Genomic DNA, 121896 nt, shown 5'->3' with positions numbered 1-121896 from the left:
CTTTTATACCCTTCACCAAATTATACTTCAAAATACAAATTTTAAATAGTTTTAGGTTAACAAAAAAATTGTTTTTCCCCAATTTTTTTTTCTCGATTTTTACCCATTGTAGGTCCAATTTACTCTGGTCTTATATACATGGTTGCAAAGGTCTTTAACATATCTATCATTAGATATCCATATTGTCTATATTAATGACTTAGTAATTCAGATATAGGTAAAAAGTCGAGGTTGTCCTGGTTTTGTTCCTCATATCTCATCCATTTGTGGACCGATTATGCTGATTTTAAATAGGAAACTTTTCGAAAGCATGTCTGACAGAATTATTGAAGATTTGGATCCCGAAGATATCTGGGGTCTTCGGAAAATTGATTTCAACAGACAGACGGATAGACAGACAGACGGACATGGCTTAATCGACTCCGATATCTATAAGGATCCAGAATATATGTATATACTTTATAGGGTCGGAGATGAAAAATGTAGAAATTACAAACGGAATGACAAACTTATATATACCCTTCTCACGAAGGTGAAGGGTATAATAATGAATGAATTTCTTTTAAATAAAAATTTCAATTATTTTTAATTTTGCTAAACTATTTATGTATATAATTTTTTATTAATCTAAAAATAAGTATAACTACAATTAAATATTTATTTCTTCCTCATTGGCTGCACTACATCTAAAACTTTGCCTCTTTGTACTTTGCCCGAACCAGTTTTTGGTATGGCATCCACAAAATAAACTCCGCCCGATAAATGATACATACTGGCCATTTTGGACTGAACATGTGAAATAATTTGATCCTCTGTTAATTTGTTTCCAATGTCGTCCTGTTTTCTCACCACCGCACAGGTAATTAAATGTGTATTCAATAAATCGGGTATACCAAAGACACAAGCCTCAAATACACCGGCTACTTGTATAACAACATCTTCAATAAGCTGTGGATAGATTTGGAAATTTCTCGCTTTGAAAACATCATTGTCACGAGCACAAACATGCAAGAAACCCTCATCGTCGAAGAATCCTATATCGCCCGTATGCAGCCAATTGTCAATGTAAGCCTTCTTGTAGGCCTCGACATTGCGATAATAACCAAACCAGGTATAGGGCGTTGAGATAATTATTTCACCATGTTCATTGGGACCCAAAAATTTACCTTTCTTACTGATGATGCGTACTTTCTTGTTGGCAGTCAATTTTCCCTCTGAACCCACCTTACGCTCACAAACATAACCACCATTAAATGACAGCATGCCCGAAAGTTCAGACATGCCATAGGCCACACCAAATCCCGGACGTTTATCATTTATTTGCAAAGCACTAATCATTTGTTCTTGAACAATTAGCGGTACCTTGGCGCCACCCACTACAAGTGCATCAATACTGGCCAGGCCCTTTTGCATTTTCGCCACATCCTCAGTCATTATTAATTCGGCCATATGACCCCCATTTGTTATCATGTGAGTGATCTTATGACGTTCAACCAGCTGCAAAATGTAATCGGGTGTAAACGGTTTGCTGGTAACAATGCGCAAGCAGCAGTTTTTCAATGCGTCATTCAAATTCCAAAGTCCAGATGCCCAATACATGGTACTAAAAGTGCACACCACTGAATCGGATTTCAAATTAAGACTGGATTGTAAGGAATCAAATTAATTAATGATGATTATTTTATAACAAATGTTGTACTTACTAAATTTGTTGATTAAGCAGTGCTCGATGAGAACAGAGTACACCTTTGGGGGTACCGGTGGTACCAGATGAGCACAATATGATGGCCGTATCATCGCCTTTTAAGTTGAGGCAAGGAAATCTGTTCAATGCGAAAATATTAAGTTAGTAATTTAATTTTATATTTTAAAATATCTTATTGGGAGAGTAAATATCTATTGTTACACTAATCCTCTAACCGTTTAAATGTCAAATATCTATTTTTACTCTATATTGTTCCTTAACTATTATTTGGTCGACATTTTTCGTTTCGTCCCTATTATAAAATTATTGGAATAATAGTTCTGTGGTCATAAGCAATAACCACCTAAGTCGACGAAGAAAGATTTGAGTTATATATGCTACATTATTCTGTTCATAGAACTGTATGTATACGTGAAATCCCTACCTTTCTTATTTAAAAAGTTATTAATTAGAAACATATTGGCTGAAGTCCTAAGGAAGACTATTGCATTTACAATAAGCGCCAAAATATACTTAAGAAAACATTCAATTATATTTTATTTTATTTAAATAGCTTATAATGACTTTAGTTGTTATTGTATATTTTTCACGAAATAAATTTTCATAAATAAGAGTGCTGTTATAAGAGCCAAACTAAAGATAAGCGATTATTGCAAATTGGCTTAATTTCAAATATGCAATTTTTAAATATGTAATAACAACTTAACTCAACATATGCCATGCAACAATCAAAACACTTATTTTCAACAAACGCCTAATCAGACATTAGCACTTTCAATTTAATATTTCTGAGTTGCATTAAGCGATGATATTTGGTTTTATTAAATATTTCTCTAATAAATAAAGCTTTTGTTATAATTTTTCATTTTAGCATTGTGGGGGTAAGAATCTTTGATTCTGCATTCTACTTTTTCTAATGCACACTTTTATTTTTTTCACAAACGCTTTTATAATTATAAATTAATTTTTCTCAAAAACATGTTTTTTTAATTAGGCGGTTATTGCTTGTTACCACAGAGTTATTATTATTAATAATGCATATTATGAACTTGCCCAAACGAGGTGGGCTAATGAATCCACCTGTGCTATTAAAAGGATGATATGGCCTGCGTTGGACTGTAAACACACGTCGCGACGCGTCGTATCTACGTGGTTTACAACGAATACGACTCAGCAATATGGTGGCGATGATCACCGGGCATTGCATTTTCGATACCCATACTGCACAGAATCAAAATTTAGTTTGGAAATAAATCTGTCATTTCTAAACCGCTGGTCCGATCGGTATAAAATTTAACGTGGGCGTAGCCAAGTTTATGATATTAAACTGATCCAGTGCAATATGAAAAAGTGCAATATTTTTGAATGGAGGAGTTTTAAAGTGACATATTTTTCAATCTAATTGAGATATTGACTTGATTTTTTTTTTTTTGTAAGACCAATAATTAATTTGTCGAAACAAAAACAAATTTTAGTTTTAGAAACTCATAAAATCTTTATTATACTCTTCAACTTCGTGAGAAGGGTATATATAAGTTTGTCATTCCGTTTGTAATTTCTACATTTTTCATTTACGACCCTATAAAGTATATATATTCTGGATCCTTATAGATAGCGCTTAATCGATCCCATTAAGCCATGTCCGTCTGCCTGTCTGTCGTCTGTTTGTTGAAATCAACTTTCCGATGCCCCCAAATAACTTATATACACGATTCATACATCAATATCCGAGATATAAGGAAAAAACCAGGACAACCTCGATTTTTGACCTACTTTTTGACCTATATCTGGATTACTAAGTCATTAATATAGACAATATGGATATCTAATGATAGATATTTCAAAGAACTTTGCAATGACGTATAAGACCATCGTAAGTTGGACATACAATGGGTCAAAATCGGAAAAAATATTTTTTAAACCGAATTTTTTTTTTACCCAAAAGGTTTTTTTTCGCTGAATAATAAAAAATATTGAAAAAATAAAAAAAAATTTAGTTTAAAAAAAAAATTTAAAAATTTAAAAAAAAAAATAAAAAAAACTAATTGGAAAAAATTTTTTTTCAAAAAAATCAAGGTTCTAATTTTTTAAAACGAAACGACAAACGTTATAATAAAATTCTATGGAAAATATTGAAGTTTTAAACCCTTTTCACAGTATTCTCCATACAAATTGCTTACGCTTCCAAACGTTTCATTTTATAAAATGAGAAAACAAGTTTGGAAAAAGAAGAAAAATTTGTTTACCTTAAAACATTTAAAATTTGTATTTTGAAGTATAATTTGGTGAAGGGTTAATTTTGGTTTTAAAAACTCAATAAAATCTTTATTTATTAACAAAATTCAATGAATTTTTCAAGGTTTTTTTTTAAATATGTCATTCTAAATAACAAAGTGTAAAAAACTAGTCAAAAGGTTAAAAGGGAATCTCGCAAATCCTAAAAATTAGAGCGAAAATCCCAAAAATTATATTTTTTACAATTTTTCCCATAGGGTCCACATTTTCCTCAGGGCTGGGAAAATACTTTGGGGATAAATAGGAAATACATCTAGATTTTCAAAGCTGCTTTCCCAGATTTGGAATTTTTATAAAAAATAGGTCAAATTCCGAAAAGCGTAGGGCCGACATATTCGAAAAAATATGATTTTTATACCAAAAAATTCTACGTAAAAATAACTTGCAAAAAAATAAATAAATTGTTATATGTTCAAGAAAGTTTTTTCTATAATAAACCATTTCACCCAAAAGACAGCAAAAAATCTTCCATTTTTTGAATTTTTAAATTGAAAATCGTTTATTTTTGGATCAATCTTTTGTATGTTATTTGTAATTTAGTTGCCTAACTAATCGGTCCAAAAGTACGCCCTATAGTTTTAAAAAAGCGGTCTAAGCTATGGCAAAATTTTTTAATTTCAATTTTCAAATGCCTATTACTCGGAAATTATAAGAGCTAGCGCTTTCCAAAAATGTAAATGTCTTTGAAATCAGATAGGAAACAAAAAAATGCACATGTTTAAAAATGTTACCTGTCGAAGGTACCCTATTTGAGCCCCAGGAGCATTTGTAGGACCCATTTTAATAACTAAACTCATATGCTTTTTGGACGAGCAGAAATGCCAGATTTATTTCCAACAAATTTTAATTCTGCCCCACTGTGTGTCCAGTAGGACTATAACCAAATTTTGGCCCTAGCACCACGCGATGGCAAATGTTGTGTTATTTACTATAACATTTTTTTGTGGATCATTTTGGAATAAAAACCTCAACCACAAAATCGAATTTTTAAAGTCATAATTTTCTCAAATTTGTATTACTTTTTTAATTTTTTTTATAGTAAACAAGTAAGAGAGTTATATTCGGCTGTGCCGAATCTTATATACCCTTCACCAAATTATACTTCGAAATACAAATTTTAAATATTTTTAGGTAAACAAAATTTATTTTTTTTACAAAGTTGTTTTTTTCAATTTTGAAATTTTTTCTTTAAATTTTGAAATTTTTTCTTTAAATTTTAAAAACATTTTTTGTTTTTTTTTAAATTTTTTTCCATATTGTCTATATTAATGACTAGTAATCCAGAGATATCAAAAATAGGTCAAAAATCGAGGTTGTCCTGATTTTTTCCTCATATCTCAGTCATTTGTGGACAGATTTTGCTGATTTTAAATAGGAAAATTCTCGAAAGCATGTCTGACAGAATTATTGAAGATTTGGATCCCGAAGATATCTGGGGGTCTTCAGAAAATTGATTTCAAAAGACAGACAGACAGACGGACATGGCTTAATCGACTCTGCTATCTATAAGAATATATATACTTTATAGGGTCGGAAAATTATATTGTGGAAATTACAAACGGAATGATAATCTTATATATACCCTTCTTACGAAGGTGAAGGGTATAAAAAGCGGATATTTTCCCGATACTTATTTATAAAAAAAAAACTATTTTCGTTTTTTAGATAAAAAAAAAATAGACAACTTTTTTAAATAACTTTCAATGGTCTATTCGACTATGCTAGGGCCATTTTGATATTTTCAAAAAATGTAAAAAAGTTATAGCCCTAGTGTTGAGTAGTAGTCGGAGGATGAATTGTTTACAATAAACCGGTTATTGGACTGCCTCTTTGTAACTTATAAGTGAATTCCCTGATACTGAATCAACTACGAGCAACAGACTATTAGAATGTCTCTTTGTAGATGGTATCTGGTTGGCTTGAGTTCTAGGAGATGTCTTTTAGGCTGACTATTGGGGTTAAATTAGCTTCTACCTAGGCACACACATATTAAACTATCTAGTTATGTAGAAAATCAAGTAACCAGTTGATATCAAGTAAGGTAACTGACTCTAGATATCCAGTATGAGTTATCAGTTATCAGACAGTCTATTTGTAACCTATGAAGAGTCAGGACAAACACATGTTAAGACAACTTGTCACGTAGCTAAATTATGTAATCAGTAGTACAATACATTTTTTGTAATCACCCAGAATTGCTGGGTAAACTTTAAATTAAACAACTAAGAGAGTTATATTCGTCTGTGCCGAATCTTATATACCCTTCACCAAATTATACTTCAAAATAAAATTTTTTTAATATTTAAACAAAAAATTTTTTTTTTCTAATGTAGTTTTTTTTCATTTTTTGGAATTTTTATACCCTTCACCATGATAAAAATATAGAAGGTAGTTTCAATCAAATTTTGTTTTTTAAAATAAGGTTTTTTGAAGTTTCCTTATTTTGTGAGAATTGTAAAAAGCGTTGCCACATTCCTAAAAATGATTCTGATTATCGAGACATTTATTACAGAAAATGTGTAATTTATAATTTAGTATTTAAATAAAAATGTATTATGTTGTGTTGGAAGTTATTGATTCAATTTCTAACGTGCGCTTACTTATATTGGAACACGTTGACTATTTTTATAGGTCTTCTTCGTATGCATTTTTCCATTTATATTATTACTATGCAAATATTTTATATTTTAATTATAAGAGACAGCACACGCATGAATGTATTTTCATGATCTAGCCGAGCATTTGCAGAAAATATAAAAAGTCTTTGAAATCTGATGGAAAACAAAAAATGGCAAGCGTTTAAAAAATTTGCATGTCGAAGGTGCCCTACTTTGAGTTTTAGATATAGCCAGCCGCTGTTGTCGTATGTTGGGTAATGTAGAGACTTTAAAAAAAATCATGTTTGAATGTTTGCAAAAATATTTGGTTTTTTGCAGTTGGGGAAAATAAACTCATTTTTATGTGTTTTAATATTTTTCAAATTAATGTAATTTAAATATTCCCAAAGAATTAAAGGGAAAATTTAAAATTAATATGGCATTACTATTTTTATGAAAACGTCACAATCCTTAAGCATGTCAGACGTAGAATTTGAAAAAATAAAGAGAGAATGAAACTACCTTCTATTTTTCTACTATGCCCTTCACCTTCGTGAGAAGGGTATATATAAGTTTGTCATTCCGTTTGTAATTTCTACATTTTTCATTTCCGACCCTATAAAGTATATATATTCTGGATCCTTATAGATAGCGGAGTCGATTAAGCCATGTCCGTCTGTCTGTCTGTCTGTCTGTCTGTCTGTCCGTCTGTCTGTCTGTCTGTCTGTTGAAATCAATTTTCTGAAGGCCCCAGATATCTCCGGGATCCAAATCTTCAACAATTCTGTCAGACATACTTTCGAGAATTTTGCTATTTAAAATCAGCAAAATCCGTCCATAAATAACGGAGATATGAGCAAAAATCCGAGACAACCTCTGAAAATTTCATCAAAAAACACAATGTATTGCATGCTTTGACAAAAAAACAACAAAACGTATGGTTAGATGTGCAAGCTTTACGTATTTTGTTTTTTTTTGTGTGTTGTTTCTTTTGGCGTTGTTGTTGTTTTTTATAGAACTAACCGTTTGTTTGGTTGTGTGTTGGTTTTTTTGACAAAAAAACAACAAAACGTATGTTTGGATGTGCAAGTTTTGCGTATTTTGTTTTTTTTTTTGTGTTTTGTTTCTTTTGGCGTTGTTGTTGTTTTTTATACAACTAAACTTTTGTTTGGTTGTGTGTTGGTTTTTTTGACAAAAAAACAACAAAACGTATGTTTGGATGTGCAAGTTTTGCGTATTTTGTTTTTTCTTTTGGTGTTTTGTTTCGTTTGGCGTTGTTGTTGTTTTTATACCCTTCAGCTTCGTGAGAAGGGTATAGGGTAAACGCTCCTATAGTCGGCATGACCCAGTAGTCGGCATTTTTGACTTAAAAGCTTAATAAATAAGAATAACGATAATTTTATACAAAAGTAAGATTTAACTTTAATTAAACATACACTCATTTATCTTTATGTAATGTTTAAATTTGGGTGAGTTAAGTATTTTCATCTATTTTTGTCCTCATTAAGTGACCATCTTTCAACTGGTGCGGAAGTGCCTGTTTTTTAAGAAATTTTTTAGTGGCAAGGCCAACTAAAACAAGTTAGTAACCATATCAATTTAAGTAATATTTTTACCAGAGTGGTGTTAACAGATAAAACTTTGTTTAAATATTACCTACAATGTGAAATTTTTCACAAAAAATATATTTTTTGGTTATTTTAATTGATGCCGTCATTAGGAACAAAAATTTCTATGATTTTCAATAGTCGGCATAGTGATGCCGACTTCAGGAAAATTGCTAATTTTTTGTATTAAGCTCAAATTCTACAAATTTGTTTATTACTCATCTCTCTTGACAATAGATTTGAAGAAAATGAGTTTGAAATGAGTTTACCCAATAGTCGGCACAGTTTTAATTGTGCATTTTAAGAACTGCCGAGTATAGGAGACCATGCATCCTGAACTCGGCAGCAGCTTTTTATTTGACTGGATATCGTAAAACAGAGTAATATTTAGAGATTCAGTAGGTATTATTAATTCTAACATCTTAGAATTCCAAATATGGACACTCCAGAAAAAAAAATCCATGCACCAATATCCTGAAAAAGCCTTAAAATATTTTCTATGCGAGAGAAGGCCCGATTTCTGTATTAGGTGCCAGTGAACAATATGGAGTTCCGCGTTCAAAAATATAGGACAAATTATACGGTTCCGAAGGTCCTATGAGAATGGGGCCGCAAACAGTGTTATCTAATTCCAAAGAAAATGAGGATTAACTTAACACGGTTCAATCAATCGTGAAGGAAGAGCAGCAAACCACACCATTTGTATATGATCTACCCGGAAAGAAATGGTATAAAGGGGTTTTTAAACTGTTCTCTCTAAAATAATCATGTAAGGTACCTTAATAAACAGGCTCTTTACTAAATCAGTTGGAGTTATTAGTAGGTGATCGGCCTGAAAATGAGAAAAGAAACGGATTTGGATCTAGCTTTTGAAATAGTCAACCGACTAGCTCCTAATATGAGCGTAGAATTGATTCCGATGACATTATCGAAGAGAACAATAACTTAAAAATAAATTATCAAACTATTGAAATTGTGAGTAATCTTACCATAGAGGCAGGCACGTTCATAATTAACAAGGAAAAATTGAAAATAAGGTAGTATCGCCAACTTTAGCTACAGAAAATAACAATGAAACCTGTTCACTACTCTTCTCCAACTTTATCAAATAATTATTCAAATACTTGGTTTCAGCCTTTTAACTGTTCAAGTCCAATCCCAACAAGTTGTAGTTGTACATTTAAAATTTTTTCAAAGTTTTTTAATAATATTATGGTCACTGGGATATTGTATATAATTGCGGTAACCATAATATGTTTACGTTACCATTAACATGATTGTAAATAAATATATATTTATGGCAATCATTTTCATGATAATGATTTATCATAATATATTGCTCTCAGAATATGATAACCATAATCCTAGAACAACACAATATGTTGAAGTATTACATCATAAACATGGTTGCCACAAACACATAAATATTTACTACAATCATATGTATATATGATTGCTACAATGATGTGAATGGTAACTTAAACATAAAATAAACATAAATGGTTACCGCAAACATATACATAATTATAGTGACCATAATAGAAAAATAAAATAAACCAAAACAAATTAAATAAGGAAGATAAAACGAGTTAGGGCCACATGTGAAGAGGATTTGGACACAGATCCTGAGGATGATGGTCTAAAAACATAGGATATGATATTTGCCCACAGTGGTTTCACCTCAAATGCACTAATTTATGTTTTTTATTAGTATTTATTTAAATGGCTGATATTTTAAATAAAAAATAACTTGAATTCTTTTAAGATTTTATTCTTTTCTTAATAAAAAATGCTATGCCGACAATTGGGTCACAAATTGCCGACATTAGGATCAAGGGTGCCGACTTCGGGCACAAATCGTGTTTTTTCAAAAAAACGTAAATTGCTCAAATTTAATAAAAACTGCTTGAAAAGAATTAATTGAGTCTAAAACTATACAAATTACTAAACAACAATAACCCATTTACATCCCAATACCATGTTCGCACTCATAATGGTATCACTTTAAAAACTGAAAAAAAGTTAAACTGCCGACTACTGGTGCATTCACCCTATATAAGTTTGTCATTCCGTTTGTAATTTCTACATTTTTCATTTCCGACCCTATAAAGTATATATATTCTGGATCCTTATAGATAGCGGAGTCGATTAAGCCATGTCTGTCTGTCTGTCTGTCTGTCTGTCTGTCTGTCTGTCTGTCTGTCTGTCTGTCTGTCTGTCTGTCTGTCTGTCTGTCTGTCTGTCTGTCTGTCTGTCTGTCTGTCTGTCTGTCTGTCTGTCTGTCTGTCTGTCTGTCTGTCTGTCTGTCTGTCTGTCTGTCTGTCTGTCTGTCTGTCTGTCCGTCTGTCTGTCTGTCTGTCTGTTGAAATCAATTTTCTGAAGGCCCCAGATATCTCCGGGATCCAAATCTTCAACAATTCTGTCAGACATACTTTCGAGAATTTTGCTATTTAAAATCAGCAAAATCCGTCCATAAATAACGGAGATATGAGCAAAAATCCGAGACAACCTCTGAAAATTTCATCAAAAAACACAATGTATTGCATGCTTTGACAAAAAAACAACAAAACGTATGCTTGGGTGTGCAAGCTTTGTGTATTTGGTTTTTTTTTTGTTTTTTGTTTCTTTTGGCGTTGTTGTTGTTTTTTATACAACTAAACGTTTGTTTGGTTGTGTGTTGGTTTTTTTGACAAAAAAGCAACAAAACGTATGTTTTTGGATGTGCATTCTTTGCGTATTTTGTTTTTTTTGTGTTTTGTTTCTTTTGGCGTTGTTGTTGTTTTTTATACAACTAAACGTTTGTTTGGTTGTGTGTTGGTTTTTTTGACAAAAAATCAACAAATCGTATGTTTTAATGTGCATGCTTTGCGTATTTTGTTTCTTTTGGCGTTGTTGTTGTTTTTTTATACAATTAAACGTATGTTTGGATGTGTGTTGGTTTCATTGCCTTGCGTATTTTGTTTTTTCTTTTGGTGTTTTGTTTCGTTTGGCGTTGTTGTTGTTTTTTGTGTTCTTGATAAATTTAGGATGCTGTACGCTGAAAGTAGGCAATGTACATACATACATATATACTAATTATAAAAAATAATAATGCATCCACAACAAAGGTGAAGGGTATATAAGATTCGGCATAGCCGAATATAGCACTCTTACTTGTTTTTTTTTTTTGGTTTTTTCAATTTTTTTTAATATTCGGCGTAAAAAAACTTTTGGTGAAAAAAAATTCGGGGTAAAAAATATTCAGCCCAATTATGAATAAAAATTCCGCGGGAGTTTTTTCTCTTTTCTCTTTTCTCATTTTTCCTATTCAAATTCAATGGGAAAAAACTCCCGGGGAACAAACTCCTGCGGAATTTTTTATTCATAATTGGGCTGATTTTTTTCCGATTTGACCCATTGTAGGTACGACTTACTTATGGTCTTATATACGTCATTGCAAAGGTCTTTGAAATATCTATCATTAGATATCCATATTGTCTATATTAATGACTTATTAATCCAGATATAGGTAAGAAATAGGTAAAAAATCGAGGTTGTCCTGGTTTTTTCCTTATATCTCAGCCATTTGTGGACCGATTTTCTCGATTTTAAATAGCAAACGAGCCGGAAGAATTCCGGAGATATTGATGTATGAATCGTGTATGTAAGTTATTTTGGGGCTTCTGAAAGTTGATTTCACAGACAGACAGACATGGCTAAATCGACTCTGATATCTATAAGGATCCATATACTTTATAGGGTCGGAAAATTATATTGTGGAAATTACAAACGGAATGCCAATCTTATATACTCTCACGAAGGTAAAGGGTATAAAAAGTACTTCACATTCTTGTCAAGAGTTAAACGGCTAGTAAAGTTAAAGTGAATGTAGTTTAACAATGCACTTCAATTTAAAAGAAAATAATACCATAGAAACTTAATGAAATCATTTAGATAAAAGTTATATAAGATAAAATAACTTAGCAACGAAATAGTTGGTATCTTTATTTATACATAAGAGTAGCATTAAATACTTGAGATTTAAATTGAACGACGAAAGTTTTAAGTATTTTCAAAACATTCTAGAGAATACCAAAAAAATAAATAATACTTACTCAAACGGTTCATTTAAAAGACTGTCCTCCAATTTCACCAAACTCAATATGCTGGGCACACCCATAATTTCACCATTCATTAGAAATTTGGGAGCAGACAAATTTAAATCCTGGCAAACTTTAACAGTAATTTCATAATTTTCTACATCACAGAAGATAATCTTGGGCTTAGTAACATCGTAAATCAATTGCACATTATCTGAGTTTTTAAAGAAAATAACAAAAAATAAAACATTTAATTAATTAAAATTCTTTAAAAAAATACAAAAAAAATTAGTTTACCTTTATCGAAACCAGGATACAGAGCATTTACCGGGGCACCACACAAATAAGCGGCCACCATTACCGTGGCCGTGTGTGTAGCATTGTTAGCATACATGCCCACAACATCGCCTGTCCTAATCCCCATTTTCAATAAATTTTTACTCAAACACGTTACATGATCTAGAAATTCTTGAGCCGTCATTTGTTCATTCGTTGCATCATTGATTTGTATGATCTTTTGAGGATTCTTGGAGAATTCCCGAAATGTCGCTTCACCCAGTGTCATGTTTTCATTATACAAATCCTTTTTCTCTGGTCCGGACCAGAGTTTTTGCCTCGCATCGTAATAGGTGGCCGTTAAGGGAAACATGACTGTCTCGTTTCAAATATAGATCTGGACTGCTGCAATCTGTTTGAAAAAAATAAAAAGAATAACTGAACATATTTTCAGTTATCTGCTGGTAAGAATGTGTATGTACGTTTTTTGTTATTTGCTATTCATTGTATTGAGTTTGAAATGAGATAAATATTGTGCCTGATGAATACAAAATGAAACTTAAACAGATTTAGATTCAGTAGCGTAGATCAGTTGATAATTTTATTATTTAATCTGCATGTTATTTATTTGAAACTATTTTTATATATTTGTTTATATGTATTTAAAGAAAATCTAATTAATACACTTGGAGAAATTTATGACTTTTTTATTGGATGACTAAGCAAAAAATTACAATGACAAAATGAATGATAAGTTAGGCTTTATGTCTAGATACAGAGGTGGCCATATAAATAAAACATTCATAGTGTCAATAAATAATTCATTCATTCTATTTTCCAATTTGAATAAGGAAAGAAAATTATTTCAATGTTCTGTTAATCTAAAAAGCTTTGACAATAACACTGTCCAACAGCATTTTTGGAACAGACTAGCGACCCTATAATTCTGAAAGGGCATGTTGAGTAGATTTGAACCACTTATTGTTAGTTCATTAAATAATGAAGATACAATAAATAAATGATGATAAAAAAAAATGTTGAGTAGATCATTTTTGTAGAATAAACTTATAATCCAGCTGGTTTGAGTTTTAATTTATTGATCAAAGGCAGCGTTATAGTAAATGAAAAAAATGTTGTAAGTTAATGTCTGAGAGAATACTTATTGTCAGAGTTATATTGTGGAATTTTATGGGGATAATTTTTGTGGAAGATCTTAACCCTCTATCTCCTCTGTTTAGGGGTCAATTTAACCCATTTCTTTCAAAAAGGACATTTAAGGATTAAAATATTCTACGAAAAATTTTAGTGGGGATCACCAAAGATACAAAAGTTGTAAATATATCTCTTTAAGCTTACTTAGCAAAATTACACGCCACATCGGGTCTCACATTTTTTAAAAACATCACTTTGGATGCGTGTAACTTTTTATAGGGACAAGATAACTGTTAGCAAGTTGTTTTTATAGTATTCGAAATTTTATCACAAATATAGATGTTATTTAAAAAATGTCGAACCTCCGTAGGCCCGACATATATAAAACCCAAAAAAGATCGAGCAAAACTAAAGACAAGTAAGAGAGCTATATTCGGCTGTGCCGAATCTTATATACCCCTCACCAAATTATACTTCAAAATAAAAATTTTAAATATTTTTAGGTAAACAAAATTAATTTTTTTTCTTCCAAAGATGTATTTTAATTTTTTGAAAAAAAAATTTTTCAAATTGTTTTTTAAATTTTAAAATTTTTGTTTGTTTTTAAATTCCGGAAGAATTTCGTAGATATTGATGTATGAATCGTGTATGTAAATTATTTGGGGTCTTCGGAATGTTGATTTCAACAGACAGATATACAGACTGGCTTAATCGACTCCACTATCTAGGGTCGGAAATGAAAAATGTAGAAATTACAAACGGAATGACAAACTTATATATATAAATAAACATAAATATATCTTGAACTAAAGGAGATAACTTACATATGTATGCATGTTGTAGATCTCTTAAAAAACTATGTATTTATATTTTACATTTTTGGAAAGCCAAATACTGTTCTTGACGTCCAACTTTGAGCCACTTTTTCGAGCATTTCTGTCAGTATGTCACGAATAATGTTGACAAAGGTGTCAATTGTTGCTGGTTCATCAGCATAAACCAGTAACTTCACTTGGCACCACATGAAGTAATCAAGAGGTATCAAATTTAACGACCTTGGAGACCAATGCAAACCACATCTCACCAGGATCAATGCCATTCATATTTTCAAACAAAAAATCGTTGATCAGGTGCGTTAACGATCTCCACTGACCGTAACGCGATCTTCTGCTCCACTTTTAAATAAATAAGGTCCGATGATGCCATCAACGCACACAGGGGCCAAACATACTAATTTTACGGATTAATTGAAAAAACAAATTTCAAGAATCGTGAAAACTGAAAGTGCCAGCTTAAAGAGCACAAAATTCTACATCAGCAGGCAAAAAATTAATGTGAAATATTAAAAGGTATTTTTATAGTCACGTGTTGAAATTACATATTGTGAGAAAAAAACCTAAAAAATTGATAAAAAAAAAATTGCGCAAATAAATACTATTTGTGAAGGTAATTTAAAAAAATTAGCAAATCTAATTATGCAACCATCAAATTCAGATATTTATTGATATGTTTTGGTTAAATTTAAATTTGAATTATTTGTGGAAATGGCTTTGATATTAGTTTTTATATTGGAAGTGCAAAAAAAAAATGGATTTTGTCAGTTCAAATGGACATAAAGTTATTAGCTGGGCTCAGCTGGGCAGAGAATTTAATATAATTTAAAAGCCTGGACAGTTAGGCGTTCTTTCAGAAAAAATTAGGTTGCGCATCGGTGCGCCTCATAAGTTATATGTAAATTAGTAAAAGCTTCACCCTTTAAATCTACCATCAAAAAGCACTTTGCGATTCTGATAAACGTTTTATTGCTGTCGTTGTTGTTGTTGTTATTGTCATTGTTTTTTTTTTGCAAGTGTTTTGATTAATAATACGAGAGTCACGTGTGAGTCAGGCCTGGATGTGGCTATATTCTTGTATTATAATGAGATAAACAATAATAAACTTTTACCAATTACTTTTCTTTATTTCAGTTTAGTTTTCGATCCGTTGATTTTTTTAATCCTGAATGAATAGCACGCGGAATTTTAACAATTTAACTCTCATGCACTCACGCTTGTTTGTATATGCTTGTTTAAAAGTTTTTTTTTTTGTGATTAATTCGAAGTTTTTTCTTGTGGTTAATACGAAGTCATCCGATAGCAGGCAATTTAGCTTAATAATAAAATCATGTTAGTGAGCGCGATCGCGAGAATTTTAAAGTTTTATATCGGGAGCCAGTTATCACTCACGTTCAGATCTGTAGTTTTTAGTCTTTTAGTGGCAGGAGTTGGGAAAGATCTCTATTATTCAACATACCATTACTAGTTAATATAATGATATCATCTTAAAACAATATGGTAGTTTTTTTATCAATAACATGCATAAATTTAGTGTGTCTCACTGATGTAGTTCTATAGATATAGGAGAATTAATAATTCATTTGTATGGGGGGAACCCAATACCACCCTCGTATACCCTTCAGATTTTGGCGGAACGTGTAGTTTGTTTTTAGAGTTACCCGCAGCAAATTTAGTGTGCATAACTATTGTAGTTCTATAGATATAGCACAGTTAATAATTATTTTATATGGTGGGTAATTGACTTCCCCCTCCTATATCCCTAAAATTTTGTAAAAATATGCGGATTGGTCTAAAGGCTACCCACGTAAAATTTTGCGAGCGTCGCTATTATTGTTGTTGAGATATTTATAAATCCGTAAAAAAGGGGCAACGTCTCGACAGCTTCAAACGGTACATTTTTCTCGTTGTAATTGAGTCTGTAGGGTCTAAAGTGTATTCACTTCATATGCGCAAATTTTGTTTATTAACAAAGTCAAAAATGAGCGTCATCTCTGAACACAATTCTTCGATAAAACAGTCGCCTAAAAGTTGCGCGAATCGTTGACTGATTTTTAAAGTAAATTTGGATAATTTGGTGGCGTTGTTAAAGTGTCAATCTATCCATAATGATATTCCAGAGAATATTGATTATAAATATAAAAAAATGAGTGCAATCGCTTGACTGTTAACCCTTTCGTTAGTTCTATCGGGCTTAGAAAACATAATTTATATAAAAATTAATGTTATTTGTGTTTGTTTGTACTTTATAAGAGCCTAAAGCTACTTTTTGTTTTGATATTTCAAAATTTTAAAAATCAAATAGGATAGCAGTTAGAGTACTAAATATAATTAGAGAAAAAATTTTGGAAGGAGTGGAAATAGTAGCAAACAGAGTCCTTAATTTTAGCCCGAACAACTTCGTCGCCCATATAAATATTAACAAGCGAAATGGGCGGATTATCAACAAAAGGGCGTTATGCTAAAAAAATGGCATTATAAAATTAGTGGGCGTGGCACCTTCCATACAAAATAAATGCCGATTTTATTGAAATTTTCATAGTTTCTTTCCGTGTACCTGAAATTCTAAGTGGACTTAGAACCACACTTACAAAATTAATAGTTATTAGCTAATATCTTGCGAACTGTAATAGTGAAAATTTTAAAATTGTTTAAATTTTTAATGGGTATGAGAAAGGTTTTCGCAATATGGATGCCGTTTGACAAGAAAGAGGGTGCATACATTCAAATTCATGAATTAGACTATGAAAATGTTCGTGATTTTTTAGATGAAACACATGTTTTTGAATAAAAAATCATTTTATTTTTCATCATTTGTGCTCTATGTACTTTGTCCAAAAGGGATAAAGATTTGTCGAGGTCATAAAAATAGGTATTTGTTTGTCAGATGATATCACCGTTGGAGTCAAATCTCTTTCTGCCGAGCCATTTCTTGAGGTTTGGAGATAGTCATTTGGGGCTGAATACGGCGAATAGACGGATTCAGCCAATTTATCGAAGTTGCAATCTTTCAAATGATGGACCATATATGTAAATTCTCCCATAAACTTATGATCTCCAATGATACTGTAGGTGAATAAAAATACTTTGTGTTTTTATATATCAAAAAATATTAAGTTTTCATTTTCTTAATTAATTTTATTAATCATATTAGTTTTCAATAATTTTCATTATAATTTTCAATATTCTACAACAAACAATAAAATTTTGTAATTTTGAAATAAAACCAGAATATTGTATTTTATTTTAAAATAATATAAATATAATCTCTACAAATTTTGGCGATCCTGCATTTTACACGTGAAGAAATAAAACGAATAATATTCCGTGTAATTAAGAAAATATTAATTTTTCGAAACAATTACCTGCAATTTGAAATTAATGCAAAAATAAATACCATCTAATCTCAACAAATAAATATCATCTAATCTCTACAACGCCTGTCTTTATCATCTATAAATTTCAAAGACGACAAATCCAATTTGTATTATCAACTATAAAGTAATTCATCTGAAGATTCACATCAGTTTCAGTTCAAGTCACAGCAAGTCACTATTATTATAATCAAGATAAAACTTGTTCAAGATAAGTTGACCATCAGTTTTAAATTTCCGAGAAAAGAAGTCAGTATAAGTGTTTATTTCTTGTTCCATATTCAAATATTTCTTAATATTGTTTGCCTATTATTGTTTACTTTTAAAAATACTAAATATCTACATACATATCTAATCACGATTATTATCATAACTAAATTTACGAATAATTAATTTAATTTAAACTTTAATTTCGATTTTATTTGTAAACTTTCCCTCTTAAAATGACCACTCGCTCTCCAACACGTACTAATACACATACACAAAATTCAACACATTCACAATCTAATTCAATAACTACAAATAACAATTTAAACTCAAATTTGACTAGTAATCATCCGATCGATAGAATACCCCAAATTGATTTAGACGTATGTGCTTCCTCTGTTAAACTCCCTCAATTCTGGACCAATTGTCCAGATGCATGGTTTGTTCACGCCGAAATGCAATTTGCAACCAAAGGCATTACTACAGACCAAACCAAATATGAATATATTATAACTGCTTTACCACAAGAAGTTATAATAAAAGTGTTAGACATAATTCAAAATCCAACTACAAATGATCGGTATCTTAATCTTAAAAAGGTGTTAATTGAACGTCACTCCCTAAGTGAAACTTCTAAATTAGACAAAATACTCTCTGATAGTGATATGGGAGATAGAAAACCATCGGAATATTATAGATCGTTAGCCCTTCTTGCTGGTTCTAATTTTAGCCCAGATGTTTTAACAAAACTTTGGCTACGTAAACTTCCAAAGTCTCTAAATGTTGCTTTAACTGGATCTAATATCATCATAACGAATTAATTCAATTAGCTGATAGATTGTGGGAAGTTATTTACAACGGAGAAATATGTAGTGTTAGACAATCTTCTAGATCTTCCAATATTGAACAAATCGTACAAAATTTAACTGCTTCTTTATGTGAAAATATAAGTAAATTGACACTAGAAGTTAGTTCTCTTAAAAGAGAAATAGGAACCCGGGCTTCACGTCCTTTTTATAGAAGATATAGCAGAAGTTCTTCACGCTCTCGTGGTCGTTCACCAAATAGGAACTGGTTATGTCGTTTTCACTACAAGTTTGGTAATCAAGCTAGAAAGTGCGAACAACCATGTTCATTTTCTAATGAAAGTTCAACAAACTAAAATCATCCACTGTTGCAGCGACGAACAGTGGAAATGTTGATTATTCTTCCAGTCGCCTTTTTATTTTTGATAAAAATAATAACTTAAAATTTTTGATTGATAGTGGGGCAGAAATTTCTGTTTTGCCATCTTCAAAATTCAGAAATAATAATAAGAGATCTGATATAATTTTAAGCGCAGCCAATGGCTCAAATATTGCAACATTTGGAAAGAAATTACTTAATGTAGATTTAGGTCTTCGCCGCGAATTTCCTTTTATTTTTCTGATTGCAGATATTTCTAAACCTATTATTGGTGCTGATTTTCTTTGTAAATATGGTCTTTTGATAGACATTAAACATAAACGTCTAATAGATCCACTTACTAATTTATCAGTTAGTACATTTTCATGTTGCTGCAATGTGACTCTTCCAAAGTTATTTTCTGTAGATAATCAATACACACAACTTCTTAAGAAATATCCTTCACTAATAGCAGAACCTGATTATACGAAACCAATCAAACATTCTACCGTTCATAGATTAGTAACAAACGGTCCTTTACCTTTTACCAAACCCAGGCGTTTGGATCCCGTTAAATACAAGGCAGCAAAAACAGAATTCGAGTATCTTGTAAAAGCAGGTATATGTAGACCATCGAACTCAAGTGTAGCATCAGCTTTACATTTAGTCCCAAAAAAAGATCCAAACGACTGGCGTCCATGCGGTGATTTTAGACGTTTGAACATTGTGACTGTTCCTGATAGATATCCCTTACCTCACATTCACGATTTAAATATGAATATAAGAAATAAGAAAATATTTTCTAAGATCGATTTAGTACGTGCTTATCATCAAATTCCAATGGCAGAAGAGGATATATTCAAAACAGCTATAACAACACCATTCGGTATGTTTGAGTTTCAACGAATGCCATTTGGCCTACGAAATTCTGCGCAAACGTTTCAAAGATTTATCAACGAAGTATTTACTGGTTTCGATTTCGTATTTGTGTATATCGATGATATACTTATATATAGCGAAAATGATGAGGAACATTTATATCACTTAGAGAAAGTTTTTGAACGATTAGATGAATATGGGTTAAATATTAAACCAGGCAAATGTACATTTGGTGTTTCAAATATAGACTTCCTAGGTCATAATATATCGAATATTGGCATTAAACCTTCTGAAGAAAAAATATTAGCAATTCGAAACTTTGAACACCCGAAAACTGTAGGAATGGTAAATTATTACCACAAGTATATTCCTAAGTTAGCCGAATTTACTAACCCCATTCATGCTATAATTACCAATGCATTAAAAAAGAAATGTAAGATTTTAGAATGGACTAAGGAAGCCCTCAATTCATTTGACCGTATCAAGGAATCATTTGCATCACGTGTTTTATTGAATCATTTCAATAATGAAGCAAAATTGACCTTAACGGTAGATGCTTCAAATGTGGCCATTGGGGGCGTTTTACAACAATGTTATAATGGTATTTCGGAACCATTAGCATTTTTCTCTAAAAAATTAACCTCTTCCGAATCTAAATATAGTACATTTGATCGCGAATTGTTAGCAATATATTTAAATATTAAACATTTTAGGTATTTGTTAGAAGGCAGATCATTTGTTGTGTATACAGATCATAAACCTTTGGTTTTTGCTTTGGAATCAAAAACCGAAAGAAGTCCAAGACAGACTAGGCACTTAGAATATATTTCCCAATTTACAAGTGATATTCGACATATAAGCGGTGAAGCTAATGTTGTAGCTGATACCTTATCTAGAACATTTGAAATCGAAGCATACAAATATTCCGATATTAATCTTAAAAATTTATTTGATGAACAACAGAAAGATAAAGATCTTTTAGAACTTCTTGCTGATAAAAACAAACATCTTAATCTAAAATTCTTAAAAATTCCAGTCCTAAACTTAGATATTTGGTTTGAATGTACATTAAGTACACCTAGACCTTACGTTCCATTTAATTTGCGAAAAATTGTATTTGAAAAATTACATAATATTTCACATCCAGGTATCAGAGCTACACGCAAATTAATAACAGAACGCTATTTTTGGCCAAATATGAAAAAGGAACTTAACGTCTGGTCAAAAGAATGTCTTAACTGTCAAAAATCAAAAATAATTAGACACACTAAATCACCAGTGGTCAAAATTGAGATACCTAAAGGAAGATTCGAACATATACATTTAGATATTGTTGGACCTTTACCTATATCCCGGGAACATCGTTACATATTAACAATAATTGACCGACATTCTCGTTGGCCAGAAGCATACCCACTAAAAGACATCACAACATCTAATATAATTGATACAATAATAAGAAATTATATTTCTCGGTTCGGTGTTCCTTTGAAAATAACAACCGACCAAGGTGGACAATTTACCTCTAAAATGTTTTCAGAACTAACACAAATGTTAGGATGTTTTAAAATAACAACTTCTCCATATCACCCTCAATCTAATGGCATGGTTGAACGATTTCATAGACAGCTTAAAGCAACATTAATGGCTAAAGGTAAATCAGCAACTTGGTATGACGAGCTTCCGATTGCTTTACTAGGTATTCGTTCAGTATTTAAAGAAGATCTACAAGCTACTCCTGCAGAAATGGTTTATGGTCAAAGTTTACGTTTACCTGGAGAAATATTAACACCTACAGGAGATTTTGATGCATCTGACATTTTATATAAATTAAAAACCCATTTCAAAAACGTAAGATCTAATTTAAATCATCACAACAATTCAAATACAGGTATTCATGTACCAAAAGACCTAAAAGACTGCAAATATGTATTTGTGCGTGTAATTCATAAGAGATCTTTGCAACAACCATATGAGGGTCCTTATAGAGTAATTGAAAAGAACAAGAAATATTTCAAAATTGATATAAATAACAAGTCAGTAGTTATACCTATCGATCGATTGAAACCAGCATTAACTGAAAACACTTACATTAATTCAAACATACATTCCAGTAATACTAAATCAACAACAAAGAGAGTTTCTTTTAATTTATTGGGAATAAATTTTTTGGAGGGGGAGTAGTTGTAGGTGAATAAAAATACTTTGTGTTTTTATATATCAAAAAATATTAAGTTTTCATTTTCTTAATTAATTTTATTAATCATATTAGTTTTCAATAATTTTCATTATAATTTTCAATATTCTACAACAAACAATAAAATTTTGTAATTTTGAAATAAAACCAGAATATTGTATTTTATTTTAAAATAATATAAATATAATCTCTACAGATACGATAATGCAAAAATCATGCATATTTCTTTTAAGTCGAACCAATAATAAGGGGCTCGTAACTACGTAGTATTTTCAGGTGTTAAAAGCTTTAAATATTTTAAGTTTTTTATATGTTTTGCATATTTTAGAAAATGTTCTTGCAATCAGTCATTCCATTGTTAATTCAGTAAATGTCGTGACTTGAATTGAGAACTCTGATCAAATTCACTATATTTACTTAATTTACATCACGCATGTCTATTAAACAAATGTATATTAAATTTCATATCCAATTTCCATTCATGAACATGCACATTTAAATATGTTTTAAAAATATATGTCAGTTTAAATTTTAAATTAATAATAAATACATTTTTTAATATTTATACAAACGTATAACAATTCTCTAAGTGTAAGTTTAAAGTTCATAAATTTGTTTTCATCTCAAAAACTACTAGAACACCCTCCCGAAATAAAGCCCTGCGATGAGATAACGCTGGCAATAAATAAGCTTGTGAGATAACAAAAAATTAATAAAAAAATAAATGATTATTCGCCTATTATATTCTAATTTGAGATGATGTATGTTAATTAATTAAGGCATGTGTGCAGTCCGGTCTATACCATAAATCTACACCTACAAATTAATAATGATGAAATATTTGAATTAATTTTAAGTCCCGAAATTAAATGATAATTTTTACTCTTCACCATTGGGTATATACAAGATTTTTATTAACTGCTTGACTCGGAAGGTCGATAAAGCAGACCATCGTAATACAGCTCAATAATTTAGAGATGTTGTTCCAAAGTTGGTCAACTTTTTAATACAGTGAGGCCTCGATTATCCGTGATTCGATTATCCGGCAACATCAATTATCCGTGAAAGAAAAAGAAACCAATTTTGGATCGATTTCAACTTTTTTGCATCGATTAACCGTAATTACCTCAATTATCCGGGATTATAAGCAAAATTTTTTTCGATTATTTTTGAACAACAAACAAAATGTGAATAAAACGAAAAAGAGGAATTCGAAACTGAAAATATTTAAAGACTGCTGAAGAACCAAAAGTTATGGATTAATAGTGAATGAAAAGGCTAAAATATTCCACTCAAAATTAAACAAAAAAGCGACATGGAATTCACAAACTTACGACAAAAATCTTCAGCTGATATATAGCTGCCACAATTCATATAAATAGAATAGAAAAACTCAGCAATGAACGATTTATACAATTTTCCAAACCAAATGTGACGTCTTTGATCCAACCGATGGATCAGGGTGCAATATGGAGCTTTAAATGTCATTATCGAAAAACTATAGTGCAAAAACTATTCACGTCAATCAATAGATAAGAATTTAAGAAAGCGTTTAACATCAATAAAGCACTGTTGTCAATTAATAATACTTGGAACGCTGTTACTTCTGCAGTTTTGAAAAATGCGTAGAATAACTTACTATGCCCAGGAAATGAAATGCTGTGGGCATTTGTCCGGAATTTAATAAAATCCTTATATTATTTAAACATGTACATAAAATCCTTTAAAAACTACTCAAAATTGGTACTCAATTAACCGGGAAAATTGATTATCCAGAATGCGTCCGGTCCCGACCAATGCGGATAATCGAGGTCCCACTGTATAAAAAAATATTTTCGTCCTTGTAACTTTCGCCAACATAAACCCAATTAGAATTTTCCATATTTAAAACTGCTTTTAGAGACAATATTCTAAATGATCAACTATCTATTGACATTATAAGTTTCCAGTTTCAGAGAAATCTGACCCGTAATTTAGAAGATACATAATCAATACCATTTATTGGGAAATTTTTCATGCAGTACTTTTATACTTTTGCACAAAATTAATTTTTAAACATTTCAATTTCAATAAATGAAAATGTTCACGATTAACTAAAATCTTTAATTGCAATTTAACTTTTTTTAACCAAAGCAAATTAAGCATTTTTATTTAATAATTCATTATTATTATTTATTTCCATTGAATATTATTCCTGCATTCTGCAATTCATTGAGAGATCATAGTTCTCCTTTCATTTATAATTTTTTTTTTACAGTCAAAATGAAAAATATATAATTTAATATTTTATTATCTATCGAATTATCACCCATACTTCTGTCTTACAAATAATTATACAATCTATAAGATACAATATGATACGATACGATGCGATATGAACAACAACAATCTTTCTTCGTACTTAACTTTTCACATACATTTTCATTACGTAGACTATTAATAATTTCTTACCACTATTATTTATTAATCTACATTCAAATCTGTGAAAATTTTGTACGTAAATTTTATTAATTGTTTTACATTAAATTTTACTCAACGTACTCGTAGTACATGTCTGTCTGTCTGTCTGTACGTGCATAATTAATTTATGTGCAAGTTCGATGCAGTTACGCGAGCATTACGTACTTTGTATGGCGGGAATTACTTACATTTATTTGTACAATTAAAATTTATTAAATAAAATATTTATACATCTGAATGCTTTTATGCGGCTGCGAATGTACATACATATTTATAATGTTGGAATATATGAAGAATGAATTTTAAAATAAATGTTTACGAGAACGGGGTGGTACAAAAACGGGTATTTTTTAAGGCCACATGATTCTAAAAATATACTTATTTCACACAGACAGCTTTTTACCGAACATCACAATGTGGGCAGAATCAACATAGTTGGGGAAAAAATCTGTCATTTCTAACTGGCTGATCCGATTAGAATGAAATTTCACACAGGTGTATCAGAAGAATATTTTAGCTTAATATTTGAAATAAGGCGCTGTGGTATCTCAAACTAGGGCACCTCAGATATGGACAAAATTTAAACGCTTGCGAATTATTTAGTTTGTCTAAAATCAAGGATTTCAATATACTCATAAAGCCCTTGATTATAAAGAACATAGTGGCGTGTGCTATTTATATTTCATAGTTATGAGTATGACACGCATTTGTAAATTCAAATATAAAATTTTCACCATACATTGGCCCTGTTTTTCATAATATCGTGCACAATCTATGGCCGATTTCATTAACATTACTGCTGTTAGTTAGCGTTAAATCAATATCTTTTACGAATGAGTCCAAAGCTAATCAATTTTGAATTTAGAAATTCAGAAAATGTTGAATTTTTGTTTTTTTTATATTATTTCTGCTATTACTCTTTGCTTCCTAGAAAAAAAGTTTCTAAGGGAACATAAAAAGCAACAAGTACATATAACTTTAAAATAGAAAACGCCTACAATATCCTAATAGGTGTTTCCATAGGCCCATCCGAATTTAACCTATTTTTTAATTTTGTGCCAACAAAGCGTCATATGCGGGAAGTTTTGCTGTACTTCTTTAATTTGAAACAAGTAAGAGAGCTATATTCCCTTCACCAAATTATACTTCAAAATAAAAATTTTAAATATTTTTAGGTAAACAAATTTTTTTTTTTCCAAAGTTGTTTTTTAATTTTTTGTAAAAAAAAAATTCGAACGAAAAAAACTTTTGTTGAAAATAAAAAATTCGGGTTAAGAAATATTTTTCCGATTTTGACCCATTGTAGGTCCAACTTACTATGGTCTTATGTAAGTCATTGCAAATGTCTTTGAAATATCTATCATTAGATATCCATATTGTCTATATTAAGGGCTTATTAATCCAGATATAGGTAAAAAAAATAGGTCAAAAATCGAGGTTGTCCTGAGCAACCGAGCCGAAAGAATTCCGGAGATATTGATGTATGAATCGCATATGTAAGTTATTTGGGGGCTTCGGAAAGTTAATTTCAACAGACAGACAGACGAACATGGCTTAATCGACTCCGCTATCTATAAGGATCCAGAATATATATACTTTATAGGGTCGGAAACGAAAAATGTAGAAATTACGGAATGACAAACTTAAATATACCCCTCTCACGAAGGTGAAGGGTATAAAAAGTGACGGTAAAGCACACCGAGCTTATGGTCAATGTGTTCCATCGGTTTCAACTTGCGAGAGATGGTTCAGAAGTTTGGAGACCAAGAATTGGAGGGATTACTCCATGAAGATTGTTGTAAAACTCAACAAGAGCTTGCAAAATCATTGGGAGCTACTCAAGCAGCAATTTCAAAGCGTTTGCGAGCAGTAGGATTCATCCAAAAAATTGGTTATCATACGAATTAAAGCCGCGAGTCCTTGAAAACCAAAAATGCTCTCTCTGGGATACGCTTCACTTTAGAGTCCTAAAAAAATGGATCAAAAGAATCAATCGATCAGAAAGTTATTAAAAATGTATGGTTGTCCAGGACAACCTATTGGAAATTTTGTAAATGCATAATTTAATATTATTTGGAACAAGGACCAGGAAATCAATGGTTATGATTTCATCTACCCCTATACAAATATTCCCTCGAAATGGCACTTTAATGATTTTAAATTTCATTAGCACAATTACACACCGCATTCGAAAATCGTAACTATAACTGATGTATGATCTGATTTGGATTTACAAAAATTGTTTTAATATTTGAAAACAAGCAAGAAATTTCTTTAATTTAGCTGATATAGTCTTATTCATTTTATTTATATAATTTTCAAAAAGGCACTTCCATTTGTACCACCCTATGTATGTAACAGTACATATTTGGTGTGTTTAGATGGTAAGTTGAAGGAAAATTAATTTATTTAAAATTTCATATACTACAATAATCGTAAAGTAAAATAAACAATCAAGCTTATAGTTTTGAACCAACTACAAATGAATGTGTCTGTCTGATTGTGGAGGCAAACCAAACAAAAATACACGCCACCACAAACAATTTTACTGGGAAAAAAAATGTGGAGGAAAATATATGTGACAACCTATTAATGGTTGCAAGTATGCCGTTAAATGCAATTTCGATTTACTTAAATGTTTTTATACCCTGCACCACCATAGTAGGGAGGGTATTATGCGTTTGTGCAGATGTTTGTAACGCCCAAAAATATTAGTCTAACACTCACCTTAAAGTATACCGATCGACTTAGAATCACTTTCTGAGTCGATTAAACGATGTCCGTCCGTCCGTCTGGTCGGCTGGCTGTCCATGTAAACCTTGTGCGCAATTTTGAAGATATTTCGATCAAATTTGGTACATATTATTTTTTTGGCCCAAGGACCAAGCCTATTTAAACTGGCTGAAATCGGTCCATTATTTCACCTAGCCCCCATACAAATGTCCTTCCGAAATTGGACTTTATCGGTCATAAATGTTTAATTTATAAATGTATCTCCACAAATTGCGCTCCAAATAAGTTTTATATATACAAAATTCATGTCACCAAATTTTGTTACGATCGGTCCATAATTAGTCATAGCTCCCATATAGACCCGCTTCCGAAAATCACTTTAACGTGCATAAATCGCTTAAAAATGTTGGTATACACACAAAATTCAACATAGTTAACATTAATATAGACATAAATCACACTACCTAATTTCATGGTGATCGGTCCATAATTGGTCATAGCCCCCATATAAGGCCCACTTCCGAAAATCACTCAAAAATATAAATTATTGAAATTTTAAAAGTAAAATGTTTTTGCTCTTTTACTTAGTGTAGGGTATTATATAGTCGGGCTTGACCGACCATACTTTCTTACTTGTTTGTTATTATTCCTATTTCGCCTCAGATATTGCACTGTGGTTTCAAAGTTGGTTTTCTTCAAGGCGAATTTATATATTTGCTTGAAACACTTGTTATTTGAGTTCGCGATTTGATAAAAGTCATGGATCGCGCTTACAAATGTACGAGTACTTAGTAAGTATTACTTACCTTTGGCTATAAAATATGTTGTTAAAAAACAAGTTCGAGTATATTTGCTGATCATTTAAGTGAAGTATTTCAATCTATTTTCCCGGCAAATGAGTTCGAGTTGAAAGAATTAACTGTTTCTACCGATAATCGAAAAATCTACATATTTGTGTAACCCTATATATTTCTTAAATACAACTATAAATAATTTCACAGTAGACACTTTTCTAAAACAAAATCTGTTTATGGAACACATTTTCCCCGGCTTAGGAATTTCGGTATTTGGAAATACAAAATGTTAGAAATTATAATGAAGTTGACTTAAGCACATCTGAGTCTACATTGGATCCAAATTGTGTTATGATATCTTTAACCGTTAACATTTTGAATTAATTCAATTCAATAGAAAAAAAACATATTATAATTTTTTAGTTTTTAAGGTAAATGACGTAATTTTACTAAAATATCAATCTCCAGTTCTAAGGTTTTCACCAATACCAACTACTTATACAAAAGGCATATATTTATTCATCAGGAGCTACACAAACCTTACTCCCTATTGAAAAATGTTTACTTATTTTTATTTGTTCCATGGAAAAAATCTTTGGAAAAACCCTTACTGAAATGTTTCGGTAAACATTTTCGTAGAATATTTTAATCCTTAAATGTCCTTTTTGAAAGTACTTTAACTCTAACAATAAGAATTCTCTCAGACATTAACTTACATTTTTTTCAGTTAGTAGGTCAAAGGAAAGCTTTGACCCACTGAAAGAAAATCCAGACCAATTTTCTTTAATAAATTCTAACTTTGAACCACAGTACTACTTATATGTACAAAGAATCCAGTTTTTTTTTGCAGGCAACTTAAAGAATAACGACATTACAGGCGTAAAACTACTCATTACATGAAAATGTATGTATTATGGTCCTTGATCGTTATAACTATGACCGACTGTATGTTTGTAGGTATTAAAAATAACCAATGTAATTAAAAATAATAAAATATTGTTGCATGTAGAAATCGTATAGAAAAAGGCTGGAAAAAAATACTTTGTCCAAATCAAAACATTGGCATTTATGGTGGAATAAAATAAAAATTCATGTTTCTCTGAATTTCAAATTTCCAAAAAGATAAACAAAATATTTTTATTGCAGGCAAATGAATGAAAGCGAAAAAAAGCAGTAAATGCACACAAATTGTATTTAGCATTTTTTTGTGTGTAACTTTATGGGCGCAAAAAAGATAAATTTAAATATAAATTTTCAAAACTTACCTTGGATTTATCTCTGTTTGTAAACACAACGGTAAACCAAACATTTGTAAAAAAATACAAAACAAATTATTATTTTTATTTTTTCTGCTTAAAATTTATATACGAGTTTTTTGTTTTGTTGTTTGTTGGTGTGGTGTAAAAATAATACATTTTAAATTACAATAAATACTTTTAAAAATTTGTAAAATTAAACTTAAAACTAAAGATGAACAAACTTAATGAGATTACAAATGCACAAATACAGAGTAAAATGTATAGAAAATACAAATTAATTAAACTTAATACAGAGTTTAAAATATATTGTAAATAGTATTATATTTTGTTTAAATAGTAATGTAGCAATATTTTAAACTTTTTCAAAAAGAATTTTAAATAAATGTTTCATAAAAATAAAAATTAAAGCAATTTAAACCAAAGGAAAAAATGTGTAAATATTTATATTAAATAGTAATGAAATTTAAAAGGGATTTAATCCCAACTTATAAACACATTTACACTTGCCTAATTAAAGCATGTTGAAGTGGCCATTTGTGTTAATTTTAAAGATTTCATATTTTATTGCAAGTGTAAACGCCGACTTAAAAAATAATAATCTCCCATGAGGAAAGTAAACCAAGCCAATGTTGTATTAATACATTCTTCTAACACCAGATATTCTCATTCTACCACATCGAACATGTCTAGGAAATTAATGAGAAATAAAAAATAAAATATTAGTTTAGGAAATATTTCAATATGTTTTTAATTAATTTACACCAGAGAACTAAGAAAAAAAACAAAAAAACCAACATGTTTGAACAGAAAACTAGGAATTTTTATCATTTGTAGAGATCAGAGAGTTGTCCCAAAGGATATTCGCCAAACATTTTGAGAATATGAATGATGATTTTATCCTGAAATCCACAGAATCTTCATAGTTTAAAAACTTTTGTTCATTCATCGCTGAGAATGCGAAGAAACCACATGTGACGGACTATCGCAATTTTTTTCAGGAATTTATTAAGCATTGTTGTTGGTTGTTTTTGTTTGAAGCATAGCAAACACACGCGTTTCAATTACAATTGAACACAATAAAACAAAGTCAAAAATAAATAAAAAATTTAAGAGAATTTCGGACTTACAATGTATATTTTTTCATTTCCTTAAAATTTAAATTACATTCATTTAATAAATTGGTTTTATTTGACAAAAATTCTAAATCTAAACTTTCTTCATTTTGTTATTATTTTAAGTGTTTGACATTATGTTTGCTGGGTAGCTCTCTCACCAATACATCTTCATTTTTATTTTTGAACATCACTGCAGTATAGCCCAGAATGTAGTGGTAGTATCTAAGACATTGATGCTCATTTCATAGCACAATTGTGCAAGTTAACCAAACACATATTCTTATTCTCTTTTGTTTAGTCGTCACTGAGACAGCGATGAATGCGCATGCTAAGTGGGTGTTTTGTTATGGTTTCATGACCACTTAAAGAAATATTTGAATTGTTTAATATATTTCCAACTTTAAAAAATCATTGAAATGAAACGAAACATTTTTACCTCAATTTACGTCTGTGAACAATTTTTTTCAGATTTGATATTAATTTAATCAAAACTACGTAATAAAATAAGCAAACAAAATATTTTATTAATACAAATTTGCCGAAAATTATTAATATCGAACTCTCAATTAATGAGCTATGAAAATATGTTGCAGACAATTTGATTAAAATTTAATTTAATTAAAATTGTTGACTTCATTATTGTTATCAAATAAAGCCTGATAAATACTGACATCTTTTTTTAGTTCTCTTTCTCTCACCAACACAAATACAGTTTTAACTTTGGGCATCCCTGATCTAAGGCCACAATGTCCAGTAAACAATTCATTAGTACCCTAAGCTCGATACATTTGTTGAGCGAAAGTAGTTTCAGGGATTTATTCCTGTATGGTAAGATAAATCTCCATAGAGAAATGCGACTCTAACCGGTAATTTCTCTGGCATATCCATTCGGTCAAAAAAAAGAACGCCAAACAATGTGTCCGGTAATTTGTGGAAATGTATCCATCATTAGCCTATGTACCTTCTGAGTCCATTCAGAGATATAATACAGACCATGACAGGTCTTATCTCCTACAACGTTAACAACATGAGTTAAGCCCGGCAATACCATACAACAAGAACAATTGTACCTTGACTCTTCTCTTAAGTCAGGCGCGGATCTAGATCAACCATTTGGGGGGGATTTGTTGATTAATAAATTAAAACTTATTTTATATTTTTCTTTTTTCTCTTTTTATATTAAAACTTTTTGATTTTTTCACACCACTGGATCCGCGCCTGTCCTATCTAACGCAAATAAATTTGGCGTAAATTTCCGTCTGAAAGTTTGTAGGATATTATCCCATGGGATTGGACTTTTGGAAACGTGATCTAAAGATAGCCACTCCGAAATCACAATTTCACTGGATTTGATCCGTTTGTGAACCAGTATCGGCTAACATTTCCTTTTTGGAATTTGGAACGATAGTCTGCCGTCAGGTATCTTGATATTACAACTCAATAGTGAAGCCCTTCTAAGACTTCATAAATCACAGGGTTCAGTGGGTTGTAAATAACACAAGGATAGTTCTCCTGGTCAGCCCCCTCTTCACGCACCATTTGAAGGTTATGTTTAGAGCCTGCTGCGGCCTTTCCGACATCGTTACGTCGGTATCCCCTAGTCGCCCTTATGGTTTCCGCTATTGTACATGGGTCAAACTAAAAGATCTTGAATGTCAGCGTCTTCAGCGCCAGTTCATAAAAACATATAGAACATATTTCATTCATATCGCTTGGTCAATTGAGCCTCATTACCAGGGCAAGTTTAAATATGCACAAAAAATATATTTTTTTTAAAAAAAAAAAACAAACACAATCTGCGAAATGTCCGCAGATACACCTGGCGGGAATCGAACCCGCAAACCCTCAGATTAATAGTTCAGCATAAAATGCTCTATTGGATAAAAAATTATTTAATTTTTCAACATAGTCTCCTATGCATTTTTTCCATGGAAACTGCACATGTGTGTACGCTTTTGGGCACCCGATTGTGAGCAAAGCTTTCTCATGTCCAAGTGATCATTCAAAATTTAAACTACTGAACCATGGCTTCCACAATTTCTCGCACTTTTAATTCCCGATCGGCCAACACCATATCGTGGTTTTGTTCAATTGTAAGGGGGTCACAAAGAAATTCAGTAAATCACTTTTTTACCATTGAAATTGGTGCAGAGTTCCCATAGTATTTATCAAGCTTAGACTTTATTTGAGTGATTAGTAGACGAAATTCATTTTTCCCAATTTCTCCTGAAGTCTCGAGGTAGACTGCTAATAATGGCTGTCATACAGGAACAAAATGATGCAGCTTGTTGAAATTCTGACAGGAGTCAACTGACAGATGCCTGTTAACAGGAGCAGTGTTGCACTTTCAGTTAAGAGCAGGGAAATTAAAAAAGCCGCTGACTTTTTATTCAGTGTTTGATTGTGGGTAAAAAACGCAAAAGCTTGCGACATATACACAGCAAAAAAATATATTTTTTTTCTATAAACTTGTCAAATATGCAAAAGTTTTGCTTGAAAAGCTTGCCCTGCTCATTACGTATTATGGAAGGCTACTATATTATGAAAAGCTTCCTGACACATTAGTGAACTATTTGAGTTCAAAACGAGTTGGCGTGTTTTGAATATAAGGTCTCAATACTTTTCTATCTATTTTTTAGCACAGTGCTTCCCATTCAAACACAATGTACTCCAGTGTAAACACTTTTCATTATACCCGTTCTACTTACCACTATTATGGCATACAGTGTACCAATGAGCGAACCAGCCAAAACATCGGTCCAATGATGTTTATAATCGGAAACACGTGTCAACGATGTGTACCAGGCGAACATGAGAAACATAAATTGTAACAAGTGCTTAAACATTTTACTGCGCGAACAGGTCATGCGTTTATGTAGATAAATCTATAAAAATAATAAAATAAAAAAAAATGTGTAAAATGCAACATGTTGTAAATATGTATGATAATGTACTAAATGTTGTACTAGATGCCACACAAAGAAAGACATTTATCTATTTTTCATTTTTGTGTAAAGCTGTCTTTTTAACTTACCGCTATATAGATCATGGTAAAAGATGTAAAACTAGCATGACCACTGGGAAATGATAGATGGGCTTCTTTAAGTATTTTCATTGAGTAACCCAAGCCGCGACATGTAAAATCTTCAATGTAGCGACCTTCATTGGCGGGATTATCGCAATTTGTGCCATCGGGTAATATTGGCTGGCAGACCTTAAATTGGGAAAGAATTGCTAATTAGTTTTATATTTAATACAAATGTATATCAATAGGGCTTTTCGCTAATTAATATTAATTATGATATAAAAATTACTATTACTTGAGTAAATATTCTATTAATTATGAATGAAATCAGCTATCATTTACTTAAATCGATTTTAAAATTTCTAAATTGGGGTACTTTCTCTGAGTAGTGAAACTAAAATTTTTGTGATACATATTTACCCCCATATGCATAAACAGTTTATAAATTTATCAGAGGTTTATAAAACAAAATTTCCATACAAAATCTGATAAATTTATAAACTGTTTATGCATATGGGGGTTAGTTTTTAGTTTTGTTTTTGGTATTTTTATCCTAAAACATGGATACCTTCCATTGATATTGTCATTTAGTTTGAACACAAGGAAATATTGGTCGTAGACCATCAAAAGTATATATATTCTGGGTGCTTATAAAATTCTAAGCCGATCTAGGTATGTCAGTCCTGTCTGTTGAACGCATGTTTTTGTTACAATAACAAAATACATGTAAAATTTCCACTCAAAGTACACGCTTGTAAGCACATACAATTTTGTTAAAGTGAGCGAATTCACTTAATTGTGAATAAATTCGAAAAGAATCCATCATTTTGTTCCTATTATATGTGGCTTTGCGATAAAGCAATAAATCTAAACAATTTCTGCCGTTTTCGATTTTTCATGATTTTTTTTAAACAAAAAAATTTCAATTTTTACATAAAAAATATATTTTTTGCTTCAATTTGTTATTATAATTCCGACTACTAAGCCGATTGAAACGCAATATATGGGTGAACATTTGTACATAGCATGGGGAAAATGTTTTAAAAATTCAATCAAAAGAAGAACATTAACTACTCAATTTTATGTATTTCAAACAAAAAAGAAAAATTTTTTAAAAATGTGCGAATTCACTTAATTGTGAATAAATTCGAAAAGAATCCATCAATGTATATGATCAATATCTCATTTTGTTCCTATTACATGTGGCCTTGCGATAAAGTAGTAATTTTTTCATGATTTTTTTTAAAACACAAACATTTGCTATCTTCACGTAAAAAATTTATTTTTTTGCTTCAATTTATTATAACTCCGAAAATACTGAGCCGATTAAAACGCAATATATGAACTGATTAAAGGCTATGTAAATTCCAATATATTTAAGATTACCTTAATAATATTCGACTAACCGTTTTTGAGTAATCGTTAATTATTTTACTTCAAAATTTAAAAAAAAAAAAACAAGTAAGAGAGGTATATTCGGCTGTGCCGAATCTTATATACTATTCACAAATTATACTTTAAAATAATTTTTTTAGGTAAAAAAAATAAATTTTGTTTCCAAATGTTTTTTTTAATTTTTAAAAAAAAATTTTTTGGAAAATGAATTTAAGTCAAAAACTATTTTTTTTGATGAAAAAAAATTCGGGTTAAAAAATAATTTTCCCTATTTTGACCCATTGTAGGTCCAACTTACTATAGCCTTATATACATCGTTGCAATGGACTTTGAAATATCTATCAATAGATAACCATATTGTCTATTAATTACATAGTAATCCAGATATAGATCAATAATAGGCCAGAAATCGAGGTTGTTCCTCTTTTTCTTTATATTTCAGCCATTTATGGGCCGATTTTGTCGATTTTAAATACCAACCGAGCTGGAAGAATTCCCTATATATTGATGTATGAATCATATATGTAAGTTATTTGGGGGATACGAAAAGTTGATTTCAACATACAGACGGACATGGCTATCTATAATCCAGAATATATATACTTTGTGGGGTCTCAAATGAAAAATGTAGAAATTACAAACGGAATGACAAACTTATGAAGGTTATAAAAACCATAAATTGTTCCTTTAAACACTTAAGTAAATTTTGCTTTCCTTTGCAATAATTAAAAAAATTAAAAAATAAAAGTAATAAAATAAACAGATAATATTGTTTAACATCTTTTGAATTTTTATTTAATACGATGAAATAAGTACATATAAAAAATATTTAGATGCTCATTAGAGTGACAGCCGATTTTTGTTTTTATACCCTTCACCTTCGTGAGAAGGGTATATATAAGTTTGTCATTCCGTTTGTAATTTCTACATTTTTCATTTCCGACCCTATAAAGTATATATATTCTGGATCCTTATAGATAGCGGAGTCGATTAAGCCATGTCCGTCTGTCTGTCTGTCTGTCTGTCTGTCTGTCTGTCTGTCTGTCTGTCTGTCTGTCTGTCTGTCTGTCTGTCTGTCTGTCTGTCTGTCTGTCTGTCTGTCTGTCTGTCTGTCTGTCTGTCTGTCTGTCTGTCTGTCTGTCTGTCTGTCTGTCTGTCTGTCTGTCTGTCTGTCTGTCTGTCTGTCTGTCTGTCTGTCTGTCTGTCTGTCTGTCTGTCTGTCTGTCTGTCTGTCTGTCTGTCTGTCTGTCTGTCTGTCTGTCTGTCTGTCTGTCTGTCTGTCTGTCTGTCTGTCTGTCTGTCTGTCTGTCTGTCTGTCTGTCTGTCTGTCTGTCTGTCTGTCTGTCTGTCTGTCTGTCTGTCTGTCTGTCTGTCTGTCTGTCTGTCTGTCTGTCTGTCTGTCTGTCTGTCTGTCTGTCTGTCTGTCTGTCTGTCTGTCTGTCTGTCTGTCTGTCTGTCTGTCTGTCTGTCTGTCTGTCTGTCTGTCTGTCTGTCTGTCTGTCTGTCTGTCTGTCTGTCTGTCTGTCTGTCTGTCTGTCTGTCTGTCTGTCTGTCTGTCTGTCTGTCTGTCTGTCTGTCTGTCTGTCTGTCTGTCTGTCTGTCTGTCTGTCTGTCTGTCTGTCTGTCTGTCTGTCTGTCTGTCTGTCTGTCTGTCTGTCTGTCTGTCTGTCTGTCTGTCTGTCTGTCTGTCTGTCTGTCTGTCTGTCTGTCTGTCTGTCTGTCTGTCTGTCTGTCTGTCTGTCTGTCTGTCTGTCTGTCTGTCTGTCTGTCTGTCTGTCTGTCTGTCTGTCCGTCTGTCTGTCTGTCTGTCTGTCTGCTTTCGAGAATTTTGCTATTTAAAATCAGCAAAATCGGTCCACAAATGGCTGAGATATGAGGAAAAAACCAAGACAACCTCGATTTTTGACCTATTTTTTTACCTATATCTGGATTACTAAGACATTAATATAGACAATATGGATATCTAATGATAGATATTTCAAAGACATTTGCAACGACGTATATAAGACCATAGAAAGTTGGACCTACAATGGGTCAAAATCGGGAAAAAATTTTGAACCAGATTTTTTTTTTTTAAAAAAAAAATTAAAAAATAAAAAAAAAAATTTTTAAAAATTTAAAAAAAAAAATTTTTAAATTTAAAAAAAAAAAATTTTTTAAATTTAAAAAAAAAAAATTTAAATTTAAAAAAAAAAATTTTAAATTTAAAAAAAAAAAATTAAATAACAAACAAAAAAAAATTTTTTTTTCCAAAAAATTCAAAAAACAACTTTAAAAAAAATTAAATTTTGTTTACCTAAAAATATTTAAAATTTTGAAGTATAATTTGGTGAAGGGTATTTAAGATTCGGCACAGCCGAATATAGCACTATTACTTGTTTAGATTTCAAAGAGTGCCGGGTGGAATATTGTGACACTAGGCCTAAAAGTTAAGTGCTGAAAATTTGGGCCAAATCGGACAACGATTTCTGGACGCGCATCGAGGTCAAAGTTCAGATATATGCTAAATTTTACTATTTATATGGAATAAATAGGTAAATCTCGTTAACTTTCTGCACTGTTTTCTAGAAATATGTAGATTTATTTATATGAATGAATATTACATTAAAATTTTTTTTTTTTTGGAAATTTACCCTGTATCTCCTTTGGGTCTAAATGACCCAAAAACTATATTATCGCCAAAATTCGGGAAAAATGCAAATTTTTCAGTTTTTTTTAAAATTTTGCTACTAAAAAAATATTTTTGCAATTGAATGCAAAAGAATCGAAATGTGTTCGTAATTATCGTTGTAATGAGATACAAATGACAAAATTTGGTTAAAAAATGGTAAAGTTATTACAAATTCGCCAGACCATTAACGTGTCTTAGGCCACTTGAACAAGAAATTTAGGAAAAAAAGTAACATATTTCAAGAAAAATTAAAATAAAAGCTAATTTTTATTTAAAATATATCCGTATTTACTTGTGTATGAGTTTTTGTCTTCGTAGGATACCGTTAACCTATTCGCAGGTATAACCAAAAAAAATATTCTTTTTAACGGCTGTTTCGAATCTCCATTTTCAAATTTTTAAAAATTTTGTTAAACAAATTCAGAATTTTTCGATCATCACATTGGGATTTATTGAGATCATAATAGGAAATAAAAATATGGAAAAATTATGTCAATACCTGTTACAGTTTTTCGTACCTGCGATTTAAATTTTGCGAATTTTAAGAAAAACTAATTTTTTGTCCATATTTTGGCGAATGAGCCCAATTTCCTTACTGTTACAAATTTTAAGTAAAACCTATTCATAATATTATAGTCCTGGTAATTTTAAATACGGTCTGAAAGTTTTACGTTAACCTTTAAATCGTGAAGGTCAAAAATCTAATTTTTCAATATTTGGAATTTCTATTGAAAAGATAGCGAAATGTTATATATTTTGGGCCGATTTTAATGAAACTTGAGGACACTATACATTGGGGTCTAGCATTTACAACAACAGTGCAAAAATGGATTTTAACCTTTAAGAGCACTTGGGGTCAAAATGGCTGTGTTTTTCGAGATTTTAAAAGTTGAGGGTAATTTGGACCCCAAGTGCGGCTAAGGGTTAATTTCCATTTTTGTGCTGTTATTTTAAATTCTGGACTTTATGTTATATTTTCCTCAAGTTTCATTAAAATCGGCCTAAAATATATAACATTTTGCTATATTTTCATTAGAATTTCCAAATATTGAAAAATTTGACTTTTGACCTTCACGCTTTAAAGGTTAACGTTATCCGTTCCAATAAAATAAGACCATGAATTTTTTAATGAAACACACAGGTTTTGGGATAAAAAATCATTTTATTTTTCAATATAGTCTCCATTGAACTCTATACACTTTGCGAAACATTTTTCCAATTATTTCATCCCTTTCAAAAAATAAGATTTGACGAGGTCATCAAAATAGGTATTTGTTGTGAGATGATATCATCGTTGGAGTCAAATTTCGTTCTTCAGGTTTGGAAACAAGAAATAGTCACTTGGGGCTAAATCCGGAGAATAGGGTGAATGAAGGAGTAATTCATGGATTTTTGCCATGGAAACTGCACATGTGCGTACCCTTTTGCGAGCAAACGTGGCAGCCATTTTGCGTAAAGCTTTCACATACCCATGTGATACTTTAAAACAGTGATGTTCACGCCATACAACAATTGTTTGAAAAATTTACACACATTTGTTATGCTCTTTTAACGACTTTTGTTCATTCATCGCTGAGCATGCGAAGAAAACACATATGGCGGACTATCGTCTTTTTTTTTCAGAAATTTATTAAGGATTGTTGTTGGTTGTTCTTGTTCGAAGCATAGCAAACACACGCGTTTCAATTACAATTGAACAAAGTCAAAAATAAATACAAAATTTAAGAGAATTTCGGACTTACAATTCCTTAAAATTTAAATTACATTCATTTAATAAATTGGTTTTATTTGACAAAAATCCTAAATCTAAACTTTCTTCATTTTGTTATTATTTTAAGTGTTTGACATTATGTTTGCTGGGTAGCTCTCTCACCAATACATCTTCATTTTTATTTTTGAACATCACTGATTTAAAATTTAAACCACTGAGTCATGTGAGAAGCCTATGGCTTCCACAAACTCTCTTATTATCATCGTGAATATGTTCGGGTAAAGAAACCTCAGAACGGTCGGCATCTTCCGTTCTTTTCTCCTCAAATCAAGCGGTAGTCAGCTGTCAATGGCTGTCAAATACAAACTAAATGATGTAGCTTTTTTAATGATAATATCATTGGGATTATTGGGATATGATCTTTGTAGATTTTTTTTTTTAAATACTACTGAAATTTATAATGAGATTCTACAGTATAATATTTGTCACAAATATAACAAATTTTACTTATACTTATACACTTCTCAACAAAATACTATGCCCGTATTATAAACATTCCCTCTCAAAAGCTATTTATTTTTATTTGAATTTTAGTCTAATGCCCAACTACTAATGGTATTTGTATTTATTTATTCTTGCACTTACCGCAAAAAAGTGTGGCCTCAATCGTCCAATGGAATATTTGGCAATATCAGTGGTCAATTCACAAACACCTGAACCAAATATTAACAAACCAATACGTTTATAACACTCCACCATCCAGTCGGGTATTTCCATATGCAAAAAGTAGTAATTACTGCTTGATAAATTGCCAAAAGTATGCATTTTATGTGAATTCGATTTGAAAAACTCAACGATTGTTATCTGTAAATAGGAACAAAAAAAACAAAATTAATTTTCATTAATACTGTCTTACAAAGTTAAAATATAAACTAATTAATACTACGAGTCAATTAAAGGCTTACAAAAAAATTGCTACGAAATTGTAATTTTAAAATTACACCTAGAACTCTTACACAGGGCAACAAAATCGGAAAAAATTTGGAGGCTTTTTAAACTACTATACAATTTTGTTGTATTGTGGTTCCAGTAGTACAAAAATGGTAACATCTTTAAATTCTATGGATAGATTTTTTTTCTAAAATTGGGAATTTTTTTAAATGTTTCTATTACATATGGCTTTGCGATAAAGCAATAAATCTAAACAATTTCTGCCGTTTTCGACTTTTAATGATTTTTTTAAAACAAAAAATTGGATATTTTTACATAAAAAAAATATTTTTTGCTTCAATTTGTTATTATAACTCCGAAACTACTGAGCCGATTAAAACGCAATATTTTTCCCGATTTTGGCCCATTTTAGGTCCAACTTACTATAGCCTTATCTACATCGTTGCAATGGACTTTGAAATATCTATCATTAGATATCCATATTTTCTATATTAATGACTAGTAATCCCGATATATATCAAAAATAGGTAAAAAATCGAGGTTGTCCCGGTTTTTTGCTCATATCTCCGTTAATTATGGACCGATTTTGCTGATTTTAAATAGCAAACTTCTCGAAAGCATGTCTGACAGAATTATTGAAGATTTGGATCCCGAAGATATCTGGGGTCTTCAGAAAATTGATTTCAACAGACAGACAGACGGACATGGCTTAATCGACTCCGCTATCTATAAGGATCCAGGATATATATACTTTATAGGGTCGGAAATGAAAAATGTAGAAATTACAAACGGAATGACAAACATATATATACCCTTCTCACGAAGGTGAATGGTATAAAAAGAAAAAAAATAAATCTATCCATAGAATTTAAAAATTTTTACCATTTTTGTACTTAGGTAACCATGATGCATCAAATCGATATTGTGGTTAGTCAAGCCTTTTTTTGCTGTTGACCTGTGTTATGACAGCTTAAGATGTGATGTCTGTTTTCGTGGGTTTTTCCTAAGCGAAATTTCCTTAATTAAGCATAATGTTTGGGAATTACTCAATTATGAGTCTCTCAATTCTTATCGCAGCAATTTAAAAATGTAATTCAACTAAACTGATAATTCAAAATTAAACAATAATGATAATAAATAATTAAATTCATTTTGTTTTCAAGTCTTGTGAGAGCAAGATTAAATAAATATTAAGTTGCCTTAAATATACAAAATATTTATTAATTTTTAAATTAAAACATGTTCTCATATTTGTGGCTGCTGGTACTCAATATTTTATTTGTCCAAGGCAATGAAGATGTAAGCAATTGTTATTTTTACTAAAAATTTGGAATTTTGAACAAATTTCTTTCAGTGTTTTGAGGATTCATGCGACTACAGTGAATTGCTAACGCAATTTATGCAATACATTAATAGAAATCAAAATCTTACCTTACACGCCTTGAATATGAGTGAACGTTTAAATAAATTAGAATCGCAAATCATAAAATCTGATAACAAAATTCATCAACTTGAACAAACTTATTGTCAGGATAATCTAAATGTTAAGCAGAGTTGTGTAAATGAAAAAGATAATAGCTGGATTGTGATACAAAGACGTCAGGATGGAAGTGTTGATTTCTATCGCAATTGGAATGACTACAAAGTTGGTTTCGGAAATAAAGATGGGGAATTTTTTATAGGTCTTGAAACGTTGCACAGGCTTACGGATAGTGGCGTAACTTATGAACTATTGATTGAAATGAAAACATTTAGTGGCAGTAAATATAATGCTAATTATAGTCACTTTGTTGTGGGCAGTGAATCGGAGAATTATAAGCTTAAAAATTTAGGCAGATACCATGGTAATGCCGGAGACAGTCTAAATTATCACTTGCATCAGTGGTTCTCCACGAAAGATCGTAGAAATGATCAGAATCCTAATGAAGACTGTGCAAAGTCATATGAAGGTGGCTGGTGGTATAATGAATGTCATCTCAGGTATGTAGATAGATTAGCTTATGTTATTTGTATTTAAAGATTATGGTTATTTTTGTATTATTATTTATTTTAGTAATCTTAATGGAAGGTATCACAAAGATGAGAATACCCAAAGAGCGAATGGAATTCACTGGTATAAAGTCACCGATTATAATAAGTCATTGAAATTTGTAGAAATGAAAATTCGAGCTAAAACTTGTCAGAAGAAATAAAACAATTTAGTTTAAGAATTGTATTTATCTCTTTTATTGGGTATATGACTTAAAAATGGGGAATATAAAATAGATATATGGGGGATTTCATGTCAAGTGAACCAATTTTTAAAATCGGTGTCTTCCGATCGGGATGAAATTTGCACCAAGGTTTGTCCTATTGGATAGTAATTCAGACACAACTTTTCAATGTGTCCCAAATAGTTTGGATAGCTATTTCTTCCATCTTTCGAAAAAAAAAATAAAAAAATGTTTGAATTTTTTTTTCCGAAATCAAAAACTTTATTGACTTTTTTCCGAAATTTAGATATTTTCCTTGAAGACCTGTTTGGTCGCTTAGTGGGATGCGAGTTCGATATCTATCAAAATAAATGTTTTGTAACTCAAAACAAGCTATTTTTGACTTTGAAAATGGACCCCTCTTTTAATTTTTTGCTCAAAAGAAAGCTTAGGGTTTTTCCTTGAAGACCTTTTTGGTCGCTTAGTGGAATGCGAGTGGGATATCTATCAAAATAAATGTTTTGTAACTCAAGATATACAATTTTTAATTTTTTTTTTGGAAAACTCAGAGAGTTCTTGACCGATCTTGTTGAAAAATTGTGTCTGAATTACTATCCAATAGGTCTAACCTTAGTGCAAATTTCATCCCGATCGAAAGACATCGATTTTAAAAGTTGGTTCACTTGAATTGAAATTCCCCATATATATACTCTGTCATTTTGAAGAGTACATATCTGTCATTTATTCTCATCACTAGTTATTGCTCATTATAGTGTAAACACTAGGGTATTCAATTAATCGGGTTTTTGGTTTAATCGGTTAATCGAGCAAATAATTAATCGGGGTTAAGATTTAATCGGTTAATAATCGGTTAATTTTAAATTAATCGATTAACCGAATAATTTCTATTTAAATTTTAAACTGAAAATATATCCACGAATTTTCTGTACTTAAATACAAAATAGACAAAACAGCAATTCAACCAAAAAGTAATTAATTTTCTTTATCTATATGGGGCATTTCATGTCAAGTGAACCAACTTTTGAAATCGATGTCTTCCGATCGGGATGAAATTTGCACCAAGGTTAGCTCTATTGGATAGTAACTCAGACACAATTTTTCAACAACATCGGTCGAGAACTCTCTGAGTTATAGGGGGTAAAATTTTGACAATTTGGTCAAACAGGGGTTTTTTCTTATCCATGTAACTTATTACCTATTGTTCTTAGCAAAATGTGTCCCAAATAGTATAGATAGCTATTTCTTCGATCTGTCGAAAAAAAATATTTAAAAAAAAAAATAAAAAAATTTTAATATTTTTTTTCCGAAATCAAAAACTTTTTTGACTTTTTTTTAAATTTTTTCTCTTTTTTTTTTTTTTTTTTTTTTTTCTTAAAATAAAGTTTAGATATTTTCCTTGAACACCTACTTGGTCGCTTAGTGGGATGCGAGTGGGATATCTATCAAAATAAATATTTTGTAACTCAAAACATTAAATTTTTGACTTTTTTTGCAAAATCAAAAACTTTGTTGACTTTTTTTTTCAAAATGCACCCTTTTTTAATCTTTTTTTTTAGGTCAAACAAAAGCTTAGATATTATCCTTGAAGACCCTTTTGGTCGCTTAGTGGGATGCGAGTGGGATATCTATCAAAATAAATATTTTTTAACTCAAGACTTACAATTTTTGACTTTTTTTTTTGCAAATACGATTTTTTTTCCAAATGGGCCCTTTTTTTAAAATTTTTTTTGTAGTCAAAAGAAAGCTTAGGTCCATTCCTTTAAGATATTTTTAGTCCCTTAGTGGGATGCGAGTGGGATATCTATCAAAATAAATATTTTGTAACGCAAGACATACAATTTTTTAATTTTTTTTTGCAAAATCAAAATTTTTTTCCAATATGGGCCCTTTTTTTATTTTTTTTTTTTTGCTCAAAAGAAAGCCTAGGTCCATTCCTTTAAGATATTTTTAGTCCCTTAGTGGGATGCGAGTGGGATATCTATCAAAATAAATGTTTTAACACAAAAATTGTATGTCTTGAGTTACAAAACATTTATTTTGATATATATCCCACTCGCATCCCACTAAGCGATCAAAACCATCTTAAAGGAATAGGCCTAAGCTTTCTTTATAGCAAAAAAAAAAAATTACAAAAAGGGCCCATTTTAAAAAAAAGTCAAAAAAGTTTTTGATTTTGCCAAAAAATCAAAAATTGTATATCTTGAGTTACAAAATATTTATTTTGATAGATATCCCACTCGTATCCCACTAAGGGACCTAAAATATCTTAAAGGAATGGACCTAAGCTTTCTTTTGACTAAAAAAAAATTTTTAAAAAAGGGCCCATTTTGAAAAAAAATTCGAATTTGCAAAAAAAAAGTCAATAATTGAATGTCTTGAGTTACAACATTTTTATTTTAATAGATATCCTACTCACATCTTCCTAAGTGACAAAATAGGTCTTAAAGGAAAAGACCTAAGAAAAAATTTAAAAAAAAAGTCAAAAAGTTTTTGATTTCGGAAAAAAAATATTAAAAATTTTTTATTTTTTTTTTTAAATATTTTTTTTCGAAAGATCGAAGAAATAGCTATCTATTCTATTTGGGACACATTTTGCTAAGAACAATAGGTAATAAGTTACATGGATAAGAAAAAACCCCTGTTTGACCAAATTGTCAAAATTTTACCCCCTATAACTCAGAGAGTTCTCGACCGATGTTGTTGAAAAATTGTGTCTGAGTTACTATCCAATAGAGCTAACCTTGGTGCAAATTTCATCCCGATCGGAAGACATCGATTTCAAAAGTTGGTTCACTTGACATGAAATTCCCCATATATATAAAAGAGTAACGTTACTGACTGACTGACTGACTGATTCATCATCGCACAGCCCAAACGGCTGAAGCTAGAATCACGAAATTTTAACTGTGGGTTCCTCCCTCCCCAAAACGATCCGATAAGAAGGGATTTTTGGAAATTCGAACGTTTAGGGGGTAAAAAAGGGTAAAAACGGGTAAATTCGGTAACCTTATATCTTCAAAACTAATAAAGATACAAAAAAAATTAAAATAACATGTTACTCCATTTCAAAAATAAGCTGACAGGTGTTTCGTACTTTTTGGAAATTCGAAACTTTTAGGGGAGAAAACGGGTAAAAACTGTATTTTGGTACTTTTTTTGCACCCTATGTATCTTTTAAACTAATAAACATAGAAACAAATTTTAAATCGTATTCTTTAATTAACAAAAAATAAAAAATATAAGTTTGGTACTTTTTGGAAATTCAAACCTTTAAGGGATAAAAATTGTGTTAATTTTTAGTACTTTTTCATAAAATATGTTTTTCTATAATTTGACATAGACATACGAATATTTTATTATGAAATTTATTTTATTACATAAATTTATTTGAATGAAATTGTACCACCTCAATGGGGATAAAAAAGGTACCAAAAAGGGGATAAAATCGGGAAAATACATTATATTTGAAATTAAGCCAATTTTGATAATTTTTTTAACGTTGGTTCCTGGATTCATACAAAAATTAACTAACAGAGTGTTATTTGGAACTCGAGTACCAAGGTGTATATTGGGCCAAATCCGGGTAAACAGTTTGGTACTTTTTTTAAAACATATTTATTCTTGGGCACATTAACACAGATTTTAATATTTTGATACATGCCTATAGCATAAACAATTTTGGCAAAATGGAATATTTTTAAATTTCAAACTTGAGGGGTGTTCAAGTAAGAAAAGGGAAATTGGTAATTTTCTCCTAATGGTACTTTTTTAACATTTTAAATAATTTCAGTTATCGAGATTAAAGTTAGCTGATATGTATTTGAGTGAAGTTAGTGTTAGGAATAGGGGATAATATTTAGGTACCAAAATGTGTGAACTGTACTATAGGTACTTTTTTGTTCTTCTAATGGTACTTTTTTGAAATTTCTATAATAATGGACTTAGAAACATGAAATTAAACATATATGGTCCTAAGTGAGTGAGAATTCTAGGGGGAGACTTTTTGGTACTTTTTCTTTATTGGAATGGTACTTTTTGTAATTTCTTCACCAATGAACCTAGAAACATGAAATAAAGCTTATATATAAACCGAGTGAGTGGGAAACCAAAAGAGTGGGTTTTTTGGTACTTTTTCTATATTCTAATGGTACTTTTTTGAATTTTCTATAACTATGGACTTAGAAACATGAAATTAAGCATATATAGTCATAAGTGAGTGAGAATTCTAGGGGGAGACTTTTTGGTACTTTTTCTTTATTCTAATGGTACTTTTTAAATTTTCTATAACTATGGACTTAGAAACATGAAATTAAGCATATATGGTCCTAAGTAAGTGATAATTCTAGGGGGAGACTTTTTGGTACTTTTTCTTTATTCGATTGGTACTTTTTGTAATTTCTTCACCAATGAACCTAGAAACATGAAATAAAGCTTATATGGAACCGAGTGAGTGGGAAACCACAAGTGTGGGTTTTTTGGTACTTTTTCTATATTCTAATGGTACTTTTTTGAATTTTCTTTAACAATGGAGTTAGAGACATGAAATTAAGCATATATGGTCCTAAGTGAGTGAGAATTCTAGGGGGAGACTTTTTGGTACTTTTTCTTTATTCGAATGGTACTTTTTGTAATTTCTTCACCAATGAACCTAAAAACATGAAATTAAGACCGGAGTGAGTGGGAATCTACAAGTGACTGCTTTTTGGTACTTTTTCTATATTCTAATGGTACTTTTTGAATTTTCTGTAATAATGGACATAGAAATATGAAGTTAAGCTTATATGGTCCTAAGTGATTGAAAATTCAAGCGGATACTTCATGGTACTTTTTGTTTATTCTGATGATACTTTTTTTAATTTTCTATAGCAATGGACTTAAAAACATTAAATTAAGCATATATGGTCCTAAGTGAGTGAGAATTCTAAGGGGTGACTTTTTGGTACTTTTTCTTTATTCGAATGGTACTTTTTTTAATTTCTTCAACAATGAACGTAGAATCATGAAATAAAGCTTATATGAACCCGAGTGACTGGAAAACCACAAGTGTATACTTTTTAGTACTTTTTCTATATTATAATGGTACTTTTTTGAATTTTCTATAACAATGGACTTAGAAACACGATATTAAACATATATGGTCCTAAGTGAGTGATAATTCTAGGGGGAGACTTTTTGGTACTTATTCTTTATTCAAATGGTACTTTTTGTAATTTCTTCACCAATGAACCTATAAACATTAAATAAAGGTTATACGGACCCGAGTGGGTGGTCAACTACAAGTGGGTGCTTTTTGGTACTTCTTCTATATTCTAATGGTACTTTTTGAATTTTCTGTAACATAATGGACCTAGAAATATGAAATTAAGCGTATATGGTCCTAAGTGATTGAAAATTCAAGCGGATATCTCATGGTACCTTTTGTTTATTCTAATGGTACTTTTTTTTAATTTTCTATAGCAATGGACTTAAAAACATGAAATTAAGCATACATGGTCCTAAGTGAGTTAGAATTCTAGGTGAGACTTTTTGGTACTTTTTCTTTATTCGAATGGTACTTTTTGTAATTTCTTCACCAATGAACCTAAAGCCATACAATTAAGCTTATATGGACCCGAGTGAGTAGGAAACCACAAGTGGGGGATTTTTAGTACTTTTTATATATTCTAATGGTACTTTTTTGAATTTCCTATAATAATGGACCTAGAGTTTCCAAAAAATCGAAGAATTTCAAAACCGCGGTTTCGGTTTTAAAAAATTAAAAACCGATCGGTTTCGGTTTTGTGATAATTTATTAATTCTTAAGTATTATAGAAACAAAATTAGTTGATAATATATGAAATGATATACAAATCTAAATTTCAAACTTGACGGGTTATGGTTTAGTGAATGCGAATTTAAAAGTGATGATCAATGGCACTATTTTCTTATTGCAATGGTACTTTTTGAATATTTTATAATAATAAACCTAAAAATTTAAAACTAGGAACACATTTTGCATTTTCTATAATAATGGACCCAGAAATATGAAATTAGACATTTACAATTAGATTCACAAAGTGGGACTTGATAGTACTATTTCTTTCTTCTAATTGGGGTGGCGAAGCGCACCGGGTCAGCTAGTTTTTAATAAAACTCGACTTGGAAAACACTCTATCGCTGTTTGTAGATGTTAGTGAAATCGAAAGTAAGACATGGTAAAGAATATCCAATATCTCAGTTATTTTTCTAAGCATATAAAATCTCCATTATACCATTGAAGTCCTTTTTGGATTTTTTAGAAATACTTTTACTAATTTCGATAATTTCTGATAAAAACTTATTTCCGTAGTGTCTCCAGTTTCGTCTATTAGCATGTTCTCAACCGACAAATACATGTAAATTAAATATGTCAGGTTTTATACTCATTAAGGTATTAATAGACGGCAATACTGAGTACTAACACTTTTCCAATTGAAAATGAAAAAAATGTGAAATTTTAAATAGTTAATACCCTCTTGTTGATCAAGTGCGATATCCGATACATATGAAAATAAAAACTTTTTTAAACAAATTTCGAATACCGATCAAATTTTGTTTTGAGATGAAATTGTAGTATGATACTTGAGTTTTTGACAAATATTAATACGCAGTGTTGCCGTCTATAAATACCTTAAACATGATTCTTGGATGTTCGAACAAATATGTAATTTTACTTTGACATTTGAATTAAAATTGAAAAATAAATACAAAAAAGTGCAAAAATAATAAATTTCGGTTAATCGGTTAATCGACACAAATTAATCGGTTTATTTGTTATTTGAAAATCGCCAATTTTGAATTATTCGAACAGTTAACCGACAAAAATTAATCGGTTAACCGATTAACGGTTAACCGATTGAATACCCTAGTAAACACCAAAGTTTTTTTATGCTTCGAAAATGTCCAATTTTGCTTTGCATCTTTAATTTGAAAAAAAGTGCCACCGAAGCCCGCCGATAGCTCATCAGAGCTTATGGTGAATGTGTTCCATGAGTTTCAACGTACGAGAGATGGATTGTGCGGTTCAGAAGTGATGATTTTGACGCGGAAAACAAGAGCTTGCAAAATCATTTATTCAGTGTGAGTATAATCATCTAAAAGTAATGAAATACCATATGAAATGAAGGCGAGAGACCTTAAATGACGACTTTGCATGACCGAAATGCTATAAAAGAAAATCATTTTTGCACCGAATCGATGAAAAATTAATCCATTACGATAACCCGAAGCATAAGAGATGGTATGTGAAGCCCGGTCAACCAGCCGAATCGATACCAAAGCTAAATATCCCTTACGCTAATGTCCTACCTATTATGAGCTACTGAAATATGGTCAGACCAGATCACAGGGAACCTGTACCGAATGCCAGACATGAAACCGTAATATTCCATCATGACTAGGGTTTTTATCACGGTAATTCTCGGTACAAATTTCTCGGGAATTTTGCCAATTATTCAGTACCGGATTCTCGGGATTTTTAGTCGGGAATCCCGAGTATTAAAAACTATTTGGGGTTTTTCGTATGAAAATTTAAAAAAAGAATTCATTATTTATAGAATTTATTTATCTTCTTCAAATCCTTTAAAAAAAGCATCAAAAATTTATTAAATGATTAAATTTTTCTTCAATTAAAATCTAGTACAAAAAGATTTAAGACAATTTTTTTCAATTTATTTTGTAAATGATTTGATTTAACAAAAATTTAATCATTAAAAGTTTGAATAAATTCTGTTATTAATTGACTTTAAAATTAATTCAGTTTAAACAAAGGCTTTGGAATGAATCTAAAAAATTAAATATTAGGAATGGATTTATGGACGAAAGGCCGAAATTTTTTAATTACGGATTAAGATTTTAGTGAATTAAGCTCAAATTTTATTAATTAATTCGAAGCTCTGATATTTAATAATTATAACACTAAGTTTTTATATGAAATTTGGCTATAATATTCCTAATTTACAGTATCATTATATATTTCGGGAATAGCCGGGTACCCGGGAATGTAGAAAAAAATTTCCCGATTCCCGGAAATCAAAAAAGGTCGGGAAATTAAAAACCCTAATCATGACAACTCTCGACAACATGTTGCAATACCTGTAAAAAGTATTCACAATGAAGTGGTTGAGAAGTTTTGTAAAGCGGGTTATAGTTCAGATCGTGTCCCGTCCGACTACAATTTATTTCGATCGATGCAGAATGCTATCTCTGGGATACGCTTCACTTTGCAACAGAGTCTCAAAATATGTGCTGTTTTTTTGGCTCGGAATCCATGTTGCCAGAAAGATGGGGAAAGGCCATAATTAACTTTGAATAAAGCTAAAAATTATGAAAAATCCTGCCTATCTAAGTTATGCACCCAATAGAAAATTGAGTTACACGCATTTGAAACATAAAATTTGAAAATTTCACCATACCATGTTTCGGACAACGACCCATTACATATAATATCTGATTGACTAAAATATTTCTCTAAAAAAGAAAACATTAAGGATTTGAAGGAAATCGGCAAAAATTATGCCTTACCTTTATTCAGTGGGGGTAGAATCAAAATACTTTGGAAATAAATCTACCATTTCTAACTGGCTAATCCGATTGACAAGAAATTTCACACAGCTATAGCAGAGGCGTTTTCAATTTCAAGTTTTTACTACTGATTCCACAAACGTTTTAGGAGCGTTATTGTGTGGCCTCAAATTAAGGCACCTAAAATATGCAAAATCTATAAACGCTTCACAGTGGTATAAGAAAAAAAATAGAGGGAAATTAATCTGTTTAGTCCGATTTCAATGAAATTTGATGTGCGCAGAGAGGTAGTGTTGTCGAGGTTAAGTTTTGAGCTTGGACCTCATGGACGCACCAGATTAGCGGCCAGGGGTCCACAAATTATGACACCTCGAGTATGTTACATTTTTAATTTCCTATTTCTAAAAAATTACACATAAAGAATCTACTCGTCGTAGCTATCAATTATCTCTTATACCTTAGGAGATATTCTCATTTTAATATTAAATTTTCAACATTTTTACCCATCCTTCTCCAGTTTTTTGATATTAGCGGGTCCAAATATTTCCCGATTTTTTCCGTTTTTATTTTATTGGATTGACAACAATTGTATATCTTAAACAGAAAAAGAATTGTTTATAAATCATGACCGACTTCAAAGTTATATGCATTTAAAAAGGAGATATGATGAAAAAACCAGGACAACCTCTATTTATGGCCTATTTTTGATCTATATCTGGATCAGTCCAGATAGTTACCTAATGATAGATATTTCAAAGTCCTTTGCAACGACGTATATTTAAGCCAAAGTTGCAATGGGTCAAAATAGAGAAAAATATTTTTTAACTCGAATTTTTTTCACCAAAAAATGTTGTTATATCCTACACCATGAGTGGCAAAGTATACGACTATATCCCTTGTCACTCATGTTTGTCATTCCGTTTGTAATTTCTACATTTTTCATTTGTGACCCCACAAAGTATATATGTATGTACATATATTCTGGATCGTTATAGATAGCGGAGTCGATATAGCCATGTCAGTCTATCCGTCTGTATGTTGAAATCAACTTTCCGTAGCCCCCAAATAGCTTGCATACATGATACGGTTGCTATTTAAAATCGACAAAATCGGCCCACAAATGGCTGAGATATTAGGAAAAAAACCGGGCCAACCTCGATTTTTGGCCTATTTTTGATCTATATATGGATTACTAAATCATTAATATAGACAATATGGATATCTAATGATAGATATTTCAATTGCATTGCAACGATTATTATAAGGCTATAGGAAGTTGGACCTATAATGGGTCAAAATCGGGAAAAATATTTTTTAACCCGATTTTTTTTATCAAAAAAAATTTTTTGTCATAAATTCATTTTCCAAAAATAAAAAAAAATTTAAAAAAATTTTGAAAGACAATTTTGAAAATTCGAAAAAAAAAAATTAAAAAAATTTTGTAAGACAATTTTGAAAAAAAAAAAATAATTTTGTTTATCTAAAAACATTTAAAATTTTTATTTTAAAATATAATTTGATGAAGGGTATATAAGATTCGACACAGCCGAATATAGCTCTCTTACTTGTTTAATTATAGTTTAAGTAAGAAATTATTTCCTTGATCTGCTCGCATGTAATCTACCTGTTAACTGACAGCTGAGTTAGTTTTAGTCTATTGAAGGGAAGCTCTATGATTTCATTTCTATATTTCAAAATATACCACTGGGTCATCACAGAATTATGAGTTATGCATATTTTCAAATGATTGTGAAATAAAACAAGTTTAATTTTCCAGGAAAAAGCTTAAAACAATTGACCAACTCTTATCATATTACTGATTTGTTAAAAATGTTTAAATTAGATTAAATGAGTATAATAGAATACAAATTATTTATTCTAATTAATCATGGATTTATATTTGTGGCTGCTAGTCTTCAATGTGCTAATTGTCAAAGGCATTGAAAATGTAAGTACATAATTACAAATTATTCGTTAAATGCAAAAATATTTAAAAAAAAAACTCCTAAAATATTAATTTCTTTCAGCCTTTGGGAGATGATAATGACAATAATACTGAATTGTTAGCACAATTAATGCAATTAATTAATAGCAATCAAAATCTAACATTGCATGTCTTGAATATGAATGAACGTTTAATTAAACTAGAAACGAAAACCTTAAAATATGAAGAAAATATTAATCAATTTAAACAATTCATGAAGGACCAACAAAATGTTACACCGACAGATTTGAGTTGTGTAAATGTAAAAGATAGTGAATGGATTGTCATACAGAGACGTCAGGATGGCAGTGTAGATTTCTATCGCAATTGGAATGAATACAAAGTAGGTTTCGGTAATAAAGATGGGGAATTTTTTATAGGTCTTGAAACGTTGCACCGGCTTACGGATAGTGGAGTAACTTATGAACTATTAGTTGAAATGGAAACATTTGGTGGCAGTAAACATAATGCCAGCTATAGTCATTTTGTTGTGGGCAGTGAATCGGAGAATTATAAGCTTAAAAATTTAGGCAGATTCCGGGGCAATGCTGGAGATAGTTTGAATTATCATTTGCATCAATGGTTTTCAACTAAAGATCGTAGAAATGATCAAAATCCTGTTGGAGATTGTGCCCAGACATTTGAAGGTGGCTGGTGGTATAATGAATGTCATCAGAGGTAATTAATTATATTTTTCTAATTAATGATTTTTTCAATATTTAAAGCCATATCTCTCTTATTTGTATAGTAATCTTAATGGGCGCTATTATCATGTGGAAAATACTCCAACAGCAAATGGCATACACTGGTATAGAATCACCTATTATACTTCGTCTCTGAAATTTGTGGAAATGAAAATTCGTGCAAGATCTTGTCGGCGAAATTAAGAGATATTTTAATAAAGAATTAATAACTAAACAAATGTTTACGAATTGTTATTGGAAAAGCTGGAAATTTTATTAAGATCGAACTCTCCGTTTAGAAATTAAAGATTTATTTACACTTTTTTTAAAAAAACTTCAAGAAAAACTTAGTTAATTTTTTGGCTTTCATCCATAATAACTTAGGAACCAATAGGGATATTTGATAAGTAAACATAAGATCAATAAGATGATCGAATACGTAACGAAATGTATGACAAAATAGGGCAACAGCTAAGTGAAATTTCAGTCTATATAGTTTTAAAAGCGATTTTAAGAATTTCAAACAAAATATGTTGCCCACAATAATTAACATCTCATTTTTCCACTACTTGTTTTATTAGTTTCTATGCCACACATAAAAATCTAAACTATAATAAAAAGCCGCCTTTAATCTCTAAATAAATCTTCGAATATCTTTATTGTAAATAATAAAATTCAATTTGCCGGCATTTCAGTCATTCTTGCTTTTGTTAACTTTAGTTTATTTAAAGAGTTAAAAAGTTTAACAAGTTCTTTAAGATAAAAACAAACATGCATCCAAACCACACAAAAAAAAAATTAAAAAAAAAGAAAATTGTGGCTGTAATTTAGTGTTAAAATGCCTGTAGAGTTACAGATACTTGTGGTAAGTAAATACGTATTCCTACAATAAATTTGCTTATTTACCACGAGTTTGTATCTGTATGTATCTGTGTTTGGATTAAGACAGTGATGTTCATCCCATACAACAATTGTTTAAAAAATTTAAACACATTTGTTACGCTCTTTTAAAGAGAGTAATAAATGTCTCATTTTTTCAGAAATTCAATAAGCATTGTTGTTGGTTGGTTTTTGGATGAAGCATAGCAAACACACGCGTTTCAATTACAAAAAAACAAAGTTAAAAATAAATAAAAAATTAGAGAGTATTTCGGCCGTATAATGTATATTCTTTCATTTCCTTAAAATTTAAATTATATTCATTTAATAAATTGGTTTTATTTGACAAAAATTCTAAATTTAAACTTTCTTCATTTTGTTATTATTTTAAGTGTTTGACATTATGTTTGCTGGGTAGCTCTCTCACCGAATATCTTCATTTTTATTTTTGAACATCACTGGATTAAGATCAAAGCGAGCATAAATAATGCTGCCAACGATGCTCAAATGTTAAATCTTAAAATGCAGATAAACAATATTTAACATTATGATTTCCTATATAATAAAATAGAAATATACAGACATTTGTTGAATTAAGCAGGCAGCCAGAATTTTTAAATTCTAGCAGTGTCTGCTATTTGAATAGTTTAGTTTTTTTTTATTATTTACATTTGTTACTTCAGCAGGCAGTTGTTGCTTCCACTTTTATAATGCAGCCGATCTTGTTATACTTTTGAAGTACTAAACTTGTACTTGCATTCGAAGCACAAACTAAAAATGCCATATTATTTTTAAACTTATTAGAGATGAGCACGTGAATGTAATATCGCATGCTTATTAGTTTATGAGCTGTCATACCCATGAAAATCATTAGCATTAAATTAAGCAAAAGTTATAGGAACTAAATACTAAATTAATATAATATGAGTTCAGATTTTCAATGTTTGTCGTTGAGACAAGAAGTTTTTATATCCCTCAACCATGAGTGTTAAAGTCAGGCGCGGATCCAGAGGGGGTGAAATAGGAATTCACCCTCCCCAAAACCAAAAAGTGTTCATATAAAAAAGTAAAGAAAATATGTAGAACAAATCCGCGCCTGGTTAAGTTTATATATAAAAATGTTATTCCATTTTTGATATGAGGTAACAATATATTTGATATAGTGATAAGAATTTTAGTATTGAAAACAAGTAAGAAGTATGGTTGGTCAAGCCCGATAATACCCTACACTAAGTAAATAAGCAAAATCATATTTCTTTTAAAATTTCAATAATTTATTTTCGTGAATGATTTTCGAAAGAGTGCTATGATGGGAGCTATGACTAATTATGGACCGATCGCCATGCAATTAGATCATGTTATTTATGTATGTCTATATGAAAGTTATTTGTGTTTAATTTTATGTGTATATCAAAATTTTTAAGAGATTTATGATCGTTATAGATATTTTTTAAAGCTATTGTGGGCCTTATATGGGAGATATGACTAATTTTGGACCGATCGCCATGAAATTAGATCATGTTATTTATGTATACCGAAATTTTTAAGAGATTTATGCTCGTTAAAGATATTTTTGGAAGTGTACCTTATATGGGAGCTATGACTAATTATGGACCGATCGCCATAAAATTTGGTTTTGTTGTTTATCAGGTATGTTCTGCAAATCACATTTTATAAAAGTGGTTTGAAATCACATAAATGGTGTTCTGAGCACATAATTTTGTGATTTTAAAACGTTCAACAAAGTCACTAATGTTTTCAAATCACTTGGTTATTTCTGCGGCTATTGAATGGAAAATATTAAAATAAATTAAACAATATGTCCTTTATTAATTTTCTTATAGAATTACTTGTTTTATTAAAAAAACACCTACAATTTAATAAAAATCTAGAGACACCTTTTCTGCTGTAATAAGTTTATTTGCTTTTGTGATTTCTTTTGTGGTTTCAGGTTTGTTTTCAGTTGTCAGCTGTTTATGATTTTCGAAAATACATGGAAGCTTGCCGGACTAAAATTTTTTAATGTTTGTCTAAAATATGTTCAATATCTTTAAATTAATTATAGAATTCGTCATAAAATTTATAATATTTGTTAGATTATATTATAAGTTATCAATATGCGTTAAGTTTTTTGCGCAAATTGGAAAAAAAATGCAATGTACTGTGGCAGCTTTACTGTTTTGTTTTCTTTTTGACATAGTGGTTGAGCTTGCGCCATAGTTTTTGCAAAATTTTTATAAAATGTAGTTCCATTATTTTTAATTCCATTAAAGATATAACAGAAGCTCCAGGCATTTTTTTATTTTCACTTTAATATTTCTACAAAATTATTAGCAAAACAAAACATTTAAAATAAACGAATCAGCTGTTTTCTTGTGCTTTCGAAAATTTAAAATCACACCGAAAAATATAATAACAGTGTGATTTACAGAACAGGCACAAATCACATGTGTGATTTTAAAACGGTATGTGATTTGAAATCACGTGGATTACAGAACATACCTGTATGTCTATATGAATGTTATTTATGTTGAATTTTATGTGTATACCAACATTTTTAGGAGATTTATGCACGTTAAAGTGATTTTCGGAAGCGGGTCTTATATAGAAGCTATGAGTAATTATGGACCGATCATATTAAAATTTGGTGACATGAATTTCATATATATAAAACTTGTTTGGAGCAAAATTTGTGATGATACCTGTATAAATTAAACATTTATGACTGATAAAGTCCAATTTCGGGACGACATTTGTATGGGGGCTATGTGAAATAATGGACCGATTTCTGCCAGTTTCAATAGGCTCCGTTCTTGGGCTGAGCTATTTGTCGAAATATCTTCAAAATTGCGACCTGTACTCTGCGCACAAGGTTTACATGGACGGACATCGTTTAATCGACTATGCAAGAGATTCTAAGTCGATCTGTATACTTTAAGGGTGGTTGTTAGACTAATATTTTTTAGCGTTACAAACATCTGCACAAACGCATAATACCCTCCCCACTATGGTGGTGTAGCAAAGTAGTCCACAATAACGATTTGGCGAGAAGTACAGAATTGTTTATGTTAAAATTGTCAGTTCATTAATTCGAAAATTTCGAATTTTGTACCAACGAATCGTAATATGCGGGAAGTTTTGCTTTACTTCTTTAATTTGAAAAAACGTGCCGCTGAAGCAAAGCGATTGCTCACCAAAGCTTATGGTGAATGTGTTTAATTGGTTTCAACTTGCGAGAGATGGTTTGTGCGGTTCAGAAATGGTAATTTTGACACGGAACACAAAGACCGCCCAGTCCAGCCAATCATGTTTGAAGTCCAAGAATTGGAGGCATTACTCCATGAAGATTGTTGTCAAACTCAACAATTTCTTTCAAAAACATTGAGAGCTACTCAAGCATTAATTTTTATTATAAGCTGCTGAAATCTGACCTGATCATCACAGGGAACCTGTACCGAACCCAACTGATTTGTTTGAAGGGAGCATTGGCCAAAAAACGCCCACAGTATATGCGGCCAGACATGAAACCGTAATATTCCACCATGATTACGCTCGGCCATATATTGCTTAACAAAAATTTAGAAAGAAGTGTTTGGGAAGTTTTGCCACACCCACCTTATTCACCAGACCTTGCCCTGTCCGACTACTATTTATTTCGATCGATGCAGAACGCTCTATCTGAGATACGTTTCACTTCTGAACAGAGTTGGTATCTTCTTGGTATCAAAAGATGAGTATGTAGTTCTTTTGGCTAGGAATCAATATGTTGCCAGAATGATGGAAAAAGGTCATAGCTAACAATGTCCAATACTTTAAATAAATTCACATTGTATAAATGTTTCAAAATAAAGGGCCTCATTTTGTAAAACGTAACGACAAACGTTAAACAAATTTTGTATGGAAAATATTCAAGTTTCAAAGTTTCAGTATTCTTCTTACAAATTGCTTACGTTTCTCAACGCATCGTTTTATAAAATGAGACCAAAAAGCTTTTTGAAAGCGTTCCAAATTATAATCAGGCTGTTAATTTTAGGGCCTAATTTTGTAAAACGAAACGGCAAACGTTAAAATAAAATTGTATGGAAATTATTCAAGTTTTAAACCCTTTTCCCAGTATTCTTATTACAAATTGCTTACGCTTCCAAACGTTACGTTTTATAAAATGAGGCCCCTAATAAAGTCTTTGCAGTGAACAACTCCAATCTGTCAATAATACCGCTTTTGAGTTATTGAAAAGCGCTAAATCTGACGTGGAATGCGCTATATTGACAATGGTGGTCTTAAGTGCCCAAATGATAGTGAAGATGCTTTGTCGTTTCAACTTTAGCAAAAGTCTTTCTAAGGGAGTCGCAGGCTCTGACCTAGTAATAACAGTAATGAGCTTTCTCGAATGGGATCCAAAGAAGTCGCATCCTTTCCATATTAGTCTAAATTTGTCTGTTCTCCTTTTGCGCTCTTTCATTGGCAATGAGATACAGGTTATGTGAAATAAGGTGCTTAACCTTAGTGACAGGCTTGTCAATATCGCAACTAAACTCATTCAAATGTCGGGTGGTGTCGGCATTCGCAAGTCGTCAGCACTATAATTTCCATCAATGCTCCCATATCTAGGACCCCATATAAGTCTAACCGATTAAGGCCTCGCTATCTCGTCCAGAGATGTGATCGTTTGTTATCAGTAAATATGTTTGTATGTGGATATCTATGATCGAAACACATTGATACTGATTATATTCCGTGGCTACTTGAATTGCACTACCGTAATCCGGTAGTTTGGGGGGCAGTCTTAAGTAGAATACAGTTTGATATCAAACTTACATTAGGGTTCATGGTCAGGGGATTGCTCAGAGGAATTTTTTATGTTGAATATTTTCCAAACACTAGCATGTTAAAATTAAATTTATAGCCTTTATTTGATACATACATCAGCAGCATTGCCGCTTTGGTCCAATTGGATAATTTAGTAGTCACTTTCGTCACAAGTTCTATGGAATCGTTACAAAGCCAGTTATCTAACCAAAGATATTTCCTTGAAATTGTCAATATCGGAACTAGTTCTACAGAAACGATATGTAACTACCACGCCTTCTTAAGAATGGGTCTCGAACTAGTTATTCAATTATGGTTTCTAAGGAATTATGACTAGGAATTAATTCGTAATGAATTTTCTAATTTAATATTAACACATTTGATTTTTAAAATTGAAAAGAGTTACTACAATATTTAAAATTTGGTAGGTTTTGGTAGTTTTTAATGTACATGTTTAAAAGAACCAAGCACAGATTTCATTTTGTTTTGCCACACACTGTAAGTCATGCGCTCCTCACTATGCCATTGAACTATTAACAAAGACAATTTGTTTAATTAAGAAAACAAATTTTATTCGTTTAAACAACCATTAAAAACATAAACAATTAAATGATTTAAAAAAAAACTATTTTCTTAATTTTTTGTTTTGATTTTTTTTTAGCTTTTGCCGACTGTTTGTTGTGAGTAAATATGAATTGTAAAGAAGCAACAACTACAACATGTACAAACTTTGACAGCTATGACATCGTTACTATAATAACAACAACAACAACGATAATAATAATAATAATATGTAATTGTAAATAACAGCAGCCGTTAAATAAACAATTCTCATCTTTACTTTCAATTCTTGATTCGAAATAAAGTTTCAAATTCTTTAGTCTGGCAAAACAAATTAAAATGGCATTCAAACGTTTATTACTACTGCATTAAATTAAATTGATATAGTATTTAGAAATTAAAAAAAAAAAAAAAATGTTGTTTCTACTCACCATCGCAATTGGCATTAAAAAACACATCAAATACAGCATCCAACTGGCCACGGTAGATTCGTGGTAGGGATGCATTAGCGAGTCATCGTTACAGAAGAAGCCACGTTTATACGATTCACCCCATAAATTGAAACTTAATATGGGTAGACCAACTGCAAATATTGAAAAAACAAAATTAACAAATTTTATATTTTTTAAAATTATAAATAAATAAAGTATTAGATGTACATAAGTGTGTGGGTATTTACAAGATTTGTTTACAAAATAAAAGATTATTTTTATAAATTTGTGGCTTCCATGCTTATTTATGAGAATACCCTACAAATATAAACGTATGTTGTATTTAAGTTATTTAATAAGAAAAAATTTCGTTTTCCTCAGTACCGAAAATAAAACAATATCCAATACTATTTTTTGCGTATTAGTCAAGGATTTACTTTTTAATTACATACTTAAGATTTGATATATATACCGGGATAGTGGGATTTTTTTAGATTTATATTTTGTATTTGAACTCCAAAATATTCCGTAATGTTGATGATAGCTTTAAGAAAGTCCCTAGCACCAATTTCATGGGAAATTCCTGAATTTACGGCCTACTTTACTATCACCTGCTAAGATGGCAAACCATTAAAAACTTTTAATTAAATTCTCATGCCTCTTTTCCTCAATAGTTTCATACTTAAAGACAAACAATTTGTCATTACTCGAAACACATTCAATTTAAGATTCGTTTCATAAAAACAAAAAAATAATAAAAATCTTGATCACTTTTAATAGCTGTCAAATACTCGTGCAAAACCAATAAATGACAACAGTAGCAGTTCAAATGACAGCAGTCATTTAAAATATAACTGACACATGCATACTAAGTTAAGGAAAATTGGGCAATGCTTTTACTTAGGGGTGTCCAGAAATAAAGTTTAATTTTAAGATACCAGAGACCGAAATCAAATGATAGTAGTGACGAAGAAAGCTTTGAGCCAATCATTAACGAAGGTGTCGAATGTGAGATTGAGCCACAATGAGATTAACCTTCGCTTTACCAAAGGTTTTTTATGTACGTGGTTTACCAATACCCACCCGGGTGATACTGCACTTCTATACATATATCCGATGAACAAAATTTTAAAAAATCGAAAAAACCTTAAAAAAGTTTAAAATGTTTTTATTAAATATTATAGAACTCTAAAATTTGTTCATTGAGTCTACATTTTATTTAAATCAAAACAAAATAAAAAAAATTATTAAGCTAACAAAAACCGAGTGGTCACCCGGGTGGATATTGGTAAAGCGAAGGTTAATAAAGCAATATCCCGCCTAAAGAACAACAAAGTTACTGATGCCGATGGTTTGGCAGTAGAACTATTTGACTAGAAGAACGCATATCCGATGACAGGAACCTAAGCGTGTTGTGTCCTTCACATAAGAAAGAAGACAAACCCGTATGCGCCAACTATACAGATATACGTCTCCTTCCTATTGCGTACAAAATTCTATTGAGCGTACTATGTGAACTATTCAAAACTAAAGATAAAGGATCCTACCAATGTGTCTTTAGACCTGGTAAATCGAGAACCGATATTTACATTACGGCAGATCCTGGAGAAGACACAAGAAAAACAAATCGACACTTATCACCTGTTCGTCGACTACAAAACTGCTTTTAACAGCAGAGGCATTTAAAGTCATGTTTTAGTTTGCTATACCTGCAAAGCTAATACTGCTACAAGATCATCGTTTAGGGCACTGCTACACGTTCAATATATATTGTGATATTTGGATCGCGATCCATTGAAATGGATCACGCAAAATGAGGTTATTCTGTGATTTGGATCGCGATCCATCAATACCGTATGCTACACGTTCAATAAATATCGCGATACTGGATCGCGGTCAATATATATTGAACGTGTAGCAGTGCCCTTAAAATTGGAAAAGACCTCTCCTCTATTCAACATTTTGTTGGTAAAAATCCTGCTTGATGCAGCAGTTAATAGAGCAGGCATAATTTACAACAAAAAGCATATGCTACTCGCTTATGCCGATGATATTGATATCATGGAACGGTCTGTGCGAGAAGTAACTGCAACATACAGCGAAAGTGGGTCTGGTAGTAATTGAAGTTAATGGTATCAACGAACAAGGAAGCAACAAGACTGGATCAATATGTGAACGTTGTTAGTAGGCAACTTTATATACCTCGGTACCACCACAAACCTAACATCAGTTTGGAGATAAAAATAAGAACTATTCTCGCTAATAGATGCTATTTCGGGCTAAGCAAGCAGTTTAGAAACAATACCTTCTCTCGACGAACAAAAATTACACTATAGAACGCTTACATTGCCCGCTCTACTGTATGGTGCTGAAGCGTGGGTAGCAAGTAGATGAAGCTGTTCTTGGGGTGTTTGAGAGAAATATTCTCCGCAAAATATATGGACCTATCTGCCGCGACAGAGATTATCGCCATCGAATGAATCACGAGCTATATGTGCTGCACGAGGATATCAACATAGTTAAGCGCATCAAGGTGTAATGGTTTCGCTGGCTAGGGCATGTCATACGTATGGATAAGAATGCTCCCATGAGAAAATCATTCGAATTCGATCGCGAAGGTTGATATAGAAGGGGAAGATCCAAACTGCGGTGGAAGGATCAAGCTAAAGAAGATCTCGCAAAACTTGGCTATCTTTAAAACTGCATATTTATTAGTGGTCAATTAGCTAAGGATACGTACATGTTAAAATAACTAGGTATGTAAGGTCAAAACCGTGTAAATAATCTACAGATCGAATATTTTAAAAAATAATTTTGCATATAATATTTTGGAAACAAATTAATAAGAGTTAATTACACCGTTTTATACCCACCATCACCCGCTGATTCGCAGCGCAAAAGGGCGAGATCATCGTGTGTCAAAGTAATGAGTCGTGTAAAATCTCTATACGAGCAGAGCCTTCGAGCCAAAGTTCTTACTGCTCCATTCATTAAAACAATAAAGGACAATGCTAGTTCATCAATTCCTACTCTTTTAAGGGTTGGCCAATCATTCACTGACCCGATTGATAAATCTAACCTTTTGGCTGAATTATTTGCAAATAATTTGAACTTACCGGAAAGCAATCAAGCACTGCCCGAACTCGAAAGAGCGGATCTCAACATAAACATGTCTCAAAAAGACAAAACACATTTTTCAAGTGCCGAAGAAAGCATTCAAGTGCCTTGGTTTTCTAAAACGGTGTAGAAAATACGTCACTCCATCTGACCTTCTTACTATTTACATCACTTATATCTGACCCAAAATGAAATACATATGTGGGACGGTGTTTCGAAGTATATTTTGGAGTTACTCGATCGCGTATATAAGATTCCGAAGGTGCTTTTCGGTGGCAGTAGGTTTTCCAGCTCTATTGACTCACTGGAACATCATCCGAATGTGGGTTGTGTTTCACTGTTCTACCGATACTACAATGGTATGTGCTCTGCAGAAATTAGGGAACTTGCTCTCAAAACCCCCATCACATGTTCTTCAATTTACGGCTCATCAATTCGTTGCCGACTGGACAGTGGGTCGACACACATTACAGTTAAAATTCGTTCTTTAGCCGTACTATCCGTATGCGGAATAATCTTCCTTCTGGAGTCTTTGCTATCACTTTCAATATAAGAAAATTCAAATCAAATGTCCACAAACATTACTCTCTCTTTCCTCCCTTCCATAACCTATTTTCCTAGTTCCATTGGACCCTGAGTGCTGGTCCAAGAAAAAAAAGAAAATTGATTTTGTTTGCAAATATTTATCGCAGACCCACATTACTATATATGTATATTCTAGGTTCTCATAAGATTCTAAGACGATTTAGCTACATCCGTCTGTCGGACGACAGCTTTACTAGATATGAATACATACAGTGGTTGACAAAACAATGGAAACTTTTCCAAATATTCCATATGTAGCCCAAAATTTAAATTTTTTTTAAACAACATTTTTTTTTTTTGTATTTTATTTGTATAGTTTTATTTATATAAATTAACTGAAAAACAAACAACATAATTAATTATATTCTGAAAAAAGGGAACAAAATTAAAAATATTCACTATTTCGCTACTGACAAAACAATGGAAACTTTTAAACTTCTGCAAGAAAGAAGTGTAAAACGAAAATAATATTTAAAAGAACGATGTAAAAAGCATCCTGTTTACAATTATTTTATTTTTAAATTCTGGTAATTTTTCACAATTTCTTTTTCTAAGTTTTTCGCACAATTTTTTTTTTCAAAGTTAACTAAAATTGCTAAAGTTAAGATTTGTGAAGACTTAAAAAATAAAATAATTAACGATTTTAAAGCTGGTTTAAAACAAAAAAGTATCTGTGACAAATATTCAATAATTATAAAGAAATTTCGTGAGACCGGTTGTGTAAAAACTCAACAACTCCTAGACAAGATAATTTAATAGCGAGAGAGTTCAAGAAATTCCCAAAAATAACTCCTCGAGAGATTGTTAATAGCTTCAAATTAGAAATAAGTACCCGAACAGTTAGTTGCAGTGCAAATGAGGCTGGTCTTGGTTGCTATCGTCCTGTGAAAAAACCACTCATTTCTAAAAAGAACCGTTCTGCTCGTCTACAATTTGCCAGGGATCATTTAAACTGGTCGATACAGAAATGGAATACTGTCCTCTTTTCCGACGAATCCAAATACAATTTAAGAGGCAGTGATGGGAGAACATTTGTAAGACGACCAAAGGGAAAACGATTAGATCCAAAGTACACAAATAAGACTGTAAAGTTTGGCGTGGCAATATTATGGTATGGGGAGGTTTTTTAGTCAATGTTATGGTCCCAATTCATATTATAAAAGATACCATGACAGGTATACGATACAGAACCATATTAAACGATGTTATGTATCAATACGCTGAGGAAAATATGCCCCTAGTTTGGAGATTCCAACACGACAACGACCCGAAACACACCTCTAGGGTTGTAACCGAGTGGTTACAATCCAACGAGGTAGTGTTTTGAAGTGGCCTGCCCAATCGCCAGATCTCAATCCCATAGAAAATCTATGGGAAATTGTAGATCGTAAAATAAGGACCCAAAATTGCACCAGGAAGGAAGATTTATCGGGGGCGGTTATAAGGGAATGGCAAAATATTTCAAAGGAGACCATTAGTCTTTAATTGGTTCAATGCATCCTCGATGTGTAGCAGTTATAAAAAAATAAGGGATACCCAACAAAATATTGAGTTATTGCAAAGTTTAGACCATATTTGTTAAAATAATAAACTAAACTAATGAAATATTTGAAAAGTTTCCATTGTTTTGTCAACCACTGTAAACATTGAATACATTTGACAAATTTGTTCACTTTTTAGAAATCGAAAATAGTGAGTTTTCCAAAATTAGAAAAAATAGAAATATCAAAATGGTCATATGTATGCCAAATTTGAACGAAGTCTGGAGACCCCTGATTTTTTAGAAATATTTCATGGAATGAATGATATGTTTTGGAAACTGTTTCCATTGCATTGTCGCCAACAGTATGTGTATAATAGCTGGTTTCATTAACAGATGTGAAAATGTGTAATTGATTAATCTCACTTCCCTAATAGTGATTATAAAGTTTTCGGCTGGAAACTGATTAAATGTCTGCATAATAAAATGACACAAGTGTGACAGAGCTATCGAGGACTAAAAGTTTGATTGAGAATATGTCATGAAGTAAATACATATTATATAACACATGTATGAAGTTTTCAGCTAGGATATTAATGGAATGAAAAAAGTAAAAAATTGGAACTTTGTACTAGAAAATTTTAAGACAAACGTGCATTTGATAGTAGGGTGCCAGTATAACAATCATTCTCATTTTAATATTTAATTCTTTAAAATTTTATTATTTTTTGTTTGGTTTCTATTTGATACGATCACATTAAATTACATTGTGCCTAATCATTAAATAGCAGTCGTAAGTAAGTATTCGAATGTATTATATATTGGGGGACTATGGGGTATTAAGCAGGTGTTCGTTCACATATGGCAATTAAATATTTTCAGTATCAATAACACACAACCACCATCATGGTAAGTAAAGGTGTACAAATGTTTGTAAGAGTATCCATGTATTACCTAACAAATTGTATTAAATCCATTTGTACTTGTTTAATTATTTACACATATAGACAGGCAGACAGACAGACCGATAGACAGACCGACAGCCACATATAAAAAGTCGTTTCTTTATGAATTGCAATTTTGAAATTTAAATTTTTTGCACAAAAAAAAAACGGATGCCAAGAAGTTAAAATAATGTTAAGACATTTGAGTAAGACCATTGTCTAGTTATACCCTTCACCATGAGTAGCAAGGCTATATAAGTTTGTAATTTCTACATTTTTCATTTGCGACCCCACAAAGTATATATATTCTGGATCGTTATAGATAGCGGAGTCGATATAGCCATGTCCGTCTGTGTATTGAAATAAACATCAATATCTCGAGAAAATCGGTCCACAAATGGCTGAGATATAAGGAAAAAACCAGGACAACCTCGATTTTTGACCTATTTTTGACCCATATATGGATTACTAAATCATTAATATAGACAATATGGATATCTAATGATAGATATTTCAAAGACCTGTGCAACGACGTATATAAGACCATAGTAAGTTGGACCTACAATTGGTCCTAATCGGAAAAAATATTTTTTAACCCGAATTTTTTTTTTCACCAAAAATTTTTTTTTCAATAAATATTAAAAAATTTTAAAATTTAAAAAAACAATTTTGAAAAAGCAATTGGAAAAAAATTTAAATTTTGTTTACCCAAAAATATTTAAAATTATTATTTTAAAATATAATTTGGAGAAGGGTATATAAGATTCGGTACAGCCGAATATAGCTCTCTTACTTGTTTATTGTTTAAATGATTGGAAACTTGAATAAAATAATTTTAAATACTTGTTGCAAACGAATTGTTTAAATATCTTTTGGTTTTTTGCATAATTACTCTCACTAACAGCAAATATAAGATGGTATTTGATTTGAAGATTTTTGTAATGTTTGGAATGTTGTAAGTGGTTAGATTAAATTAAGCTTGATTAATCATGCCCATAAATATTATGATATGCATATATGTATGTAATCTTTTATTATCACTTATAGGTGTTTGGGGAATCATAACTGTCAAATTACCCGTCCAATTAACATCACCTGCTAGAGGTGTTGCAATAATGATTTATGGTTAATTGTGTTCCAGGAAATATGTTCATAATATCTGCTATCTGTCAATAAATTAAAAGTTGAACCAAAATTTCATTCAAAATTTGAATTTTCCGCTATTTGTATAGTAAAGTATTGGCAATCAAAAACAAGTAAATGAAATATGAATATTGTGTCAACGAAACGGTGTCACTTGCCATACATCCCGTGAAACAATTCAAATATGTACTGCATGAGACATTTCTTGTCTAGTTGATCAGAACTGTCCTCTAGATCGTGCGATTTATTACCATTGGTTTGCTTTTTATAGGACTATTTGAATTAAAGGGTCTATGTCAACAAGGGCGCAATCAACTAATTTCAGACACTTTTCTTAATAAGGTTAATGAACAATTTCGAACAGCAAGCGTCACATGCTGGAAGTTTTGCTTTACTTCTTTAATTTGAAAAAAAGCCCACCGATTGCTCATCAAAGCTTATGATGAATGTTTTCCATCGGTTTCAACGTGCGAGAGATGCTTTGTGCTGTTCAGAAGTGGTGATTTTGAAACGAAAGACAAATATAGCCCAGTATAGTCCAGTTGTAAAACTCCACAAGAGCTTGCAAAATCATTGGGATCTACTCAATTTCAAAATGTTTGCAAGCAGCAGAATTCATTCAAAGCAGGGAAGTTGGGTACGATACGAATTGAAGCTGAGAGACCTTGAAAGACGTTTTTGAATGTCCGAAGTACTGCTTGAATGCTTTAAAAGAAAATCATTTTTGCACCGAATCATTAATTGCGATGAAAAATGGATTCATTACGATAACTCGAAGCTTAAGAGATCGTATGTGAAGCTCGGCCAACCAACCGAATCGACACCAAAGCCAAATATCCATGGCGCTAAGGTAATTTTCTGTATTAATTGGGAGCAAAAGGGTCTAATCTATTATGAGCTGCTGAAATCTGGCCAGACCATCTCACAGGGAACCTGTACGGAACGCAACATATTCGTTTGAAGGGAACATTGGCCGAAAGACGCCCAGAATATGCGGCCATTTTTGAAGTTTTTCATCACCGGCCTTATAGTCCAGACCTTGCCCCGTCCGAATACTATTTGTTTAGATCGATGCAGAAAGCTCTCTCTCTCTGGGATAAGCTTCACTTTGGAACAGAGTATCCGATATTGGCTTGATTCGTTCTTGGCCTCAAAAGCTGGTCAGTTCTTTTGGCTCGAAAGCCATATGTTGCCAAAAAGATGGATAAAGGTCATACTATCAATGGCCAATACTATGAAGCTTTGCACGTTGTCATGGAACCGAGAGGTGAAATTGTCAAATACACTGCTGCATAGACCCAGTTTAATTTGAGTTATGGCCTGAGTTATATTGCCTTTGGGAGTATCAGTCGACTGCGGCTAATTGGCATAGACCTGCGCCATCAGAAAATCCCTTCAATGGCACCATCGTGGTGGTCAATTTATGTTCATACCATTCATCCAAAAACTCACCTCGTATCTAAATATTAAAATGATAAAGATGACATTTGTAGTATCGACATTCTGATCAAACGTATAACTAGCCATGGTGATTTCATAACACACAGAAAAAACTATTTCTTAAACCGTTTCAATTCAAATATACATATGTATATCACATATTGAACTGGTTTCAATTAATTTATAATTGAATCAAGTATTCATGTGCTCAAAAACAAAATTTTCTGATATTTTCTAATGAATTTTGAGTTTTGAATTTGATAATTTTGACAATTGAATACACAATTTTGAATTTTAAATACAAAAATTATTGAATAGATAATTTTCGTAATTGAAAATACATTTTTTTATTTTTTGTGTTTCAATTACGAAAATTATCTATTCAATATTTTATGTATTTTTCTGTGCAGTGACTGAATAATAAACAATAAATTGACAAACCCCTCCAACACAACAACTTATGATTTTAACAACTGAGTTAGGTCTATGACAACAGAGTTTCCGAAAAAAATACTCAAAAATCACACATACGAGTGTTGTTTCAGTTTTCACATATCTTTTCTAACTAATACATTCTCAATAATAAGGTTTTCGACAATTGAGTTAGGTCTTTGACAGGAAAGTGTATATGTCTATATGCTTTCAACATCGACCGCAACTCATTTGAAATCCCTTTATTATACCCTTCAACATCGTTTGTCTAAGTTTGTCATTCCGTTTATAATTTCCACAATATAATTTCCGACCCTATAAAGTATATATATTCTGGATCCTTATAGATAGCGCAGTCGATTAAGCCATGTCCGTCTGTCTATTGATTTCAATTTTCTGAAGACCCCAGATATCTTCGGGATCCAAATCTTCAATAATTCTGTCAGACATGCTTTCGAGAAGATTAATATTTAAAATCAGCAAAATCGGTCCACAAATGGCTGAGATTTTAGGAAAAAACTAAGACAACTTCGATTTTTTACCTATTTTTGACCTATTTCTGGATTACTATACTAAGACATTTTAATATAGACAATATAGATATCTAATGATAGATATTTCATAGTAAGTTGGACCTACAATGGATCGGAAACAAAATTTTGTAACCCAATTTTTTTTTCACAAAAAAAAAATAAATTGAAAAAACAAAAGAAAAATGTTTAAATTAAAAAAAAAAAAATTTAAAATAATTCGAAATTTTTTTTTCCAAAAAATTAAAAAAAAAATTTTTGTTTACCTAAAAATATTTAAAATTTTTATTTTGAAGTAAAATTTGGTGAAGGGTATATAAGATTCGGTACAGCCGAATATAGCTATATTACTTGTTTCTACACATAGATTGGAAACTCTCCTGTCAAAAACCTAACTCAGTTGTGGAAAACCTAAGTGGTGAGCATGTATTAGTATAAAAAAAACTATGGAAAAACAAAATAACACTCGTATGTGTAATTATTTTGAGTAATTCTTTTGTTTGAGTATGTTTCTAGTTTCTCTTAATGTCTACTACCATAGAGAATAGACATAGAGCGGAAACTCTCCTGTCAAAGACCTAACTTAATTGTCAGAAACCTAAGTGGTGAGAATGTATTAGTAGAAAAAACTATGTGAAAACAAAAACAACACTCGTATGTGTGATTATTTTGAGTAATTTTTTTGTTTGAGTTTTTTTCTAGTTTCCGCTCTATGTTTCTCTATGTCTACTACTATCATTAAAAACAATTTCAAACTATTTTTTCTTTTATTGTGGCCTGTATCTAGGAATAATTGTCTCTTAACATCTATAGATACTTAAAACAATTAAATTCGGTAGTAAAAGCTATAAAAAAAATAAAATCTAAAAATTGCATACATCAAATCCTAATTAAAAATGTTAATTAACTTCATTTCCCATGCAACAGAAATCATAAAAATCAAAGAAATGTTAAAATTATATATAAGTATCTGCAAAGATTCCTTGTTATACAGTCAAAGATACATTGTATGGGAAAATTCAATTAAATTTTACAACTTGATTAAGCAAACTACGAGTATCTAAGTTAGCATTCAATTAGTTAGTTAAATACATAAGTATTTATTTCATTAGATTCATTGATTATCAAATTGAATGGCGATGTAATCAAATCCCTCATGTTCATAAAAAAATACATATAAACAAGTGTAAAAATTCAACTATAACCAATTGGCCATAAAAATTTAAAAGATACATTTCGATTTTCTTTTCTTTTAAGATAATTTTTATGTTATGCTAAAAATAGAAGATTGTAAATTATCTATTTTATGAAGTACAAAAATATTCACACAAATTTTAGTATTTAGCAAATATGAAAATTAATTGGGTGTGTGCCTCCTGGGGGGTTCCACAGCAGCATTGCAAGGGGGCCACGGAAAAATTAGCACCAATTTGTGTATAACATAATTAAATGTTATCAAATTAAGGAAACATGTTAACAAAACATTTATTTTATCTCTAAATGCAATTTTCTTTAAAGTAAAAGCTGTAAATCATCATTTTCAGCGTAGTGGGGTGCTTTTCGTTTTACACTAGTGTAATGTAAATCTTTTAGTTACACTTAAAAATATACTTTCTGCATATATGTAGTTAAATTGTCATTAAATTTGATATGTTTAGTAGAGCTTAAATTACGCAATAATGACAATAATATTAAAAGTTGAATTGAAAATCAAAATACTGGGTCAAACTAGAACAGCATGACTTGCTAAAAGAGAGAGGAATTTCAAGATTTGTGATTGAATATCATGTTTAGTGTTGTTATTACTTAATTGGAGATTAGACAACCGCTGTTTAGAAAACGCTCAAATATCAATAGTGGGCTAGGTAAGTTTTTCTAATATCACTTTGATACAAAAGTGAACGAAAAAAATATGCAGGGGTTCTCATGTAGCAATTCTGGTTTACTGGAGTCCATAGAATACGTATATAGTTTTAGTTTTTGTCGATTCTTAAAGTTACATCTTCAGAACGTCATAAATATTTGACTTTGCAACTAATTTTCAAATTGTTTCTTTTGTTTGAAAGAGTTGGGTTTTATCTTTTAGACAGAGAAAGATTTCTAAAAATCGGTTGGATCATGGCTACACTCTCCCAAATTTTATAGCAGACACAACAACAAAATACATTGATTTTCATGTATTTTGTTATTGCATAGCTTAGGTTTTTGACAGCAGACTTTGGTTTTTTGTCTCTCAGTAACCCTTCAATGTACATTTTATTCTATGGTCAGATCGTAGAGAAACATAGAGCGGAAACTAGAAAAAAACTCAAACAAAAAAATTACTCAAAATAATCACACATAGGAGTGTTATTTTTGTTTTCACATAGTTTTGTCTACTAATACATTCCCACCACATAGGTTTCTGACAACTGAGTTAGATCTTTGACAGGAGAGTTTCCGCTCTATGCCTATTCTCTATGGTAAGGATGATCTTCAACTAAAAAGCTATTAGTATGTTGTTTTTTACTAAAATAAGAATAAAATATTATACGGCCTCAAGATCTACTTAGAGCGTGAAGAAAATAAAAAATAGTTTAAAAATTATCATGTTTGGAAACTTAAATGACCGTAACTCAGCCACTTTCCAACAGATTTTCAAAAAGTATCTTCATGTAAGTATAAAGTACAGTACGAGTGCAGTGTCTTCCAAGCAGAGTACTTCGCGATCTGGAAAGCCGAAGAATTGATAAAAGATTCGACTGAGTGGTCTGAAGTGACTATTTATGTGGACAGTCTGGCGGCACCTAAGGCTTTGAAATGTCACTTAATACACGGTGATACACGGTCACTGCTCAATTGGGACCTTCATAGGTAAATGGGATAATAGCACACAGGATTAGTGTAGAGTGTTTGGAGATGTAGAGGACATAGAGCACATTATGTGCAACTGCCCCAAAGCTCAAGAGCCATAAATTTAAATGGCTAGGTAACAGATTTTTAGATGAACTTGGGATTTGTTGCTGGCTGTAAATTGATTAACATTTTAGGTTTTATCAGAGGAATAGGTTGGCTATTTAAAGGATGTTCTACAGGACCAATCGTAAAATTAATGTTTATATATAGATTCTAAGCTACAGTTCTGGCAGGTCGATGTGACTGTCAATTCTGACGTTTTGTACTTATACCAAATCACTACGACAAGTTACACTATTGAGCAATTATTCCTAAAACTGAAACTTTATTATCAGTTTTCATTAGAGCTAAATTACCATTTTTATCGACCAGGCACATTTTTAGATAAATAGCTATGTTAAGAAGCAACATTGTCCTATATGAGACGACGCCAACTAATACGAGGTTCACTCGATGACAATGCATTCACAAAAAGTTATTATTTGCTACTTTTCATCCGCCCACGTCATCATTGGTCCGTCGGTAATGACAATTAAATTCGGAGCAAGTTATTTTGCTCTAAATTTAATGCATAACCGAGGGGGACTTTTGAACAATACTTGGACTTTTCAACTAAAACATAATTATAATACCTAACACAAAGCTGGTTTTATAAGCCGCAAATGACCAATATAACTGTGTTCATTGATCAAATTCAATCATCATGATTGGAACTTCGGATCCCAAAGGATCCAGGAAAAGTTGTATAAATTCACTTATTTGACCCCTCTACACTTTTTCTTGTGGTGTTTTCTGGCCAAGCCAATAAGCGGCAGTTGACCGATGCTTCAAAAAAAAAACAATCGGCCCATAAATCGCTAGGATATGAACAAAACTCAGATCTAACTCGACTTTATAATATATATTAATTCCTGTTGTTCGTATAAGGAGTATAGGGCCATAGTTTTGGATATATCTTGAATAATTTCTGTATTTAGAAAATATTTATATCAAATGACTAGGGTTTTTATCCCGGGAATTCCCGGTAAACATTTCCCGGGAATTTTGCCAATTTTTCACTACCCGATTCCCGGGATTTTTAGTCGGGAATCCCGGGAATTAAAAACTGATGAAAATACATAGAAAACAAGTTATAACTCTATTTTTTCACCAAAAAACAGGGAAAAGTTTTTTACAGTTTTTTGCTTATTCTCGGCAATAATATACCGCTTATTATTATTCATGGCTATTCCTGTTCTCACTTTCACCATACACCGTATTTTTGGAAGCATAATTACAACAATATTATGTGGTGAAAATGAGAACTGGAAGAGCCATGATTATTTATTTTGGGTTTTTCTTAGGAAAATTTAAAAAGTGAAAAAATTGAAAAACCAAAAATTTTTGTTTACCTAAAAATATTTAAAATTTTTATTTTGAAGTAGAATTTGTCGAAGGGTATATAAGATTCGGTACAGCCGAATATAGCTCTCTTACTTGTTTCTACATTTGAAAATTTAAAAAGTGAATTCATTATTTATAGAATTTATTTCTTTATGATTTATGATTTGATTTAATCATTAAAAGTTTGAATAAATTCTGTTATTAATTAACTTTAAAATTAATTCAGTTTAAACAAAGGCTTTGGAATGAATCTAAAAAATTAAATATTAGGAATGGATTTATGGAATGAAAGGCTGATATTCTTTAATTAAGATTTTAGTGAATTAAGCTCAAATTTTATTAATTCATTCGAAGCTCTGATATTTAATAAATATAACACTAAGTTTTTATATGAAATTTGGCTATAATATTCCTAATTTACAGTACCATTATATATTTCGGGAATAGCCGGGTACCCAGCAATGTAGAAAAAAATTTCCCGATTCCCGGGAATCAAAAAAGAATATAGTAGGCCCATTCCATTTCTGGTATAATTGGAATAACATGTATACGAAAGTTGTAGAGGAGGCCATAGACTTCCAGGATACTAAATTTGTAACCACTCCTTTTGAAACAAATTTGATCACCTACGATATGGTCCAATGACATTGAGATAAAGATAAAATCTGCTTACACTACTAATCCTTGAGGGAAGAGATGCGACACTGAGCTGGTACCATGTTTCTATGTCTATCGACTTTGAGTTTGGATTTTGCAGTCTTCAAGATTACAAGATTTTGTTCTTCACTAAATGATGGTTATAGATCTCTAATATGTTTTTAAATGCTCCTTATCTTTAGCAAACCAGAACCCAAAAGCCCCTACAACACCTCTCCGTTTTACAGGGTTGTCTAACAAAAAGCAAGGTAAATTGTATCCATACCTATGTACACATTCCTCACTTAATAATCATATACGATAAATTGTTTTGATTGTTTTGTTTATAGAATATTTAGAATAGAAACAACAAAAAAAAACCATACCAAAATGAAATAAATAAACCTCGTTTTGTTTTCATTGTATGAATATTTTTGCGCATTTTCATTGTTTGTTTATTTAATCAAAAGTGTTCTCCAGCCATGCTCTACATCTAAACAAAATATTCATTAAATTTTATAAATACAACTATGCTTTTTTCTCTTATAGTTTGCTTTTATATTTTACTAAATGAATATTCATTTAAGTATAAATGTGTGTAAATTACATTCATATAATATTTAGCCATCTCCCCCTAGAGTTGAGTTGAGTACTATTTTAAATAATAAATCCAAACTAAATGTTGGATTTTGCATTAGTGTTTTGATTCTAGATTTTACTTGTAAATTTATGCATTATTCGCCAGTAAATATTTCCCTATTTACTTGAATATATTTATTTTGATTTTTATGTTGATCAACAATATTTTCCCCCTCTTATTTTTTTGAAAATTTTATTAGATTCTATCTGTATTTGTGTTTGTTTTGAACGAGGGTATCAATTAGAACTTGTGGTTTTATATAGTGTGAGATTTATATGTGTGTCTTTTAGTTTGTAAATGCGACAAAGTACCCTTTTCGACCTGAATAATTATGGATATTTTAACAGTATGAGACTGAAACTACATGTTGGACCTTGCACTGGTTGCAAAAAAAAATTTTCTTATTTATGCAAACTTTTAAACTCTAAAGTATCTAAATTAAATGATCATGTAGTCATCAAATTTGGAACAAACTTATTGAAATTAAACATCATGCTTGTTAATCTATGGAGTCCAAATTAAAATCTCTTTCTAATTACACAGGTCAACAGCAAAAAAAGACTTGACTAACCACTTTATAAATTTTGTGAAAATGAGCAAAGTCACTTAATTGTGTATAAATTCGAAAAGAATCCATTGATTTTTATGAACGATATCTCATTTTGTTCCTATTACATGTGGCTTTGCGATAAAGCAATTTTTCATGATTTTTCTAAAACAAAAAAAATTGTTTTTTGACGTAAAAAATATATTTATGCCCTACACAACCATAGTGGGGAGGGTATTATGCGTTTGTGCAGATGTTTGTAATGCCCAAAAATATTAGTCTAACTTTAAAGTACACCGATCGACTTATAATCACTTTCTGAGTCGATTAAACTACGTCCGTCCGTCTGACTGTTTGGCTGGCTGTCCATGTAAACTTTGTGCGCATAGTACAGGTCGCAATTTTGAAGATATTTCGATCAAATTTGGTACATATTACTTTTTCTGCCCAAGGACCAAGCCTATTGAAACTGCCTGAAATCGGTCCATTATTTCACCTAGCCCCCATACAAATATCCTTCTGAAATTGGACTTTATCGGCCATAAATGTTTAATTTATATATGTATCTCCACAAATTGCGTTCCAAATAAGTTTTATATATACAAAATTCATGTCACCAAATTTTGTTACGATCTGTCCTTAATTAGTCATAGCTCCCATATAGACCCGCTACCGAAAATCACTTTAACGTTCATAAATCGCTTAAAAATTTTGGTATACACACAAAATTCAACATAGTAAACTTTCATATAGACATAAATCACACGACCTAATTTCATGGTGATCGGTCCATAATTGGTCATAGCCCCCATATAAGGCCCACTTCCGAAAATCACTCAAAATTACAAATTATTGAAATGTTAAAAGAAAAATGTTTTTGCTCTTTTACTTAGTGTAGGGTATTATATGGTCGGGCTTGACCGACCATACTTTCATACTTGTTATACCCTTCAGCTTCGTGAGAAGGGTATATATAAGTTTGTCATTCCGTTTGTAATTTCTACATTTTTCATTTCCGACCCTATAAAGTATATATATTCTGGATCCTTATAGATAGCTTAGTCGATTAAGCCATGTCCGTCTGTCTGTCTGTCTGTCTGTCCGTCTGTCTGTCTGTTGAAATCAATTTTCTGAAGGCCCCAGATATCTACGGGATCCAAATCTTCAACAATTCTGTCAGACATACTTTCGAGAATTTTGCTATTTAAAATCAGCAAAATCCGTCCATAAATAACGGAGATATGAGCAAAAATCCGAGACAACCTCTGAAAATTTCATCAAAAAACACAATGTATTACATGCTTTGACAAAAAAACAACAAAACGTATGTTTGGATGTGCAAGTTTTGTGTATTTTGTTTTTTTTTTGTGTTTTGTTTCTTTTGGCATTGTTGTTGTTTTTTATACAACTAAACGTTTGTTTGGTTGTGTGTTGGTTTTTTTGACAAAAAAGCAACAAATCGTATGTGTGTTTTGTTTCTTTTGGCGTTGTTGTTTTTTATACAATTAAACGTATGTTTGGACGTGTGTTGGTTTCATTGGCTTGCGTATTTTGTTTTTTCTTTTGGTGTTTTGTTTCGTTTGGCGTTGTTGTTGTTTTTTGTGTTCTTGATAAATTTAGGATGCTGTACGCTGAAAGTGGGCAATGTACATTAGAGTGCTCCAAGATTGTATGGACGAAAAAAACTTTCTAGGTACAGGCCGTCCCCCCCTCTAGAATTGTTGTATGTATTGTAGAAACACGTTGTGTAAAATATTAGGATGATAGCATAACGTTAAATGGTGGCGCAACGACGCTGAAGTTTTGGGGTGCATTTACAAGGGGAAAATATGCAATTTTTTTCAGTTTTTGTAAAAATTTTGCCATTAAATAATGACTTTTACAATTTAATTTAAAAGAATCGAAATGTGTACGTAATTGTCGTTATAATAAGATATAAAAGACAAAAATTGGTGAAAAAATGTTAAAGTTATTAAAAAATCGCCAGGCCATTAACGTGACTCAGGCCACTAGAACAAGAAATTTATGAACAAAATTAACATATTTTGAGAAATATTAAAATAAAATCTTATTTTTACTTAAAATATATCCATATTTACTTGTATATGAGTTTTTGTCCTCGTAGGATACCGTTAACCTATTCGCAGGTATGACAAAAAAATTAAATTTTTTTAACGGCAGTTTCAAAACTCCAATTTCAAATTTTTAAAAATTTTGTTAAACAAATTACAGAATTTTTTGATCATCACATGGGGATTTATTGACAACATAATAGGGAATTTGTCTTTTATATCTTATTATAACGACAATTACGTACACATTTCGATTCTTTTAAATTAAATTGTAAAAGTCATTATTTAATGGCAAAATTTTTACAAAAACTGAAAAAATTGCATATTTTCCCCTTGTAAATGCACTTCAAAACTTCAGCGTCGTTGCGCCACCAGTTAACGTTATCCTATCATCGTAATATTTTACACAATGTGTTTCTACAATACATAGAACAATTCTAGAGGGGGGGACGGTCAAAATTCGCAATTTTATTTTTTTGGAGCACTCTAATGTACATACATATATACTAATTATAAAAAATAATAATGCATCCACAACAAAGGTGAAGGGTATATAAGATTCGGCATAGCCGAATATAGCACTCTTACTTGTTTTTGATTCAATTTGTTATTATAACTCCGAAACTACTAAACCGATTAAAACGCAATATATAAACGAATTAAAGGTTATGTAAATTTCAGCTTTTCTAAGTTAACTTTAATAAAATCATTAATTATGTATGGACCATAATTGTACTACTGGAACCACAATACAAATACGTAAAGATCGCCCAGGGCATCCAAAACGGTTTGAATGCCAAGAATTGGAGGCACTACTCCATGAAGATTGTTGTAAAACTCAACAAGAGATTGCAATATTATTGGAAACAGCAATTTCAAACTTTTGCGAGCAGCAGGATTCATCCAAAAGCAGGAAAATTGGGCACCATACGAATTGAAGCCGAGAGACCTTGAAAGACGATTTTGCATGTCCGAAATAATGCTTCAACGCTATAAATGAAAATCATTTTTGAACCGAATCATTACTTGTGAGGAAAAATGGATCCATTACGAAAACACGAAGAGTAAGAGATCGTCAAAAATCAATGGCGTTAAGGTAATACTCTGTATTTTGTGGTGGGGTCCTATCTATTATGAGCTTCTGAAATCTGACCAGACCATCACAGGGAACCTGTACCAAAAGCAACTGATTTATTTGCAAGTGAGCATTGGCCGCAAAACGCCAAGAATATGCGGCCAGAACGGAAACCGTAATATTTCATAATGACAACGCTCGGCCACATTTTGCAGTACCTGTTAAAAATTCGGTTTCTACTACGAATTTGTTTTCTCTGTGCAATTGTCAATCTTTCGCCCATTAATACTCGGGTAGTTTCGGAGCGTAGAGTAAATTATCGTAATAATGGATTTGAGTTGTTATTGACATTATGTCATTTCATTAAGGATCACGACATGGCAATGTTTGTTGGAAAAATTATTATTACAATACTACCCTAACGGGAAAAGCATGCAGTAAAGACGCCTTCCTAAAGGCCTTATTTTGCAGACACAAAGACAGCTACCCGCATTGCGAAATCGTTTAAATTTTACACGACGCACGGTGGCTCATATCTCAATTTCATCGGCCAAAAGTCCAACTTTTGAAACATTGAAACTAAGGTAGCCAAAAAATTAGATAAAAATATTGTCAATTGTGTGCGTGGCATGCTGTTAAAGTCAAATATTTTATGTCATTTTATAAAAATGTGATTTTTGTAAATTTGATCAGAAGTAAATTATCATTACTCGCAAACTATTATAGATAATTGGATGATTTTTCCTTTGTTATGTTGGTAGGATAATAGTATTTAAGAGTTGATATGATTTGTTATTGTACCGTTTATATCTGATGTGTTATTAATTTTTTTCTCAGGTACTATATTTTAGCCAAATTTGAATTTCAGTGGAGTAAAAGTGCTTAGGGTCAAAAGGGGTTAAACAAATTTTACAACCAGGAGAAAGTCCAAAGTATCCTCTTTAAGCCTATATATACTTGTTGACCTGTTTTGACCTGTTTGTTGAACACTTTTTTCATTTGAATGAAATTACTTCCAAATTGTTGTTCTATTTTTATTTTATTTGTTCATATGACAGGCGCAAAGTACAAGTCGCAATTTTGAAGATATTGCGATAAAATTTGGTACATAAATTTTTTTCGGCCCGAGGACGAAGTTTATTGAAAATTACTGAAATCGCTCCACTATTTCACCTAGCACCCATACAAATGTTCTCCCGAAGTTATACTTTATCGGTCGTAAATGGTTAATTTATATATGTATCTACACAATTTTTGCTCCAAATAAGTTTTATATAAACTGAATTAATGTCACCTAATTTTATGATGATCGGTCCATTATTAGTCATAGCTCCCATATAAGACCCGCTTCCGAAAATCACTTTAACGAGCATAAATCTCTTAAAAATGTTGGTATAAACATAAAATTCAATAGAAATAACATTCATATAGACATAAATCACCTAAAAAATATATCTTTTGCAAGGCCTACAAAGTGAGGTCCTAACATTTTTAACTGCTTTCGGATTGCAGGCTTTACTCTCTTTCGATTCTTTGGAAGTTCTTCTTTGACTGTGTATATTGTGTACATATTTTCGCTCTACTACTTTAGCAAGCCGCTTTCCATTCTTTTTCTTTTTCATAATTTTTTTTTTTTTAAAAAAATTACTCACATTAAAATGTAAAATTAAATACTCATACAACAACTCATAAATATTATAACAATAAATGTTTTTTTTTTAAGATCACGAGCAAAGTGCAAAAAGTTCAATTGAGAATAAATGATGATAACGACACATTTATTCAAAAGCAACAAATACAAGATGGACTGACTAACTGAATGACTCTCTTCATGAATGAAAGTAAAACTATAGAAACTATAAATTGTATTTACAAGAATATTAATTAATACATTAAAAAATTAATATATATTTCAATAAGAACATTTAACAAACAATCCATGGGAAAGTAATAAGTTGCATAGAAAATCAAAAACTTACAAAATTTTGCAAAATCGGAGACTAAAATAAGATTTTGAATCATTCATCATTGTTTATGAAAAACAAAGCATAAACAGCAAGGGTATTCAACCTTAGAGGTAGCGAAACGACAAACTTTTGAAACAAATATAATCAAACAAAAAAATAATCAAGTTTCAGAACATTTCCCACTATTCTACCTGTCAATACGTATTTTAATACCCTACACCACAATAGTGGAGAGGGTATATTGGATTTGTGCAGAAATGTACGAAATTTTTATTAATAAAACGAAACATAAAAATAATTAAGAATAATGAGAAAAGGTTTAAACCTCGAAGTATTTAATTTGAATTCTCCAATTCTTAATATCTATATATATAAAAATGAATTGGTCCATGTATGTAATGTCATTCGATTCGAAATTTTCAGGAGATGGTTTGTAAAGAAAAAAAATTAAAAAATTGCGGCTTAAACCGGCTTTTTTGAGTCCAGTTAACTGTAATATTTGCAAATAAATAAGAACAAGCAGGGTTGGAGAAACTTGACGAACTAACATTAGTAAATGCTACCGGGGGAAGCCGGGGCGATCAACTAGTTTAATATAAATTAATAGTTACTACAAATTTAATACTTCATTACCCCTTTCTTAGAATTGTTGCAAAATCAATTATTTGTTTATTTCTTTTTTATTTGTGAATATTGCTACTGAATCAACTCAGACACTAAATCTTAACTGCAGATGTTTAAATATTGACACACTTGAGCTCAATCAATATAACTTTAGCGTTTACTGCTCGCAGTGGGTCATGTATGTTTGTCGACAGCTAAAGATAACAAGAGAAAAGTTTCATTTAAATGAATTGTGAGTAGATCCTAGACCTTGGTCATATCATTTGTTACACACTCATAAGTTTTACAATTAATAAATTGTCGTTATTTTTTACAAAAAAATAAATATTTTGGAATGAAAAAGTGACATTCTGCATAAAATTGTATTGAATTAAACAGTTTTATAAAATCTTCTTAATTTTACAATCAAATAAGTGTTTAGTTAAGTATTATAGTCTCTCACAATCAGCTCAATTTTCTTAAAATTCTCATATTGGTAGTATTGTATTCTCAAAATGATTATTAGCTGATCTCTCTGATAGTGTTTGTTTCAATTGTATGTGACAGGTACCCTTTTGGGGCATGGTTGGTACATTTTGGTGAAAACTCATACATGGGGTGAAAACTGGACCCCGAGGTGAACGGACTTCATTTCCAGTTAGAGTTTATTAATTTAAATTCGCTGCTGACTAGAGTATAGAGTCAGTAGCCATAGGACTTGTTCTGACTGGCTATTAGTGAGGACAATCCGGTGAGCACGTGGTGGCTGCAGTTTAAAACCCAAAACGGGTAGAAGATCGTTTTTTAAATGACTGATATTACTAGGTTCTGTTGCTGAATCAACAGGACCATTAAAAGTATCTGATAGCAACAGGAAACGTATTTGGAGTGATGGCATTCGTGATATACTGGTTATTGAACTTGGTTATCGGTCCGGGTTTATTGTGTGTGGAGTCAGCACCACACACTTTGACTTTTATTGACCGGGAGCTTTTGAAGTTAGAGATCTTATATCGGACTGGTTTACCAGTTGAAATATTTGAATCTAGCCAAAGTTCTATTTTAAATGCGGTTGCTAGATTTATAAAGCGTCATATGTGTGAAGTTTTGTTTTACTTCTTTAACTTGAAAAAAAGTACCGGTTTCAACGTGCGAACGATGGTATGTGCGGTTCAGAAGTGGTGATTTTGACACGGAAGACAAAGATAGCTTAGGCCAGCCAAATAATTTGAGAGTGAGTGTTGTAAAACTCAACAAGAGCTTGCAAAATCATTGGGAGCTACTCAAGGAGCAATTTCAAAACGCAGAATTCATCTGCAATCAGGGAAATTGAGTACCATACGAATTGAAGCTGAAACCTTTCAATACGAATTTGAATGTCCCAAAAGAATATTTAAAAGAAAATCATTTTTGCACCGAATCATTATTTACGATGAAAAATTTATCCATTACGATAACCCGAAGCGTAAGAGATCGTATGTGCAGCTTGGTCTACCAGCCGAATTGACACTTAACACAAATATCCATGGCGTTAAGGTAATTCTCTGTATTTGGTGGGAGCAAAAGGCTCCTATATATTATGAGCTGCTGCGTTCGAAGCGAGAATTTGCCGAAAAATTCTCAGAATATGCCAAATCACTGTTACCGTAGTAATCTAAATTATCGTTACCATTACCTTTTTACCGTTTTTAATCGGTAGCCAATTTTGAAATAAAGTAAAGATTTTTGATTGAAATGACTAATACTGAATGCGTTCTCGTAATCATCTCTAAAAGCTTGTTAAAACCGTATTAGTTATAGATGAATAGAAGGACGGATACCAGGAACAGATTCTTATTCGAATTCTATGAGGGTGGAGCAATTAAAAAATAACAAAAAATTTAAATTGAATGAATTTTATAATCAAGGCCGTTACCGCTAAACTACTTAGTAGTTAAACAAGTAATCAATGTATCCCTTATAGACAGTAATTGTCACTAATGTCTGACCACTTGGCTGATTCCAACTTATAAATTTGACATGTATGTGCTTTTCTAATGCAGAGAGAAGTTACTTTATACATCCCAGGTAATCTAGTGTGACTACAATTGTCACTTAAGTTTCTCTAAGTAATCGAGAGTGTAGTCACTTTAATCGTTTATTTTGTACCGCAATTTTTTGTGAATAATTCGTACAAACTGGTTTTATACAAATTGTATTGATATAATTCTCATACAGTTTATTTTCTTTTTGCTTAAGTATACTGACATTCCACACAACCTAGAGTGAAGTCAATTGTCTCTTAAAAACGGTCAATTGACCCCCTGCTTAGGACATAGATGCGTAATGTAACCAGTTTTCACCCTAAAGGATATGTAAAAATCACTAGTGCGGGACAGTCTCCAAGAACTGCTGGGTACCGTTTCCCCCAAATTACCCTGTCACCTCAACTACAGTTACCGCTAAGCGATCGTTACTTAAATAACTGAAATTACAGTTAAAAATATAAAAATATCGTTATCGATATTAACGTAGATACCGTTAAAGATATTCGATAAATAATTTTCAATTCTTCGTTTTATTTTATAAAACGAAACGTTTGAAAACGTAAATAATTTGTATGAAGATTACTGGGAAAAGGGTTTAAGGGTCTCATTTTAGAAAACGAAACGACAAACGTTAAACAAATTTTGTATTGAAAATATTTAAGTTTCAAACCCTTTTCCCAATATTCTTCATACAAATTGCTTACGCTTCCAAACGTTTCGTTTTACAAAATGAGACCCTAAAACTTGAATATTTTCCATAGAATTTTATTTTAACGTTTGTCGTTTCGTTTTATAAAATTAGACCCAGAATTTTATTTTAACGTTTGTCGTTTCCTTTTATAAAATTAGACCATTAATATAAAATTTTTTGACATTTGAAATTCTAATTATTTCATAAAAGCTACTATGTATTTAAGGAACACATTTTTTTTTGTATCAATGAGTAATTCTTTTTTTTACGAAAATAGTAAGATGAATACCCATAATATATAACAGAAATACACAGATGCCAGTTCACTACACTTATTTTATATATATTCATATTCATACATAAATAATTATTTTCCTGGTCACTTAAACAGTTTTTAATAAAATAATTTTAAATCCACAAATAAATATCTGCATGGAATTTCAAATATTTTCAGCTCATAAAAAGTATAAAAACTACACTTACCGCAGGCCAGTATTATTAAATCCACCAATAGACGACAGCATATTTTCCGGGTGCCATACAACTCCATTTTGTGTTTATCACCTGGTCCGATGCCGATTACGCCGCCACCGCAGACGCCACCAACAATAGCGGAATTCCCGAAAATATTTAAACTTTTCTCGTTTTTATTATTGTTGTTGTTGTTGCTGTAGCTGTTAATGTGATGATGACTATTCAGCGACAATGTTGTACTTGTTGTTGTGGTCGATGACGAAGTTGTTGTATTACTACCATGACCGGTAGCACCCAGACCATTAACACCCACCAAACAGCCACCATTAGCGATTGTTGCTGCTGCTGCAGCGGCGGCAATTGTTGCTGTTGTCGTTACACCCACACACACGCCACCATTGATTGTCGGTGAAGATGGTTCACTGCAGCTACTCTGACTCTCCAGCCTCTTCAGGGGAGTAGTGTCGCAAACACTGTTCGGTCTTAAACTATTCATTATGAATTTCTTTGTTTTTTTTTTGCTCTATCTTACGATGATGGTGATGATGATGGTGTTTCGATATTTTTTCCAGTTGTATTATTGTACTCTTTCAAAAATTGATGTCGCGAGCTTGTAATATAAATTGTAGTAATCTTTAAGTAGTTTTTGTTTGTTATTGTTGTTGGATTCGAATTGTATATAGTGAAAATTATTTACTGGCTCTCTTTTGTATGATTTTATTGTATTAATATTAGTTACTATATTTATGTGACGTCATAAATTGTTCTCACTTGAGTGTATCTGCACTCGTAGTATTCAATCGCTATTTATTTCGTTCTTTCTTTTCACAATCAATTTACTAGAAATGTATCTTATTTTGCTTTTGTTACTGTTACTACCGTTTTCTGACGCCCGTGGCCGTTATTCATTTGCTTACAATTTATGAGAGGCGTTGCTCTTACGTTAAATACTGTTGATGATGATTTCAATAAATAATACAGCAACTTGGTTAGTGGCGCTTTATTGTTGATCTTTTTTTCAATTTCAAGTGTTTTTTATGTCTTTCGTTTTCGTATCTCTTGATCCAAATTGATAAATTGTGCTCTGTTATGTTGAAGGATTTTCATTTCAGTGTAACGTTCGTCATGTACCTGAAATTTTAATTTACAATTAATTGAGGTAAAAAATTTTGTTAAAAAATAGGAAGGAGTATAAAATTGTTTGGTATTAGATGAATATAATTGATCAAATGGTGGTTATAATTACTTTGAACTACAACTAAAACCAGTAGGAAAGTTTTAACCAGCCTAGCACACCATTTCTCTAATTGTATTTTTAACAAAAATAACAACATACCACTATTCGGACTGTTGGAATGTCTGTTATTTCACATGGATCTATGTCTATAAAATGCTGATATATCGAGCCCTAACCGCAAAAATAACGTAAGCGACATTTTTTTCAAAATTGACTTTTTAATGAAAATCGATAGAAAATTGTCGCGCGCATCAACACCTGAAATAATGAAAATTAAGTGTGTATATATGCAGAGATAACACAATTTCAATTATATCGTAAGGTGAGTCATTTTGCTTTACCGCAAAAATAACGTAAGCGACATAAAAGCAAAAAGGGGCAGTAAACGAAAGTAAGAGTAGCCGAAGAACTAGAGAGAAAATCAAAAGAAATTGAAATACAAAAAGATAGATGTACTAAATGTGATCAAGGAAAATATTTAGACAGCAGTCGCATCCAGACAGAAGAATTTAAGTTTAAGAATTTTTTTGAAGGAACAAAAACAAAGGACGGAAAATATTTTGTTTTTATGTGTTAGTTTCGACCTTCAAAAAGTTTTGAATATGCCTTATAGTAAAACAAGTATGAAAGTATGGTTGGTCAAGCCCGACCATATAATACCCTACACTAAGAAAAAGAGCAAAATAATTTTTATTTTAAAATTTTAATAATTTCGATTACCATGAAATTAGGTCGTGTGATTTATATTTACATGAAACTTATTTATGTTGAATTTTATGTGTATACCAACATTTTTAAGAGATTTATGCACGTTAAAGTGATTTTTGGAAGCGGGTCTTATATGGGAGCTATAACTAATTATGGACCGATCGTAACAAAATTTGGTGACATGAATTTTGTGTATATAAAACTTATTTGGAGCGGAATTTGTGGAGATACATATATAAATTAAACATTTATGACCGATAAAGTCCAATTTCGGGAGGACATTTGTATGGGGACTAAGTGAAATAATGGACCGATTTCAGCCAGTTTTAATAGGCTTGGTCCTTGAGCGTTACAAACATCTGCGCAAACGCATTATACCCTCCCCACTATGGTGGTGTAGGGTATAAATATATTTTTTACGTGAAAATAGTAATTTTTTTGTTAAACTAAAAATCGAAAACGGCAGAAATTGTACAGATTTATTGGTTTATCGCAAAGTCACATGTAATAGGAACAAAATGAGATATCGATCATAAAAATCGATGGATTCTGTTCGAATTTATTCACAGTTTAGTTAATTCGCTCATTTTCAGAAAATTGTATGTGCTTACAAGCGTGTACTTAAGTGTTTTACATGTGTTGTTACAATATTTTCCATTTCAAAAAATAAATTTACTTAGATCTTGGTTTTCAAATCTGGTATGTGACTACACGCAGAGAAAAAACATGGTTGGACATGGTTACGACAACTATACTATGTTCTCTGTAACAATATATTGTTGTCGTAAACATATAATTATTGTTTTAATTTAATTTCAACAATATTATAGTTACTGTAAACGTTTATATTTTCATCGCAATTATAAATATGAATATGGTTTTCGAACAACTAAATAATGATAATTAGGTAAACATATTATTTTTATATACAATCATTAAATGTTAAGTTTATATACGCGTAGTCATAATATGTTTAAGATGCAAACAAAATATGTTTACAACAACTAAATAATGATAAATAGGTAAACATATTATATTATGTAGTCATAATATGTTTAAGATGCAAACAAAATATGTTTACTTTTAATAGTATTTTTTCCAACCATTTGTGAGTGCTGGTGTTTGTCTAAGCTGTGTTGTTTTTATAAGTAAATTTTGAGTGTCTGTAATTCCCATTCGCTCTATAGTTTTATTTGTATATTATCTTTAACTTTCCTAGAGCGAATAACAATAAATTTGATTTTATCAATAATATTTTAATTGTGAATTTAGTACTTTAAAACTAAATCCTATTAAAATTTCGTATTTCCAAAAATAAATTTTAATAATAATATGATTATTTTGGATCATAATATGATTGTTTTGGATCATAATATGATTTAATTGGGTCATAAATATGATGACTCTGGGTCATATTATGATTGTTTTTTATCATAATATGATTATTTCAAAACATATTATGATTGATTTTTATCATAATTTGATTATTTCAGAACATATTATGATATTTTATGATACTAATAATGATCATAATATGTTTTGGACTACAAGCAAAAATCTGATCATAATATGTTGCTCTTAGTTTATGGTTACCACAACCATGTTTTTTCTCTGCGTGTATAGACTTTAATAATAAGAGTTAACAATAAGGAACGCAATAATTGAATCGGATATTTCAAAAACCAGTCAAGCAACAAAAATATTATGAGTATAGCAAAGAAAACTTTCTAGCCATTTGTGTAACTGTATGATAAACATAAAACTTTTTTATCTATAATACGAAATATTCTAATTTTATTAGGAACTTCAGAAGTTAAATGACAAATAAACATTTTAAAGAGTTTAACATCATATTCATATATACACATTTCTTCTGAAATAACTATTCGTCACCATAACTCATTCTACAGTGTATTTTGCTTCCATTGTAGGCCTTTGAAAAATATTCCCATAAGATATCCAATAAAATAAAAATATCCTACCAAGTAGGGTTTTAGAGCTTGTAAATCTTAAATTTTTTCACATTTATTGAGACCTTCGGATTTCTCGGCTTTGCTTCGCCATAACAGAGGGGCAGTATTAAATTTATTTTGCATTAAACGATGCATTTACCTTTACAAAACATAAATCACACAATAACTCTATTTTGGATGTTGCTTGACTGGTTTTTGAAATAAAAAATTCAATCCTGATCGTTTGAAAGGTATTTCAAAAAATATTTTAACCGGGGCATTATAACGACGAACGAAAACTTTAAAGGTCTTATACAATACGTTATTAAAGATTTATTAATTTATAGGTTTTTAAACCAAAATTGCCATGAAACATTAATAAACCTTTGATAAATTACATTATGAAAGAAATTTGTATTAATTAAATGGGCTAATCAGAAACTAAAAAAATCATGTGTCTAAACAAAATCTAAACTGATTTTCAAAACAATTTCAAAATAAAACAACCAAAATTCAGTGTTAATGAAGTTACAGGTATGTGGGCAATTTCCACATTCCTTAGTTACAGGTACAAATAAACAAATTCCATGACTTACAATTGTTACAACGACAGTTTGTAAAAATATTTCAATAAATTTGTAGATCAAGCACAACTGCTTTATTTATCAGAACGACTTAACCCAAATATAGAGATACACAACCATAAAATTATTAGATATTTAAGCTTATTGTTGTAGATCGGAGGACGGAAAAAAAGTTTAAGAACCAATCAACACCAACAATATAAACAACACAAATTATCTAAGGTTGTATATTTCAATTATATTTATTTTTATTTTTTGGGTTTGTTTTTGTGGTAAATAAAATTTATGGCCACTTATTAAATTCTCAAGGAGTACCTTTGAATGAACACGATCACAGCTACACAATTAACCAGACACAAAGTACATATTCAAACAAAACAAATTCAAAATATTTCCAAATATTTCGATATTTTTCATTGAAAATTGTATGCATATGCAAACACTTTCATGAAAAACAAGAGACTTTAGACAAACACCGGAGAAAAGGTAAACAAATATGAATAAAACAAACATACGTTCGAACGTATAAATAATTTCAGACATAAAATTCAAATACCAAAACCTCTTCAGGAATAATTTCGAAATTTGTTTTCAAAGGTAAGTGCTAATGGATGTTTTGTTTATCTAATGGATAATAACAAATTTTCTGTTAAATATCTTTAACAAATAAAAATTGAAAAACAAAACTTCTTCTATAATGATAAAAATCACCAAAAATAATTGACATGATTCCAGGGGTATTTAGTAGACAGAATGTAAACAAAATGAGAAGTCAGCCGAAATTGCGATAAGTGCCAGTATTTAGAGGAAGGTATGTAAATAATCAGTCCACTTAATAAAAAAAAGAACAAGAAACACTGATCTGAAGTACCTTGTAAAACAGCTTGTTAGAGAGTAAGTTATCCTTAAATTACATTCAGTTATTTTTTAGGCTTAAACACATTAAAAGAGTCACTTGAATAAATTTAGTTGCACAAATTTTTTTTTCTTCTTTCTCCAATTGCAAGTATTTGCTTATTGTTATTTTTAATCAAATTATCCACTTTTCTTTTTTAATTTAAATTTTCATAACAATAATTCTCGTGAATTTGTATCCATTAATATTTCCCGCCGCACGAATTTATTTATTTAACACATTTTACGTACGATTTCCGTTTGTATCCGTTCGGTTCGTTTAAGCGTTCATGGTTGTATCGCAAACAAACGTATCTAAACAACTGTTGTGTACCGATCGTGCTGTAAGTTTTCCAACTTGTGTATTTGGTCATGCAACATTTACTAACACGAACAATTATCACCAATGTTGCAACATTTGTTGTTTGTCTATGCATTAGATACATTTCCTAATGTTTGGGGTTGATTTCCTTACATGTTGCAGATAACACACATAAACTCAATTTGTTTATAAACATGTTGCTGTGATAAGGGTTAAATGTTTAATGATCTATTTGTTGCATTCGAATTGTGTATCAAGGAAAAATTCTTAACAGAATCTAATTCGATTTGTAAGAAAAAACTTAAAAATCTGACAACACCAATAAGTTTTGTAAATCGTCAAATGGAGAAAAATTCTTTGACTTATGATCACCAAAATCAATTTATTTTAAAAACTCAAAAATTTTTAATTCGTCTATTACTTTGCATTTGATCGAGAGAAATAGTTTGTTCTGCATTCATTCATATATTAAGTAAATATTCATTATTGCTACAAAAGCTTTGTAGATAGACAAATTATTGAAAATGTAGATCGATCCGTGATCACTAGAGATATAACTAAATTTGGAAATATTTTTGGCATACCACCACGTGATGGCCAATGTTGTATAAGTAATGAAAATCATTTTTTTTAGGTCATTTGGAATCAAAAACATCACGCACCAACACCAATTTCTAAAATAGACCAAATTTTTTTTTCTCTGAAAAATTAGTTAAAAAATGTCCGCAATTGCTATTAAAATAAAATATATTGTATTTCAAAATAATTGAAATATTTAATGAAAAACTTTATTGCTTTTGGTGCGTGAACTTTTTTAACAACCGCAAAATAAATAATACCGTGTTTTTTCATATTTTTTAATGCTCTATTCGACTATGCTATGCCAATTTGCATAATTGCAAAAATGTCAATAGTTATATCCCTAGTGATCACTCGAAATATATTCAAAATTGCGACCAATGCATAGTAGGGGATGGAAATAAATCAGTAACTTTTAAACGGATTTTAAACAAAAATTTGGCATCATTTTTAATTTTTGATATACCCTAGATGCCCCACTTTGGGACATTATGGCTTGCAACATCCTTGGTGTTTTCATGTAACTTATTACCTATTGTTCTTAGCAAAATGTGTCCGAAATAGTTTAGATAGCTTTTTCTTCAATCTTTCGAAAAAAGATAAAAAAAAAATTTTGAAATTTTTTTCCGAAATCAAAAACTTTTTTCAAAATAAAGCTTAGATATTTTCCTTGAAGACTTATTTGGTCACTTAATATATGTTTTGTAACTCAAAACATATAATTTTTGACTTTTTTTGCAAAATCAAAAACTTTGTTTACATTTTTTTCAAAATTAACCCTTTTTTATTTTTTTTTCTCAAAAGAAAGCTTAGATATTTTCCTTGAAGATCTTTTTGGTCGCTTAGTGGGATGCGAGTGGGATTTCTATCAAAATAAATATTTTGTAACTCAAGACATACATTTTTTTACTTTTTTTTGCAAATTTTTTTTTTGCTCAATAGAAAGCTTAGGTCCATTAAGCTTAGGTCCATCCTTTAAGAGGTTTTTGGTCGTGTGATATCAAAATAAATATTTTGTAACTTTGACTTTTTTTTTGATTTTTTTTTTGCAAAATCGAATGGGCCCTTTTTTAATTTGTTTGCTTAAAAGAAAGCTTAGGTCTTTTCCTTTAGCTATTTTATCGCTTATTGGGATGCAAGTGGGATATCTCTCAAAATAAATGTTTTAACAAAAAAATGTTATGTCTTGAGTTACAAAACATTAATTTTGTTATATATCCCAATCGCATCGCAACAAATAATCAAAAGCATCTTAAAGGAATATAGCAAAATCAAAAAGCCCATTTAAAAAAAAAGTCAAAAAAGTTTTTGATTTTGCAAAAAAAAAATCAAAAATTGTATATCTTGAGTAGAGATGCTAATCGGGACTGATTTTTAAAAATCCCAATTTCCCGATTTAAAATTAAAAAATCCCGGGCTTCGGAATTTAGGAAATCCCGAAAACCCCGGGATTTTCAGGAACGGGATTCTTTTGAGCAAAAAAGGGCCCATTTTGGAAAGAAATCTTCGCTTTTGCAAAAAAGCTAGTTTGAGTTACAAAATATATATTTTGATATCCAACTCGCATCCCACTAAGCCACTAAAAAAGTATACACGGAAAATATCTAAGCTTTCTTTTGAGAAAAAATGTTGCCGTTTTGAAAAGAAGTCAAAAAAGTTTTTGATTTCGGAAAAAATCTCAAAATTTTTTTATTTTTTTAAAGATTGAAGAAATAGCTACATATGTACATTAGAGTGACAGCCGATTTTTTTTTTAGATTTCAAAGAGTGCCGGGTGGAATATTGTGACACTAGGCCTAAATGTTCTGAAAATTTGAGACAAATCGGGCAACGATTTCTGGACGCGCATCGAGGTCAAAGTTCAGATATATGCAAAATTTTACTATTTCTATGGAATAAAAAGGTGAAACTCGTTAACTTTCTGCATTGTTTTCTAGAAATATGTAGATTTATTTATATTAATGAATATTACATTGAATTTTTTTTTTGGAAATTAACCCTGTATCTCAAAATGACCCAAAAACTGTATTATCGCCAAAATTCGAAAAAAAATGCAAATTTTTACGTTTTTGAAAAAATTTTGCTACTAATTTAATACTTTTGCAATTGAATGCAAAAGAATCGAAACATGTACGTAATTGTCGTTGTAATGATATCAGAGACCGAAAATAACGGGTTCACTTTCATTTCAATGGTAAATTCTCATTCGCAGCCATATAAAAATAATTTTTTATGATATATCACTGAGAGATTGATTTATTCGAGAACATTTCAGGTTTGGGGTTGAGAGAAACAGAAAAGAAACAAACAAAAATAATTTGGATGAGTGATTTATAATTTTTTTTTTTTTCGTAAAGGTCAGCTTGTGACTTTTATTTGCGAACATGAAAAAAAAATCGCAAAAATGCATCTGATGCAAATCATCGCTTAAATATATGAAACTTATCAAAAGATTAATAAGAATTTAAAAAAAATTCTCATTTCTGTTACTCAGACTCATTACCATATATTTCCATAATTTGTTAAAAATTACTAATAATATGTTATTGTATGTAAATAAAAGAGAAAGTAACAGTTATTAACAACAAGAACAAATGAATTATTTATCTCACACCAAACCATTAAAAACAACAAAAACGAATACAGGTCATACCAAACCATTTAAATAAAAATCATTTTATAACAGTTATTTCCAGTGATTTATTTTTATCACAAAAATATAAATCACAATTTGGGTTTTTTGGTATGTGGACGAGTTATTTTCGATCTCTGAATGATATATAAATGACAAAATTTGGTTAAAAAATGTTAAAGTTATTACAAATTCGCCAGATCATTAACGTGTTTCAGGCCACTTGAACAAAAAATTTAGGAAAAAAATTAACATATTTCGAGAAAAATTAAAATAAAAGCTAATTCTTATTTAAAATATATCCATATTTACTTGTGTATGAGTTTTTGTCTTCGTAGGATACCGTTAACCTATTCGCAGGTATGGCAAAACATTTTTTTAACGGCTGTTTCAAATCTCCATTTTCAAATTTTTAAAAATTTGTTAAACAAATTTCAGAATTTTTTGATCATCACATTGGGATTTATTGAGATCAAAATAGGGAATAAAAATTTGAAAAAATTATGTCAATACCGTACAGTTTTTCCGTACCTGAGATTTAAATTTTGCGATTTTCAAGAAAAACAAATTTTTTGTCCATATTTAGGCGAATGAACCCAATTTCATAGTCTGAAAGTTTTACTAAAATCGGAAAACGATAACCTTAAAACGTGAAGGTCAAAGTTCAAAGTTTTCAATATTTGGAATTTCTAATGAAAATATAGCGAAATGTTTTTGACCCAAAGGATATTATTCATTAATATAAATAAATCTACATATTTCTAGAAAACAATGCAGAAAGTTAACGAGTTTCACCTATTTATTCTATATAAATAGTAAAATTTTACATATATCTGAAATTTGACCTCGATGCGCGTCCAGAAATCGTTTTCCGATTTGGCTCAAATTTTCAGAATTTAACTTTTAGGCCTAGTGTTACAATATTCCACCCTGCACTCTTCAAAATTTTAACAAAACTTTTTTTCCATACAACTGATTGTCACTCTAATGTACATATCTAAACTATTTGCGACTACTATTTTGCTAAGAACAATAGAATAACAAGTTACATGGATGAGAAAAAGAGGAAACGATTTTCCACCTTCTCTGCGAATGCACAGCCCTGAGTGTCAAGAGACATAAATTCATGTCTCTTGACACTCAACCTTGGTGAGGTAGCTGGATCTAAAGTTTAGACCCTAAACTGAAAGACCTACTGAGATATCTCACAGCTACAGGTTGGGTCTAGCAAGCACGTATTTTTTTGTGCACATTTTAGTTACATTGCGATGAAAACGACATTACATCTGACGAGTGGTGTGGTCTTATCAAAAAGGGGTCCCTTCGACTCTACTTGATTGTTCGCACGTAGTGAACTACCACGTAAACCAACCAACCAACATGGATAAAATGGCCAAAATGTCAAATATTGACTGCCTTTAACTCTGAGAGTTCTCGACCGATCTTGTTGAAAAATTGTGTCTGAATTACTATCAAATAGAACTAACCTTGGTCTGATCGGAAGACATCGATTTCACTTGACATGTAATCCCCCATATACTCGTATAGATTACACATTTGTTTGGCTATTCCATAATAAGAAAGACTTGCGGTGCAATAAAATAACAGTTTTACTAGATATTTGGAAATAAATTCGCGATTTGTTGAATTCTCAGTATTTAAGCAAACGAAAACTTTTATATATACAAAATGATTTTTTTATTTGATTTAACGGTCAGCTGATAACAAAGTAAAACAATTGAAATTTGAAAATTCATCCGGTGCAAACCTTAAAAATTATTACGGAATTTACCCAAAAGTTACAAAAAAAAATATTATATGGTACCTTAATGGGTACACATTCTTACTTGTTTTGAATTGCAAAATTTTTTATGAGTAACTAGGGCAGACAATTTTCTTTTATGGAATAAATAGTTTACAAGAATTACTAGTGAAATAATGTTTTTAATTCTATAACAATTGTATCCCTCAAACATTTCAGTACACTTTTTACACCTGCATTTCAAACGTACAACTTCCTATAATGTCACTGTCATTAAGTATTTAATACGATTTCTTAGGCGCATAGAAATGAAAAGAAATACTTCCAATCGATCAAGCAGAAAATTGTCACACTATGACTTCATCAAAAATGTATAAATATAATCAATAGTATTCGAAAGAGTGTATTTAAATACTGAGGCTCAATCTTTTGTGAATTTCAAACAAAACACTCGTAACTATTGCGCAACTAAATAAAAAAAATTACAAAACAGAAAATCAAAACCCATTAACACAAATTTAAGATTTGAAAATACAATTTTATACTCGTAATTGTTGTTCACACACTCACACATTTTTTGTTTTTATTCATTAATTTTCGAAATTATAACGCACAATGACAAATCGCAGCAAACTGACAATGACACCGAAAAAGTATTAGAATATCTAAGTATCTAACACCACTCGGCTTTTTTCTCTTTGACAAAGAGTCTTAAGGGATTGAAATGTGTGTATTTGTTGTTGTCACTGTTGATAAAACACAATGGGGCTTATAAAAACTATGTAGCATTTATAAACAGCAATGCAATGCATTGAATTGATCTGTAAAATATCAATTTTATGTAGTTTTGTTAGCGAGTAATAAAATAATTTTTATGAATTTGAAAAACATTCGCAATGTAAATGTTATTGTGTTGTTTTGTTTGTTGTTTCTGTTGTTGTTGTTGCTAATTGTAAAAATAAAATTAATGACTGCAGGAATTGTTATTTTTTGCTGTGAGACTTACAAGTTGAGAAAAATTGACATTAAGCGGTAATAAACTGAAACAAAACGCATAAAAGGAACATTTTAATGTCCAAATGTCTTTACACTGGGCGAAAAATATATGTAGAGAAAGTACGTTTATTAATAGCTACATCTAAATTAAAACTTAATTAAAATTTTCAGAGTGTCTAGGAATATGCTAAGAGCAATGATCTGTCAAATTCAGGCGCGGATCCAGAGGGAGTGAAATAGGAAATCCCCCCCCCAAAACCGAAAAGTTTTCATATAAAAAAAGGAATAAAAAAAAATGTAGTACAAATTATAATTTAACAAGTGAATTCGTTCATTTTCACGATTTCTAATTTTCATGAGTTTTTTAAAACAAAAAAATTAGTTATTTCCTAAGTTTATTTTAATAACAGCGGACTAACTCCTTTTGAGTTTACATTAATTATGTGGATAAAGGTGTAACAAAATTTATAATTTTAGTCAAAAATTTAAAAAAAAAAATTTATCCAGGTAACCGTGATGCATTAAATCTATATTGTGATCAGTCAAGCCTTTTTTACAGCAGAATTAAAAATAAATAAATGAATAAACCTAAATATTTCTTGAAATGAAAGAGATAACTTACTATTCGAATTATACTTGGATTTTTGGTGATATTTTTAAAAAAATGACGAGATGGTGTGTAATTTTGCTAGTTAAGTGTAAATGGTTTTATTTACAATTTTTGTATCTTTGGTGACCCCCACTCCTTTTTGAAAGGACTTTTTCATTTTCTCGAAAAAAGGGTCAAATTGACCTCTAAAGAGAGGAGATAGAGGGTTAAGATCTTCCACAAAAATAATCCCCATAAAATTCCACAATATAACTCTGACAATATGAATTCTCTCACATATTAACATACATCATTTTTTTGCAGTTAGTATAATGCTAACTTTGATCAAAAAATGTAAACTTTGACTGCACAGTGATTTCCCTTATATGGACTAGCGGTCAAAAATCAATATCTCCAAAACTAAAAAAACTAGGGTCTTCAAAATTCGTCACCTTATAGCATGCCCGAAGGACTTAAAGTTTGCAAATTTTTAAGAAAAAATATTAATAACTGTAGCCACAGTAGCCCTTTGATCTTTGAAGGGTTAATTGGCTTTTAGATTTGTTTTATGAATTTTTGAAATAAAGTATTTCAGTATGAAAATTCGTTTGTTTTAAACAATTTTAGTAAATTTTTATTCCATTTTAATTCATTTGAATTATAAACTGAAAAAAAACTAAATGAAAAGTTATACAAAGTTATATAATGCAATATGAGGTATTACTAAGTAATATAAGGTAGTAAGGTAAAATAAGACATTAATATACATATATCAAATATTAATCAAATTTAAAACTCCTTGACTTAAACTACTTGTTTTCTTTGTTGGTAAGTTTGGCCTCCAGAAATAAATGGATCTGAACTTAAAATAGCCTATTTAAAAGTTCTGTATATTGTAGCATTGCGCGATATTTTTCGGGTATTTTGCAATCTAAACTGTTTTATACGCTTATTTTTCGCCTCCGATAATTCACCTATTGACACTACTACATGCTTGCTTACCTCAGCTCCATGGATCAGATTTTTATGTACCGATGCAAAAATAAGACGGCGTATTAGTATATTAAAGATTACACGCACATCCGCAATTTTCAGCAACTAACTTCAGCACTTTTATTATCTTAAGAATCTAATTAATACAATGAAAAAGAAACCTACGGGGGAATCTTGGGGGAACACAACTAAAACTTTAAGTAAACATAATAGCGGTATTCACTTTTAAGTGCGAATGGTCTAGCATCATTGCAAATGAAAAATTTTAACGTAATCCAATAACAAAATACACACAAAAACATTTACAATTTTGCATTTGCAATGATGCAATACCATTCGCACTTAATACTGAACTCCGTTAATGAAGTTTTACAAAAAAGTAACAAACAAATAGGTTAACTGAAACATTAATTTCACAAGAATTACAACACAAGTAAGTTTTTATTATTTTCTAAAGATAAAATAAATACCTTTAACTTCAAAATCCATTGAAAATAATTTAATTGTTTAGACTACAGCAATTGCAAGACCGTTTTGAAGTGCACTTTTGCTTTCAGCGTTCATCTGCGCTTTGCAAATGAATATTTGTTCATGCTTTTAATTTTATTTTTAAAAATTCCCATTAGATTTCCAGCAAAAACCGGTTTGTCATTAAAAAGATTGGATATTTAAGAGACAATTTTTGTTGCATTTTGTATAAATATTTTGTGATCGTTTTATTTATTTTTGGCCTATGGTCGGAACCACTGTGCACTGTAAAAAAAATCAGACCAGCTGGACTATAAGTTTATTCTACAAGTTATCTACTCAACGTGCCCTTTCAGAATTATAGGGTCGCTATTCTGTTCCAATCAAAAAGTCTCAATTTGTTGGACAGTGTTTTTAAAGTCGGCTTATATTTGCAAAAGTTATTAAACTTTTTCGAAAAAAAAATCAAAAAATGTTAACTTGTAAATTAAAAATTGTTCAAATATTTTTTTTGTTTTTTTTTTATTCATGTTAATGAAAAGTTGAATAACTTTTACAATTTTCATCCGATTTGAATAAATAAAATCATGTTTTGTTAAGAACTAGGGTATTCAATTAATCGGGTTTCTGGTTTAATCGGTTAATCGAGCAAATAATTAATCGAGGTTTAAATTTATTCGGTTAATAATCGGTTAATTTAAAATTATTCGATTAACCGAATAATTTCTATTCTACTATGTATATTTCTGAAATCGCATGATTTGTTGAAAATTTATTTAAGAAATAGTAAAATATCATAAAATATTCAAAGACGTTTTTCTCGAAACGATATTTTTTGGAATTATGACGTTGTTGCAGCAAATGACCGATGTGTGAGTTTTTAGGGTTTTAGTGAGATCTTCTGAAATAATCTTTTATAAAAAGAATATAATTTAAACGATTTTTTCTTTAGATTTAATAAAACTTTTCTTGGAAAAAAAACTCTCTCGCTGATTGTATATGTTGGTGAAATCAAAAGCATGATAAAGAATATTCCTTTTTAGATTGTTTTAGATTTTGATTAATTTAATAGTTTCGTTTAGTTATGATAAAAGAATCATTTCAAAAAAAAGTTTCGTCTCTACATGTAATTACAAACAAAGTTTCAAACATAGAGAAAACACATAGAGCGGAAACTCTCCTGTCAAAGACCTAACTCAGTTGTCAAAAACCTAAGTGGTGAGAATGTATTAGTAAAAAAAACTATGTGAAAACAAAAACAACACTCGTATGTGTAACTTTTTTGAGTAATTTTTTTGTTTGAGTTTTTTTCGAGTTTCCGCTCTATGTTCTCTATGGTTTCAAATACATATACATAAATTAAATATGTCAGTTTTTATACATACTCACTAATCATGTTTATTGGATATTCAAAAATATCTAATTTTCATTTGAAATTTGTATTTGAATTGAAACGGAAAAATAAATACAAACAAATGTTTAAAATGCAAAAAAAAAGGAATTTCGGTTAATCGGTTAATCGACACAAATTAATCGGTTTATTTGTTATTTGAAAATCGGCAATTTCAAATTATTCGAACAGTTAACCGTCCAAAATTAATCGGTTAACCGATTAACGGTTAATCGATTGAATACCCTATTAAGAACTAAATTCCTTTATACATTTTATGAGCTTTTATATCAAAATAGGCAATGAAAAGCGGCTGGAATGGATATCTAATGATAGATATTTCAAAGACCCTTGCAATGACGTATATAAAACCATAGTAAATTGGACCTACAATGGGTCAAAATCGGAAAAAATATTTTTTAACCCAATTTTTTTTTTCACCAAAAGTTTTTTTTTCGCTAAATATTAAAAAAAATTAAAAAACCAAAAAAAAATTCTAAAATTTTAAAATAATAATTTTTAAATTTAAAGAAAAAATTTAAAAAAAAAAACATTCGAAAATTTTTTTTTTCTAAAAAATTAAAAAACTGCAAAAAAGAATGAATTTTGTTTACCTAAAAATACAAAAGTATAAAAAATATTTTGAAGTATAATTTGGTGAAGGGTAGGTATATAAGATTCGGCACAGCCGAATATAGATCTGTTACTTGTTTAAATTAAAGAACTAAAGCAAAACTTCCCACAAATGACACTTTATTGGCAAAAAAATGACAGATATTTACCCATCAAAATGTATATACTACGTTATTAAAAACAAATATCCCATTCAAAGGATACGCCATCTATTGTAAGTCCCGTATTTTTAAGCCATACACCCAATAGTTCGTTAGAAACTTTATAAATACATTCCCAACTATCTTCATAAACTAATATCAATATCAATTTTGTACATAAATTCACCATAATCACTCTATCAAATGAATACTCTCTTGAATCTGTACATAAAATTTCTTTTCGTGTAGCCATTCATAAAACCATAACGAGGGGTGTTTTTTGTTTTGAAAAATTGCACAAAGGAAGTTATTCTTCTATGGCTTGTGTTTGCGACTCGAATTGTTAGACTGGGCGTTTCAATGCCTTTTTAACTAATGTTCGCATAAATCTTTAATTTTTTTATAGTTTCTCATAAAAGTACTATTTAGAGTTCTTCTTTAGCTTTCCTTTTATTTATGAGAGTTATTGTTTTCCCGTTTTTTTAAATAAAACCCGTTTCTCATACGTTTGCTTAAGATTACAAGGGATTGAAAATAAAATTATAAAAAAATCAAAAGCCATAAATTTATACAATATTAGCATTCTGTGCAAGTACTAACATAAGTATTAGTATCTGTGAGTATCAGTAAAAGTACAATATTGTATCTAGGCGATATTCAGATTTAGATACAACGATATTTAAAAGTCACGTTTGTTTTGCACCTCTAATAGAGAGAGAGAGAGAAAACGAAAAACTATGTGGCATTGCGCTATGGGCACAACAAAACACCAACAACTACAACATACAAATTCAAATTTTATGCTTCATTAGATGCGGATGCAAGCAACACCTTTTAATGTTTCTTTTTTTATGTTTTTTTTTTTGTTTTGTTCAACTCCGTGATACATTGATTTAGCACATTTTTTGGCATCACGTTGGATAAATGATGTTTGTTGCAATGTGCATACACCACCCGTCCATGTATTTGATGTGTGATGTTTGGGGTGATGGTGTTGATGTTACGATGTTGCACTATTGTAGCTGACCATTCATCCATCCATCCATCCGTACTGTATGTTGATTTTTATCTGTTGCAAAACACTATTGCGCGGCATTTGTCTTGTTACTCTTCAATTTTCGTTTGAACATGAAAACCGTGTTGTTACATTCAGTTAAGTTGTACAAAGGAAAGGGAAGTTATGTTGTGTAAAGTTTAATGTGTTTCGTTCATCAATAGATTAAATGTTCGTTATTTATGACGATATTGATGTTGGTTATCTTTTGATAAACGCGTCCTTGACTTTAGCAATATGCCAATAATGGGATATTTATACTATTTTGCGCTTTGCAAAATACATGTATGTTAAGATCGACTCACAGGTTTTATTATCGCCTCAAAAAAAAACATTGATTAGGCCATAGAAACTTTACTTAAGGTTAACACTATAACACTATAGGTCTTAATAGTGAACATTTTGACTACCTCTAAGTTGTAGTCAAATTAAACCAGAATAATTATTTGGCTTACATTTTTAAAATTATGACCTATAGTTAGTGTTAGACTTCAGTTAAGTTTTTATTGTTAATGAAGGTTAGGATTTACTTGGAAAATATCTAAAACTATTTCTATTCAGAATAAATCAAACAATTACACCGAACAACAAAAGCCGAAAACTTTTTTAACACATGATCTAGTCAATATACTAGGGTATTCATTCGATTAATGGAATAATTTCTTACGAATAATTATTAGAAAAATCTAAAAATTACCATTTTCGAATAACAAATAATTCGAACAATTTTATGTAGAACAAGTAAGAGAGTTACATTCGGCTGTGCCGAATCTTATATACCTTTCACCAAATTATACTTCAAAATACAAATTTTAAATATTTTTAGGTAAACAAAATTTATATTTTTTTTCCAAAGCAGTTTTATTAATTTTTTGGAAAAAAAATTTTCGAATTGTTATTTAAATTTTTAAAATGTCTTATTCGTTTTATTCGAACAAGAGACAAATAGAATAATTTGAATACCCTAGTTTCTATGCACCATTCCTTTGACAGTCTTTATGAACTCTCAGATACGCAGTTCGAATATACTGATGATTTATTTCATTAGGAACAGCAATTGGTAACCTAAACAGAAGATAGGAATTAACTTGAGGTATCATCAAATCCGCCAAAGGATTTGGAGCTTATAATTTGTTCCAGCTTAGACCTTTCAATTACATTTTTTACAATAAGTTATCTTCTACGACTACTCTACTCTCTCTACATTTCTTCTCTTTTCAGGAAACACAAATGCACCAACTGAATGCACCGAAGTGATCTGCAGAAGGATATCGATGATTCACTAGTTTTACCCTGAAGTTAATACTGAAGTACTTGTTGCTTTAAGGTATTGTTACGTTTTAACCTTTTCAAAACGCTGGTTTATTTCCTTTAAATAAACCGGATACTTTTGATTGCAAATAAAAGCCGTTTGGTAGTTTGAAAATTGTAACTACTCTTTATTTATTCAAATGTACAACAGAATTAAATAGTCACTCAATGTTTTTTATACACGTTTGTAAATTCGCAGAAATACATACACAATTTATAATGTACACGAATTTACTTGAAAAACGCAACACACTTTAAGGCACTCAGTTGATGTTTATTCGAATAGCGTCTCTGATAAACTGACTCACGACTGCAACCTCTGCCACTATTTATAAGACTGCATTACCATCTAGAAAGCTCTATTTCTACAATGTTCTTTAACTGAATATTCGAATTCGAACATACGGTCGCAGTAAACATCGTTGCCAACTTACGATCAATGGTCAACTGAAAGCTTTTATTTAATAATGCCCACAGATATGTTACAGTTTACTATTACAGCACTGTTATTTTAAAGCATTATGCTACTTTTAAATCAGCCCTTAAAATCGTTATATTTGAATTCAAGTACAGTTTCGTTACAGTACCTTTCACGAAATTATACTTCAAAATACAAATTTTAAATATTTTTAGGTAAACAAAATTTATATTTTTTTTCCAAAAATTTTTTTTAATTTTTTGGAAAAGTTTTTTTCGAATTGTTATTTAAAATTTTGTTTTTTAAATTTAAATTTTTAAAATCTCTTATTCGAATTATTCGTTTTATTCGAACAAGAGAAAAATAGAATAATTTGAATACCCTAGTTTCTATGCACCGTTCCTTTGACAGTCTTTATGAACTCTCTTCGAATATACTGATGATTTATTTCATTTGGAACAGCAATTGGTTACCTAAACAGAAGATAGGAATTAACTTGAGGTGTCATTAAATCCGCCAAAAGATTTGGAGCTTATAATTTGTTCCAGCTTAGACCTTTTCCTTTGTACATTTCAATTACATTTTTTACAATAAGTTATCTACTACGTAGGGTATTCAATCGGTTAACCGATTAATTTTGGTCGGTTAACTGTTCGAATAATTCAAAACTGCCGATTTTCAAATAACGAATAAACCGATTAATTTGTGTCGGTTAACCGATTAACCGAAATTTCTTTTTTTTTTTGCACATTCAAGAAATATGTTTATATTTAATTTACGTGTAATTGTCGGATGAGAACATGATAATAGACGAAACTGGTTTTTATCAGAACTTATCGAAATTATTAAAAGTATTTAAAATCTGAAAAATCCAAAAAGGACTCCAATGGTGTAATAGAGGATGTTATATGCTTAGAAAAAACTAAAAAAATAACTGACAAATTGGATATTCTTTATCATGTCTAACTTTCGATTTCTCCAACATCTACAATCAGCGAGAGAGTTTTTTCCAAGTCGAGTTTTATTAAAACTAAAGAAAATTATTTAATTTTTGGTTGAATAGTTATGTTTTGTTTATTTTTTATGTTTTTGTTCTTTTTATTAATAAAATACTTCAATAAGTACACAAAATTCTTGATTTAGTTTCAGTTTAACATTTAAATAGACATTATTCTCTTAATCGAATAATTTAAAATTAACCGATTATTAACCGATTAAATCGAAACCCCGATTAATTATTTGCTCGATTAACCGATTAAACGAGAAACCCGATTAATTGAATACCCTACTACTACGACTACTCTACTCTCTCTACATTTCTTCTCTTTTCGGGAAACACAAAGGCACCAACTGAATGGACCGAAGTGATCTGCAGAAGGATATCGACGATTCACTAGTTTTAGACTGAAGTACTTGTTTATTTAAGGTATCTTGATATTGTTAATCTGTATTCAAATGTAACTATATCTACTTTAAGTAAAAGAAAGTTAAATACATTGCACAGTGGGGCAGAATTGACATTTTTTGGAAATAAATCTGTATGAAATTTGACAGGGCGTAGACAAGGAGTATTCGAGTTTAAGTTATTAAAATAGACCCTAAAATTGATCCAGCGGCGGCGCAATGGGTGATCAAATTAGGGTACCTTCGACTTGTAAAATTTTTAAACACTTGCCATTTTTTTGTTTCCCATCCGATTTCAAAGATTTTTACATTTTTGGAATGAGCTCGGCTAGGTCTTGAAAAACATGCTCGTGTGTGCTATTTATATCTTAAAATTTCCAAGTTAAAAGTAGAATATTTTTGAAGAACGTAGTTTTCAAGTGGCATATTTTTAAATCTAATTGAGATATTGACTTGAAATTTTTTTTGTTAGGCCAAAAATTAACTTATCTAAACAAAAAATATTAATTCGGAATAAATGTGGAGCAAATTACTCCTAATATTGCAATAATATGCAAATTTTTGTTTTAAAAACTCAATAAATATGTATAAAATCTTTATTTATTAACAAACCTCAATGAAATTTTCAACGTTTTTTACATTTGTCATTCTAAATAACAAAATGTAAAAAAACTTGTCAAAAGATCAAAGGAAATCCTGCAATTCCTAAAAATTGGAGCGAAAATCCCAAAAATTTTATTTTTTTAAATTTTTTTCCAAAGAGTCCATATTTCCTTCGGGCCTGGGAAAATACTTTGGAGATAAATAGGGAACTCATGTGTGTTCCCAAAACTGCTTTCAATTTTCTGATCCCAGCTTTGGGATTCAAAGTTGAAATTTTTATAAAAAATAGGTCAAATTCCGAATGAAAAATGTTTTCTGTAAAGATACCTTACAGAAAAACATAAAATTTTTATATATTTTTAAAGAATGTTTTTTCTTTAATAAAAAAAGAAAAAACTGTCCAAAAAACAGCAAAAATCTACTATTTGTTTAATATTTAAATTGAAAATCGTTTATTTTTGGATCCGTAATTTATATTGCTCTGAAATCTTTTACATATTATTGGTAATTTAGTTGTCTAACTAACAAAAAAAATCAAGTCCATTCGGTCCAAAAATACGGCCTATATTTTTAAAAAAGGCGACCAAGATATTGCAACATTTTTAAATTTCAATTTTCAAATGCCTATAACTTGGAAATTTTAAATAAATAGCACACACAAGCATGTTTTCCGAGCGCATTCCAAAAATGTAAAAATCTTTGAAATCGGATGGGAAACAAAAAAATGGCACGTGTTTAAATATTTTACATGTCGAAGGCACCCTACTTTGAGCCCCCATAGCGCCGCCGCTGGACCATTTTAGTAACTTAAACTCGAATACTCCTTGCCTACGCCCATGTCAAATTTCATCCTAATCGGATAAGCCGTTTAGAAATGCCAGATTTATTTCCAAAAAATTTCGATTCTACCCCACTGTATTTTCCATTTGTAAAGCCCTTTCTCCAACTCATTGATGTGAGACTGGAATTGTTCAGATGACACAGAGTGTAACCAGAAAAACTTCAGTTGATAAAATATAAATGATTTATCACACATAATGGAGGGAGAATTTTGTGGGAGCAATAAGTATTTGATAAAAAATGGATACGAACAGTGTTGCCAAATTTTTTTCACAATATTCCATCAAATCAGACTAAAAAAATCGCCAGAAATCGCCAAATTTAATTTTTCCAAAAACGCTAGATTCCCGTCAAATAAATATTGAATTTTAATTACAGATACGGTCTCAAACTTGCAAACAAATGTTGTTTCGATTACTATGTTCCAAAATCTGTACTAAGAGAAGTAGGAACAATGGCTTCTTATAATCAAAGTGCAGAAGACTGGCTCTTTGTTTTTGATAATACGTAATTATAAATCGTAAAATTATTATACATGAATTGAAAGGCGTTTTACATTACAATACTTTTTTATAATATCATTTTTTTCTTTTCTTTAATATAATATTCATTGTCTTTAATACAAAAAATTATATTTCAAAAGAATTGTTGAATTGTAGTGTCTAGTCTATAGACTAGACTATAGACTAGACTATAGACTAGACTATAGACTAGACTATAGACTAGACTATAGACTAGACTATAGACTAGACTATAGACTAGACTATAGACTAGACTATAGACTAGACTATAGACTAGACTATAGACTAGACTATAGACTATAGACTAGACTATAGACTATACTATAGACTAGACTATAGACTAGACTATAGACTAGACTATAGACTAGACTATAGACTAGACTATAGACTAGACTATAGACTAGACTATAGACTATAGGCTAGACACTACAATTCAACAATTCTTTTGAAATATAATTTTTTTCGTTTTTGTTTTTTGCTTTCTACTTATTCTATTAACCGTTATTCGACTCTCGAAAACAAATTGCATGGTTGTGTTTTTTGTTAAAAAAACTATATAACTCAACCTTGCAAAAACGCTAACGCTGTTAAAAAAACTCCAGATTTCACGTTAACCGCTAAATGGCAATTTTTTCCGCAATTGGTATTTCAAAAACGTCAGATTTGACGGGAAAACCGTCAATTTGGCAACACTGGATACGAATCTAAAGATAAGAGAAATCTTATGCTCCTACACAGAAAGAATTATTGCTAAATTATTTTCAAACAATCGCCTGTCTGAAACTAATTTTATTTTCTATTAATATTTTTATAGATTCTATTAATGTTTTTGTTTGATTTTTATTTTAATACAACACTTCGGATAAAACAACAACACAAGCAAGTAAATAAGGGTGTTTGTTGTTATCATGTGCATATTAGTCACATTGGGTAATTTCGTTTGCATGTGTGTTTTTATGATGTGTGGATATAATTCTCATTTGGTTAAAAATATTTTATATATAAGTAGTTTTGGTTTTGTCAAAGGCTTACAAAAATATGTGAATTGTCTGATAAACAGATAATGGCATTGTTTAATGTTTTTCTCTTCTTTACTTTCCTATTTTCTTTTTTTATTTGTTGTTTTTTCTTATTTTTATTTTTAACAAATTTTTTTATTGGTGCTATACCAATTTTGTTTAAAAATTTTATTTGATACAGACAAACTTTTCACTGAATCAGTAAAACTAAGAAATTTCAGAAAACCAGAATCAGTGAAATTTTTGTCTGATTTAAACAAATATTTGTTTGAAATTGTGTGTAAATTCAAATAACATTTTTATTCAATAGCATATTTTTTTAATTGAAAAAATATTGTTTTTTTTCAATTAAATTTTTGCAAAATTTTGTGTTTGAATTTACAAATTTTATGATAGGTCCTAATTCAAACAATATTTTGTCTGATTGGGTGAATTTCTTGATTGAATCAGAAATTCAATTCTTTCTGTGTATGTACTCATGTCAATAGCTTATTGGGAAAACCTCATTTGATTTATTTTTTATATAAAGTCATAGTTAAAGTAATACTGGTAGCCTATAAAGAACACATGAAGTCATACTTAACTTAAAGTAATCTTCTGTACTCCGGTACACTGATTTGGAAATTGAAAGGTATATACATACATATAAACATCCATATTTAAAATCTTAAAGTCATATTTCATTTAAATAAATAACTACAACTTAGTTGTATTTATTCACTATTTAACCTCCATTATAATCGCTTTGAAATATTAAAAATAAAGTCATATGAATATTAACACATGTACTAAATATGTATGTATGAGTAGTCCTTCAATGTAATAATTTATAATTTAAACAATTATTTTCCCTTGTCAAATTGTCCACATTCTTGAGCCATAAAATAATTTATTCATTTCGTATGAGCGGCTTAAAAATAACGATTATTTAACTAAATGGGCTTAAAATGTTTACACAAACATGATCCAACCAACAATTGCACTAAATAACGACAAGAAAATTACACAATTTCGGATTAAATTGAACAACAACAGCAACAACACAATCACAGCCACCCAATATAACTTATATATTCGAACTTGTATTTAGGTATATAAATACTATATGCATATGGATGTGTGTTTATGTGGAACTCATAACTCCGCCTCAAGGAGTTTGACCACCTCACTTACTGGCAACACTTGGCACTGCTTTAACTTTAATCAAAATGTATGCGATTCTATTAAACAGCGAAAATAAAATCAAACAAAACCCAAATCAACGGCAGGTTTAAAAGTTGTAAATTTATGATACTGCCCCAACATCTGACAACAACACTGCTGGCACAATGTGTTTACGAATTATGTAGCAGTGTGTCTGTCGGTGAGTGTTGATAATACGAATCCACCCGACAGTTTTAAATTTTAAAATCAGGTCACTAATTTTACAGTTTTATTATGGAATGAACCACTATATTTAGAGTAATATCCGTCATATATATTAATTCATCATGTGACTGTTTCCAAAGTTATAGGGATCGGTTCTATTTATTTAAAACTTTACATGTTAGGTCCTGTCACTTTAACATGTCACATGCTATAGTGAATTTAGCTGTGATAGGTCATGGATTTAACCCACCTGTTCTGATTTGGATATTATAATACTGGACATACAATTTAGTTAAAATTAATTGCTGATATTTTTTCCAAGATTTGTTTCAAATTCAAGTGTCGTCCTCTTTTCACATGTCACGGATCTAGTTAGTTTAAAACAATTTATAAAAATTTCCCACAATTTATTCAGATTCACTCAGTACTAAAATAATGGGCTCTACACATGGAATAACTTGTTTAGGTTGTAGAAAAACAAGTTGTGAAAGGAGTATTTGTGGATATAAAAGTTCCTGTAAATATCCTATATTTTATGCGACAGGCGATTCAGTTGTTGGATTTACTTACCAATCAAACACAAAATGATTAGATCGTCTCAGATGAGGACATCGGTAACAATTTCTCGAATGATTTCATTCAGAGATTGTCACAAAATAGCAATCAAACATATCAATCATATTTTTTCATAGCCACCAATCTCTATTATTTAATGAATACGAATGTGAAATCTTGCCATCATCTGCTAAAGAATATATAGGATTGCAATTTCTACATTCATATTTAAATAAAAGATAATTTTGGAATGGAGTAGTGGATAGAACGGGCCCTTGAAATACAATAAATCGTATAGTGAGATTCCTGAGAAAGCTCGATAAGAATAAGAATCGATCGAATGCCATCGAAATTTAAAGAGTGGGGCCAGGCGATTCTTTCTGCTTATTTCAGTATAATACTTCCTATTAGGGATGCCATTCCGGAATTATTCGGGATCCCGGGATTTTTCGGGATTTTAGTTAAACGTCAAAAACATCAAATTCAACAATAAAGACTATTTATTTCGTTAATATATTTCATTAAAAATATAACAAAGCAACAACTAATGCATTGAATTAAAATAAATTTGACACAAAAGATATTTCATATTTGTACCCGTATTCTGAACTTTATAATAGTGAGAAATGCATAACAAAACTGAAAATTTTATAACTTTTCTATTGAATTCATACGCTATGTTCATAGAAAGAGGATTTTTAGGAAAGAGTACATTATCATTATTGTCGTGTGATAATTGGTAAGGCAGTTAAAAAGTTATTTACAATATCTATATTAATATTAAAAATAAAAAGTATTGTTTAAAATACGATTGGGCACAAACGAAAGGAGCCAGCTGACTAAAATATTTTTAAGTAGAAATTTATAACCGGTTATGGCCAATAGCCAAGGTTGTTGAAAATAAATAAATAAAAATTATCCACAAATACTCTCTGTTGATAAGGTTTGTTTGGTATTCAAAATGGTCCATGCTTTCCCCTAGCCCCATACAATTGTCCCCCGGAATACTGTTTGAGCAGTCATAAATATATTGATTATATGGCAATCCTTATAAAATTTTCAAAATAAGTTTTAAGTACTCTGAAATTATACTGTAAAGTATTTCGGAAATCGGGCTACATTTGTCCCTAAATCCCCTTAAGAAAATAACTTGAACATTCATAATTGTCTTATAATAATTAATATCGTGATAAAATTGAATCAGGCTCCGTTTGGATTTGAAGCGAGATTAGTATTATACATAAGTATGCTGAAATTTAGCTTTATAGATATTTTGGGAGCTTCAAAAATCCTCCAAAAATATCAAACATCTCGTAATTCTTCGGGATTTGTTAATCCCGAAAAATCCCGAGATTTATTTTCACAAGTCCCGCGATTCGGAAAATCCCGGGATCTTTCGGGATTGGCATCCCTACTTCCTATTAAATACTCGTAATTTATCTGAATTTAAAATTTTTAAAAATATTTTTAAAATTTTTAGCTTTAATTTTGAAACATTTGTACGAAATAAATTAATTCAAAGTATTGACCATTGTTAGGTATGACCTTTTCCCATCTTTCTGGCAACATATGGATTCTGAGCCAAAAGAACTGCGAATCTTTTGAGGCCAAGAACGAATGAAGTCAATATCGGATACTCTGTTCAAAAGTGAAGCGTATCTCACAGAGAGAATTCTGCATTGATCGAAATAAACAGTAGTCGGACGAGGCACGCTCTGAACTATAAAGCAGATGAGGAAATCTTCCGAACCACTCCATTCTAAATAGTTTTTAACCAGTATTGTAACATGTGGCCGAGCGTTGTCATGATGGAATATTATGGTTTCATGTCTGGCAGCATATTCTAGGCATTTTCCAGCCAATACTCTATTCAAACGAATCAGTTTGCATTCGCTACAGGTTGGTGGTCTGTTAAAATTTCAGTAGCTCATAATAGATAGGACCATTTTGCTCCCACCCAATGCAGAGAATTGCCTTAGCGCCATTGATATTTGGCTTTGATGTCGATTCGGCTGGTTGGCCGGGCTTCACTTACAATCTCTATGGATCCATTACGACAACCCCTTCTGGTTATCACAAGTAAAAAATATTATCTTTTGTAGCGATCAAGCATGTAAAATCGTCTTTCAACGTCTCTCGGCTTCAATTCGTATAGTACCCAATTTCCCTATTTTTAGATGAATCCTGCTGCTCGCAAACGTTTTGAAATTGCTGCTTAAGTAGCTCCCAATGATTTTGCAAGCTCTTGTTGAGTTTTACAACAATCTTCATGGAGTAATGCCTCCAATTCTTGATCTTTAAACTTTTTTGGCTGGCCTGGGCGATTTTTATCTTCCGTGTCAAAATCACCAAATTGAACCCGTTGGAACTTATTCAACATAAGCAATCAGGGTGCTTCAGCGGCACTTTTTTTTCAAATTAAAGATGTTAAGCAAAACTTCCCACATATGACGGTTTGTTGGTACAAAATTCTAAACAAAAAAACTAAACAAAAGATAAGAAACCTATTGCAAATCCAGCATTTTTAAGTCATAAACATCTAACACAAATTTTCGCAGTTCCGGATTTTTGTCGACGAATTTTCAACTGTTTAATTTGTATTTTTTGACTTTTTATTATCTATAAAGTTCGCTGGAGCACATGGTTGCTTAATCTCGACTATGGTTTTTATCTTGCTTAAGGATTCCGCAATACGGATTCATTAACATTCAAGATAATGAATTCAAAAGCCTTCACTGCTAAAGTTTATCTAACACCTTCTCAATTCACATAATTTCTAATTCCTCTACATTTCCCCCATTCCACTCTTTCCCTGTAGCAGTGTTGAAAACCGTAATGGCTAGCAAGTGATGAAAGAGATCATAGCGCAACCACCCCCAGAGTGTCGAGTGCAAAACTGAAAATTTTTTTCTCCATTGCCCCTCTTGAGAGAATTTTGCTTCCACATAGCATCTCCATCTTATGCGATTTGTTGATTTGTTGTTCCAGCTAAGTAGATGATTGGTCTAAGATAATGCAGCTACTATCTTTCGTTGCCTCGAAACAACGCCCTTCATGTATTTGGTGTTGTGATAGGGAACCTTGCTAATCTTTGATTCATAACTTTTTCCCAAGGGGTGGCGAGCTGCCTGACCTTTGCCATGATGTTATCCTCTTTTCCAGGGGGAGGGATAGTCAGGGGGCTTATTGGTTGGATTGTTTAAAGGGGGGTTAATTTTAAAAACACAAAAACCATGATGAACATTTTTCGTTCTTTGTCAGGGATCGAACCTGGGGTGCTTGATTTTGTAAGCAATCTCCTGGACTACCTCCAGCAATTTAATGCTCTGGCGAGTGAAAAGGACGATTATTATAGCCATACTAAGTAAATTGCTGTTGGAATTGAAATAATATTACTGATATTCTTTCAAAAAAGAAAAGTAACCAGCGAATGGTAGATCAGAAGGTGATACAACTATCACTGAGTTGGCAATCTTTGGCCGAGCATTACTTATGTCGTTTCGGAGCGAAGACTTTTAATTGTTGTGGAAATTTAAAAAAAAAAAAAAAAAAAAAAAAAAAAACTATTAAAATTAGTAGTTGTTGTTATTGCCTAACGAATTCGTCAGTGCATAAGTAGTTCCACGAACTGCAGGAAACTAAAGTTTATTGAGCATGTGTAAATGTATGCAAATATTGAAGTATGACGTATGAAATAAGATACAACATGACATGATATTTGCTAAAATTTTGAATGATATAGACACAACTCAGTATCGAGAGCAATGATTGATTGAATTTAATGTTAAAATTAATAGAGATAGATTTATTAGCAATAAAAAAATTTGCTCTGACATTACTTTACATTCAAAACTAAAGAAATTGGTTTAATTAAACTAGTTTTTTTTATTAATTGATGGCTACAATATGTAAAACATTTCATTATATCGTTGTTTCAGCAGAACATTTAAATCGATAATAAAGTTTTTTTTTAAAAATCATAATATTAACATTGATTTGTTTGCAAAACAGAAAATTACATGAAACAGAAATGACTCACGAGCATGAATTGTTTGACAGACTGCGTGGCACCCTAGGATTGAAACCACATGTCGTCCTCATGCATATCTTGCTATCTAGTCATACAATTCTGGGCTATTATAATGCGATTGCAAGCAGTATTAATTGTTGTATGTTGCATGAACAGCCGCTCAAAATTGGGCCAATGATAATACCTCCAGCATAAAATCAGTTTGAGTTATTTATCGCAATGTTTTCTTGTGTAAATTTTGGAACGCCATTTTTAGATTTTTGAATAATTTATTTCAATTTCAATGTGCGTTTATGTCAATACTGAAATAAAGTGGAAAAAATGTAATAAAAAATAAAACCTATACAACTGAAAAATGCGAATCAATAATAAACAAACGATTATTTTCTGAAAACATTTACTGAAAGCATCCGTCAACACCATTAAAATATAAAATATTCGAAACTTTCAAGCATAATACTTAATCTGCCTCTTTAATTTTACACATCACACTTAATTATCATGCGATTAGTCTAATATTGGCCAATAAATTAAATTGTTACAGCATGATTTTTAAACAATTACTTAAATGAGCTTAACGACACCTTCAACAATTCCGTCAAAAAACATAATTTTTCAATGAGGGCGTTTACTTAATTTGCTGTCAATTATTTTTTCGAAATATGAATCATAATATTTAAGCTCTGAATTTACAACATGATCACTGATGGGTGCGTTACTTTTGGATACACAATACACATAACCAGTGGGAAATTGAGTCCTAAAAAGATTGAGATAATTTACTTTAGGTACAAAAATTTAATGCAAGGAGAATATCTAAGCAGTTAAGGAAAAGTAATACTCATTCCTCAGTTTTGGATAAATGAAAATGGTTACGTTAGGTTATGAAGGCAGCCAGTATTATCATCTCACTTGGGTTCATGTGAGTCCCTTTTTGATACCCTAAGGATCACGCTCAAGTCCTCAAGAGGTCTTTCACATGTAGAAGTTCAATGGAATGGAGTTCAATGCCGAACCAACCTGACGCACGAATAAACGAACACCCACACTAGATGAATCAGCTAGGCCGTGCAAAAAAAGCAGTACCCATTGTCGTAGTCCGTGCCCCCTATAGAGCAGGCCAAAAACAGATGAGATGTTCAACCGTTTCCTCCTCGTCCTCATTATGGCAACTTCCACAGAAATCATTGTATGGAGTGTTCAGTCTCCTAGCAAGCGCACCGATTAAGCAGTGTCCAGTAAGCACGGATATCTAAATTCGTAGCCGAGCCCGTGATAGCCACGTTAGGGACATTGACCTATGATGGTCATGTGAGCCTCGATATCGAGCAATTTGTCAAACTAGACCATCTGAGCTGAGCAGACTCAAACAGTACAAATTGGATACTCACACCAAATAACCTATAGTTGATGGCTGAAATCTCAGTTTGAATTACACTATATTGATCCTGTAGCCTGAAACACACCCCTTCTGAAAACGGGGAATATAGAAGCCACCACCCCACATTGATGACAAGTGTGTCCCTAGAAGAAGGTAACTCAACCACCATTGATAAAGAGACACTTCTGTCAATAAAGGGTAAGGGAGTACAGTAGTCAATGTTCAGAGGGATACAAGATATGCATCCGAGAATATACGCATGATCGGTACAACCAGACCTCCATGCTCCTTGTAGCCAGTGCAACATAACGGATAAAGCTCGAGACGGAGTGCTGCGCTGTGCACCCGTAATCATTAGTGCACAGATTCGCAGGATTCTCTCTATCATCCCGCAGTAGGTTGATTTACTTAGAGCCTTCCACCATAGTAGTGCTCCATACATTAGTATGGGCTATACCACCATGTCAAAAAGTCATTTCGAATTCCTTAGGCTTTTTCCTTAGATCTTTCCAATGGCCCTTCTGCAGGCATAAATAGCGATAGGCACCTTGGACGCTCTCGTTTGGATATTACGGCTCAGGACAGCTTGGAATCTAGAATGATAACTAGGTACTTCGCACTATCCGAGAGCTTAAGTTCCAATCCATTAAGGAGTGATAATGGGAAAGAGGGGATTTGGTACCTTCCTGAAAAGAGCTCATGATCCGTTTTCCCAGGATTCACACAAAGTCCACTGTCAGTGCTCCAATGGCTAAGTATACTAAGTGAAGTTTGTAGACATTGTGATAATGTATCAAGATGTTTCCCAGAAACAGCTACAGCAACATCATCTGCATATGCGACAGTTTTGCACTTCATGGAGTCTAATTTCATGAGTAGCATATTAATGGCAAGATTCCACAAGAGTGGCGATAAAACTACTCCCTGCGGAGACCCTCGGTTTGCTAATTTAATTACAGCAGTATCCATAGAAGAAATAATGACTCTATTGCTCAGAAGTCTACCTATGAAGCAGATAATAGACTGATATATATACAGTCCACCTAAAGCCGAAAGAATCAATATCCATAAAGACCACCAATGTATACTCTTTGTGCTCGAGTGATTTTTCTACAAATCCCACATGCGAGTGTAGAGCCGTCTCAACAGATCTGCACTTCATGTAGGCATGCTGAGACAAAGAAAGTTGGTTAGGATCACTCGATGAACGAAGGTGCAGATCGATTATCCTTTCCATGGTCTTCAAGAGGAAGGACGATAAACTAATAAGCCTAAATTCCTTAGGGATGAAGGCTACAGTACATCTGGTCCAGTACTCCGGAATATATGATCAAGCTAAGCAGGCCGAATATATACGAATCAATCAGGGTCCTCATTCCGTTACAGATCAGCCGGAAGGATACCATCAGGTTTAGGTGATTTATATGGATCAAAGCTACGCAGAGCCCATTTCAGTCTATCCTCGTTTATGAGAATTGAGACTACAAAAGGCTCAACGAAAAATTCCGAATAGTTACCCTCAAATATAGAGACACTTTCAGGGACGTGAGCGTACATCAAAACATCTAAGGTTTCTTTCACGCTAGTAGTCCTACTGTCGCTCGATGTCTCGATGAAACTCGGGACAGCGACAGAGGATCCTTCCACGCCTTTACAGAAGGTTCTCCAGGATTCGTGCTTTGCGTTTCTTACCAGGTTCTTGAATTTATTCACAGAGGACTTATAATAGCCTCATTGAAAAGTTTGCGACACTCTCTACGAGTAATCGCAATCTCGGAAATCCACCAGGGTGGTTTTTTCCTACAACATGATGTGCATTGGAATTAGCTCCAATAATTACAATCATTTTCTACTATTGTCCTTTTCGGACCTTACTTTATGAGGGTGGTTCGCTGTGGTAATGTGCCATGTAGCTTGAGATAACTATAGTATAGAGATAACATAGTATAGTATTCCTACACCAATCTCCCAGTCCGCTACTACAGTATATTCATCGCTGTAATCATAAAGAATGAATAAATTGAGATTGTTACAGGCTACTATACATGATATAATGTTACCTGTACCTTTCATGTATACCGAGTAGCTTATGGCCTTTGGCACCAAGTCCGCGAATTTCTCACGATGGATCCAGGGTTCTTGGATAATTGCGAGCTCCTCCCCTCTCTCCGACATCCGGAGGAGCAGGTCAGCCGAAAATACTTTGGAGTGGTGAAGGTTAATTTGTGTGACCCTCACCATCTCCGTTTTTGGGGACGATTGTGACATTGACTTCCTCTTAATCCAAATACAATAGGGCGTCCTCGTCAACTACATCATCAATTTCTAAGTAGCTGATCCGATTAAAATGAAATTACACATAGGCATAGCAGAGGTGTATTCGAGTTTATTTTTTGAAGAAGGACCTCAAAGACTTATAATGAGCGGCGCTGTAAGGTCTCATAGTAGGCAACATTTTTAAACGCTTGCGAATTTTTTGGGTTTTATCTAACTATAAAGATTATATTCTTAAAAAACATTTTTTTCTCCATTTGTCTTCCACAAAGCATCTCCATCTTATACGATTTGTTTGCAGTTGTTTTTCGCATATTTCCCATGTAAGATTGTACGAATACTCCTAGTTATTGAAGTATCGTGCGTCTACATATACGATGTTGCCATTAGAACCAGACTATTGTTATTTTTGCATCAGTTTCATTAAACGGTTGTTGTTCCTGCTAATTGGTCTGCTGTAGCGGGTCCAATGATATGTGTAGGATGTTGCCATACGATCCAGTCTATTGTTATTTTTGCTTTGTGTCTGTTTCATTAATCGGTTGTTGTTCCAACTAAGTAGATGATTGGTCTGCTGTAGTTGGTCTAGGATAATGGGGCTGCCATCTGTCGTTGTCTAGAAACAACGCCATCTGTGTATTTGGTGTAGTGGTAGGGAATCTTGCTAATTCTATGATTCATACCTTTTCCCAGGGGGTATCGGGCTGGCTGACCTTTACCATGATGTTATCCTCTTTTCCAGGGGGAGGGGAGGTCAGGGAAAAACTCGAAAACCATGATGAACATTTTTCGTCCTCTGTTAGGGATCGACCACTACACCACGCCGCCAAAAAACATAATGGCGTGTAATTTCTAAGGTGTAATTTTAAAAGGTAACCTGCTAACTTTGCAAATATATTTTCTAAGTTAGTAAGCTATATAATACCTAATATAATTACAGAATTCTGAAAAATAAAAAAAAAATCACAAAAATGGTAATTTAAGGATTTTGACCCATTGGGACCACATTTGGCCCGTGACAGATAAAAGGCTTATATAGCACATTACAAACATATATATAATTATATTCCGTTTAGGATTAAAATATAGGCTCAATCCGAAATTTCGACATAAAATGGATTAAATTTGGAAGGACCTATTAAAATTTAGACACATTTTTTATGTTGTAATAATATGTGTAGTAATGTCCTGAGGAAAATATTCTACTTATGTATGTAAACATTTTATTTCCAGGGGCTAAGATTCGTATATGGCTGATTGACTAAATTCAAAGTTTCTGCAATGTTCCACTTTAAAGTCACCTATTTGTGGACTCGTACAAAATATTGATTATTTTCATGGCGAATCATTGTCATGAAAATATTAACAAAATATCCTAATGGGTATTCTAATAACAATATCTTATATACATAAGTACTCGTAAATAGAAATATATTTTGTTTATATCCATTTGTTACATTATTTGCATAAATTAATAGTAATTCTAATAAACTTAGTTGGTCTGGAAGTGAAGTGCAGCAAACAACATGTGTGTAAAAGTCAGCTCCCATACTCGTTATCTGCTACTTTAAGACACTTACAAATCATACTTCCACAAAACTCCTGCTGTGTCGAAAAGAAGTGATACAAACAAAATGTTAAATACACGAAATACAATGATGTGTGGTGCATTTGCTACCAGTACAACAAATACATGTAAACAACAACATTTTATTTCATTTAACAAATTAAAAAAATAAAAATAATAAAAAAATAACACAACTAACAAACGAACAAACTACATTTCCTATATGATTTTATTAAGTATAACGAATTTTCATCTATCCATTCATTCATTTATACGTTATTAAACTCTTTCATTCAAACATTTAAATGAGAATTCAATACAATACTTTAGAAATTAAACATGAAGATAAACTCCTACACCGTTTCAATCACACATTTACCGTGTGACAACAAGTCGTTCATACAGTATTTGAGAATCACTTTAAAGTGATTTCTGTAGGCAGATAGGTTATATCGAATTCTATTACTTTCTAGTAGTCCTAGGAGGCTGTCACGAACTACCTATGATTTTACCTACCATTTAGGGTGACAACTAGTTATATAACTAGCTACGTTCATTTCCTAAACAAGGGGTGTAATAGCTAGTCCAAAGTAGTCAATGCATTGGATTCTCATACCGGTTACACAGAGTTACCTTACTAGATACCTAACTGGTTACTTGATTAGCTATATAACTAGTTATTTCAACATGTAAGGGTGCAAATTGACCTCAAATATTCAGATAAGAAGACATCTCATAGACAGTCCAGTAACCAATTGCTTTCAAACAAACTCTCCAATAGATTACTGGGGTTAAGAAACTACTTTTTAAAGTGCAGTACAAAATAAAGAGACAACACTAGAGGTACTAAAGTGACAATTGTCTTCACGCTAGATTACATGGGATGTATAAAATAACCAATTGACTTCCCTCTGCACTACAATTAGCACATACGAATCAAATGACCCAAAATATATAAATTGCCATCAGCGCAGTGGTCAGAGATTAGTGACGATTACTATATACAGTGAGCCTCAAAAGTGAGTAAACACCAACAATTATTTGATTTTTTTTAAGATAATGAAAATCCTAAAATCTATACATCGATTCAAATTTTAAAGTTTCGGTTTGTTGGAGATTGAGTTGAATAATAGATTCGGTTCTCATCTTATGTTTTATGATCTTAAAAAAATCACTGGTGTATACTCACTTCTGAGGCTCTGTGTATAAGGGATACATTGACTACTTGCTTAACTGGAATTTGTCAAAAGTTTAATATAATAATTCGCTAATTTAAAAAACAAACATTCTAAAACTATTGACGCAATTTAACAACTTTACATTTTCGAAAAGTAATTAATTTTAATTCTAAACTACAATGGTCAGAATGTCTTCCAAATAGACTTGCTTCAACTTTAGTCAGAAGCTCATGGGGCCAAATTGTGATCGAAAAGAATAAATAGTTTTAAAATAAAGACCCAGCAGAGTAGGCGGAGTATTTGAAACGGAAACAATGACTGGAGCATCGTACAAACGGATCTCAGGAGACGTATTTCATGGACTTACTTATTTTAGATTAGCTTACTTACATATCAACACTCCAATTATGACTGGCAGAGCTGTCAAGCAGTGAATCGTTGGTTATGCCTTTTATAATTGATCTCCATATTCATCGAATCTTAATTCAATGTAGAAAACTTTTTAATAAGGCGAAGAGGGACCCAGACTTGTTAAGCTGGGACGATTATCGTCAAAGCTTCAACAGTTTCAAGAGGGAAACCAGACGGGCAAAGAAGGAATCCTGGGAGCGTTTCTGTGAGGAACTGGCGAATACCACGGAGGCATCGCGTCTACGAAAGGTACTATCCAAAGATCCTGGTACGCCTGGATTCCTGACCGGATGGTAACTTTACTGAAAGTAGTACCGACACTTTGGAACTGGTTATGGAGACATACATTCCGGGTTGTAGGTATGATGAAAATGAGGACTCCGCTTCGCACCTTGCCTCTTCTCAATCCAATTAGTTAGCTCCATTGTTAGCGTGGAGAAAATTTCGTGGGCGGTGTCATCTTTTAAGCCCAGAAATCTCCAGGGCCAGATGGCATATTCATAGCGTTACTCCATAAATCGATTTCAACCATCATGCAATGGCCTATTATGATATTTAGGTACAGCCTGGAAACAGGATACATTCCTAAAGAATGGAGAGATGTTACAGTGGTATTTATCTCCAAAGTGGGAAATGTAAACCACAGTACCGCTACGGATTATAGACCGATCAGTCTGTCATCGTTTTTATTGAAAACACTGGAAAGATTGGTCGATATGTCAGGAACATCCTCTCCCCTGATAATTTCTGTAGGGTACAACAAGCATACCTTAAAGGAAGGTCGGTGGAGACAGCCTTGCATGACGTTGTCGGAACTATAGA

At 31.2% G+C, this 121896-nt stretch overlaps 4 protein-coding genes across 4 annotated transcripts; 2 read left to right on the top strand and 2 right to left on the bottom strand.

Annotated features, from left to right (window-relative positions):
• Positions 1-602: 602 nt before the first annotated feature.
• On the bottom strand, positions 603-12979 carry LOC135961568 (uncharacterized). Its single transcript, XM_065513075.1, has 4 exons — positions 12581-12979; positions 12299-12497; positions 1704-1823; positions 603-1642 (listed from the first exon to the last, which is right to left on the bottom strand). Exons 1-4 carry the CDS (start codon positions 12930-12932, stop codon positions 658-660), a joined length of 1656 nt encoding a protein of 551 aa, XP_065369147.1. The 5' UTR covers positions 12933-12979; the 3' UTR covers positions 603-657.
• Positions 12980-29683: 16704 nt separating this feature from the next.
• On the bottom strand, positions 29684-86357 carry wun2 (wunen-2). Its single transcript, XM_065512066.1, has 6 exons — positions 85271-86357; positions 60581-60732; positions 40174-40392; positions 33761-33940; positions 33435-33611; positions 29684-30297 (listed from the first exon to the last, which is right to left on the bottom strand). Exons 1-6 carry the CDS (start codon positions 85755-85757, stop codon positions 30280-30282), a joined length of 1233 nt encoding a protein of 410 aa, XP_065368138.1. The 5' UTR covers positions 85758-86357; the 3' UTR covers positions 29684-30279.
• LOC135960707 (ficolin-1-like) lies at positions 41642-42694 on the top strand. The gene is made up of 3 exons (XM_065512067.1): positions 41642-41778; positions 41834-42459; positions 42533-42694. Exons 1-3 carry the CDS (start codon positions 41719-41721, stop codon positions 42669-42671), a joined length of 825 nt encoding a protein of 274 aa, XP_065368139.1. The 5' UTR covers positions 41642-41718; the 3' UTR covers positions 42672-42694.
• On the top strand, positions 53122-54108 carry LOC135959733 (ficolin-1-like). The gene is made up of 3 exons (XM_065510760.1): positions 53122-53181; positions 53261-53895; positions 53966-54108. Exons 1-3 carry the CDS (start codon positions 53122-53124, stop codon positions 54102-54104), a joined length of 834 nt encoding a protein of 277 aa, XP_065366832.1. The 3' UTR covers positions 54105-54108.
• Positions 86358-121896: the final 35539 nt, after the last annotated feature.

This window comes from Calliphora vicina, chromosome 5 (genome assembly GCF_958450345.1).
Source record: "Calliphora vicina chromosome 5, idCalVici1.1, whole genome shotgun sequence".
Classification (NCBI taxonomy): Eukaryota; Metazoa; Arthropoda; class Insecta; order Diptera; family Calliphoridae; genus Calliphora; species Calliphora vicina.
This window is presented reverse-complemented; position numbering and strand designations above follow the sequence as displayed.

Coding starts and splice junctions, on each gene's coding strand:
- LOC135961568 (XM_065513075.1), bottom strand. CDS start 12,932: ATGTTTCCCTTAACGGCCACCTATTACGATGCGAGGCAAAAACTCTGG. Junction 1,824..12,298: donor CTTTTAAATGAACCGTTTGA/GTAAGTATTATT, acceptor CGCATTGAACAG/ATTTCCTTGCCTCAACTTAA. Junction 1,643..1,703: donor CTGCTTAATCAACAAATTTA/GTAAGTACAACA, acceptor CTTACAATCCAG/TCTTAATTTGAAATCCGATT.
- LOC135960707 (XM_065512067.1), top strand. CDS start 41,719: ATGTTCTCATATTTGTGGCTGCTGGTACTCAATATTTTATTTGTCCAA. Junction 41,779..41,833: donor TTGTCCAAGGCAATGAAGAT/GTAAGCAATTGT, acceptor AATTTCTTTCAG/TGTTTTGAGGATTCATGCGA. Junction 42,460..42,532: donor TATAATGAATGTCATCTCAG/GTATGTAGATAG, acceptor TATTTATTTTAG/TAATCTTAATGGAAGGTATC.
- LOC135959733 (XM_065510760.1), top strand. CDS start 53,122: ATGGATTTATATTTGTGGCTGCTAGTCTTCAATGTGCTAATTGTCAAA. Junction 53,182..53,260: donor TTGTCAAAGGCATTGAAAAT/GTAAGTACATAA, acceptor AATTTCTTTCAG/CCTTTGGGAGATGATAATGA. Junction 53,896..53,965: donor TATAATGAATGTCATCAGAG/GTAATTAATTAT, acceptor TTATTTGTATAG/TAATCTTAATGGGCGCTATT.
- wun2 (XM_065512066.1), bottom strand. CDS start 85,757: ATGAATAGTTTAAGACCGAACAGTGTTTGCGACACTACTCCCCTGAAG. Junction 60,733..85,270: donor TTTAATAATACTGGCCTGCG/GTAAGTGTAGTT, acceptor CAATATTTGCAG/TTGGTCTACCCATATTAAGT. Junction 33,941..40,173: donor TGAGGCCACACTTTTTTGCG/GTAAGTGCAAGA, acceptor TCCCAATTTAAG/GTCTGCCAGCCAATATTACC.